General features: G+C 62.9%; 6 protein-coding genes across 11 annotated transcripts; 2 read left to right on the top strand and 4 right to left on the bottom strand.

The window, feature by feature from the left end:
* Window positions 1–6,596: 6,596 nt before the first annotated feature.
* Window positions 6,597–10,734, bottom strand: ZBTB42 (zinc finger and BTB domain containing 42). The gene is made up of 2 exons (XM_032624211.1): window positions 10,564–10,734; window positions 6,597–10,036 (listed from the first exon to the last, which is right to left on the bottom strand). The coding sequence occupies exon 2, from the start codon at window positions 10,017–10,019 to the stop codon at window positions 8,748–8,750; it is 1,272 nt and encodes a 423-aa protein (XP_032480102.1). The 5' UTR covers window positions 10,020–10,036; window positions 10,564–10,734; the 3' UTR covers window positions 6,597–8,747.
* On the top strand, window positions 10,018–10,821 carry LOC116748669 (atherin-like). The gene is made up of 2 exons (XM_032621769.1): window positions 10,018–10,057; window positions 10,100–10,821. The coding sequence occupies exons 1-2, from the start codon at window positions 10,018–10,020 to the stop codon at window positions 10,819–10,821; spliced, it is 762 nt and encodes a 253-aa protein (XP_032477660.1).
* Window positions 10,822–15,546: 4,725 nt separating this feature from the next.
* On the top strand, window positions 15,547–38,358 carry AKT1 (AKT serine/threonine kinase 1). 4 transcript variants are annotated; one of them, XM_032622677.1, is made up of 14 exons: window positions 15,553–15,788; window positions 18,468–18,606; window positions 30,053–30,181; window positions 32,739–32,850; window positions 32,956–33,103; window positions 33,408–33,539; window positions 33,615–33,680; window positions 34,799–34,867; window positions 35,009–35,134; window positions 35,224–35,352; window positions 35,549–35,664; window positions 36,191–36,278; window positions 37,028–37,130; window positions 37,368–38,358. In XM_032622677.1, the coding sequence occupies exons 2-14, from the start codon at window positions 18,561–18,563 to the stop codon at window positions 37,445–37,447; spliced, it is 1,344 nt and encodes a 447-aa protein (XP_032478568.1). In that variant the 5' UTR covers window positions 15,553–15,788; window positions 18,468–18,560; the 3' UTR covers window positions 37,448–38,358. The 4 variants fall into 4 exon arrangements, with proteins under 4 accessions (XP_032478566.1, XP_032478565.1, XP_032478568.1 ...); XM_032622676.1 differs by having other exon boundaries at window positions 15,556–15,788; window positions 35,450–35,664; XM_032622675.1 differs by having other exon boundaries at window positions 15,547–15,788; window positions 37,028–38,358.
* Window positions 38,359–42,748: 4,390 nt separating this feature from the next.
* Window positions 42,749–48,043, bottom strand: SIVA1 (SIVA1 apoptosis inducing factor). The gene is made up of 4 exons (XM_032624713.1): window positions 47,879–48,043; window positions 45,561–45,755; window positions 44,680–44,836; window positions 42,749–42,956 (listed from the first exon to the last, which is right to left on the bottom strand). The coding sequence occupies exons 1-4, from the start codon at window positions 47,994–47,996 to the stop codon at window positions 42,899–42,901; spliced, it is 528 nt and encodes a 175-aa protein (XP_032480604.1). The 5' UTR covers window positions 47,997–48,043; the 3' UTR covers window positions 42,749–42,898.
* Window positions 48,044–54,646: 6,603 nt separating this feature from the next.
* ADSS1 (adenylosuccinate synthase 1) lies at window positions 54,647–72,663 on the bottom strand. Of its 3 annotated transcripts, none has more exons than XM_032623815.1 (13): window positions 72,388–72,663; window positions 65,514–65,616; window positions 62,475–62,537; window positions 61,651–61,701; window positions 61,357–61,423; window positions 60,233–60,340; window positions 60,055–60,136; window positions 59,414–59,540; window positions 58,810–58,964; window positions 57,970–58,094; window positions 56,402–56,499; window positions 55,143–55,263; window positions 54,647–55,041 (listed from the first exon to the last, which is right to left on the bottom strand). In XM_032623815.1, the coding sequence occupies exons 1-13, from the start codon at window positions 72,577–72,579 to the stop codon at window positions 54,936–54,938; spliced, it is 1,398 nt and encodes a 465-aa protein (XP_032479706.1). In that variant the 5' UTR covers window positions 72,580–72,663; the 3' UTR covers window positions 54,647–54,935. The 3 variants fall into 3 exon arrangements, with proteins under 3 accessions (XP_032479706.1, XP_032479708.1, XP_032479707.1); XM_032623816.1 differs by having other exon boundaries at window positions 54,649–55,041; window positions 55,114–55,263; XM_032623817.1 differs by lacking the exons at window positions 61,357–61,423; window positions 72,388–72,663 and having other exon boundaries at window positions 55,114–55,263; window positions 65,514–66,321.
* Window positions 72,664–75,757: 3,094 nt separating this feature from the next.
* Window positions 75,758–103,601, bottom strand: INF2 (inverted formin 2). Its single transcript, XM_032623489.1, is given in 23 exon segments — window positions 75,758–76,770; window positions 79,960–80,589; window positions 81,209–81,349; window positions 81,579–81,681; window positions 81,764–81,928; window positions 82,242–82,362; window positions 83,266–83,336; window positions 83,649–83,756; window positions 83,846–83,916; window positions 84,471–84,571; window positions 85,108–85,193; window positions 85,328–85,430; window positions 86,105–86,166; window positions 86,241–86,386; window positions 86,936–87,237; window positions 87,239–87,575; window positions 87,785–87,926; window positions 88,710–88,851; window positions 89,794–89,827; window positions 90,313–90,472; window positions 90,539–90,654; window positions 91,931–92,330; window positions 103,477–103,601. Coding segments are annotated over 22 exon segments (3,561 nt in total). The 5' UTR covers window positions 92,322–92,330; window positions 103,477–103,601; the 3' UTR covers window positions 75,758–76,741.
* Window positions 103,602–135,559: the final 31,958 nt, after the last annotated feature.

The following is a 135,559-nucleotide window of genomic DNA, read 5'->3' as shown; positions in this document are numbered from 1 at the left end:
AGTAGCCCCCGCTCACCGCAACTAGAGAAAGCTCGCACACAGCAACGAAGACCCAAGGCAGCCAAAAATAAAATAAATTTAAAAATTTGAAAATAAACGTATTACGGAAAGTTTCAAATACACAAGTGTCTTTTAAGTACAATAAACTCCCTGTACCCGTCAACCAGTTTCAGCGACCACCCTCTTTCTGCCATTCTAGTTGTGTCTAGACCTTCACCTGCTCTTGTCCTCCTGCAACTGTTTTCGTCTTGACAGTACACGCGTTGAAATGCACAAAGCTTAATTGTAACTCTTGACAAACGCTACACCTGCACAGCACACCCCCAATAAGCTCTAGAAGTGTCCGTCACCCCAGAAGGTTGCTTACATCCTGCCCAGTCCGTCCTTCCCCTCCGCCCAGACCCCCTTGGACAGCTGTTCCTGCCCTCAAGCTTCCTGCCGTCAGTGTGCGTGGCCGGCCGCCTTCTCCCCTCCGAACGGTGACGTTCACCCACATGGCGCCTTACTCGCTGGTCCCCTTCGGGTCCGTTCTGTGCCGTGGTGTGAACGTGCTGCCATCACGTTCACAGACATTTGGGCTGTTTCTAGTTTCCAGATAATAGGGAAAATCCACTGTGAACATTGGAGTCGGGTCCCTTTGTGCTCACGGGTGTCAGTTCTCCCGGGCTGCGCCCTGGAGCAGAGCTGGCCTTGGTGAGAAACGCGATCCCTTTTGCACGCAGTGTGGGAGCGTTCCGGAGGCTCCAAGTCCCCCACCCATGCTTGGTGGTGTCGGTCGTTGAGTTTCAGGATGGGCGTGTGGTGACGGCTCGCTGTGGTTTTATTTCACACTCTTCCACGTGCCTCTCAGCCATTTATGTGTATAACTTCCCTTGGGACGTGCCTCTAGACCCTGCGGCTACAAACGCACACGTCTGGCTGGTTGCAGCTTCTGTTTTTCAAGGATGGGCTCCTGTCCAGTTTCTGCCTGCTTCACTCGCTCTCCAGTGCCTTCAAGGTGTTATTTAAAACATATATTTTTGTCCAGCATTTCTGACTGTCGTCAGTGGGGGTGGGCGGCAGTCCAGCCATGGTCCGCCAGCATCGCAGACGCTGTGAGATTCATTTGCATGTCTCTCTGTTACGATACCGTTATGAAGGAGGTCAGGCAGAGCCATCAGGCCTGCCTTTTCCCTGGACTCCACAGCGAAGGGAATGTTTACAGCCGTCCAGGTTCTGGTTTTGCCCAGGAGTCTGACAGAAAAAGAGGGCCAGTGACTCAAGGTCTGGGCAGGGGGAGTGAGTAAAGAGGGGGGCAGGGCGGGAGACGTGGTGAGAAGATGGGCAAGGTCAGTGGGTTCACAACCACGAGGCCGAAGAATTATTGCTGAGAAGCTTGATCAGGTCACCGGGGAGCAAGGGAGTCTGAAGTTCAGATCCCAGAGCAGATGCTGTTGTTGGTGGTGACGGAGCCAGGAGTGGGCCTGGGGGGCGATGGAATAGGCCTGGGAGCCCAGGGCAGGGAAGACACTGCGTTTCCTGCACAGGGTTGAATCTCAGAGGCCTTGGCAACTGGAGAGGGAGATGGCGGAGGGGAGACAGGCAGAGGTCCCAGAGGGGCAAGGATGGCACGAGCCTCCAGAGGGCTGGGGTCTTGTGAAGGGCGATGGGGACACATGTGCTTCCCTTCCTGGCCCGGCTGGTGGGGGCTGATGGGAGAAAAGGCTCATCCGTGCCCCCTGAAGGAAAGCAGAGTCTGCGCGGGATGCTCAGGTGGGACCAGGCGAGGGGCCGCCCTGGGGAGGAGGAGTCTGCCCTGCGATGGAACGAGGGCGATGGCGGCCCCTGTGGGGGGGTGTGGGCAGAATGGTGTCAGGCCTGCAGGCTCTTGAGGAGGGCGATGTCCCCAGAGCTGTGGCTCTGAGTGCCAGGCGGCCCACAGCCCATGGGTTGGAGGGCAAAAATGGAAATATCAACAAATGTCACTGACAAAAAAACTGCAGTGACTCATCTGGATCCGGGCAGAGCCAGGCTGGGACCTGGGCCTCCCGGCTCCTAGGCCAGGGTCCTCCGGCCTCCATGCCCTTCTGAAACACCAAAGGTGCGGGTTGGACTTTGTCCCCCAGCTTCACATGTAGAAGCCCTGACCCCCGGGACCTCAGAACGTAACTGCATTTGGAGATGGGGTCTTTACAAAGGTAATCAAGTTAAACTGGGGTCACTAGGGTGGGCCCTAATCCAGTCTGACTCACGACCTTATAAGAGGAAGAGATGAGGTCAGAGACACGCACAGAGGGACGACCACGTGAGGACATGGAGAAGACGGCGTCTACACGGCACGGAGACAGGCCTCGGGAGAAGCCAGCCCTGCACCTCCAGGATCTGGGATTCCAGCCTCCAGGGTATCAGACAGTGATGCCTGTTGTCTAAGCCCCTGCCTGTGGTGCCGTGTGACAGCAGCCCTAGCAAACTAGTACCACCAGTGAAGAAACCAATGACAAGCTGTGATATTATGATTTATAATAAGAAATACAGGGAATTCTCTGGCTGTCCAGTGGTTAGGACTCTGCACTTTCACTGCCGAGGGCCCGGGTTCAATCCCTGGTTGGGGAACTAAGATCCCCCAAGCCACGCAGCGAGCGCAGCCAGAAAAAAAAAAAAGAAATACATATTTGGTCTTCGTCCCTGTTTCTGGCACAGAGCCCCTAAAACCCTCGGCATTTCCTAAGTGAAGAGAGTCGTCAAGGTGTCTTCTGTTGTGTGAATGAGGTGACTTTGGAAGCACCTGAGGGTGGGGCCTGCTTGCCAGGAGAACCAGCCACGTGATGACAGGGGTGGAACTGTCAGTCCCCACCCACCCCACCCCCCATCCCTGACCTCTGGGGAGGGGAGAGGGGCTGGAGGTGGAATCAACGGTCAATGGCCAGGGACTTCCCTGGTGGCGCAGTGGGTAAGACTCTACGCTCCTAACGCAGGGGGCGGGCTCGGGTGAGATCTCTGGTCAGGGAACTAGATCCCAAACGCATGCCACAACTAAGGAGCCTGCGAGCTGCAACTAAGACCCGGTGCAACCAAATAAATAAATATAAAAAAAATCAATAGCCCATGTTTGCATCAGTCATGCCCACACATGCAGCCTCCATGATACCCCAGAAGGGTGAGGTTCGGAGGGCTTCCTGGCTGGTGAGCCCGTGGAGAATAGGGGAGAGTGGCTCATTCAGGGGGAGCCTGGAGGCTCACACCTTTCCCCACACCTCGTCCCGGCACCTCTTCCGTCTGGCTCTTCCTGAGTTATATTCTTTTATAATAAGCCGGTGATCTAGTAAGTAAACTTTTCCTAAGTCCTGGAGCCACCCTAGCAAATTAATCAAACCCAACGAGGGGTCGTGGGAACCTCTGCTCTATAGCCCAAGGGTTAGAAGCACAGGTGACGACCTGGCGTCTCAAGTGGGTGGGTGGTCTTGTAGGGCTGAACCCTTAGCTGTGGCATCCGAGCTTTACCTGGATAGATAGTGTCGGAATGGAGTTGAATTGTAGGACGCCCAGCTGGTGTTAGAGAATTGCTTGCTGGAGGAATGCGAACGCCCCCCCCCCCCAACACACACACACACACACACACACACACACACACAATGGAATTGGGTCCAGAACCTAACTTTCAAGGCCTCAGCTGTCTGCTCAAGGAGGCAAGGGAACAGGTTTCTCTTTACACAGATTTCTGTTCAAATTGGTGAAAACAAACCCATCTGGGTCCAACTCAGGGAGGCGAGGCCCTGCCCCCGGATTTCGTGAGATCCCTCAGGTCACTGACTTCTCTGCAGGGCTACCTGCTAGCCTGGCCGGAGCCGGGGTCAGGGGGCCTGGACACTGTCAGCCCAGCCAGTTTCCTCTCTGAACGGCCCCTGCCCGGCCCCCGCCCTCCTGCCAGCTGTCCTGGACTCCTCGGTCCACGTCGCCCCCCCCTCCAGAGCCCTCCAGGGGCCGAGCAGGGACAGCTGCGGGGGGTGCATGCGGGGTGGCCCAGGAGGCCTGGGGCCCAATGGCGACGCTCCTCCAACTGCCCTCCCGTCACACTACGACGACCCAGCATGGCCAGCACTCCAGGGACTGGCTTGCCTGCTCCGTGGGGCACTGTGGCCAAGCCCTCCACCCTCCGCCCTGGGTGGGCATTGTCAGCAGCAGCGCTGCCCGTGTGCCCATTGGACGGTGCCCCAGACTCCCCTCAGCAGCTGTCTGCCATGCCTCGGTGCCTGTTCTACAAGTGAGGACATGGAAGGGGGGAGAGGAAGGGACCCGGGGACGGGGACCGAGGAGGGCTTCTCTCCGTGCTGGTGCTGGGAGGCCGGGTGGCCTGCGTCGGGTGGGGAAGGCACAGACATCTTCCTTTCTGAGAGGGGGGTGGGGGGTGGGGGGGGGAGGGGGAGGGGACTGAGAAGGTCCTGGAACTTGAGGGCGCAGGAAGCGGGGCGCAGATGCTGCGGCGCCACTGGGAGGACGTCACCGTCTCCACCACTTCTCGGCTTGTAGATATCGAGCACCGGGCCCTCAGCTTGGAAACTGGCTTAGATGAAGGGTCAGTTTCCGTGGGGACCCGCCACAAAGGCAGTGGTGGAGGTGACCGTGGACGTAGGGGAGGAGGGGGAGGGGAGGTAGAGTGACCATGACAATGACAATGGCCGTGCAGGGTTGGGCGTTGAGAAAGGAGCCACGCGGCTGCCGTGGGAAGAGGAGTGCCAGGGGACCAGCCGAAGCTGGGAAGCAGGGCTGGAGCCGTGTCCGAAGCCTGTGCGTCTGTCCTCGGGTGTCTGAGGATGAACCTCCCTCAGCAGCGGGGATGAACCCAGGGAGGGGCGGGACCAGGTGCGGGGGGAGCGGGCAGCTGGCTGAGCCCCCTGCGCGGGATGGAGGAAACTGGGGAGGGAGGCCTGAGGCTGGCCAGAGCTGCCCTGGCCTCTCCCTGGCTCAAAGCCGGTGGCTTCCCCGGAGCGCCCTGGCCGTCACAGCCCTGCGCCCGCTCGCACACGACCCCTCGCTCTGACGCCCCTGCAGCGGCGGCCCTCGGCCTGGAGCACCCATCTCCGCGTCCACCTGGAGCGTCCTGAGCGCTCACCCTGCCAGGGGGCCTTGGGGAGCCCCTCTTGCCCCGGAGTCCGACCCTCTGTACTCTCCGTGGGCTCCTCCGTACCGGGGGCCGCGTCCAGCACCGCCGGTGTTCCCGAAGTCTGTGCAAAGAGGGCCTGGCTTTGGGACCGCGGGCCAGCGGGCCCCTCCACGAGCCTCCCAGGGGCCAGGCTGGATGCCCTCCCCCCACCCCAGGAGCGGGGGCGACAGCTTCGGGGGTGGGCGTGTCAGTGCGCAGAGTGCAAACGCGGCTGGGCAGAGCCGCCGGCAGGAGGGGTCCCGGAAGCCCCTCCCTAGTCAGCTCTGCGCCCAGGCACATTTTGACTGCCCTCTGCCCCTGCCCGGCTGGCACGGGGCTCTGAGAAGGCCTGGGCTGAGTCATGGGCCCAACTGGGAACATGACAAGGCCTCCCTGCAGGACAGTGGCTTAGGTCCAGAAGGGAGGCTCCTAGGAGCCAGGCTGGGCCAGGGAGGGAAGGTGCCAGGTACAGCCTCCCAGAAGCAAGGCCTTGCACTTGGGGTCAGGACTGGGGAGGCCTCGAAGCTTGGCCCAAGAACCAGCAGCCCTTCTGGCACCAGCTCAGCTCGGGGCAACTTCTGGGGACCTCTAGGAAAGCAAAGTCCCCCCCCACCCCCCGCCCTGCCCTTGGGGTCTGTCTCAGCTCTTCCTGGAGGGTGTTTGGCCAGGACTAGGCCTGGGACACACATAAGGCCATCTGCCATCTGTCCCAGGCCTGGTGAGGGAGGCACAGCTCCCAGGAGGCTCAGGGAAGCACCAACTTCACGCCCCTCCATGAAGCCGCGGGGTGGGGGGTGGGGGGCCCTGGAACACCCGTACACACCCGCCCATCAGCCCGGGCACCAGCTGGGCTGGCTCAGGGATCCTGGAACCACCAAGGGGCCAGGACCCCCCGGCCCTCTAGACATCAAGCTGGGCTCCACGGGGTGGGGATGGGGGGGCAGCAGGCGCACAGCCCCCTCCCAGGCCTGCCCACCTCTTGTGAGGACCCATCCCGCCCAGAGGGAGGTAGAGGTACAAATGAGGTGTGGAGGGAGGGGAGAGGGCACAGGGTGGGCTCGGGGAGGGGAGGGGGGTGGGAGAGGGCAGGGGAGCTGGGGCTGCCTCTGAATGCAGGGGGACAGGAAGACCCAGAACCACAGGACTGGGAGCCTCAGATCTGAGTCCCAGGGCCTGCGGGTGCTCAGAAGTCACCCCAAGCGAGAAGCCACGAGGCCTCTCACCAGGTCCCAAGCCGCACCCTGCCCCCCGGGACTCCCCTCCCCCAATTCAGGGTTAACGGGGTACAAATCTGGGGAAAGAGTGTCTGTCACCTGTCCACACCCTGCCCCAGTCCACTCCACCCATGAGACACAGCAGGTGGCATCTGGGACGGGGCGCCCCGACTGCCCACCACCCCCACCTGGGTCCCCCGCAAGACCGGCAGTGCCCCCAGTTCCCACATGCACTCCTGTCCCCAGGAATAATCACGGCCATCTCCACCTGGGGTGGGCTTTATTACCACTGTCACTGAGACGATGATGAGAACATGGGAAGACAGCACTGATTTCCAGACCTTCACAGCAGGCGGGCACGTGCACACAAAAGCTCCCGCGGAACGCTAGGCATCAACTGTCCTCTGGGCACCCAGAGCCACCCCCCAGGGGCAGGACAGCAGTGACCGAGGGGCGGGAGGCTGGGCCGCCCGGGAGGACCCCACACAGCAGGCTCCACCCGAAATGCATTTACACACGTCTGTGCTACACGATGGCACGAGATTAGCGTCTTAAATATACTTGTGTGTGTATGTATATCTATTTTATCTGAACCGCGTCACCTATTAAATGTAAAACTGACAACTTCTCTGTACATTAACTTCACAGTAACTGTTTGCAAAAGACAGTGAATCCAGTGTTGATAACTCGGGGCAGGCTTCCTGCCCCAGGAAAATCAATTTCTTCCCCCGGTGGAAACTCCTTGGGGAAAACCAGGCCCGATGCTCACCTCCCCGCTGCCTGCTGGGGTGGGCGCGCGGCTGCTGGTCCGGCTCAGGCCCCGCCTTCGCTGGACACAGGTGCCCACACAGGCAGACTCACACACACACACACACACACACACACACACACACACACACACACACGGAAATCCGGTCATGAAGCACATGATGCCAAGCGTGAGGTCCCACCAGCCCTTCCAGAGGTGGGGGGGGGGGGCGCAGGACAGGCAGAAGCGGAGGTCCCCTTCCCCCAGCTCTCTCTCTGGTCCGCAGGCCAGTTGCCCACACACCGGGAGAGCCGAGGGCTCGCAGGGAGACGGTCCCCGCCTGTCCACCTGCTGCAAAGGCCAATGGTCTTCTCACTCCAGACCAGGCAAACAAATAAATACGACATCAAGTGTTGTCAGGGGCCGAGAAGATCACTTAAACTTGAACTCTGACCTCAGCACCACTTCCAGTCACAGCAGAAAGAGCCCATGCAGCCTGGGGAAACCAGGAGCCCAGGTGGCTCTGCCACCTGCGGGACTCCCAGAAGCTGGGGCAGCCCCACCCCTGCCCACCCCTTTGGGTTCCAGCAGCGAGCCCTGCTGGGTGAGCAGGCAGGCAGGGCGGGGTGCTCCCCACCAAGCACGGATGTGGTGGCCTTTTGCGTTTTAGGAGCTTCAGCCCAGAGGCCCCCCCGCAGCCCCTCCTCGCGAGACGGCTGCTCTCACCCAGGCCCCGCCGTAGGGAAGGGAATCACTGCAAACATGGCTCCTGGTAAAGACAGCAGCCTTCGGCCCCCCTGCTCAGTGCTCTGGAAATGACCAGCAGCTCCAGGGAGACCCTGAGCAGGCGAAGTGACCTTCGAGGTCAGGCCTACCGCTGGCCTGCGGTACTCAAGGCGGGCAGCTGCGTTCCCAGCCCCCTCAGTCCCGCCCTGGGGAGACTCAGAGGCGCCCTGGTGAGCGGCATGGCCCATCACCCACGGGCAGACATCTGGCAACCTCCGGAGGCTCCTTCTGTATCTAAAGAGAATCGTTTCCAAGTCCCCACTTTCTCTGCCCTGCGATACGCTGCGGTCAGGGCCGAAAGCTCTGGAGGGCCGACCTGCCACCCCAGCGCCGGTAACTCGCAGCTTCTGCTGCCCTGGGGACCCTGCTGGGGCCTGCACCCCCGTCACACCAGCTGTGCCCTGCTGGCTCTCACTGTGCCCGGGGCCTCCCTCGCGGGGGCTTCCACTGCCACCCACCAGGAGTAGCTTGTTCCATCAGAGCTCCCTGTCGGGGTCTCCCACTGGCAGCAGCTGTGAGTGTGCACCCGTCACCGAGCGTGGTGCCAGGCTCGCAGGGTACCCCTGAGCCTGCTGGGGAGCTGGTCAGGAAAGCCCCGGGTGGAGGGTCAACGGGCCTGCTCGAGCTGGGGACACGCCTCGGGACTGGCTGGGGGGACGGAGAGGAGGACGGTGCCTGGTCAGGGCACGGCCGGGAGCAGAAGTGAGTTGGCGGAGGCACAAGGCTGGAGAAGAGCTGTCCGTGGGGCTCCCAGTCGGCCCAAGTCTGAGGCCGCGCTCCCAGGGAAGCAGGGCTCTTTACCCGCGGCGGGCCCAGCCTCAGGGGCTTCACCCGCTGAGCTCTGGCCCCTCACACTCCATCCTCACCCCTGCAGCGAAGGTCACACCAGCAGGGACTTGACCAGGCCACAGTGGAACTTGCGGACGTGGCGGTAGAGGTCCCCCGACTGCGTGAAGCGGCGCTCGCACCAGCGGCAGGCGTGGGGTTTCTCGCGCGTGTGCACCACGGCGTGGCGGCTCAGGTTATGCGAGTACTGGAAGCTCTTGCCGCACTGCACACACGTGTAGGGCTTCTCGCCCGAGTGCGTGCGCTCGTGCCTCTTCAGCGTGTAAGTGCAGGAGAAGGTCTTCCTGCAGAGCGGGCAGGTGGGCGCCGCGCCGTCGGGCGAGAGCCGGGCGCGGCCGCCGTCCCGCTCGCGGAAGTGGGCGCTGAGGTGCAGCTGCAGCACGTGGGCGCTGGGGAACAGCTTGCCACACAGCGGGCAGAGGCAGAGGCGCCCGCCCGGCCGCAGCACACCCTCGATCGCCCCCCGCTCTGCCTCCAGCTCCAGCTCCCCACTGCCCACTTCGCTGACCGCCAGCGGCTCCAAGCCTCCGGCCAGGCGCTGGGCTTCAGGAACACGGGGCGGCTGCAGGGGGCTGTGGCGGCACCGAGGGCTTCTGCTGTCCCCTTGCTCGGACGGCGAGTCTGACTCGTCCTTCATGATCGGCTGGGCCCCTGGCTGCATCCGGCTGCAAGGGGGTGTCTGGAGGACGCAGGGTGGGTGGATTGGCTCCCGCCTCGGGCCAGGCTTCAGCGACAGGTCCAGGGCCCGCTCTGACTCTCCAGGAGCCTGCCAGGGGGGAGGCCCCCGTGCCAGTGGAGGGCGCGTGGCCTTGACCCCAGCGGGAGGGAGCCTGGCCTTCTGGGCGGCTGGACAGAGTGCAGGGGACCAGGCAGACAAGGGGCCTGGGGGCTGGCCAGGCAGCTCTGCCCCAGGGGCAGGCGTCTCCAGGGGCAGTGCGCGCTCCTTCTCCCTGAGCCTGTTCTTGCAGACCTTGACGATGTCGTACATGTGCAGGTAGCTGGCCGCGGCCAGGACGTCCTCGATGGGCAGGCTGCGCAGGTCCAGGCGGCCCTCGTACATGAAGTCCAGCAGACGGCCGAAGGCGGGCGCCGTGACGATGTCGCCGTTGAGCCGCACCGTGTCGCGGCTGCCCGCGGGCCGGTCCCTGTAGAAGAGATGGAAGTAGACGCTGCACGCGGCCAGCACGGCGCGGTGGGCCGGGAAGTGCGCGTCGCCCACCAGCACGGTGCAGTCGCACAGGAAGCCCAGCTCACGCTGCTGCCTCAGGCGGCCCAGCAGCCGCCCGCCGTGCTCCGGGAACTCCATGCCGCCGCGGTCATCACCTGGGCACAAACGGGACTCCCGTGAGCGCGCCTGGTGACGCCGCGGCCGCCGCTCACCCCCAGTCGCCCGACCAGCCCCCAGCCCTTCCCGGGTGCGGGCAGCGCGGGGAGAGGGGCGCGGGGCTCCGCGCGCAACTGCCCGCCTGGAGCCGCCCTGGGCACCTGCCCGGAGCAGGAAAAACTCGATCGAAAGTAAACAGGAGCCGCTCCGCCGCGGGGGCGGGTCCCGGGACGCGGGCGGAGGGGGCCGGAGTCGCGCGAACCTGCGCGCGTCCCCGCCAGGAGTGCCCCTCCCCGCCAGGGCGCCTCTGAACTTCACTCCCGGGCGGCCGCCTGCCGCGTCCCCCGACGCCCGAGTCGCCGCGCCACCGCCACCCCCGGCCCGCGCCCCCGCGCCGCCTCCAGCTGCTGCCCGGCCCGCCAGATGCAGCCGCCGCCGCCGTGGGCCCCATTTATGGCAGCGCGGCCGCGGGGAGCGGGCCGGCGGGCGGGGCGGGCAGAGCCGGGCGCCCGCCCCCCGCGCTCACCTCCGCCGCCCCGAGCTCCTCTCCGGCCGCTGCCCGCGCCGCACGCCCTCCCCGGTGCCGCCCCGGCGCGCGCGGAGCTGCGGGCAGCGCGCCCCGGCGGGGAGGGCGCGGGGACGGGGAGGGCGCCGGGCGGGGCGCGCTCCAACTTGGCTGGCCGGGCAGCACCCGCCGCTCGCCCCGCCCCGGAGAGAGCGAAACTCTGGGCGGGGGCTGGAGGGGGCGGGCCGAGGCGACTTCCCGGAGCGGCGGAACCGCTGAGGTCACCCACGCCACCCCTTCCCTGTCCGCCCCGCCCGGCCGGGCCCCGCGCGCCGCCATCTGGGGCGCTGGGGTGGGAGGGGACGCGGGGCGCGGCGCGGGGGGGGGGGGGAGGGGGCTCTCTCGCGATACTTGCCGTCTCGTCCTCAGGGTACCCCCCCCCCCTCATGGGGTCCCAACTGCGCCCGTCTGTTAAGGGACCCCTTCCGAGGACCAGCTCCTCTCCCGGCCAGCGCTGAAGCAAGTCACCCGAAGGCACAGACGGGACACGGCCTCCTGCCACCTCGCGGGGCGCCTGCCCTGGGATGGAGCAGGGGGAGTGGGGGGTCGTAAATATGGCAAAGATGACACCCCCTTTTCGTTGAAAGCCTCGTTTTGAATTCAGGTTAATTTAGCTGGGACCCTCTTCCAAACACTCAGCCGGGTTCTCGACCTTGGAGTCTTGAACAGAGAACTCTCATCTCGTCAGCCCACCCAGCAAAGCCTCTGCTGGGAGCCAGGCGCTGAGTGGTGTATTGGGAAAGCATTGGGGGCTGGGCACGTCCCAGAAGAAGTGATGGGGGTGAGGGGACCATCGCGGTGATGGAGAGAGAGGAATGTGCACCCAGACCCCAGAGCCAGCGGGAAAGCGTTCAGGGAGAGGAGACGCCTTGGAGGGGCTGGGTTGGCGTCCCCCGGGGCTTGGTGATTCAGGTGCAAGGGCACCGTGAAGGTGTGAAGGGACACCCAGATCTGCTGTGTGAAGGAAAGAGCCCGAGAAAAATAGAAGTGGCTTTGGAGAGGTTGAGGCCCCTGGGAGGGGTGTGCTGTTGGTGGGGGTCTTTTCCCAGCCACCCCGGGCGGGCACTGTGGGCCATTGCTCAGCTCTTCACAGCAGTCCTGCTAGTCAGGTGCTCTGATTAGGACACCTGTTTAGGTGGAGGTTCGCTAAGGTGCCCAGGGCCACACAGCAGGCAGTAAGTTGTTGAACCAGGATTCAGATCTGGCAGTGTCCTCAATTCTCACCTGCATAGCCCAGCAGCCGGGGAGGAGTAGAAAGGGGGCCTTGACCAGAAGTGGGGGTGGTCTTGGGGGAGAGGCTGGATTACAAAGGCTGGGACCCCACTGGCCAGGTGTACCAGGGCAGAGGAAGCAGCAAGAGGTGTGGGGAGCCCTCCAGCATGCCCCTGCAAGGCTGGGACCCCTGGGAGGAGGGGGTTCCTGGCTGTGAGATGGGGTGGGAGCCCCCAGGGATCCTATTCAAACCCTGGTGGGGTGGGGGCCTGAGGAGTGGCCAGAGGCCCCAGGGCCCACCGCAGTTAGGACCGAAAGTCTGAGGGAAGGAAAGCCACATTCTTATACTAAAATATTCTTCCTTATCTACCTGAAATTCAAACTTGACCGGACAGCGTGCATTTTTATTTCCTAGGTTCGGCGGTCTCAGCTTGGAACCCTGGACTCACACTGCGCTCAGAGCCACAGAGGCTGCCCTGGCTCCCATGGCCCAGGCGCTCTGGGGATCCCTTCCTGAGGAGGGCCAACCTCCTCCTCCACACCCACGCCCCCCACCCCAGCGGGGGGAGCTGATTTCAAGTCAGCTCAGAGTGAACCCGGAGGGGACTGCCTCCTGCATCAGAGCCCTGCCCCTGCCCCCTCCCAGCCTTGGGCATGACCCTTAACCTCTTCAAACCTTAATATTCTCACCCGCAGAATGGGTAGATTAACTGCGGGGCCTGGCACACAGCAAGACTCCAGGCCCTTTCATGGCCAGTCCTCAGGTTCCACACTTTTCTCCCCGGAGAGCCCTTCCCGGCTCCTCCCCAGTCCTGTCTCTGTACCAGCGTTACCCCCTGGGAGTGGTCCTTCCTGATCACCCCCGCTCAGGTCCCCCCAAACCCACAATCTCCTCTGTGGCCTTAGCCTTCTCCAGAGTGCTCCCCGTGTCAGTGTGGCCTCGGCACCCCCCACTCCCCGCTGTATCCTCGCTGCTAAGAAATTGGCGTGGCACAAAGTGTGGGTGCAGTTGTGTCTCTTGAGTGAAAGCGGGGCAGAGGCATCTGTGCGGGATGTCCACGGGTGCCACCAACCTAATCCCGGCTGCTCCGTCGCGCCCACCTCCCCAGCCAGACGAGGAGTGAGGCCCTGGGGCGGGCAGAGTGTCCTGGCCTGCCCTGCTTGGCTGGTGGGACAGAGGGCTCCTTGGGGCCCTGACAGAGGTTGTGGGGCATGGACAGGGATCGCAGCAGCAGCAGGGGACGCTGCCAGCAAGAGGCTGGGGTTGTGCTGGGTAGGGATGGCTAAAGGAGGAGAAACCTCACTGGGAGGAGGGGATGGGGGAGAGAGGCCCCTGCATTTTTCTGGTCGGAAGGTCTTAAGTCTTCCTGGAGTTAAGTCTTCCTTAAGGCCCAGGAGGGGCCATCCCAGGCAGCCCCGAGATGGCACTCGGCAGCTAGCAGCCCCCCAGCTCCCAGATCCCCTCTTTGGCCTGGTACGGTCTCGGGTACAAGGATGACAGGAGGCTGTCGCAGTGGTGGGGGCACAGCTTCCCTGAACGCAGCCAGCCAGGCGGCCATCTGGCCCGGGAGCTGCCTGGAGGCCCCGCCCTGCAGCTGCTGCTGAGACTGGGCAGCCCGGGGCTCCGGCCCCTGAGTCCTGCCCGATGGCCGGCAGCTGCGGAAGGTGACAGGGCCGGAGGACCCTGTGCTTTAGGAGGGGGCAGGTGGCCTTCCTCCCCAGGGGCCGGTGCAGCAGTTTTTGTTGCAAACATCTGTTTAAGGGGCTCCCCCGCGGCCTGAGCCTCAGCCACGGTGGCCGGTGGGTCTGGGTCCTCTCCTTGACATTCTGTCTGGGGGGGGCAGGCAGGAGGTGTTCTAGAGAGGGACTCTGCTTTACCTCCGGAGGCCAGAGGAGGGCGCTGGCCCTGCCCGAAGAGATGCCTCAGCCACAGGGCAGGCTCATGTAGGCGCTGCACGGAACGGGGTGTGGGGCTCACCGCAGGTCACGGGCCCTTGGTGGGCGCACCAGGCAGGGAGGCCTCCTGGAGATGGGCCAGTGGTGAGGAAGCCTGGAGGTTTTGCACCACCGTGATGACACCTCTGTCCAAGACGCTGTCTTCAAATGGCCAGCAGGCCCGAGGACAGCCTGGGGAGTCGCCACGTTATCCACGAGAGGGCGCCCTCCCGGGGCCCCCAGTGGCCCTCGAGGCCACCGGGCCTCCTCTGCCTTCTCCTCAGCGTTGCCAGCGCAGGATGGGTGGTGGGTGCGGAAAACCCTCCTGGGAGAACGGTGGGTGGGTGGGATGGTCCCAGAAGGGGGTGAGCGACGGCCAGGTGCCCCCGCAGCACGCGCCAGTCGGGCCTCTCCCCTGGCCCCTGGAGGTGGGGCCTGGGGGTGCACATTCAGAGCTCACGCAGCTGGCTGGGGTGGGAGGGTGGGGTGCCAAGGGGAGAAGCCCAGAACGGGGTGTCCTCCCCCGGAGGAGCGAGTGTCCCCCCGAGCAGGGGAGGCAGTCCTTCCCTCAGGAGCGGCCTTCTCTCGGTCAGCCCCAAGAGGAGGGGACGGCGGAGCCCCAGTGCCGGCTGCGGACGCTGTCCTGGGTGCTCAGCTGCTTCTACCTCTGACCCAGATGAAGTGTCTATACCCCCCCAGGCTGAACTCTGACCCTGGACGAGGAACAAAAATGTCCTCCTCCCCCCAAATACATACCAACCCCAGAAAGGTAGCCCACAAGTCTTCCTTTTACAAAAGGCTTACCATCAACTTGGAGGCCTCAGGGTTGGGGGGAGGGGCAGCTGTTGGAGAAACTTGCGATCAACAGGGCCCAGGGAGGGGTCAGGGTGGGGAGTTGTCTGCCGTGTCCTGCTGGCCCCTTAGCTGTCCCCCAGTGGACCGTGAGTGCCTGGGGCCCAACCAGACATTAGGGAGGATCCTGGGCTGCCTCAGCCGTGACCGCTCTTCTCTGGAGTCTGCCCCCTCCAGCACCCCCTCTGGGTGTCTGTGCCCGACTCAGGGCGGTCACTCCAGGCCAGGTGTGCTGGATGAAGCGGTGCCAGTTGGACGCCCCTCCACTGGCCCCTGTGGCCCTCTTCTCCCTCTGTCACCACATGAAGTCCCCGTCCACTTTCGCAGCTGCCAGGTGTCAGTATTTTCCTTTTGGGGAAGGGGAGCTCCTGGCAGACCCCAACCAGGGAGCAGGCCTCGCACTGCCGGTCACTCCAGGGCGAGACCCACGGTAGGCCTTCAGCACACAGACAGATGACCGATCACCCACCTTCCAGCCAGCCTCCTGCACGACCCCCAGGGGACCTGCACTAGTTAGGGTTCTTGGATTGGGTCTTTTAGGACCATCCCGGCCCCTGCAGCCCTCAGCTCCCGAGCTTCAACTACCCACTTGGGGCACATTCTAAAACTCACACTAACCTACACCCCAACCCCACCCCCGCCCGATGGAGGCAGAGCCCAGAATTCGTCCCAGACCGGCCCTTTGAACAGAGTCGGGGCAGTCCTGGGGCGAGAAGTGCGGGCTCACCGGACAAACTGGGAAACCAAGGCCAGAGAGGACGTGGCCTGGGGACAGGCCCCGCGGAGGAGCGCAGCGGTCCCCGTCCCCGAGGGCCGCCCGCTGCGCGCTCCCGCTCCCGGCGCCGCGCCCTCGCTCGGCCCACGGTGGGGGCGCCCCGAGCGGCGGAGGCGGATGTGGGCGGGCGGCCGGGCGGGGCGGGCGCGGGGCGGGGAGAGGGCGGGCCGGCGGGACCGAGCGCGGCGGGCGGGCGGCCGGCCCAGCGCAGCAGCGCAGCCAGCGCAGCCCGGAGGAGCCAGCCGGCGGCCGCGCACGAGCTCCGGGTCCGGCGGCGCGCGAGGCCCGCCCGATCAGCGCCCGCCGCGGCCTCCAGCCCGGCCCCGGCCGGCCGGCCCGCGGGGATGCGGAGCGGCGGGCGCCGGAGGCCGCGGCCCGGCTAGGCCCGCGCTCGCGCCGGACGCGGCGCCCGGTGAGTCCCCGCCCGCCCGCCGCCCGCCGCCCGCCGCCGGGGCCCGGATTTCCTCCCTGCGGCCCGGCCGCTTTGTTCGCGGCCGCCGGGGCCGGGGCCAGGGCCGCGCGCGGGTGGAATGGAGGAGCGGGAGCAGGAAGTGGCCGAGCGCGGCCTGGGCGGGGAGGGCGCGGGCCGCGCCGGCGCTGGGGGTGCGTGCCTCCGGCCCCGGCCTCCCGCATGACCTTGGGGAAGCGGCTCCGCCGGGCGAGGCCCGGGCCGGAGCGGAGGGGTGCGGCCAAGCGCGGGGGGCCGGGGCACCGTTGCGGCCGGGGGCTGCCCAGGCGCCCGGCCAGGGGGGCCCCGGCGCACAGTAGGTGCTCAGGGGGCCGAGGAAAAGGCTCGCCCCGGCCCTTGTTGAAGTTTGTGGGTGGACCCTTGGAAGGGACCTCATTTTCCCATAGACAAAAAGTTGTCCATGGTGGCTGGGTGCCCAGGCCCTCCCACAAAGGACTGCAGCCCTCCTGGGTCCTGAGACTTGTTCCTGAGCTGGGTGGGTTCTGGAGGTGCTGCCCACCCAACCCGGAGGCCCGGGGCAGCTGATGAACTTGGTGGGTGGGATTGGTTCCCGAGTATTGTCGCGGTGGACAGAGTTGGGGCCCTGGGCCTGTGCTCTGTGGCCAGAGGGCCCCCGACATTCACTCCTGGGCCCCTCCCACCTTGCTCAGGCCACCCCTAACTGCTGTGAGCTCTGGTCCAGGTGGAGGGTGGGGTACACTTGTGGGGCTTGGTTCCCTGCCCCCCAGCTGAGCATCCAGTTCATAAACCAGTGTTTTGGACGCAGGGGGAGGGGGCCCTTCAGAGCACAAATTATTCTTATTTTTTTAAGGTTGTGACTTAAGTAATAATAGCAGTAATTCACCTTTGTGGTGAAGTCACTCACAGGACAGAAGCGGCGGGAAGCAGAGGTCCCGTCCGGGCCGCCCACCCTGTGCCCAGAGGCAGCCCGGGCCTTGGCTCGGCGCGTGTATTTCCGGGCACATGCACACCCTGTGTGTGCGTAGATACACTTTTACACACGGGGCCGTCGGCAGCTGTCTGACTCTGTCAGCACCAGGCCCTGCTCAGGCCCCAGTGGGGGTAGGGGCACATCCAGAGGTCTTTGAGTCCAGCCCTCTGCCTCCAGGCCACGCCTACTCAAGTGTCACCAGAGCCCCCTGTGCCTGCCAGGTGGGGCTCAGAGCCCTGTCCTTGGTGGTACCTCTTCCAGTCTTACTTGCCATCCCTGCCTGTGGGCTTGCTGAGTGTGTTGGGCAAGGAGCGTCTTCCCTGTCCCAGACACAAGGCAGTGAGTGGCTCTTCCTGTCCTTCCAAATTTAGCCCAAGACAGTCAGTGCAAAGCGGCCTTCTCTTGGTGCTTAGCCCATGCCTCAGGAGGCCAGTAAGGTGGGCTGCGGGAGAGTGTCTAGGTGGCTGTAGGAAGACCCATGTTGGAGGTACTCAGGGTCTCTGCCCGGCCTGGGTGTCCCCGAGAGGAGTCTTTCCCGGCCTGCCCTCATGAGTGCCCAACTGGAAGGGTAGCAGAGGACTGCTCATGGGGAGAGTGCTCTGTCCCAGGATGCTCGGAGCCGGTGATGTGAGAACGGGGTTTTGAGGGATGCCTAGGAGTTCATCCAGCAGGGGAGCATTGGGGTGGGCCACAAAGGATCAATGGCCAAAGTGTCCGCTCAAGAGAAGGCTGCTGGTGGGCCTCCAAAGGGTGGGTGCCAGTGCCTCTGAGTTTGCACAGTCCTCCCCATTTGTTGCCTCCTGGAAGCTGTAATTACGGGTCTGTAACCACCCTGGACTGGGTACTCCTTACAGACGGGACTCGTCGGAACCCCTCTTTGTCCCCAGTGCCCAGCGCTGAGCCTGGCAAAACCAGAGATGCCCAGCACATATTGGCCGAATGAATGAACCAGAATCAGACCGGCGGGGGCGCTGTGGTTTAGGAGGGGTTCGGCGTTTCTGTGGGATGGGGGTGTGTAGGGGGTTTTCATGTCACCCTGGAGGGCTCCGGGCTCTCATTTGTACCAATTACCTGCACTCCTGCCCCTGCCTTCTTGAGACATCACGTTTGAATTTCTCTCCTTTCCCAGTCTGGGGCAGGGAAGAGGAGCTCTGGACTCTGCCTGGGAACCCCAGCCTCTGGGCAGGAACACCATGGACAGGGAGAACTGGGCACCCTCACCAGGGGATTGGGGAGGCTGAGTGGTGTGCGCTGAAGCAGTCAGAGGGGTTGCCTGGAAGAGGTGGCCTCCGCTGGGCCGGCAGGTTAGGGAGGCTGGGATATACCAGGAGGGCCTTTTGGGGACAGGAGTGATTTGTACAAAGGTCAGGGGAGGTGGGAATGGGTCGGTAAGGGGGGCAGTGAGCTCTGAGGGCTTGGGGTTCCAGGAGGGGTGGTGGCAGGGGCTTGAAGCCCAGGGGGAGGGGAGGCCTGGGCCCAGGGAGCAGTGTGAGTGACTTTGTATCAGGTGCCGTGGCGGGAAGGCAGAGCGGGGGCCAGCGGGGGCTCTGGATGCTAAGAGGGCACAGGTTGTCTGGGAAGGCACACCCGGGCTGAGTCCCCAGGCGCTACGGGCCTCCTGGGCTCACCTCGAGGTCCGAGGAGTGTCCCCAAGCCCAACACAGCCTCACACTTCCCTCTGCTTCTTCCAGAGGCTGTTGACAGCCCGCTGGGCTCTGGGAGGACCCTGCTAGAGGCGTGTGAGCGAGGTCTGGGCCACGCAGGCCTGTGGGAGCCCCGGCACCATGAACGACGTGGCCATCGTGAAGGAGGGCTGGCTGCACAAACGAGGTCAGTGCCCGCGGGGCCGGCCGGGGGTGAGGGTCCCAAGTGGGCCTGTGGCTCCTCAGTGGCTGGGGGCGGCCTGGGCCGTGGCTGCCGGGCGAGCGAGGCCTCCCTGGGCTCCTGGACCCTCCTAGACCGGCCCGGGTGCGCTTTGGGGCCCAGTGTCCCCACGGCCTGGAGGGCATGGCCTCGTGGGACCTCCCGGGCGGGGACGTGTGCCCTGGGCCGGCGTGCAGCCCATGAGTGGCTGCCTGGCTGGGGCCGTGGGCAGGAAGAGCCACCCGCTTTCCTGGAAGGCAGTGAGGACGCTGGGGCCGGTCCAAGGCCTGGCGCATTAGTGGCCCGGGGCGCTGCCCGAGGGCTCCTGAGGGCAGGGCAGGGCTGCTTGGCCTGGCTGTAGGCGGGAGGGGGCTCCGTGCCACCCAGTGGCCCAGCTCGGGGCGGGTTTACACTGGAGCTGCTGAGCCAGCTGGCCTGGAGCCCCCTCAGCCTCCCCTGTGCTCACTCATATGGCCCTGTGCCCAGGGAGGGGCTCAGTGAGGAGCTGCTGGGACGGGAGCTCAGGCCTGGGCCCCTCACCTTCCGGCCCTGCCTGCCCCACGGCCCTCTGGTGCTTAGGGGCCGGTGGTTGGGGGCTGGACAGGCCTCCTGTCCAGGTGCCTGGGTAAGTCACTCCCTCCTGCTCCAGGGCGGGGATTGGCCAGTCACCACCTGCTCCCCCAACTTGCTCTTCCTCCAGACCTGTTCCCTCCTAAAGCTCTGGCGATCCCATGCTAGCTAGCCACTAGCCACGCCACTCTTCACGCACACCCTCTGGTGAGGGTGTCCCCGTCCCCACCTCGGGATCCCACGGGCTGTTGGGAGGGGGAACCTCAGACATAGGTGGAGCACACAGGGAGGCACGGCAAAAGTGGGTGTCACGAGACTGGGTTTTGTGGGATGCATAGGAGCCTCCCAGCAGAGCAGGCTGGGAAGCTGCAGGAGCTGCGTTGGGCAGCACAGGAGTGACGGAGCTGAGACCTCAAGGGGCTGCAGAGGGCACGAAGCAGGGGATCAAGGATGTGGTCTGCTATGTGTTTTTAGAGCTCACTTAGGCGGCTGCCGGGAGGACAGTGCACTGGGCCTCAAGACGGAGGTGAGGTGGCCGCAGGGGCCTGTGGTCCGTGGCGAGCTCCTCCAAGGTTTCCTGCACCCAGCGGCCTTCTGGATCCCCTCCCCCAATGTTTACCCCTTCCTGACCCCCAGGAGTACCACTTCTTGTGCCTGGAGCCTCCCACCCCCGCTCCCCATCAGGTCCTACTCTGTCTGCCTCACCTCAGCCCTCTTTGGTGGCAAGGATGCCCTCTCTGACCCTGGTCCCCGTCCTCCCCTCTGTGCCTGGTGGCAGCACAAGAGCACACGGGGACCGGTACCCCTTAATCCTTGGCAACTGTTTGTTAACTGTTCGATTAAGGACTGACCTAGGAGATGCCTAGGCCTCAGGGCTGCCAGGGCTCCTGTCCCAGTTACCGGGGCATCCACTGGCCAGCCAGGCTCGGGTGGGAGTGCCCCTCTCACGCTGGGTGAAGTTTAGAGTGCCGCCCTGGGTGTGTGCGCTGGGGGCTCGGGGTGTCGGGCCCAGTGGGGCATCCAGGGAGCTGGGCTTTGACCTGACTCGGCTGCCCCATCCCTGTGTCCTTCTCCAAGGGCAAGTCTGTTGACTCCGTGGGCCTCGGTTTCCCTATGGGTACAGTGGTGGTGGGCAAGGGCCTGGTGGGGTCAGCCCTGGGGCAGAGTGCAGCCAAACTTGGGCCGGGACAGAGGGTCCTACGCGCCCACGTGCCTCCTCTCTTCTTTCTCCAGCCCACGTGCCAGCCCAGGCGGTGTGTGGGGCGGCGATGTGGCCCTGGCCCTCTTGTAGCCCGGGAGGGGCTGTGCCGTGTCCCACCTCCACTGCCTGCCCTCCGCTCCCCCTTCCTAGTGACCCCGTGGGAAGCTCTGTGTGTTGCAGGCTCACCCCACCGCCCCCACTGCTGTCTTGTTCTCTCTGTCCTCTTGTCCGTCTCTCAGTCCATCTTTTACGAATCTGTGCTTTCCCACAAACATGGGCTCTTCCTGTGTGCTGGACTTTGGGGTGACTGGGTGAAAGGAACAGGGGTCATGTGGCCGAGGGGTGGGAAATGGGTGGGCTTGGGTTAGATGTTGGGGGATCGAGGAGGACCCCGATTTGGGGCTGGAGGTACGCAGCGGTGCCATTTCCTGAGACTGGGGTGGGGAGGCTCGCGTACCCTTCCTGGGTGTGGATAGCGTCCTGGCCTTGGTTGTGCGCGGGCGGACGTGCAGGCCGAACCCCACTTCACGGGCAGGAGGGTGGACGGTTTGAAGATACTTCTGTGTACGTGCTCCGCTCCCAGAACCCTCCCTCACCTGCAGCGTCACGCCCACCCCCTGGCCCCGGCCCCGCCTCTCAGGACTGGCTGGAAGAGGGAGCCGGGCCTCCTGTGGGGTGGCTCTGGGTAGAGCTGGGGGGTCCCTGGGCTGGGAGCGGGCGGAGGGCTCCTGCAGCAGTGGTGTCAGGTGCCACCGCCGCCCTGCCCCCTTCCCCCACCGGGGGTCTGATCCCCAGGGGGGTTTGGGGAGCTCCGGCTGTCCTCCAGCTCCTCGCAGACCCCTGAGGCCCCCCACGCTCTTGCTTCTTGTTACGTAGGTTGGGGGGCTGTTGTGGGATGAGGGCCTGCATTGCCCACCGTGCCGTGTCTGCCCTGCGTCCAGCCCAGGGCCTGCACGTGAGGGGCGAAGGAACCTTCAGGGCTGAGTGGGTGTTGAGAGTTGACCCAACAGCCCGTTGGCCAGGGTCAGGGCAGGACAGACCCCTGGCCCCCAGCTCCTTCTCCCGCCCCTCAGGGACATGGGCTCCCTCCCTCCCATCTCTGAGGAGGGCCCGGGGCTGCGGCCCTGGTGTCCTGATGCGTGTACTCTGGGCCAGAGCCGCCGAGGGGCAGAGGAGAGCCCGGGCTGGCGGCTGACGCCACAGCTCGAGTCCCAGCGTGGTGCTGCCCTGCGGCACCCAGCAGGCCCCCTGGGCCTCGGTGTCCCCGGCTGTCCCCAGGAGAGAGGGGTCCAGCTGCCCAAGGCTCAGAAGGTGGTGAGGAGGGCTGAGCCAGGTGGGGCCGCAGGGACCGTGTGCAGATGTCCTGCGAGACGGGTGGACAGCCCGAGCTATGGGTGGGTGTCCCCAGAGGTGGGCAGCCTTCCTGATAAAGCGGGACGTTCTGAGTGAGTGACGGGCAGGCATCCCGAGCGATGGGCAGCCCCCCCAAGCTGTGGGTGGACAGCCCGAGTGGTGGGCAGCTGCCGTTCAGCTCCAGCCGCGGGTGCCGGGGGCCGGTGGGCTCGGTGTGGCTCAGAAAGTCGCCTTTCCAAAGGTTTGGTCTGTTATGTGCACTCTCCTGACATCTGAAGGTTGACAGTTTAAAAACCTTGTCCTCCTTCAGGATGCGGGTCTGGCTGGACTTGGCCTGCGGCCTCCGGTTTTGTCTTTAGGCTGTGTGCGGTGCGCGAGGCCACGGGCCTGAGTCCGTGCAGCTGCTTTGGGACGTGTCCCCAGGGCCCCGTCGTCCCTGCCCACTTGCCCTGGTGCCCGCCGGGCTGTGCACCACCTCGGCTGCAGCCCAGCCCCACGGAGAGCTGCTCCAGCAGAGCCCCACCCGCGGGTCCCACCCTTGGAGCCCGTGGAGGGCGCAGGGTCTGTGGGCGTCCTAGTTGTCTCCAACCCATGGACGCGCCAGCTGGGCCACATGGGCCGGGAGAAGGGAGGACGGCAGTGAGATGCTGTCCACGGGGTGAAGGGAGGGGCTGAGGGTCTGGGTGGGGGTGGGGCACCGGCCTCGGGGACCCCTGGGCTCACGTGGGCCAGCTGCTGGCCTGGCCAGGAGGGTCCGTTAGGGCAGCCAGCACGCCGCAGCCCGGCGGGGAGTGCTGAGGGCCGGGGTGCAGGAGAGCTGGGCTGTGGGCACGGGGTCCCCCGTCCAGGACCCTCCCTGGACGTGACCCCAGGTGAGGTCTGCCCGGTGCGTGCACACGTGGGAGGCTAGCGTCTGTGCGTCAGCTTAACTACCCCCACCCCAGGAGCGGCGGGCCTGGTGGCGCCACGTGTTCACGGGGCTCGGTGGGGCTGGTCCCTGGCACTCTCAGGCCTGGCTGTGCCCCCACCCACCCACCCACACGCAGCCCATTTCTGGCCCAGACCCTCCCCCCGTTCCAGGCCCTTGCCATCCCGCTGTGCTGGTCCCAGGCGTCCTGGTGGGGGGCGGGCTTCTGGGCTGTGGTGGCTCCTCCCCCCTACCCTCCCTCGGTCCTGGCCAGGTCCTGCTTCTGGCTGCGGCCCTGGGCTTTACCTGCCCCCCCGGTGGCTCTAAGCTGGGGAGCTGGTGGTCCCACCTGCTGACACAGACTCCCACCCATCCCCAGTCCTGGGCTTCCCATGGGGCGGGGCCGTGGGGGTGCAGCCCGGCTCCCCTCCAGAGGGGGCAACGGCTCTGCTGAGCGGACAGCAGGGGCCTGTTGAACCCACTTCTGAGCACAGCTGCCTGGGGGCCTGTCGTTGTGAAGCATCTGTGTGCACGGCCCCGGGCCACTCTGCCTGGGCAAGGGGTCACAGGGGTCACGGGACCGGCCGTCAGGGGAGGCAGGCTGCTTCCTTGGCCCCGTGCCCCAGGCTGGAGGTTGGGGCTGTCCTGGGCCCTCCGCCCCCGGCACCGCAGCGTCCCTGGCGCAGGCGAGGGGTGCCCAGGTCCCCTCCGTGTCTCGCTGCAGCGGAGGTCCACTGAGGCAGGTGCGTGCAGGCGGCCAGCCCAGGGGTGGGAGCAGGTGCGGGGGCCTCTGCTCCGTAGGACGCTGCCTGGGAGGGGGGCCCGTTCCTGGAGGGGGGCCCCTGAGCCCACGGGCGGTGGCACGAGGCTGAGGCCGAGGCCTGCCGGCCTGTGTGGGACTAAGTTTCCTGTTTTGTGAGCCGGTTGAGTTTTCCCTTCAAAACAAACAACGAAAGAGGAAGCTCGGGCGTCCTTGCGCTGGGGGATGAGGGGTCACCGCTGCCCCGGGCCTGAGGGGCCCTGAGCGGGCCGTGCTCCTGTCCGCTTCCTGGCCCTGTGGTGGCGAGGAGGGGGCCGCTACCGGCCGCCCAGCCACCCCAGGGAGCTGAGTGTGCGCCCTGTACGTGGAGGGGAGGGGGGCCTGGGCCGGGTCGTGTCAGGCCAGTTCCTAGAAGTGCCATGGGAGGGTGGGGGCGGGGGCGCTGGCGCGGCTGGCATCCCCTCTGCCTGGGCGCACCCGGCCAGGCTCGCTGCCAGCGCCCTCCCTGCGGGCCCTCCCCGCGGGCCCTCCTGTAACTGGAGCCGGCGGCCGCCTGCCGCCTCTGCACCCGTAGCGGTGGGTGCCCCGGGCCCCCGTCCACTCACCCCCACGGGTAGGCCCCCAGCCCGGCCCGGACAGAGGGCCGCGTGCGCTCACCCGGCCACGCCCCTGCTGCCTTTCTTCCTGTGTCACGCGGGGCTCCTTAACCGTCCGAAATAACGCTCGTGTTTCAGGAATGTTGGCACTGATGGGGGGTTGTCTGGTGCCTCTTCTGCCGCCCCTGGGGGCCTTGGGGTGCGGTCCCCTGGGCACTTGGTTTGGGCGCCCGGATCCCAGAGCAGGCCCAGGACCACAGACCCCCGGCCCCCAGCCTCCTCCCGGCTGGTTCCGCCGGCCCAGAGGCCTCAGCCAGCCGGTTGTTCCTGGCAGGGGTGGGGGCCCCATGCTGGCGCTCCACCCCGGGCTGGGGGGGCGGGGTACGCTGTGAGCTGGAGTTTGGGGGCTGTGATGAGCTCGATCGGGGCTGGGGCCAGGGTGGGTGTGGCCGGGAGCATGAGGTGACAGGGCTGGCAGCTGGGAGGATGCAGCCTGCCACCGTGTCACTGTGTCCCCACCACGTCCCTAGCCAGGTCTTGCTGTCCTCACGGCTGTCGCACCACGACGTGGCTCCCAGTTAGGGAATAAGTAAATAAGAGCTGGGCGGCTGGGAGGTGGAAGGCCCTCTCTCTGGAGGGTCCCCCGGATCTGTCCCTCATTCCCTTGCCCCCTCCCCTGTGTAGGTGGTGCTTTTTCCTGGGGGAGGTGGGGTTGGTGCTTGGAGCCCCTCGTCCCCCGGGGAGGGCCCTGGCTCACGGAGGCTGGGGGTCACTTAGACGCCAGGGTCTTGCTCTGCCTCTTCTGAGGGTCTGCAGGGAGGGGGTCTGGACAGGGCCGGTGCCCGCAGGGCTCTCCTTTCCTGTAGCTATGTCTGCAGGGAGGGGTCTGCTGCCACCCCACCTGCTCTCCCGGGAGCCCGTGCTGCCCGTCTGTTCACTCTCGCCCCCCCCCCACCCTCCTCCTTGCCTCTGCCTTGCCCAGGGAGCCCCGACACCTCCCTTGGTTTCATTGGGTTTATCCTGGGCTCTCAGCACAGGAGTGAGAGGCGTGTCCCTAGGGAAACATTCTGGAAACCTAAAACTTAAGTGCCGTGTGGCTTTGGGCAGACGCTGCCTGAGGGCCTGGGCCAGGACCGGTGGTGGCCAGAGTCCCCTCTGCCAGGGCCTGTGACCCAAGGGGCCAGCAGATGGGGGGAAGCTGGTAGACTGACAGGCCTGGGGGCTGCCTGCCCTGCCTTCCAGGCCCACCTGGCCTGGAAAGTGTAGGCCCCAGATGCCCCTGCAGGCAGAGGTATGGCTGTGGCTGCCCTGAACCCTGGACCCAGCCCAGCTCTTTCCAAGCAGCACCCCTGAACCCTGCAGTGGTGAGGCCAGGTGCACATCAGGGGGAGAGCGCGGGGGAGGTGGGTGGCGGGGCGGGCTGGGGTCAGGGGTGGCCCCTTTTTCTGGCCTGTGCAGCAGGTGATGTGTGGTGCCCAAGGAGGAGGGTTTCCGAAGATGGCCAGGACGGGGGGGGACGTCCAGGCCCAGGTGATGTGCGGGCAGCTGCAGCGAGAGGGGCTGTCTGTCGGTCGTAGCTGGTGAGAGGCCTGAAAGCTGGCACCGTCCTGGGGCAGCAGGAAGGGGCAGGGAGACCCCAGGGCCGTCTGCTGCACCTTGACGGTGGGGGCGGGGGCACAGCGCTGCTCCCTGACTGCATCCCTCCCTCTCACCCCGCCTCCCCACGTTCCTCTTGAGTCTGTGTGCATTGGGCTGAGGCCTTGGGCCCCTGCCTGCTTGATGGCAGAACCAACGACCTGCGAAGAGTTCTCGGTTTGTGTCGAGGAGTGAGCCCCGCCTGGGCAGCCGGACCTGGGACTCTGGCCACCATCTGCCTCTCTGTGACCTTGAGAGCCCTCTCCCTTGGGCCTCGTTTTCCCCCAGGAGTGACTGGTCGTAATGATCCCACCTTCTCGGCTTGCCAGGCAGCTTGGGGGCGGCCCAGCTGGGCTCGGGGGGCTGTGTTAGGGGAACCCTCGTCCTCCACCTGTCCCCCCGCTGCCGGGCCGGGAGTGGCCACCTCTCCTCTCCTTTTGTCCACACTGGCCGTTCGTGCCCCCGTGAGGACCCCGAGAGAGCTGCCCTAGGAAAGCGTCCCCAGGAGCAAGAAGCAGGCGGCGTGGCTCGCCCGCCAGACCTGGGCTCCGCCTGAGTGGGCGTGCCCCCTCCCGGCACCGGTTCTCGGGCTTTTGCTGACTGTCTGTAGTCTGGTGTCCTGCCGGTGGGACAGGGACACAGGGACGTGGGGACACGAGACGAGCCAGGCCCGCGCCCACCCCACGTCGCTCGCAGCGCCGGAGGGGGTGATGGCGTGAGGCAGCTGTCCATGAGCGATGGATGTGGCAGTGGCGGGGGACCAAGTGGTGGCCGCCGTCAGCTGGCACCCGCTCCCCCAGCCTGCTGGGGCTCGCTTCGCTGTGGAGAAACAGCTCAGCGCCGCCTGGCTCCCTGCCAGCCGCCACCTGCCACCGCTGCGGCAAAGCGTTTATCCAGCAGTTTCCCCAGGAGCTGGGGACTCTGACCGTCCATGGAGCTCAGGGTGTGGCAGCCAGCGGCCTGCGCTTGGGGGCTTGGAGGGGCTGAGGTGCCAGGCAGGGGAGGACTCGCGGGTGGCAGGCCTGGGATGCGGGGAGCCTGCTCGCTGCGCCCCTGGGGCCCCCAGCGGCTCGGCCTGGCCTCCGCGTCTCCTGCCGGGGGTGCCCTGACCCACAGCGCGGCCTGGGACCCGGGCTGGGAGGTGTAGAGGCACAGGCTGTCAGCCGGCACCCTTCCTGTCCCTGATCCTGGCTGTGTGGCCCCGTCAGGGTGATTTGGGCTGTGGGAGACAAGTGATGCTGGCGAGGAATCCCCCTTCCTTGAGGGTCCTGCAGCCCCTTCCTGGGGATGAGCTGGGATGGTGGAAGGGCCCTCCCGATGGACGACACACGGGGACACTGAGGGGGCCGGGGCTGGGGGCTGGGAGTCCCGGGGGGCAGGAGGAGGAGGGAAGCCCTGCCCTGGGCATCCCCCAGCACCCACCCCACCCAGGGCAGTTGCCTCCTCATCTGGAGCCTGGGAGGCAGGTGGGCAGGCCTGGGCATTCGGGGTTCAGGGGGCGTGGTCCCCTTTCTGGTGGCCGGGTGGGGCGCCAGTGTCTGGGAGGGGTGGGTGTGGTGCCGTAGGGCCCCTCCCCTGCCCCGGCCCAGGACTGGGCTTCTGAAAGAGCCCCCCACCTCGGGGGGCACTGAGGATGGACCCTCCAGGTGGGGGTGGGCACCAGACCACGCGTGCCTCCAAGTGCCCACCCCCAGCTCCGGTCTCCCGACCGGGGTGCTGCCCTGCCCTGCGCGGAGGGGAGCTGGGCCAGCTGTGACGTGGGGCTCCAGGGCCCCGGTCTGAAGCGTTCGCTCAGGTGGGATGGGGTGGGTGGGAGTCCTGGGCTGGGCTTGGGCGGGAGTGGCAGGGACGAGGGGACCCGACCTGGGCCCAGGTCCAGGCCAGTCCCTGCTGACCCCTGGTGTGGCCACTGCTGGGAGGCCACCCGGTGGTGGGCGGTCATCTGGCCCCAGAGACCAGGGGACACCCCTCCCCCCCCACCCCCCCAGTTTACGGCGTGGCATCTGAAGAGCAGACTTGGGCCTTCTCGCCTGTTCCCAGCATGGGCTGTTTGTGTCTGTGCTGCCTCATTCCCCTCGCTGGCCCACAGGTGTTGCAGCCGAGAGGACAGAGCACAGCCGTAGCCAGGCATAGGGCGGCCACCTCCTCCCCTCGCCCCTCCTGTGTACCCCCCGTCCCTGGGCCGGCCGCCCACCGGCGTCCTGTCCGCACTGAACTCGTTCAGATGGAGGCCACGGCCCAGGTTGCGGCTGGCGGTCACTTGTGGGCCTGGCTGGATGTCTGCAGGCGGGAGTGCCCCAGAGGCTGAAGAAAGGGGTCTGTGGGTCTCAGCGCCGTGGCCCTGGCCGCCCCGGCCTCCCCTGCCCGTTCCCACCCCCCGCCCGCCCCCGCAGCGGTCCTGGCTTCTCCTCCGGGGGTCTGGATGCCGGCTGCTGAGGGCCAGGGCCCGAGTGAGGCTGCCTCCCCGCCTGTCGCTTCCACCTGTGTTGCCCGGCTCCCGTCGCCTGGCCCCCCTTCAGTGCCCTGGGTGGGCTTGTGGGGTGAAAGCTGGAGGGTGGGTGCAGGGTCACGTGGCTGGGGGCGGGTCCCCCTCCCAGGGCCTCAGCCACAGCGGGGTCCGAGGCCCAGGCTGGGGCGTGCGGGTCCTGCCGAGCGCGGACGCCTCTGTGGGCACACACGTGCCGACTGCCCGCATGGGGTGCGGCGCTGGGGGGCCGCCGTGCTGGGCACGGTGGGGGCCGCCAGCAGTTGGTGATCAAGATGGATTCTCGGGGCTGCACGGATGAGGCGCTCATCACTCTCCCCGCGCACTTAGCGTCCCGGGGAGCGGCAGCTGGCGGGATGGGAGGCACTCCATCAGGGGCCGACAGCTCCAGACTGGAGCGCAGGCGGGTGGGAGCGAGCAGCGGGCGCCCGGGATGGAGCGGGGTGGGCCGCCTTCAGCCCCCGGAACCAGCTCTGCTCCACCCTGCACCGGGCGGGGGAGGCTGGCTGGGACCAGTGGCCAGGGGGCGGTCCCCGGGCCCGGGACGGGAGGCAGCGTTCAAAGGTGGCCTCACCACCTTCCCAGCCCACGTCCCCAGGAGTCTGGGGGGCTCAGACCTGGGTGGAGACCCCGCTAAATGCTGTCGGGGTGAGGGCAGGTTACCGGCTGACGCCCGGGTCCTCCCTGGCCCAGTGGTGTCTGGCCCGGTGGGGACCCCTGCCTGGGCTCCCTGGGGAAGGAAGGGAGTGGCTGGAGGCCCCGACTGCCCAGCATCCCCCAGAGGCCCTGGGTCGTGCAGGGTGGGAGCTGGGTGGTGAGGCGGGGGGAGAGGCAGAGCGGACCGAGGCGCGGGGCGCTGGGCCTTTGCTCGCCTTCCAGGTGGCTGCGTGCGGGGCCCAGCTCGTGGGGAAAGTCCGGCCCCCTCCCCTCCTGCTGCCCGGTGGCCCTCTGCTGAAGCGGGCGCCTAATTAGTAAGCTCTTTGGTGGTGTTCAAACTCCTGGCTCGGCAAAATGTAAATGAAGCGTTTTTTTTTGGGTGTCAGTATGAAAAATGGCACCGCTGGCACGTCGCAGAGGACATCTGCTCTGATTCCTGAGTGCGAGCGCCTGTTCGTGGCTGATGCTAGAGCTTCAGGGAGAACTTTCCTGGGCACCTGGGTGACCCGTGGGTGGGATGCGGGGGCCCAGGACGGCAGGTCCCAGCCCGAGGACCACACAGCCGCCTTCTGGGTCTGGCTTCACAACAGCGCTCAGGGCCCCTGGACAGCAAGTGTTGTCACACGGGCAGAGGGGGCTCTGTCCCGAGTGCCCATCCTGGGGACGTGCTGCAGGTGGGCTCGTGTCTGCCAGGCAAGCCCCCGTGAGTCGCACTCTGAGTGTGAGGCTGGCCCCCTCACTGCTGGATGCTAGCTAGGCTCCATCCTCTTGGCAGGGGCCAGCTGCGCTGGGCAGCCCAGTCGCCACGGTCATCACAGTAGCTGCCGCGTCCACCACCTGGCGGCACCCAGGGTGGGTGGGGAGGCCTCTTGGCCCTGAAGCCCCTGGCGGGTGGCTGTAGCTGGTCCCCACGCTCTGGTTGGAGACCCGCTGGTTTGGCACCACCTCCTCCAGGAAGGCCCTCTGGATCGGGCCGGCCTCCTCTCAGTTGTACCGCTTCCCCCAGGTCCAGGTTCAGGGCTGGCACTTCATCAGAGGTGGTGCTTTCATACAGTGAAACCTGTCTGCCCACCCACCCTCTGCCTGCCCCAGGGGAATCGGGGTCAGTGCCCGGAGTTGGGGCATCCTGGGCGCATCTGTCCCGGCACAACCAGCTGTGACTTACCCCGGGGAGCGGGCTGTGTAGGGGGACAGGAGCGTGGTCCGGCGGCTGCAGCCCCTCAGTGCCTGCCCGCCCGCCTGTCCTCAGGTGAGTACATCAAAACCTGGCGGCCCCGGTACTTCCTCTTGAAGAACGACGGCACCTTCATCGGCTATAAGGAGCGGCCGCAGGACGTGGAGCAGCGCGAGTCACCCCTGAACAACTTCTCCGTGGCGCGTAAGTGTGCCGGCGGCCGCCCTGGGTTGGGGTGAGGGAGCCGGGCTGGTGGGCGGGGCGGAGAGAGCCCTCTGGGCCCAGCGGCCCCACGTGGGGTCCCCCCGGCCGCGGTGTCTGGGGCCAGCAGCCCTCCGGGGACCAGGCTGGGCCTGCGGCCCTGTGTCACCTCAGGGACCGCTTAGTGGTCGGCTCCGGCTGCCAGGGATCTCCGAGCCGAGCCCGACGTTGTTCCGGGTGGGCTTCTGGAGGCCGGAGGGCCTGGCCTGGGGCAGCCGGCCGACCTGGGCCCCTCCTCCAGTGGGGGCCAGACAAGCCCACCAGGGCCCTTTTTCCCCAAAGCCCCCGGCAGAGGCAGGAAGAGAGTGTGGGGGTGGGGGGCAGCCCGCTTCCCGGGGCCTCCGTCGCCCCAGCACGAGTGCCCACCACAGGTTTTCAGAGACCCCAGTCCACCGTGGCAGTGCGTTTGTTCCCACCCTCAGCTGGGGTGCCAGGTGGGTGGGTGCAGCACTGCTGGCCTGGGGCGTCTCAGGACGCTGAACAAACTTGCACGTTTTCTAAACCAAGTGCTACTGTGGCCTCGTTACGTACCTGCAGGGGGACGGCAGGTGTGACCCTACCCATGGTGGGGGGCACCCAGGCATGGGGACGGGTGGGTGGGTGGGATGCTGGGCCGGGCGGGCCTTCCGGCCTGGTCCCTGTTCCCGGTGCTCTGCCCGGGCTGGCCTGGGACACGGGCCTGATGGGTGAGTTAGTGATGGGCTTGTCGACCAGCACACCCCGGGGTCCACCTGGGCTGCTGTCTGGGGTGCAGAGCACAGTCCTGGCTCCACCCCAGGCTCCTTCATTCAACCCCCACCCTCCGGCTGGCTCTGCCCTCCCTGCCACGTGCCTGGGAGCTCGGGGTCCTCTGGCTGCACACACACCCCCTGCCGCCAGACCGCAGGTTCTGGTCCAGGGTCTCAGGAGGGGGCGTAGCACAGGTGGCCCGTCCTCGGCTGACGGGGAAGGATTCCCAGCCTCCACGCCTGCAGATATTCTGAGGTGGGGGCCGTCCTGCCCACCCCCCAGTGTGCCTGGCCCCGTGCTGCAGGGCTTCTAGTGGGAGGAGCAGAGGCCCTGCGCCACAAGGGAGGCTCCCTTGGGGGTGCTTTAGCAGGGCCTGGTTCCTGTGAGCCCTGAACCCCCTCCCAGGCTCCTCAAGTCTCAGCAAAGCAGCAGGTAGAACGGGGGCCTGGGGGTGAGGGGAGGCCAAGGAGGCAGACCCCCGTCCCCGCAGCCTTGTGGCCGCGTGGGAGCCTCACTGCAGTGTGTCTGGCTCCCCGCAGGGCCTCCTGGGTCAGCCTGGGGGCTTCCGGGCTTGGGAAGGATCCTCGGCCAGGGGGATGCTGCCTTGCTGGGGGGCTGAGGCCCCTCGGGAGTGTTCCCCAGGCTGAATGCAGGGGAGCACGGTGGGGGGGGGCTCTCGGGAGGCGCATGGGAGGTGGGCACCGCCCAGAGGGGCTTCCTGAGCAGTGGGTGGGACTGGGGCCCTGACCCGGGCATTAGGCCAGCAGGGGCTTCAGACGCAGGAGCAGAGGCGTGCGGGAGGGGGGAGCGGCTGTGCGGGGGCCTCTGTAGCAGGGGCTCTTCCTTGGGGCTGGGTTCCAGGGTGGAGAGATGAGAAGTCAGGCCCTGGGTGGGTGTCAGGCGCCCGAGCCCTGGGGGCTCCCGGTGGTCTCCGATGGGCTGAGCGAGTGGGAGGGGGCGTGTGGGGACCCGGAAGGCTGGCCGCACAGGTTTTCCTCTCTCCCCTGCCCCGTGTAGACACAGGCCGCCCTCCGCATAAGGCTGGGCCCCCAGCCCCCTCCTGGCCCCGCGGCCTGGCAGACCATTCCTCGCTCCCTTGCACTCGGCTGAGGCCGGCCGGGGCCCCTCGCGGTTGCCAGGGCCTAGACGCTGGAATGTCGGAGACCCCTGCGCTGGCCCCGCGGCCCCCTCCCGCCTCATACAGGCTGGGCTGGAATCCAGCCCCTCTCCGGGCCTGGGGCACCTCCACGGTTCCTCGGCTGCAGGTGTGCGTGTCCCGGGTGTGCATGTGCCTGTTTCCACTCCCGTGTGCACCTGGGGGCATGGGCAGCAGTGTGGGGAGGGTGCAGCCCCAGTGGCCTCGGGGGTGGACAGGCAGCTTCTCCGGAGGGTGAGTCACTATCTCTCTCCGTCCCGGGACTGGCCCTGCGCCGCGAGGGGGCCGGCAGAGCTGGTCATCGTGACGCTGGGAAAGCGGTGGGATGGTTCTGCTCGGGGAGGGCGAGTTGCCCTCCCAAACCCCTCACCCTCCGGCTGGTTGAAGGCCGTGTCCTGGCTGGCAGGGGGGCTTGGAGACCTAAGGAAGGACCACGGAGGGTTGACCGGCCCCCAGACACCCCCTGAGGGGCGCCGCTGAGCTCTCTGAGCAGGGTCCCAGCTGGAGTGGGGGTCCCGGCCCCCTTTTACAGGGCGGGAGACCGAGGCTTGGGGAGGGCTGGGCTGTGGCGGGTGGGCCGGGGCTCAGTGCAGACAGATGCTCGCCTGCCCCCAGAATGCCAGCTGATGAAGACGGAGCGGCCGCGGCCCAACACCTTCATCATCCGCTGCCTGCAGTGGACCACGGTCATCGAGCGCACGTTCCATGTAGAGACCCCCGAGGAGCGGTACGCGCTGGAGACGAGTCCCGGTGCCCCAAGCCCAGGGACCTCGGAGGGGGCGGCCCCAGACCTGGGCGGGGCTGGGGCCTCAGCCGACTGACTGCCCTGCAGGGAGGAGTGGACAACCGCCATCCAGACGGTGGCCGACGGGCTCAAGAGGCAGGAGGAGGAGATGATGGACTTCCGGTCGGGCTCGCCTGGCGAGAACTCAGGGGCGGAGGAGATGGAGGTGGCGCTGGCCAAGCCCAAGCACCGCGTGGTGAGGCCCGGCCCTGCCCTTGGGGCCCTGCCCCGCCCAGCTCCTCGCACAGGAGTGAGGGAGGGACGCCGGGTTCGGGAAGGCCCGGGTGCCGTTGCTCCCACCGTCCCCCCGAACCCCAGGGCTCCAAGTCGGGGCGCACAGCCCCGTGGTCTCCCACGAGCCCTGGACCCCTCGGGCCCCACCTGTGCTCGGCCCCGAGGCTGGCCGCGGGGGCCCCGGCCTCTGGCACCCCTCACCACTGTTGGGCCTCCAGCAGTCACCATGCTGCCCCCTGACCCTGGTGCCTGCCCGCTACCCGCAGACCATGAATGAGTTTGAGTACCTGAAGCTGCTGGGCAAAGGCACCTTCGGGAAGGTGATCCTGGTGAAGGAGAAGGCCACGGGCCGCTACTATGCCATGAAGATCCTGAAGAAGGAGGTCATTGTGGCCAAGGTAGGGGCCGGGGCCGGGGCCAGGGCCGGGGCCGGGCCAGGCGGGGTGGGCGGCTCAGTGGGCCCTGTTTTCCAGGACGAGGTGGCCCACACGCTCACGGAGAACCGCGTCCTCCAGAACTCCCGGCACCCCTTCCTGACGGTGAGTCCCCTCTGGACCCCGGGGGACGGCTCGGGCACCAGGTGCTGGGGTCGCGCGGTCACTCGCACCAACCCCTCCTCCCCTGTGAATCTGGTGGGCTCAGGGCCCCGTGGACGGCGGGCGGGCCTCCAGGAGGGGCGGGTGGAGGTGCATGGTGTGGGGTCACTGGTGCACAGAGAGGGCAGGAGGCCTGGCCTGCCCTCTGGCCCGCTGAGACCCTGGGGGGCCACGCTCCCCATGCCCACCCTTCTGCACGGTCTTGCACTGCTTCCCCTTTGAGGCTCACTCCGGGAGGTCCCTGTCCTGGGGGAACCCGGGCCAGGAGGGGTGTATGGAAAACCCCTGGCCTTCTGGAGCAACAGGGAAGTGCCCGGAATTAGGCTGCCAGGCCCAGCCAGCTCCGCCCCCAGAAGGTCAGCAGTCAGGCGGACGGGGCTCAGGACTCAGGCCTTGGGCGACCTGGCGCCGGCCTCTGAGGTCTTGTGCCCGGGACCACCGTGGGCCCGTCCCCTCCGCTCAGCACAGCTGTCCTCGCTCCAGGGGACGGTCTGATCCGAAGCAGGGGCAGAGCAGTGGTCAGACTTGCAGCGATGTTTTTCCTGACACGTTTTCTTATGAGAAACATGACTTCAAGAGCAGACATCGTGTTTGTTCGTCCAGACGTTACTCGTTACCGTGGCTTTGCCTCGTCTGCTTCATTTTGCTCTTTTTCCCTCTGTCTGGCTGGAGGATTGTGAGGAGAAGGCCAGGCAGGCTCTGTCGTGCCCTCCACCCTCCAGTGGGTCCCTGTACGGGACGCTAACGTCGCGTTCCGCACATTCCCTGATCAGTGCGGCCGGCCTGGCCGTGCGGGAGCCCAGAGCCGGGGAGGATCTCCCGTCCGTGTTTCTGTGAGCAAGCAGTCATCAGCGGGCCTTTCTTTTAAAGCGAGGCCGCCTGTGGTTTCAGGTGTGAGGGCAGCAGGGCCGGCCCTAAAGGGGCGCCGCCTCTCGGTCCCTGGACCTGCAGCCACTCGTCCTCGGGCGCGGCCGGTGGGGCAGCAGGGTATCTCCCGCCCTGAACAGGGCGAAGCTCCCGCCCAGCTTGAGGGCCGGGTTCCAGCTCTGCTTCCCTCACAGGCCCTGAAGTACTCCTTCCAGACCCACGACCGCCTGTGCTTCGTCATGGAGTACGCCAACGGAGGCGAGGTAGGGCCCGGGTCCCGGGGCGGCCCTTTCTGAGCCTCGGGTGTCTGGGTGGCTGCCCTCCCCGCTCCCCGCCTGGTTAGGGCCTCCGCCCCGTGACCCTGGCCCAGGTCACCGGCCCCGCTCAGGCTCCCCGTCCCGCAGCTCTTCTTCCACCTGTCCCGGGAGCGGGTGTTCCCCGAGGACCGGGCCCGGTTCTACGGCGCCGAGATCGTGTCTGCCCTGGACTACCTGCACTCGGAGAAGAACGTGGTGTACCGGGACCTCAAGGTGGGCGGGGCCGGGGATCTGGGGCGGGAATGGGGGCGGGGCGTGGAGGCGGCGTGGAGGCGGGCTGACCCGGAGGCCGCCTCCTGCAGCTGGAGAACCTCATGCTGGACAAGGACGGGCACATCAAGATCACGGACTTCGGGCTGTGCAAGGAGGGCATCAAGGATGGCGCCACCATGAAGACCTTCTGCGGGACGCCTGAGTACCTGGCCCCCGAGGTGCGCGTCTGCCGCGCCCCGAGTCCCCCCTCCCCCCTCCCGACCCCCGAGTCCCCGTGTCTCAGGTGCCCTCTGAGCCCGTGCCCTGCAACCCCAGGTGCTGGAGGACAACGACTACGGCCGGGCGGTGGACTGGTGGGGGCTGGGCGTGGTCATGTACGAGATGATGTGCGGCCGCCTGCCCTTCTACAACCAGGACCACGAGAAGCTTTTCGAGCTCATCCTCATGGAGGAGATCCGCTTCCCACGCACGCTCAGCCCTGAGGCCAAGTCCCTGCTCTCAGGGCTGCTCAAGAAGGACCCCAAGCAGCGGTGAGCCCTGCCCTGGGCTGCCCCCCGGCCACCTGTGCCCCGAACCCCCCAGGGAACGACCGTGCTGGTGGCCGTGTGTGATGTCCCGGGCGGAGGGCCTGCTCACACCTGCTCGGGAAGAGCCGGCCCTGCCGGCACCTGCCGCAGCTGCCCGGGCCGCTGCCTGTGGGGGAGGGGCTGAACCTTGGGCCCGGCGGGTGGCGACCCCGTCACCGCGGCCTCCGTCTCCCACAGGCTCGGCGGGCAGCTCCTGCCCACCCAGCACCCGGCACCTGCCGCCGCTGCCCGGGCCGCTGCCCGTGGGGGAGGGGCTGAACCTTGGGCCCGGCGGGTGACCGCGGCCTCCGTCTCCCACAGGCTCGGCGGGCAGCTCCTGCCCACCCAGCACCCGGCACCTGCCGCCGCTGCCCGGGCCGCTGCCCGTGGGGGAGGGGCTGAACCTTGGGCCCGGCGGGTGACCGCGGCCTGTGGGGGAGGGGCTGAACCTTGGGCCCCGGCGGGTGACCGCGGCCTCCGTCTCCCACAGGCTCGGCGGGGGCTCCGAGGACGCCAAGGAGATCATGCAGCACCGCTTCTTCGCCAGCATCGCGTGGCAGGACGTGTATGAGAAGAAGGTGCGAGGGGCCCGTGTACGCCCCTCCCCCCACGCCCGCTCACACCCACCTGCTCACACCCCGCAAGCACACGTGAGGGGCCTCGGCAGCTGCTTCCTGCACGTGTGCCTCTGCACTTTGCCCTCGGAGGGACCTGGGAGCCCCAGGCCCTGGCCCGTGCTGGTGGGGTGGCCAGCAGGCTTAGGACGGTTGCCCCTAGGCGTGCTGGGTGCCTGTCTCCAAGCGTGCTTCCACCCCGTTTCCAGCCCGCCCCTCCCCTGCAGGCCACACATGGCCGGCTGGGCCTTTGTCCCTGTGAGACAGGGCTCTCCACCCTGCTCTGCTCCAGCCAGGGTCCTGCCGCCTCCTGGGCCTCCCTCCAAGGGCTCTAGTCCCAGCCCCGACCCGAGAGACCCCCTGCTAGTTCCCAGGCAGCCCTGCACCCGGGCCCGGGGTCGGGGGAGTGGGGGTCCTTCCTCCCGCCAGCCTGTCCCTCTGCAGTTGCCCTTGCATCCTGCGTTGTGGTGAGTCCTCTCTGTGGCCTGACGCTGCCGGGCCACTCTGCCGTCCGGGGGCCGCGAGTGAGGCCGGTGGCCCCGCAGGTGGATGGATCCCTGAAGGGCGAGGCCCCAGAGGGCACGTGGGCAGAGGAAGGCCTGGCCCCAGCCTTGGCTCCTGGGTGGGTCCTGAGTTGGGTCCAGGTCCAGGTCCAGGTCCAGGTGTGCCGGGCAGTACAGGGCGAGACCTGTAACGCAGCCCCCTTCCTGCAGCTCAGCCCACCCTTCAAGCCTCAGGTCACGTCCGAGACGGACACCAGGTATTTTGACGAAGAGTTCACAGCCCAGATTATCACCATCACGCCGCCCGACCGAGGTGAGGGGGCCTCCCTGCAGACGCCTTCCTCCTCTCCAGGCAACAGAACTCCGTGCTCAGCATTTTACTGGGAAGGCTCCCTCACGGGTGGCCGTCAGGGCGGGAGGGCCGCGGCCCCCGGCCCCGGGATCGTGGGGTGGGGGCTCGCTGAGGCTGGACGCGGAGTCTGGGAGGCGAGCCCTGGGGCCGGCCTCACTTGCCCGGTGCCCGGAGCTGAACCGCCCCTCCCGCCCGCAGACGACAGCATGGAGGGCGTGGACAGCGAGCGGAGGCCTCACTTCCCCCAGTTCTCCTACTCGGCCAGCGGCACGGCCTGAGGGGCCAGCCGGCGCGCTTGGGACGCCGCCGTGGGCAGCCAGGTGCTCCGGACGAGGGCTTGCAAGACTCGGGAGGAAGCCTCGCACGGATGATCTGTACTTAATGTTTCTTATTTCCGGATGCGTTTGGGCGGAACCATTGCCGTCCTCCAACACGGATGGGAAGACGCCCCGTGCTGTGGGCAGGGCTGCCCGCCTTGGGGGCGGTGTCCTTTCGGCCAGCCAGGTCGGGAGGAAGACATCCTGCGGTTTTTCTTAATTTATTCATCCAGTTCTCCAGACGTGGCCGCGGCCTTCGGAACAATTAGATTCGCGTAGGAAAACGTTGAGGACTTCTGCAGCCAAGTGCAATCGGGCCTGGGTGGGCCCTGCCCGCGGCCCCTCCGTCCCTCTCGCCGGCTGTCCCTGGCTGCCCCTGCCTCGGCCCGGCCCGCGGGCCCCAGAAGCCACCTTGCCGTGGTGTGCTGGCCTGGCCCCCTCTCGCTCTGGGTGGGGCACGCAGCAGCCCCAGCACTGAGGCTGGAGGAGGGTGGCCCCTGCAGTGGGGTTGGGCCGGCGTTCGCCGGCAAGATAGAAGAGCCAGGTGACATCTGTTGCCGAGTATTACGCTGTTCGCGTGCATGCTGGGGCTTCTAATCTCAGGAGAGGGCCCTCGCTCCGCCCCCTTCCCCATTGGGACGGTCTCACCCGATGGCTTCCCCTGGTAGCACCTGTCCTCGTAGAAGCTTCACTCTCCTGCTGTTGCCCTGGCCCCACCTGACACCCTTCGGAGGGGCCGTCGCTGCACCCCCCGTGTCTCCCGGCCGGACCCTGCGCTGCACCGTGGCGTTTTTTTATACTCAACTTTAGTATTTTTACTATTATGAGACTTTCCCTCCAAATTCTTCAATAAAAATTGCTTTTCAACTCTGTGGCTTGTTTTGCTGGGTGGCATGTGAAGGAGCATGTAGCCGGTCCGCTTGAGGGGAGCGCCCTGTCCTTCCTGCCCGGAGGCCCCAGGGATGACCTTCGAGGGACGATGTCCCCCCACCCCACTCCGGCGGGACTCACCGGAGCGGGGGATGCCCTGGCCGTCCCTGTCTCCACCTGGCTTCACCCCAGCCCCATGCCCCAAGGAAGCCACCCAGACTGCACAGCCGCCTGCCTACCAGCTCTGTCCGTGCAATGCCGCAGACCCCGACCACCAGGAAGCTGGCCAAGGCCGAGACTCGGGTCACTGCCAGGCCCTAGGGCCCGAGGAGGACCGAGAGAGCGGCCTGCCGGCGGTCACACCGCAAGCCTGGGACAGCCGGGAGTGGGTCCGGGGCGCCCGAGCAGCCCAGCGGGACGTGCCGTGGGCGCCACCTGGTGGGTGCGGGGAGGAGCCGGCTGCCGGCGCTGGCCCGCGCGTCGGCCTCCAGGCGCCTGCCCAGAGAGGGGTGGGCGGAGCCTCAGCTCCTCCTCTCTCACGGGGACTCAACCCCGCAGGCGTGGCCGGGACGGACCTCTCACTGGGCCTGGCGCCTGGGCCCGGGGGAGGGGGCAGAGCAGCCTGCTTCTCTGGGCTCCGGGGCCCGTGACCCCGACGAGACATTCCTTGGGGCGGGGTGGCTGCCCCTTCTGCTGGAAGGGGCGCCTGCGCGGAGCATGAGGTGGGTGGGGTCAGTCAGGCCTGCGGGTGCCTCTCTGGGCGGTGCCTGATGGCTCAGTTTTGACAGGCTCCCACAGCTTTTTTGGAAACCACAAACACACCAAATGTTACCTGCTAGATGATGCTTTGGATCCAGATTTCAGATACGTAAAAACGTCCTTCAAATTGGAAGCCTGTGCGCTGTGGGTAGGAATGTAAAATGGCTCAGCCTCTGGAAAACAGTATGGAAGTTCCTCAAAAAAATAAAAACAGAACTACCACGTGACCCAGCAATTCCACTCCTGGGTACACATATACCCCAAAGAGCTGAAGGCAGGGTCTTGAAGAGGTGTGTATTTTAACACATAAAAAAAGGAAAAAAAATGTATATTGTAGACACCAGAACCTACAGCAGTACCTTTCCATTATCCTCGAACTTCGAGCAAACGGTACCCCAAAGCGCCAGATGTGGTGTGGAAAACCGGGAGGTGCCTCTGAAGCTGGAGCTGGGGCATGTGGGGGGGTGGCGGCCAGCTGGCCGGGCGGAGGGGCACGAGCTGCGCTTTCTCGTGGGGCCTCCCTGGCTGATGATGGGGGGATGGTTGGGGGATAACTGGGGGATGCGGGTGATGGCCTTAGGGACGTTCCTTGGCCTGGGACAGGCTTCAAGGTCATGGGCATGGACATGAGCACAAACTTACCCTGATGGTGTGTCCCATCCGGGTGGGTGGGGCCGAGAAGGAATGAGCCGAGGCCGGAGACCCCAGAGCCTCCCGGCCTCCGCGGAGGTGGGGCTGCGCAGGCGCCTCGGGGCGGAGTGGTAGGGGTGCAGGGAGACCGGCACTTCGGGGAGGAAACTCCTGGGCGCTATCCGGTCCCGGCCGCAGGGCCAGAGCAGAGCCGGAGGGGCCTGGTGAACAGCGGCCTGGGGCAGCGAGGACCAGCAGGGTGGAGGTCCCACGGCCTGGCCTGCACGGGGGCCGAACGCCCTGCCATGTCGCACCCGGCCCTTCCAAGCAGCAGGCCGGGCCTCCGGAGGGACAGCAAGACAGGAACAGAAGTGCCTTTAGCACCTGTAGTGCCCACGTTTCAGCAGGCATGGCTGGGTGCTGGAGGCCCTGGGGGCTGCGGGTAGGTCGGCAGCTCCCAGCAAGGGGCCAGCCAGGCTGGGGTGTCGGGACGGCATAGGGGCGGGGTCTGCCTCCCAGTAAATGCCACTCCGGGGATGTCTGCTCAAAGACGGGTCATCATTCAACAGATAGTCTACCCTGTCCCTTTGAATTTGCTTGTGTCTTCATACTCAAGGTGAATTTGTTGCAGACAACAGAGTTGGCTGGGTCTCAACTGTTGTTTTGACGATCTGTGGGTCTCCACCCCTCGGGGGTGCTTAGGTCACGTACAGGAGTGGGATCTAGACGTGGCTGAGCTTAAACGTCGCCTTGCTGTTCCCCTGTGCGTCCCTTTAGTTCTTTGTGCCTTCCTTCCTCTTTTTCACCCTCATTTTGGATTAAATAACTACTTTTTATCAACCCATTTTATCTTTTTAAAAACATTTTTCTTCATGTTTTTGGCCACGTCAGGTCTTAGTTGCGGCACGTGGGCTTCTCTCCGGTTGTGGCGTGTGGGTTTTCTCTCTCCGGTTGTGGCACTCGGGCTCCAGGGCGCGTGGGCCCCGTAGGTTGCAGCACGTGGGCTCTCTTGTTGAGACGCGAGCGCCAGAGTTGTGGCGCGCAGGCTTAGTTCCTCCTCAGCATGTGGGATCTTAGTTCCCTGACCAGGGATCGAACCCACGTCCCCTGTATTGGAAGGCGGATTCTTCACCCCTGGACGACCAGGGAAGTCCCCCATTTTCTCTCTTTTATTGGCTTATTTCGATTTTACCAACTCTCTCACTGATGTTCCTTTTCTGTTCCAGGATCCTATGTGGAACTTAGAACAAACCTCTCCCGAAGGAACGACTGTAGCCACGGCCTGTCGGATGTCAGTCCATAACTCACTCAGCAGCCTGCCTTGGAGTGAAATTCAGCCCTTCACACGCACGGTCCTCAGAACACACACCTCCACTTGCCGTCTCCGTGCTGTGGTCACTTTTGTTTCCACATGTTCAAAATCCCCAACACACATTATTAGTTTTGCTTTCAACAACTGTCTTTTTAACATTTTAAATATTCTTACTTGGTAGAATATATGTAAAACTTACCGCTTTAACCATTTTCAAGTGGCCAGTTCAGTGGCATTAAATGCATTTACGTGGCTGTGGCACCAGCACCACCATCGTCTCCAGAACTTTTCATCTTCACAAACTAACTCTGCTCCCGTTCAACACTCACTGCCCCTCCCCCGGCCCCACCCTTCCCCTGTCTGTCTCCGTGAACCCCACGGCTCTAAGGACCTCACAGGAGTGGAATCACACAGGACCTGTCCTTTGTGACTGGCTACTTCACCCGGCCTGACGTCCTCAAGGTCCATCCGTGCTGCAGTCTGCGTCAGGATCTCCTTCCTTTTTAAGGCCAAATCATATTCCATCGTATGGATGGACCACGATTTGCTTATCCATTCATCCCTTCGTGGACAGGTGGTTTGTTTCCACATTTTTACTCTTGTAGACGCTATTGCGATGAACACAGGCGTACAGACATCTGCTCGAATCCCTGCTGGGTATTTGCCAGGAGTGGGGTCGCCAGGCCACGTGAGCTCTACTTTTCAGTCTCTGAGGAACAGCCATTCTGCTCCAGAGGCCGCGTCACCCTGCATCCCCACAGCAGCGCACAGGGCTCCCGGGTCCGCACGGCCCCGCCGGCACTTGTTCTCTGTTGGACAGCAGCCCCCTGCCGGGTGTGAGGCAGCATCTCCTGTGTAACTGAGCTGTGTTTCCCTGAGCATCTCTTCACGTGCTCACTGGGGTCGTGGTCTGCAGGTGGACACTGGGACGGAGGCCCAGGGCCTCTACAGGAAGCCAGGAGAGAGGAGGTGACCCCACGATGAGGGCTCGTGCTGCTCTCACACGGCCGAGCCGGAGAGGCCTCTGAATGTTCTCAGCTCAGGAAGACCCATGGGGTCACTTGCAGCCGCCCCCAAGACCTCATGCCTCCCTGTGGCCCACCCCCGCTCCTGCTTCAGGGGTCCTAGGCTCTGCACTTGGGGGCAAACCCCAGCCTGGCCCAGCCCCCTCCAAGAGTCAGTCACTTGACCCGCCAACAGTGGGTGCCCCCGCTGCCCACCCCAAAGAACCTCTCTTCTCCTCCAGGGTTTCTTGGAGGGGCTGGGACTGACTACCCACGGATTCACCCTGAGGGCCTGGGCCCACGGCGCTGCAAGGACCCCGCGCGTGGGAACCGGGCCCGAGACCCAGGTGAGGAGGCCCCGCGCAGGGCTGCGCCCCTCCCTTCCCCCTCTCGTCCACTCCCCTCCCTCGGGCCACACGGGCTGCACCACCCAGACGGAACTGACAGGCAGGTCACCCGGGGCCCGGCCACCCAGACAGCGGCGCATGACAGTGGCATTTCAGGGACAGCCTGGGACGCGGCCCCACCCCCGAGGGGCACTGGAGCCCCACCTGGGCTCACACGCTCTGGACTTCAGTGTCCCCACCTGTCAACGGGGCGATTGGCAGCACCTGGCATGGAGCTCAGGGCGCTGCCAGGTGGGAGCCGGGCAGACCACGGGCCCCAGGGGTGCTGACGAGTGAGTCCTCTTGTCCAAATATAAAGGGTTTATTCTCTTCTGTGGTCAGGAGAACAAAATACAAAATAGAAAGGCTGTCCCTTCCCGCCCCTCCCCCCAGTCCCTCAGCGTGGACGGCGGCGAGGTCGTCCAGGCAGGGCTGCCGTCCTCTCCTGGCCTCAGGCCTCGAACATGGCGCAGCTGGCGCACAGCACTTTCTCGTGGAGGTCACTGCAGCTGCGACACCGCGAGGTTGGGGGAGAGGAGCTGGCATTAGGGCTGAGTTCCACGGGAGCTGCCGACCCCACCTGGTCCCTTGACTTTTTCTGGAGGCGGGGCCGTTGGCCCAGACAGAACCAGTTAAGGAGAGGCCCCACTGCCGCAGGGGGCCGGGCCCACAGGGCCGGGTCCTTGGAGAAGGACACCCGCAGAGGGGGGCGGTTCGAGGGCCCGGGGAGAGGCTGGAGCACGGAACCCGCAGAGTGCGGGACTCCAGGAGCAGACCCCCGCGGCCTCCCTAGAACCAGCCCCCCCGACAGGTATCTGCCTCGAGCACGAGGGTAAACGTCTGGGGTGCTTGCTGGAGCTGCCCTCACGGACTGACAGCTAAGGAGCCCCCGGGGCTCAGCCCAGGTCTCACGGCGGCCAGGTGTGCAGTAGGGTTGACTGGCCCCGGATGGCTCACAGGGGCAGCAGCTCAGGTAGGGTAGGGACATGGCAACTCAGCGAATGGCAGGGGACACGCGTCGGGAGACATGCTGAAAGGAGACGGCAGCACGCCTGAGGTGCAGCGGCAAAGGGTCCACGTCCAGGGCTAGGAGCTTGGCTCCAGCTCCTGGTGGCGATGCCCCACCCGCGGCCGTGCCTGACCCTGGGGACGAGGCAGCCACCAGGTGCAGGCAGGATGCCCGCTTCCAGGGTGGCGCTGAAGCTCGGAGGCCTGAGGCGTGGCCTCCAGAGGGGACCCCGAACGTGTCGTCTGTTTCTCACCCGGGTCAGAGAGCCCCACCCGCCGGGGCCCGAGAAACAGGCAGGTGCGCGGCGGGCTCTGCGGGCGCTTGGGGGCCAGGCAGCAGACAGCAGGGGCGGGGGAGGCTGCCACGGAGTCCCTGAGGATGCGGACGGCCCCGGGGAGGGAAGCAGCTGCCAGTAGGTGGGGCGCCCACCCGGCCCCTCAGCTGGCCCTTGTGCTGTGCTCAGCTCCCCCTCCAGGGAAAAGCCACTGGCAAGGCCCTGCCCGTCTCAGCTTACATATAAATAGGAAGAAAAGAAAAACTGAGTTGGCAAAGTCAACAGAAAGAGTCTTCCACACTCATGACTCGCCCAGTACCTGACCCCTGAACTGGCCAGCACGGGAGGCCCACGCCTGGCCTCCGTCCTTCTGTCCAGCGCGTCCCAACCGTGGAGCAACCCACCTCTCGGGAGGCGTGTTTTTAACTTTCCACGGTTGGGGTTGGTTTTTTTTTTTGGCGGTGGCAGGGTGAGTTGGTTTTAAAGGCCATTGGGACTAAACTGGTTTGAGATCTGCAGAACTTTTCTTACGGGGCACTGCCCATCCCCACCCATCAGCCGGGAGTGGCCGCTGGGACGAGGATAACGCCCGAAACTTCCCGGGCAGGGATGGGGCCCACCGGCTGTGGCGGACACGCTCACCCAAGCCACAGACAAACGCTTGTTTTCTGCCCTCACCTGTCAGGTGTCCTCTGCTAATGAGCGCGCTACACAGGAAGGCCACGTGAGGCTTCCTGATGGCAGGGCTCAAAGGACTAGAGCACAAATGGTCTGGGACAGACCACAGACAGCGCAGAGCTGACCTACAAGGTCTGGACTTCCTCCAGAAAGGATCTCAAGGTCTTGGAAAAACTCAAGCTGAGCAAAGCATTTACTGGCATCACATCGTCCCACCGGGCAATGTGGGATGGGCCTGCCGCCCCCACTCCCCGACAGGGCCCGCACTCACTCCACGAGGGCACACAGGGCGCAGGCCACTGCCCCACAGCCGCAGCAGGTGCGCACGCAGCGCCCGCACAGGGCCCGCTCGCACTGGCCGCACGCCGCCTTCCCGTCCACAGCCCGCACGCACGACGAGCAGGCTCCCGACGCCGCCATGGCTGGGTCTGTGGGGAAGAGACACCCATCAGCCCGAAGGGGACCTGGAGCGCCGGGGCTGGGGGCCACCCTCCCTCCTGCGCCTGACTGATCACTAGGTCCTAAGACGATAACCTGTGCATAAGCACGGCACCCAGCCCCGTTCACCAGGGAGAGATCCCAGCGGGCTTCCGTGACTCCCACCTACAATTCCCACCACCCAAATGTCGGTACCTAAGGGTCAGCCCTTCTCCTGACAGCCTGCATCAGGAGTCGCTAGGCCTTCGTCCCTTGTGTGTCTCACAGCTGCGTCTCAAAGCGTGGTCCCTGCATCACGGGTTAACACAGGGGTCCCTTTGCCCCACCCAGACCCGGGGGCGGGAGAGTTTTTAACCAGCGACACAGGTGACAGTCTGAGACGCACACCACGCTGCACAGGGACCCGAACGGGCTTTTCCCACCCAGCCAGGTGGGACTCTGTGGGAGAGCTTCAGGTGGAAAGCAGGCAGGACACCCAGAAGGGTCACCCAGAGGGGTCTCTGTTCCTTTCTGATCCAACAGCTAGAAGCTGTCTGCAGCTACCAGACGTGGATGGTGGTGACAGCAGAGCCTAATGTCAGGAGCCTGCAGGCCCTCGCCCCGTTCATATTGTCAGACTCGGGCCCGGCCCCCTCCAGCCCAGGTAGGAAAAGCCCCTGCCACATCCCGTCCTTAGCACACAGCTGGGAAGCGCCTGCCGTGGGCCTCACTCACCAGCTTCGGAGGCCTGGGCTCGACTCCTGGTCAGTCGGCCGTCGGGCCCGATCAGCATCTGCCCGTGCGCGGCCCGAGGGGCTTCTGTGGGGCCAGGCTTCGGGGACTCCGGGGTGTCGACGATGGCGCAGCCTTCCTCCCACGCGGGGTCCATGCAGGCCTGGGCCCCGCGGAAGAGGAGCTGCGTGGTCTTTTCTGCGGAGGCAACCATTTCCCCGCTTATACCGCTGCAGCACGGAAGCACCTGCATGGCCACCTCGTCCCTCGAGCTGCGCGTGGCCGGGCCTCTGGTTACCCAGCCACCCCAGAGCACGCTGCTCCCTGGTGAGCTGGGTCCCACCCTGACCTCCTGCCTGGGCTCAGCGGCCACCTCCACCAGGGAGGTTCTGGACCCTGCAGCCCCACCTGGGCTCCCTGTGCTATCACTCTGCTCATTTTCCACGCGTGTGGCCTCACCTCCTTGCCGTTCATCTCCTCCCCAGCACCCACAAGCCGGCTTTGTCCAGCAGACGAAGCTCTGCGCTGTGGAGTGCTAACTAATGCACAGCCAGAGACTCAGAGCTGAGCCCACACCCCAGGCCAGCACGCACCCCTTCACTTACCACGGAGCTGCTAGCAGAAGGCGTGGCAGCAACCAGCTCCGAACAAGGTACCCCAGGACTTTCCAGACCTCTGTGGGCCCTGGATAACCCCCCCACCCCCTGACCCCAGAGCTGAGGTGGTTTCTCAGCAACCAGAGCAGTGGCTTTCCATCAGGGCACTGGGGGCTTTCACAAGGTCAAATGCCAGGCGCCAGCCCCAGAAATGCTTTGTTTGTGGTGTTCTGCCCTGTCCCAACAGAGCCGGGGTGGAGACCTTAGAAGCTGTTGGTGCCAAGTGAAACCGACAGAAACACACAGCTGGGTAACTCAAATGGAGTGGCTGATGACAGCCCCGTCACACCCAGTTCCTCCTCCTCCAACCCCCCCCCCACCCCCACTTATAATAGGGTGGGACTCGGGGGAGGTCATGTGGTGAGGCTAAGACTTGTCTTCAAGGGCCTGTGGTCCATTCAAGATAAAGAGACCAGGGTTCAGGCTTGGAATTCATTACACACGAGCTCATGCTGGTCTATGTCCTGCCCTTCTTAGATGCCCAGGGAGCCTCGCACTCCCTCTGTGACGGGGCCCTGCGAAGGACAAGCCCCTGCAAATGCTCCAGAACATCGTGGTCAAGAGCTAGACTGACTTAGCCCCCATTTATTTTTAATTCTTCTGTCTGCAGTGTTTACATTTTTTGAAGGTCCTGAGAGGATAACGCTTGCAGTCTGGCCATAGTACTCACAGCTTCACTCATTTTTATCACCTGCACGGCCTCGAAAGGCATTTGCATTTGCAACCCCGCATGTGCAAGAAAAGAAAGGGCACAGCAGCTGCTGATGGGGGCAGCGGGGTGGGGAGCAGCAGGACAAAGAGAAGCAGGGTCTCCCCAGGCTAGGCGCTTCCCCACATCCCTAGTGCACGGCAGCACCACTCAGTCACAGACACCCAGGTAACCATCTGACTCTTCCACACGCACAAACCTCGTGCCTCCAGCCACTAGTTAAGGTAAATTCCACTCTGTAGTTACCCCAGGGTATTAACCCCACCAAAGCGATGATCAATAATATCAATGCGCCCAAAAACCTGCATGAAGAAGCCAGTGTCCTTACATCTCTGGAACTGGACACTCCAGCCACAATGAACCGGACAGCACTCTCCGGCTTCCCGGCTTTTGCATAGGTTGTTCCCTCTGCCTGGAATTCCCTTCCTCTCCCTCTCTGCCTGCCTAACCCTGAAGGATTCGCCTTCGACCCTGTTCCTCCACGAGACCTCTGACAGCCTGCAGGTGGTCCTGCAGCGACCCGTGCCTGCCCTGATGACTTCTGGAGAGTCCTTCTCTGGCTGGCCCCCCAAGTAGACAGCAAGGCAGGGTCTCCCGCAGCCGCAGCGCCTGGCAAGGAAGGCGCGCTCCACAAACGCCTCTGGGGTCAGAACGGGTGCTTCTACCGGCTTATTCCACAGGGACATCCCACTCCTCTGCCTCTCGCTGGGCTGGTCAGACCAGGGCTGGCTCCTGCGCGAGTCCAGCATTCCCAAAGGACAGAGCCACGCCTCGGCCCCAGGCGGAGGCCGCCTGTTTCGGGAAGGTGGAGGGCGCGGACAGCTCGTGGACGCGGGCGCATTCACAGCGCCCAAACTGCTGCTCCCAAACCCGGCCGGGCGGCTGGCCCCGGCCCCCGGCTCCAGAGCGCGCGGCCTGCGGAAACCGCCTGCCCGACCCCGCTACCCCTCACTCACCGAAGATTTCCCGCGTGAGGCGCTCGGCGCACACGCCGCGACTCAGCTCCCTCCGGCCCACACGCACCTTGAGCTGCAGCGGGGCCGCGTCCGCGAAGGGGCAGCCCCGCTTGGGCATGGCCGCGGCCCGCAGCGGCGCAGCTCCGCGGCCGCGCCTCGCCTGCCCGTGACGTCACAGCCGTGCGCCAACCCCTGCGCGGGGCGGGGGCGGGGCTGGTGCGCAGCGCGACGCGGGATAGGCCCGGGAAGAGGGCGGGGAGGGGCGGGGCTGCAGCACGGCGCGACGCGGGATAGGCCCGGGGAGGGGGCGGGGCTCGTGTGCCGGGAGGCGGGACTCGGAGACGCGGGAAAGTCCGGGAGAGGTCAAGGGTCGGAGTGGGCGCCCCGGGGGCGGGGAAGCGGGAAGGCGGTGTGGTGCGCACGCGCCGCAGCATGGGCTGGGGGCGACATCGGGGGCGGGACTCGTGTGAGGGGTGGCTCGTGATAGGTCAGAGGCGACATGAGGGCGGGACTCGTACGAGGAGGTGCGGAAGGGAAGGGCGTCTCGGTTGTTTTATTTTTTTTTGCGGTACGCGGGCCTCTCACTGCTGTGGCCTCTCCCGTTGCGGAGCACAGGCTCCGGACGCGCAGGCTCAGCGGCCATGGCCCACGGGCCCAGCCGCTCCGCGGCATGTGGGATCTTCCCGGACCGGGGCACGAACCCGTGTTCCCTGCATCGGCAGGCGGATTCTCAACCACTGCGCCAGCAGGGAAGCCCTCGGCTGTTTTAAATTTTGCTCCCCCAAACAACTCTCGAAACTGGTTATACTTCTCCGTTTAAATCACCAGAAGTTCGCGGATCATTCACTGTTCTGTAATTCTTAATTTGGAGGACTGCCCCGCCCTCACAAGTGGAGAGTACCGCATGAACGCACTGGATACACGTCACGGGCCGGGTTTCGGGCCCTGCTGCGTCATGCGGGGCAGGCCTGACGTAATGTCGGGCTCTGACAGAGCCGTGCGGCTCCGGCCCCACCTCGGCCTCTGCCGGCCGCCTACCCGCCCGACCCTCGTCCTGTCCGCTGCCCCCGGGGTCGTCCAGCCCGTTCCTCTGTCGCCTGAATTTCCGCAGACAAGCCGAGGGCCTCCGTCTTACAGGCCACGCCCCACGCGACACACCCCTCACGTGACACCACCCCACGTGATGCACATCACAGCCCAGGACACCCGCAGGGATGGGGCACAGGGCCAGCCTCCTGTCCACCTGCATGGCGGGTCTAGGGAGACCAGGCCGAAAGTGGGGCTTCGGCCAGCGTTTCTCCTGTTGCGTGACCGCATGATCGGGTACCATACCCGTTAGCGGTCTGCAGTCACTGTGACAAAAAGACGCTTGACTGGTTTTATCCCAGAAATAGATGAAATTCCCAGGAGTATTGTTTTTAATCTTACAGGTCTTGGGAATTTTAAAAGACTTCTTTGCGTTCGGATTTAAAACCGCCTTAGGATCTTTTAAGACACAGTAGATAGATGCAAAACATTGTGATTAAAAGAGAATCTTGTTAGCTCTTCTTTTTCAACCTAATTTTAATTTAAGAAATATTTGTTGAAGGCCCAGTCAGTGCTGGATTAGTTTTCTAGAGGTGCCGTAACAAAGCACTCAGACTGAGGGCTTAAACAATAGACATTTATTCTCTTACAGTTCTGGAAGTTGGAAGTCCAAGATCAAGGTGTGTGCAGAGCTGGTCTCTCCTTGGCCTGCAGACAGCCGTCTTTTCCCTGTGCTCACGTGGTGGTCCCTCTGTGTCCTCATCTCCTCTTCTGATAAGGACGCCAGTCAGACTGGATTAAGGCCAACCCATATGACCTCTTTAAAACTTAATTACCTCCTGGTTCCTCAAAAAGTTGAAAATAGAACTGCAATGTGATCCAGCAATGCCGCTTCTGTGTATACAAAGGAATTGAAATCATTATCTTGAAGCGCTATCTGCACCATGTTCCCTGCAGCATTTTTACAATAGCCAAGACATGGAAACAACCTAAGTGTTCATCAGTGGATGAGTGGATAAAGAAAATGTGATATTTGCAATATACATATAATGAAATATTATTCAGCCATAGAAAAGAAGGCCATTCTGCCAGTTGCAATAACGTGAATGAATCTGGAGGACATTTTGCTAACTGAAATAAGTCAGAGAAAGAGAAATACAGTACTGTATGATATCACTTATATGTGGAATCCAAAATCATCAAACTTGGGACTTCCCTGGTGGTCCAGTGCATAAGACTCTGTGCTCCCAATGCAGCGGGCCTGGGTTTAATCCCTCGTCGGGGAACTAGATCCCGCGTGCACGCCGCAACTAAGAAGTCCGCATGTGGCAACAAAGATCTCGCATGCCGCAACTAAGACCCAGCGCAGCCTAAGTAAGTAAGTAAATAAATAAATATTAACCAAAAAAAAATCATCAAACTCATAGAAACAGAGTAGAATGGTGGTTGCCAGAGGCTGGGCTTGGGGGAAATGGGGAGCTGTTGGTTAAAGGGTACAAACTTCCAGTTATATGGTAGATAAGTCCCAGGGATCTAATGTACAGCTCAGTGACTATAGTTAGCAAGTATTGTGTACGTGCAGGTTGCTAAGAATAGATCTTAACTGTTTTCACCATAACAACAAAATGGTGATTATATGAGGTGAAGGATGTATTATCTAACCTTATTATGGCTTGCAATATGTATGTGTGTGAAATCATCACACTGTACACCTTAATGTTGTAAAAATTAAGAAAGAGAAACCCCCTTTAAAATGGAGTCAGAGGGAATTCCCTGGCGGTCCAGTAGTTAGGGCTTCGCACTTTCACTGCAGAGGGCTTGGGTTCAATCCCTGGTCGGGGAACTAAGATCCTACAAGCCGCACGGTGTGGCCAAAAAAAAAAGAGTCAGGAGGCCAGAAGAGGGAGCAAGCATGCCCTAGTGAACTACGTTAATTGCGGACCCAATGGAAAGAGTACCTTGCATCTACAAAGAAGAAGGTTACTACTTCACTACCCAGCAGGAGGAAGAATTTCTCCTCGCCCGACAACAGCCCAGCCAATAAGTGTCTGTCACAACTCAGCCAATGAAAGACCACTTACATGTCAAACTCCCAGTTTCCACCAATGGGTTCTTTGCTCAGACTAGCCCCTTCCATCTCCTCCTTCTCAAGAGTTCTCCCTCCTTTGTTCTCCAGACTTGCCTATGGTTAGCCATAGATTACACGTCCCGAATTGCAATTTTTTGCCGTTCCCAAATAAACCCATTTTGATGGTCTCTCTTATTGTTTTAGTCAACAGTGTACAATTAAGGTGTACATTATATGTCAATTATATGTTCTATATCAATTATATCTAAATATATGTCAGTTATACCTCAATAAAGCTTCGGAAAAAATGACCTCTTCAAAGTCCCTACCTCCAAATACAGTCCCATTCGGAGGTACTGGGAGTTGAGGCGCCAACATGTGAAGTTTAGGGGAACACAATTCAGTCCTTAATAGATACCGCGCTCTGTGCTAGGCCCTTAGGGGTGGTGTGGAGCAGAGCCAGCGGGGTCGCTGCCCTCTGGTGGGACAAATGTCACAAAAGGGGAAGGACGGGAGCTGTGGAAGCAGAGTAAGGAGAACTGCCTTGCCCGGGGCGGGGCGATATCCCAGGAAAACCGAACTCATGCAAAGCATTTGTGGAATGGCATAATTTGACCTTAGAAAGTTGGACATTCTGGAAGTGAATATGTGTCAGACGAGGAAGGAACACGCTTTCTGTTTTCCCACGAGAAGTGCAGCAAACTTCCCCTCCAACAAATGCACAGTGGGTAAGGCCGGCAGGAAACGTACTCATTAATGTGTTTCATCAAAGTTGCCTCAGGGTCCTAAAATTGTGAGTAATTGTCATCTCAGTTATGTAAGATGGTTGTATGGTTACTTTGAGTAACTTTTAGACTGGGGTCTAATTTACTTACAGCGCGGTCGTGTGCCTTTCTACCATTGGACTGCCCAGATGGTAAATGTATACAATTCTGCCAGTTACGATGACCCCGTCGCCCCTCCCCTGCCCCGGGCAGAAGTGACCGTTGCTCTGTTTTCATCCCTACAGGGACGCTGCCGTCCTAGAACCTCACAGCCTCGGTCTTATTCTGCACGTGCACCTTTGTGTCTGGCTTTTTCCCTCAGTTCGCTCCGAGACCGGCCACCGTCCTGCACTCCTCAGTGGTCCATTCCTTTTGTTGCTGAGTGTATTCCGTGTGTGGGTGGACCACAGTTTGTTCACCTGTCAACTGACACCTGGGCTGTGCCAGGTTTTGGCTCTGATGAGGGCAGCTGCTCTGAACGTTCTCGTCTAAGGCTTTTTCTGTACATTCGTGGTCATTTGTTGTGGGTCAGTGCCTAGGAGTGGCACTGATGGTAGGGTAGATGAATGTTAAACTTCTGAGCAAACCAGCAGCTTTCCAAAGTGTTTGGGAAAACACTTTTTTGTTGTTTTAGTTTTTTTTACATTTTGGCCGCGCCCCGCGGCATATGGGATCTTAGTTCCCTGACCAGGGGTCGAACCCTTGCCGCCTGCAGTGGAAGCACAGAGTCTTAACCACTGGACCGCCAGGGAAGTCCCTGGAAAAAACACGTTTTATCAAACAACGTTATCAAATCACTTACTTGTCTTTTATCCATGCATTGACCTGAGACCACTGTGAGCTCGTGTACAATGGGGCTGTGTTATTGGTGCAAAGAAGAGAGGGCACCTTATAATTACTCAGACCCTCACAACATCTGATACTGAGAAAAAGGGGGCTGTGTGTTCTAACCCAACCCAGAGGACAGAGCCTCCCATCCCTGGGCCACACGGGAGTGAGGAAGCTGGGGCCGGGGAAGAATGATTTCCCCTCCAAACTGGTGTCTTTTCACCTTGTGTAACACCTGCAGATACTCAAATACCTCGCCTGGGGCTGCCTCCCCAAGATTTTGTCCAGAGATCAAAGGAAAGGACAACTCGTATTCGGGTGGAGAATTTAGCAGCTACTACGTAATATAGTGGCTTTGTGCAGCTTTGTCATTTATGCAGGTTGAGCTTGCCAAGCCAGGGGTGCAGCTTTTCATGCAGAATGAAATGATTTCTTTGGAAAATGCCTACTCTGGTTGATGGCCCAAAGCGTGCATCCCTCTGCTGTAGCAGGATGGCCATCTGGTCAGGAGAAGCATAGTATCCCCGGGGGCAGGGAGAAGAGCTGGGGCCCACCTCCTCTTTCCTTAAGAACTCACCCTGCCTTCGGCCTCTCCCTTCGCCCCTCTTGCTCTGTCGAGGAAGGAAATAATTCTTGGGAAACGCCAAGATGAGCTTCTGCTGGCGCTTCTCACCTGTAGCCCTGCTGCCCGAGGAAGCTGGTCCGCACGCATGCCCCTGACATCTTTCAAACCACTGAAGGCTGTTCTCGGCACTGTTTGGAAAAGTTCGCTGGCAGGTGTGGAGCCACACACCCGATCTGTGGCCCTTTCACCCAACATGCTGTCACATGAGTTTGGGACTCCGTGGTGCAAGCCGGTGACACCGGACCCTGCGGAACTGCCCGGGGCCGGCAGGGCCCATGGGAAGCAAGCTGAGTTGGCAGCGGCCCAATGTCAGTGAACTCAGCTGGCATCCTCAGCTCTAAAAAGCTAGGATTTAGGGCTTCCCTGGTGGCGCAGTGGTTAAGAATCCACCTGCCGACCCAGGAGACACAAGTTCGAGCCCTGGTCTGGGAAGATCCCACATGCCGCGGAGCAACTAAGCCCGTGAGCCACAACTACTGAGCCCGTGTGCCTGTGCTCCGCAACAAGAGAAGCCACCGCGATGACGGGCCCGCGCACCGCAACGAAGAGTAACCCCCCCGATCGCCGCAACTAGAGAAAGCCTGCGCGCAGCAATGAAGACCCAATGCAGCCAAAAATAAATAAATTAAAAAAAAAACAAAACACCTAGGATTTAAGCCCGGCAGACTCTAGGTCTCTCCATATGTATAATCCCTTCCCTCTCTGAAATGATACCAAAAGACCTGCTATTTTTCTAAACTTACCCCAAACTGTGAAGGGTTAAGGAAGCTACCACTCGGCTTCCGGTAGAGCAGAGACTACAGCAGGCTCTTTGCAGCTTCAGCCAGTTGAGAAGTGGCTTCCTAGCCCAGGGGACTCAAGAGGGATGGGGCCGGCGGCTGTTCCACCGAAATGGAGGGCACTGATGGTTGCGGGGAAGGGCTCGGGGCGCTAGGGTGAATCTGTTGAAGTGTTTAGTTCTGGAAAACCTGTTTAATGCCCGTGGTCTCTCTTCCCTGGGCTGGTTGCATTTTGTGGTCTGAGCAAACTCACAGCTTGGCTTCATGACACGAAAATGTGTGTCAGGGCTTCCCTGGTGGCGCAGTGGTTAAGAATCCGCCTGCCAATGCAGGGGACACGGGTTCGAGCCCTGGTCTGGGAAGATCCCACATGCCGCGGAGCAACTAAGCCCGTGCGCCACAACTACTGAGCCCGTGTGCCTGTGTTCCGCAACAAGAGAAGCCACCGCGATGACGGGCCCGCGCTCCGCAACGAAGAGTAGCCCCCATTCGCCACAACTAGAGGAAGGCCGCGCACAGCAACGAAGACCCAACGCAGCCAAAAATAATAAATAAATAAATAAATAAATCTATTAAAAAACAAAAGAAAATGTGTGTCACCCAGACTGCTGATGTGGCGAAGTGGCGCCTTCCAGCGTTCAAAAGTCAAAATGACGACGACAGAGTCAGAACAAAACATGCACTGCTCACTACCGTTCAGCGGCAGTCGGATTTGTTTATTACTAAATGGCTCCAACCGGGCATACAACCATGTGACAATTCACGTGCCATAAAAGGTCTCTGTTTTGAGCGCTTCGGCTCACTGGAAATAGCAGATTTTTAAATGTACCCAACACTGGTTTTCAGATGTTTCAAGCTGTAGAAATCAGTGGGTGGAGCTGAAGGCTTAAAGAGAAATACAAAAGTACAGAAAATGGTTTTCAAATCTCTGTCTGCGGCGTTGGTTCTGCTGGCTGGGGAAAGGACGCTACTGTGGCCACTGGCGTGGGCGTGGCCTGCCGGGATCGGCTCTGTCTTGGTCTAAAACAGCTGGATCATCGAATCTCTGGATTTGCCAACGCCAACCCATTTCACTGAAAGGGAAAGGGGAGGTTCAGCCCAGGGCACGGCGGGGAGAGGGGGCAGCCAGGGCTCAGGGCACCCACCTGCCACTCCAACGTGGTTCTCCACAAACCGGATATAGCTCTGGGCCTGCGGGGGCAGGTCCTCCCACTTCCTGGCGCCCGTAGTGTCCGCCTTCCACCCAGGCAGCGTCTCATACTCCACCTCCACCTTCTGCAGAATCTCCTGGTTGGCTGGGGACACACAGGGCCGGGGTGAACCACGTGCTGTGGACAGTTGCTCGGCCACGGGGCCGGGACCCCCCAGCCTGGGGTCCGCTTGCCCCGGGGCTCAGAGGCGGGAAAGGCAAGCCGCCCTGCTTGGTTTACTCAGGGGGTGGGGGTGGTTCTCGGACACTGGCTGTACCCCTTCCAGCCCAGGGGACATGCCACCCTGGACACGGACTCACTACGCGCTCTGCTGCAACGTCCACAGCGATCATCAGGGGAACTCTGAGGCCCCCGCTCGGAAATTCTAAGGGGGTCTAGGGTCCTGAAGGATCTATATCCCCCTCCTCACGGCAGGGACCCCACTTGGCGGGGCCTCCAGGGCTACAGCAGACACCAGCCACCCCTTATCGTCAGAAGATGCTGCAAGGGGCCGTCCACTGCAAGGGCCCTGGATGCACTCCAAGTTCGAATGCTCCCCTGAGCCCTCTCGAAGCTCAGGGTCAGTAGGGCCGGGGCACACTGGCCGAGAGGACGCACGGGGCTCCCACAGCCGCCGGTGCTGGCGGGTGTACACACGTGCTGGGGGTGGGGCAGAGGGGGTCAGCTCGCCCATGGCCACTGGTGAGGGTGGGGTCACGTGTCCCCGGTGCAGATGCACAAGTAACTGTGACCCCAGGAAAACAGCACTGCCTTTATGCTTTTTAAAAGAAAGGATGCTTCCTTGGTCACAGAAACTCCAGTTAGAACCTTAAGGAGTCTAACCAAAAATGTATGTTTTCTTAGGTCAAAGTCGTCTTCCTATTATTTGCCCAGAGCTTTGAGCGTCCAGACCTGACGTCGGGTATTTCAGGTGAGTCCCCAGCTACCGGGAGGTGGGCCTTGACCCCAGGCTCCTGGGGGTCCCCCAGGGTCCCGGGGTCAGGCCGGTCCCTCTGAGCCCTCCCCAGACCATGGATGCCTGGCAACTGCCCCAAGGCCCGGCCAGGCCTCCCATCGGGGTGAGAACCTGCCACAGACAGAATCGGGATGAGTCTCCCAGACACGCACTGACCCCGCGTGTTCAACGCGTACACCCTGTCCCCTCGCCCCAGAAACCACGGGTCACGTCTGTTCCCAGGTCCCGTGAGACAGGCCAAGGACAGGAAAGCCGCCATGCTCGCACCTGGGAAGTAGGGGATCCGCTTCCCGCTGAGCTTGTACGCGATGCCGACTTTAATCTCGTCCAGGACGTCCAGGATGTCCAGCTTCGTTAAGGCCAGCCTGTCCAAAACCACAGCGAGAAGCCGAGCGGCGCTCAGCTACGCCGTCATTTCTCCTGTCGGGCTCCACCCCTCGCTTCTCCTCTACTTGCCAGGAATCGAGAGGAGGATGGAAAAGGCCGCCTATGGCCAGGCTGGAACCCAGCTCCAGCCACCTGGCCCACCTGGCCCTGAGCACCCCACGGGGACCCCTTCTTGTCCTTTCTGCCCTTCTCATGGCCGCGTTGAGGGTCTGGGCATGTGAGCCTTGTGCCCGTCCATGCCCCTCTGACCCGGGAGACCCTGAGCCCGGGCCGAGACCACTGGTGCCCATGACGTCGTCCACCCCTGAGGGTCTCCCGCACCGTCCGCCCAGGGCCAGGGAGCCCGGGCTTCATGCAAGTTTCTCCCTTTCCTTTCCTCATCTCTACACGGCCAGGCCTCAAGGGCCTCTGGGTGGGTGTCCCTGGGCTTCCCGAGCCCACGTGGGTCACCGTGCGCAGCGCCACTGCCCTGACCCGGGCTGGGCTGTTACCCTCGGGGCCCCGGGAGGCTGCATCTCCCCGTTTTGCACACAAGGACTGCGGGCCGGGGGCCTCGGACCCCGTGTCCTCGGCCACTTCGTCCCTGTGCCTCCCGCGGACGGACGGCCCACACACACCGAGCGCGGCTGTGGTTAACTCGTGGGCCGTGCGCTGTGACAAGCATGCACCTCGCACCCTGGCCCGTCTTTCTGGGAAGGAAGCAGGAAGTCCTCCGTTCGCATGAAGCCCCTCATTTCCCAGGGCAAGGTCTGAGCCGCCGGAACCACAACCATCACCAAGAGCAGCCCGGCTGCCTGGCGGGTCTCGGGGGCACTGTGGGGGGCCCGCCCTGCCTCCTGGGGGTACTGCTTCAGAGGAGGGGGGCTCCTGCTTCCGGCCCCCTTGGGGTCGTCTTCCTGTCCACAGCCTCACAGACCGGGGCCCCAGAGCCGGGGGGACCTGCGGAGGCCCCCGAGGGGCTGTAAACCCAGCTGGCCACTCTCCAGGACCAGTGCAGGCTGCGTCCCCACAGCCGCCTCTCTGCGGGGTCTCGCAAGCTTCAAGCGTCGCCTCTCCTGCCGGGGGTTTGTTCTGCCCCCTCCTGAGGAGCCCAGTGTCACCCTGGGGGTTTGGGGGAAGTGAAGCGATGGCGTTTGCCGCTGGCACAGCTCGTGCGGGAGCCCCAGCCCTGTCTGTGCTCAGGAGAACATGCACGGCTGGCCGCAGGGCCAGCTCCAAGGTGCCCCGCGTGGGCCTCCACGTCACCCCACTGTGGCCACGCCGTGGAGAAGGGTCTCCCTCGGGTGACATCACCCTGCGTGGGGAGGTGGTGGCCCTGAGCCCCGAGGCCCAGCTCCCCTGCTCCCATCGTGTCTGGGGACTCAGGGTCGGACCCCGGGGTGGGCGGACCCCGGGGTGGGCGGGCACCCGGTGGGCTCAGTAGCAGATGTGCCGGAAGTGCCACTTACGCGGTGAATCCGTTGACCATGTGGGCGTATCTGAGGGTCATCAGGTCCAGCCAGCCACAGCGCCTCTTCCTGCCCGTGGTCACGCCCCACTCGTGGCCGCGGCTCTGCAGCAGGTCACCGATCTCCTGCGTGGGGACAGAGAGGGCCCCGGTGCCACGGGAAAGGGAGCATGCACCCGGCTGCCTGGCGCTCACAGCGCCTCCCCTGCCCTCCCCTCCGACCCCCCTGCAGCCCCTGACGATAACCCCCCACGCCTGCTTCCCTGGTCCCCGGCACACCTGCCCCAGCTGAGGCCCCCACGGGTAGGGCCGCGCCGACCAGCGCCTACTTCTTGGGCCTCGTGGGCAGGTGAGGGTGGATGGGCCTGGCCCTGCAGCTGAGCATCGGGCAGGTGCGTGTTTATTTCTCAGGGGTCCTATCCCTGTCCCTGCACCTCATTCAAGCCCCTTCCCACTCTGGCTCTCAGACATCTGCCCAGGACAAGAGTCTCGGGTGCTCGCCGGCCATGAGGGCACAAGGCCAGGTGAGAGGAAGGCCGGCGGTGTCCTGAGCTTCCAGAAACACCCACGAGGCTGGAGAGCAGCTTGCTGGGCGGGGTGGGGGCGGTGCTTCTGGCCCTGCTCTAGCTTGGCTGAGACCAAACCCAGGCGGGCTCAGGCCCCCAAGGACGAAGGTGGCCTGTGTCGCTGAGAATGGAGCAGAGACACAGCTCTCGGTGCCCTTCCCGAGCCAAGGGGCTCCACTGTGTACGGCCACGGCGCGGCAGCATCCTGCACCTCATTAGCCTCCCCAGGCCCCTCCACCAGGCGCCCACGCGGTCCCGCGGGGCTGGGGACTCACGTTGATCTGCTCGGTGGGGAAGGCGCCGATGCCCACGCGTGTGGTGTAGGCCTTCACCACGCCGTAGACCTCGCCTATGTTCTGGGGGGGGATGCCCAGGCCGGTGCATACGCCGCCCACCGTGCAGTTGGATGACGTCACAAAGGGGTAGGTCCCTGTGAGACAGCCGGTCAGGCCCCCACCCCGCAGATCACCTGCGCCCAGGGGTCCCCCTTGGCAGGGTCTCTGGGGGGACCATCCCGGGGGAGTGGCCGGCACAGGGTGCGGTGGGTATGAGCTGGGGGGGGAGGGGAGGGAGAGGGTCGCTCGGGTTTGGACGGTGCGTGCCTCCCCTGCCTGCGCCTTGCGGCCTCGGTGCTGGTGTGTCCCTGGGTCAGGGACAGGGTGGACAGAAGCCCACGTGGGGCAGTTGGGGCCCCGCCAGTCTCTCTCGCCCTCCCTCCCTCCCCTCCAGCCCAGCTTCTCCCTTCTCCTCTCTCGGCTGAAGTTAGGGAAACGAGGGCAGTACGTTTCCGGGGCACGGCCGGCAGCGCGGCCATGGAGGGAGGCCGCACCACGCCTGTCTCTGAAAGGCGGGGTTTGTGGGGAAGTGGCCGGGACGTACCAAAGTCAATGTCGAGGAGGGCTGCGTTGGCGCCTTCCACGAGGATTTTCTTGGGGGCGCCGTGGAGCGCCTCGTACATGAAGTAAACGCCGTCTCGGACCATGGGTCGGATCCGCTCAGCGAAGCCCTGGGGGAAGGGGGAAGATGCAGGAACTAGGGTGTCCACCCAGCTCTGGCCTCCTCCCCACAGCCTCTCTTTTCCAGCAAATTCCCGCCCAGCGAGGGGCTCGGTCTGCAGGTGTCCCCGCTCGTCCCGCCCTGTCACATTTACAGCCCCAGACGAGGGTGGAGGAGCTGGGGTCCCAGCCCTGGAAACTTCCAGAAGGGCTCTGCGCTGACATCCTCCTGTCTCCCGCCTGCCCCTGCCCCAGACAGACAGGGTCGGCCTCTGTCCCCCAGCACATCTGGGGCAGTTTCCTCAGAGAGGAGGCGAGGGCCCAGGCCAGCAGGTGAGCCCCCGGTCTGCTGAGAAGACCACCATGAGCACGGCTGGCCAGGAGGCGCCCACGGGAGGCCCGCAGCCCCCAAGCCCAGGCGACCTGTGATAACGCGACAGGTGCACTGCACGAATGTGCACGGACGGCCGGTGGGACGCGGACCCTCGGAGGGGTCGGCCCTGACGCCGAGGTGCCCGGCTGTACCTTGAGCCTTTTGAGTTGACCTTCAACGTCTATTTCCAAAGTGGGGAACATGGACTGGTGCTGATGGGCTAGATTCTTGAACCTGCAGAAGCGACAATGACTGAGACCCCCGGCCCCCTGGAGCCCTGCGCCCACCTCCCTGGCCAGGCTCCCCTGGGGTCACGGACAGGTCAGGTACCGGGTGGAGAATTCGTCAAAGTCTGACAGGAGGTCACAGATACGGAGGCCCGTGCGGGCCGCTTTGGATGAGTAGGCCGGTCCAATCCCCTTCCTGGTGGTGCCGATGCTAAAAGACAGGCCACAGGCTGTGAACTCGGGTCGCCCAGGCCAGCCTGCCCGGGGCCTGGGGGAGGAGCCTGGGAATGCGGGTTCCCCGGCCAGCCCCTCAGGCCTCAGTTTCCAGCCCCAGAAATCAAGGTCGAGCTGGGTGGCATCTGAGGGTCTCTCCCGGCAGCAGCACCCGGGGGTCTGGGACGGCCATGAGAACCACGGGACATCTCACGGGGCCAGCTTCCAGGGACCCGGGGCTGTGGTGGTGGCACCGGGTCTGAGTCCCAGCCCTGACCCTCCCCTACCCCCCTCTGAGGCCCAGTGCCCAGTGGTGCCCTCCCCGGCCTGTCTGCCTTCTGCCCTGGCTTCCCTCTCGCCTGGCACGGAGGCTGCTGCTCCGGGACTGGAACCCAGCTGTGCCCATCCTCTACCCTCTGGCCGCCACAGCCCAGCCAGGCTCAGCATTGCCACCTGCATGTGGCCAAGCCCTGTGTGTGTGCGTGCATGTTTGTGGGTGCATATGCTCCTACGGGAGCGTGTGTGCCTGTGTGTGAGCGTGTGCCGTGTGTGGTGCATGCATGTGTATGTACGTGTGCGCTTGTGGACGCGTGTGTGCACGTGTGTGTGAGAGGCAGTACTCTGGCCTGCTGCATCCCGGTCCCGGCTTTGAGGACCGTCCCCGGCCCCTCTAACAAATATCTCTGGAGAACCAGTGAACGGCCACCGAGAGCTGGTGGGCAGGACGGGGTGCCGTGACGGAGCTATGGTCAAGGCTGGCTTGCGATCCCAGCAGGGGTGGGGGGCGCAGCAGGCGACAGACAGCACGGGCACTCCGCGGGGTGGAGGCCGGGGAGGACGGCGCGGCCCCGGGGAGAGGCGGCTCACTTGGGCTTCAGGGCCAGCGAGGCCTGGGGTGAACCGACGGGCACCGTCCTCGGGGGCTTCGGGTGGACGCACGCTCCCCACCCCACACGCCCCCAGCTCTCCATCCATGGACTCGAGGGCCATGAGCTGAGCACACGCGCTACTCACTTCTTGCCCTCCTGGGCCTGCCTCTGCACCTCCTGGAGCCCATCCACCGCCTGGTGAAAATCGAACACTGCCGGCCGGGCCGGCGGGGGCGCCACGAGCGGGAGAGACAGACGGTTACAGGGCCTCCGGGGATGCACTGGGGTCCCCCGGGCCTCAATCTCCCCATCTGCCAGTGGGGGCAGTGATCCCGACCTGGCACCCCCGGAAGCCCTTGGAGAAGGCCTGGGGAAGCCCCAGGCCATGGTGGGGATGGGGGTGTCATTCACAGGCGGGCAGGGAGGGCCTGAGACTCACCGAGGTGGGCCCGGTCAGAGAGGATGAGCCTCTTCTCCCAGTCCTTCAGGCCTGCGGACACGGCACGTGGTTGGCCACGGGCCACAGAGTCACCTCCAGTCAGCGGCGGGCCCTCCCCATGGTGGCCTCTCCGGGGGGGAGTCCTGGGCCCTCCCCCCAGGGACGTCCACCCACGTGCCCACGGGCGAGCCTGTCTCCCTGTGGGGTCTCCGTCCCGGCACCTCCTGGTGCCCGCGTCCCAGGGCCAGGGTCCCACTCGCTCTTTTCATGCCTGCGCTGAGCCCTGAGGCCGAGGCTATGCTTCCTCCACGGCATCTCAGGGCTGCTGTGTCATCATCTTGCCTCTAAACAGCCACTGGGGTCCCACTTGCCCAGATGCCTGGCTGGTGGCCTCGGTCACTGCCTGCCAGCCTCCTGCCCCTGAACAGCCCCCAGAGACCACATTCTTCCCTGCTTGCATGGTCGGTCCAATGGTCCCCAGTCTCAGCCGGACATCAGGGACATATTCCAGGTTCCAGGGCTCCTTCCTGGACAGCCTGGTCTTTATCTCCCAGTGCCACCTGTCCCCAGTGTCACGAAAGCTCCCCTGCGACACTGAGGCTGTGGCCTGGAGCCAGAGTTTGGGGCCGCTGGACTGCCCGCTCCCGGCTTCCTGCACAGGCAGAGCCAGCAGGCCCAGGCAGGGGGCCAGCCGTGGAAGCCGCCCCACCTGCCCACCTGCCGCCGCCCTCAGGAGAAACCACATGGCGAGCCACCCGGCAACTTGGCCGCTGGGAACATGCACGTGTCCTGGGCGGGGCGGGTCTGCGGGGACACGGGCCTACCTTTCTTCTCATTCTTTTCTGCTTCTTCGAACAAGCCTGGTAAGTGGACAACCACTCCGTTGCCTGCAACACAGACACAAGACTGAATCGCATCACGGACGCGGGGGCCTTACGTTTAAAACAGCACAGGGACTTCCCTGGAGGTCCAGTGGTTAAGACTTCACCTTCCAATGCAGGGGGTGCGGGTTCAATCCCTGGTCGGGGAGCTAAGATCCCACATGCTTCATAACCAAAAAACCAAAACATAAAACAGAAGCAATACTATTAACAAGTTCAATAAAGACTTTAAAAGTGGTCCACGTAAAAAAAAAAAATCTAAAAACAAAAACAGGGACTTCCCTGGTGGCCTAGTGGTGAAGAATCCACCTGCCAACACAGGGGACACGGGTTCAATCCCTGGTCCGGGAAGATCCCACATGCCGTGGAGCAACTAAGCCCGTGCGCCACAACTACTGAGCCTGCACTCTAGAGACCGCAAGTCACAACTACTGAGCCCACGCACCACAACTACTGAAGCCTGCGCGCCTAGAGCCCTCGCTCCGCAACAAGAGAAGCCACCGCAATGAGAAGCCCACGCACCGCAACGAAGAGCAGCCCCCGCTCGCTGCAACTAGAGGAGGCCTGCGCACAGCAGTGAAGACCCAACACAGCCAAAAATAAATTAATTTTAAAAATAAAATAGCCTATTTTTAAAATAAATAAATAAAAACAAAAACAGCATGAAATTCGCGCTCCCACGTTCATTGCAGCATCGTTCAAAACAGCTAAGATGGGGAAGCAACCCAGGCGTCCATCAACAGACGGATGTGGTTCATCCACATGACAGGATATTATCCAGCCTTAAAAAGGAAGGTAATTCTGACACAGGTGGTAACATGGATGAGCTTCGAGGACAGTATATAAAGTGAAATAAGCCAGACGCTGAAGGACACGTTCTGTGTGATCCACGTGTATGAGGTCCATAGAGAAGTCAGACTCATGGAGACGGGGCAGGGGCTGGAGAGGGAAAGGGGGCGTGACTATGCGACAGGGACAGAGTCTCTGTTCAGGGAGATGACACGGCGCTGCAGACAGATGCTGGTGAAGCCTGCACACCGTGAATGCGCTGAACGCTGCCGAACCGCACAATCAGAAATGGCGAAGAGGGTCAGTTTATGTCACGTACATTTTATCACAATAAAGAAAACGGCCAAAACAAAACAAAAGCCGTCGTGAAGCATTTACGGAGGCGGCAGATCAGTGGTGGGAGGGGGTGGGGGGGGGAGGAGAAACTCCTCAGGGGAGGAAAATGTTCTAGAACTGGATCGTGATGGATGTAGTCGTACCCTCACAGGGGTGAACTTCATGGTACGTAAATTATACCTCAATAAAGCTGTTATGTTTTATTTAAGTGGCATAGAAATGGGAAAGCAGGAGGTGCGGAGAAATGCAGCCTCCAGCCGTTCCTGGGACCCAAGCAGGGCCTCGGGGGAGCCACGTTTCCCCATCCACGTAAAACTAAAGTAGGGTCTACAGAGGGCGGAGGTTGAGGCCAGGGAAGGAAGGCGCTCACCAAGGTCATGAGGTCACCGTGGGCCCAGGCTAAAGCCAACGCTGGCCCCTTCCTCTAAGACCAAAACCAGCTGGGCAGGGCCCCCGCTGCCTTCCTGGGAGGAGCCCGTCCCCTGAGCACCAAGATTGGCCGAGGGAGATGGGTCATGGGTCCAGACGGGGGTGACTCAGAGACGAGACGATGCAAGCCACGCGGAGCACAAAAGGTCACCTAAATGCCACGAGTCCTGAAATGACCACGAGGCTGGGCCTGGGGCAGTGACCCGGGCTGGGGGGCAGCTGTGTGAGCGCCAGCCCGTTCTTCCCTCGCTAAGGGGCTTCCCTTGCCGTCGCCGTCTGGCCGTGCTGACCGCCAAGCTGAGCCCTCGCCCGTGCTCCCCGGTTGACTGCTGGCCCCCACCCAGCCCCAGCTCCTCGGAAACCGGGCAGAGCACCCCCTGGTCGAGCGGTGCCTCCTTGGCCTCGTTTCCCTCCCAGAGGTGCCTGGGGCCCAGCAACCGAGGCTGGCGCTGAGCAGCTTCCTGCAGCAAAGCCCCAGCCCCTGGGCGTGGGGTCCCGGGTGAGTGGCGTCCTCGCTGCCCTGTCCTCACACGGCGGAGGCTCCGGGAGACCCTTTCCTCCTGCTCAGCCTGACTGCCCACCGCCCTGCGGCCCCTCTGCCGCCGTGTCCCTGGGCCCACGCGCAGGGCCAGACCCCCTACCACCGCCGGGCACACACCTGCCGCGCCACCCCGGCTTCCCAGCCTCCCAGCCAGCGAGCGGGCGGGGCAGATAAGTCACGAGTGTGGGCCTGCCCAGGCGTGGAAAGAGCCAGAAGGAAAAGTACCAGAAGCTGCCAGAGCGTGTCCCATGGGGGGTGGGCAGCAGAAGGCAATGGGAAGGGGCCGAGGGGAGGTGCCCGCAGAGGGGCCCGAGCAGGCCAGGAACAGCTTCCCTGCACAGACCCATCTCCAGCGACGCGGCAGGGGGCCAGGCCCGACCCCGCGCGCACGCTCACTTAAGGACACGTACGCACACGCTCACACTCACGCACCGTCGCACGCAGACTCCTACACGTGCACACTCGCACGTGCGCTCACTCACGGACAGGCACACAGGCCTGTACACACACACTGCGGGAGTCTGAGCGCTCAGAGGGGCCTCCTGCACTCTCCCTCCCTCTGGACCAGGCTGGGTGGGGTCCTGGGCTCTGGGAGGGGCTCTGAGGACAGGTCCCGGGTCAGAGGCCTCTGCGAGGGCTCCCGCTTGAGGCGGGGACCTCGGACCTTGAACCTCCCGGCCCAGGGCTGAGGCCCGGCTGAGGTTATTCCCTCCTGGCCAGGAGCACCTGGTCCTCACGCTGGGCAGGGCCGGGGGGACGGGGGTCCAGCCCAGCTCTCCGGCTGCGTCCAGGCCTCACACCGGGCCCTTGGGCTGGATGACGTCCCGGGTCTCTCCTGCTCACACACTCAGGATCCCAGGCTGGGGCGGGGCGGGGCGGGCACTTACCAATGAAGGACATGGCCTTGGTGTTGATGATGCCGCTGGGTAGCAGATGGAAGTCATACTCCTTGCCGTCCACCACCACGGTGTGGCCAGCATTGTTGCCCCCCTGGGAACAGAAAACAAACTGGCTCAGCATCCAGGAGCCCAGGGGCCTGGACCCACCCTGGGAAGGCCTGCCCGGCAACCGGCTTCACTCCAGGCAGCTCTGAACGCAGGCGCTCAGGAGTGCCCTCTGGGCTGCCCGGGGTGGTGGTCCTGTCCCCCAAGGAGTGTGAGGTGCCGTCCATGCTTGGACTTGGGGAGTTTGGTCCAGTGGTCGGCTCTGATGCACATCTGGGGTGCTGGCTTAGGGCCCTGCTCCTGGGATGGGGAGAAGGGGCCTGGCCAGGGGACCGGGTCCAAGAGAAGGGCTGGCCCACACCCAGGACCGTCACGTGCCATTGCTCCAGGGAGGCTGGCTAGTGCAGCCCCGAAGCTGCGGACACACTCAGAGCCCTGCCTGCCCTGCCCATGAGTCCCTCTGGGGGTTCGTCCTCTGATGCAGGAATAAGGGGGCCCAACCATCCCGGGAAGCAAACCCAGGCCCCCATGGCCCTTGCTGCCACACAGCCCGAGCTCCGGGGAAGCAGAGGGCAGGCCAGGTAGCACAGCCCTTCTGGGGCCGGGTGAGGGGACTGGGTGCTGGCATGGGCCAGCAGGGACCCTCCCTGGGGCCTGTGTCTCCCATCTAAGAATAAAGAGGGAAAAACCACTCTGCGGCTGTCGGGGCTGAGTCGGGGGAGCCAGGGGAAGGCCCTGCCCTTGAGGGGCACCGGTCTCCAGTTCCAGTTCCGGCCACTAGCGGACAGCGTGGGCCCCAGCACGTGGGTCCCCAGAGCCAGTGAGCAGGGCCCAGGGAGGGGCACGTTCCGGCTGGTGCCAGAGGCTGTGGGCCTGCTCTGTGGGGCCCTCTCTGTCCCCAGAGCCTCGGAGCCCAGCCCAGCTCCACCTTCCCGGCTGAATCTCTTGCAGAAGCACACGCCTGTCTGCGGAGGCTCTCCACGGCTGGGCCTCCATCCTCCACGCCCCGCTGTCCTCCAGCCTTGTGGAGGCGGCCTGGCTGCTGGCTGTGAGGGCTTCAGCCCCGCCTCCGCAGGGCCCGGCAGGGTGGGGCTCCCCGATACGAGGCCTCTCCTCCCCCCGTGCAGGCAGGGCTGAATGAGGGCGGCCCCCTCCCGCCGGGAGCACCTACTCCTCAGCCTGGGGATGGATGAAACTTACACGTCTCCCGGGCCCCCCCACCGAGATGGCCCAGGCTGGGGGCGCAGGCGCCAGGAGACCCGGCCAGGGCCTCTTCCCCCTGGACCTCACCGCACCCCCGGGTAATTTAAGAAGCGGGGCCAGAGCCCAACGTCACCCACGATACCCCCTTCGCCCTGGGGCTCGGCCGCGATCTGTGCCAGACGGCCCCACCACGGCCCGGCTAGCAGCCCCTTCCACGGGGGTCCCTACACACCCTAGCGTTCCACTTGTCAAACGCACGCGGGGAGGCCTGTCTGGCCTGACACGGGGGTTGGGGGACTGGGGTGGGTTTGCCTCTAATTGACTCCTGGGGTCGCTGGGATGCTGCTGCACCTCCCTGAGGCCCTGCTGCGCGATGGCGCTGGCTCTCCCGGCTCAGCCGCCCCCCGAAGGCCCACAACGGCTGGAGGCCAGACTGCCGCCTCCCCAGGTGCCCCGAGCCAGGTGGTTGGCTGCGGGAACTGAGCGCAGGCTCTGAACAAATGACGCGGAAAGCAGAAGGACAAAGGGCACGACAGGGGGGGCTGGGGGCCAAGGAGGGGGTGCCCTGTGAGCAAGGGCGGGCAGGCGGTGTCAGGCCATGGGGGGCTCGGATGCAGACTGTGCTGGGGGCTGAACTGGGGGGGGCCGCCACGGAGGGAGACAGGGAAGGGAGCTGATGCTGACGAGGTGTGGGGGGCGGGGGAGTAGGGCGGTGGGCTCGGCCCTGACCATCTGAGTCACCGTGACTGATGGGCCCCGGGTTTGGGGGTCAACTGTGCCCCCCCCGAGACTTCTGTCCTTGCTCTGCCCTTGCCTCAGTACACGTGCAGCGAGCCCCCTCACGTGAGGTTCTCCGCGGAGTTCACACCCAGGGTCAGGTTTCCCACTGTAGGTGAGTCAGCCCACGGTGCGTGGCCTCCTTTGACAGATGGGTAAACTGAGGTCCCAAGAAAGGAGTTTGCAGCAGAGCCCAAGCTAGACCAGATGGCAGCTTGCAGACGCTCTCCCCGTATGCCAGACATCCCCCCTCAGCCGCATCCTGCCTGCCTTGGTGGGGGTCCAGACGGCCCGCCTCCCTCCCCTGCTCTCGAGTGCCCAGTGCCAACGCCAGCTGGCCTGAGCACACACCACATTTGTTTGGGGTAAACACCAGCGCCTAGGAACAGGCGCAGGCCACTATGGGCCTGTGGGAGGCAGGTGGCCCTGCCGGCTGCGAGGCCCAGGCGTCAGGTCACAGTCCGCTTGCAGGGCCGTGAGCCAGCCCTGGACGCTGAGCCCGGGGTCTGCTGCCCCGCAGGGCGTGCCTCCCAGCAGCTCTGCAGAGGTCCAGGTGACCGCTGCCAGGTGACCAGAGAGACCCCCGTCTGCCCTCTCCTGGCCGCACAGTCAGGGGTGAGGTCGGGGCAGGGACACCCCACCTGCCCTCCTAAGGCTCCAGCCCCGCAGGCCCAGCCCAGCGGCCTCTGCAGGGCCTTCGTTCCTGGGTGGGCAGGTTCTGGAAGCTCCATGCCCGGGGCCCCGCAAGCGTGACTGGAGCTGGCCTCACCCCTCTTCCGTGTCCCAGGGGGACCCTCAGGGCTCTGCCAGCCTCCAGGTTCTCCACTCCGTGATGCAGCTTTGGGTCAGGCACAGCTCTGAGTGCCCAGGGATGCTGAAGCCACCCCTGTGGCCTGGCCGGTTACTCAAACTCCCTGGTGGGCGCTCCTGCCTGTTGCTTCCCTGGCCGCAGGGATCTAAGAAAGGGGGGCTCTCTCGCTCAGGGACACAGGAACGGGGCCAAGGCCAACCCACTGGGGTACCTGACCAGCCCCGACCCCCCTGCCTCTGCAGATGTCCTTCCAGCCCACCCTCCCCCCACCCCCTCTGGGGAAGAGACAAAGGCGGCAGAGGTTGAGCGCGGGGGACAGTGTCTCAGAGGCCATGAAGCTGCTCCCATGCAGCAGGGTGTGGCCACGGGCGGGGGAGGAGGCCTCTGGGCAGCGGCAGGAGCTGCGGGTGTTAGGTGTTATCAGGGGCGGGTGCAGCGCGCAGCAAGGGGCCGGCTCTCCGCTGGAGACCCTCGTGAACCGGCCCCACCCCCAGCAGGGTCGGTGAAACCATGGAGTGCACGCACCCAGGCCGCCCTCAGCTCCCTGTCTGCTCTGCTGGCGGGCTCCTGCCGTTCATTTGTTCACCCACTCATTCACTCATCCCAAACTGAGCTACTCTGTCCCATGAGGCACTGGGGTGAGGCCTGGAGAGAGGAGGCCGCGGGCTCCACGTGGATGTTCCCACAGCCACGAGGGACTGGGCGACCCTGTGGAGGCCCTCCTCCTGGAGCACTGCTGGGGGGCCGGTGTCATTGGAGGGTGTACATGTGGAAGGGGGGCTGCTTCTGGAACAACACCAGGTATCTTCCCCACTCTCCCTCCCCCTCGGAGGCTCCTGGACTAGCCTGGGGCTCCAGGTGAGGCATTTCCCAGTTGCCCTCGCAGGGAGAGGGGACCCAGAGCACCAACAAGCCGCAGGATGCGGCCCCCAACGAGTGAGACCACCGTGCCCATCGCCACAGCTCCCTGGGGACTGACGGTGGCGCTCCCCCAGGGAAACCCGCCCGCGCCCTTGTGCCAAGCCGAGCTGTCTTACTGCCCTTGGAAGGAGGGGAATCTGAAACCCTGCCCAGTGCCTGCGAAGGCCTTGGGGTCCTGGGCGGGGGCCCAAAGCCTGATGAAGGCAACTCTGGGAATGGAAGGAGGGCTGGCACCGAGGCCTGACGGCCAGGCCAGGTGTATGAGCTCTTAGGCTCCTATCTGGACCACAGAGGCGGGGGGGGGGGGGGGGGGGGGGGGGGGGGGGGGGGGCGGAGGGGGATGGCAAACAGCAGGAAGGACGCTCAGCAGACCAAAGCTGGAGCCCAGAGGAGGGGCGGGGACTCCCAGGGAGCGAGCGGAGCCCTCGGCCGCTGTTTGTGCAAAGAGCAGAGGGGGTATGAGGCGCCAGCGCGGGGAGGCCGCTGATGGATGGGCTCTGGGGTCTCTGCCGCGGCGGTACGGCAGGAGCTGAACCAGAGAGAGGAAAGGGGGAGGCTGCGCGGCCATCCCTGAGCCCAGGGGGCTGGGCTGCGAATGAGGAGAGAAGGGAGCCAGCCCTGGGGCAGACCGGGGACCCAGGCTGCAGAAGGGCTGCTGCTGGTGAAGGGCAGGGCTGCGCACCCTCCATTCGGGGAGAGGGGAGGCTGCCAGGAAAGGGGGCCTAGAGTCAAAGAAAACAGCAGGAGGGGCCTAAGGCCTGAGCCTCTGGACCGTAAGGAAGGTCTTGGGGGTCTTGGGGTGCTTGCTGACCACACGCCCCAAACCACTGAGATGGGAAGAAACGAGGATGGCCGCTGGGGGCATGGGGGGCTCTGGGCAGGAGGAAAGTGAGTCCAGGTGAGCCAGTGGACAAAGGCCACCAAAGGGCTTCCCACTTGTACCAGAGCCAAGACGGAAGACAGGCCTGCTGCTGGCAGAGGGTGAGCAGAGGCGAGACCAGAGCCGGGGCCCAGAGCAGCCATGGGGGCAGCGGCTGCCGCTCAGGATGGCCCCAGGCCCAGGTGACAGGCCAGGGGACCCTTCCGGCCACTGGGGCCAGCTGGCTTCAGCCCTTCTAGGCGGCCACCCAGACGGGCCCCAGCCCAGCCCAGCCCAGCCCGCCAACAGCTTCCCTGGCCCCTTGCTCCCGAGCTCGGACCAGCTCCTGGGGTCAAGGTGCAGTGTGAAGGCTAAGACCCTGGGCTTCACGCATACACGCTCTAAGTAAAAGCAGCCTTCCTGGGGCATGGGCTGGACCCTCCCCGTGCCAGCCCCTGACGCCCAGCGCTGTTGCCATGCGGGTGTGGCACACGTGAGGGCCCGTAAGTGCTACTTATTCCAACTGCTCAACTCCTCTGAGGCCCCGCCTCACCAGCTTGTTTGGAGGCTGGAGAGGAGAAACCCCAGTGGGCTCCTAGGACAGCTGGGAATTATTCCCACATGTTGCAGAGCAGAGGCCTGCAGGTGGAAATGTACTGATGTCAGTTGGAGAATATGGGTGGGGGAGAGGGTGACTAGGGGGCCCCCCAGGCGGTTGGGGGGTCCAGCCTGCTCTGCCCTTGGCTGGTCCTGTCCAGCGATGGAAGAGGGCAGGGCCTGGCCTGCTGCCCCAGGTGGTAGGGCAGGGAGGGCCTCCTTCCAGAACCATCTCCACAGCCAGGACATCCCGGTGGCTTCAAGACGAGGGCTCTCACGGGTACCTGCAAAGCCCCGAGGTCACTTCGAGGAGGGGAGACGGCCACAGGCAGGTGGGCGAGGCTGACCAGAGCTGGCAGGTCACACGGAGGGCCCTGGGCAACATTGCTGGAGCAGACAGGCCCCAGGAGGGGATGCCCTGAGCTGGGGAGGGAGGAGAGGGGGCATGGACCACGCGCCCGGCTGCAGGGTCCAGGCGAGAGGCGCTGACTTGCTCGCCGTGGCTTAGGGCAGAGAGAGGGTGGGAGACTTCTCGCCACCCCAGGAAGCACCTTCCAGGAACCCACTGTCTGCGTCAGGCAGGAGTGGTCCGGATGGCAGCGTCTTCCCCAGGCCCGGCACGTTGGTCTCCCCTGGGGCACCGGAGCCCCAGGCCGCCTGGCGGGAGCTCAGGAATGAGGCCACAGAGCCAGGGAGGAGGAGCTCGGAGGGCGCCCCTTCCTTACTTTTGGCAGCGTTCCCGCCCGTGGCTGCAAACCCTGGCAGCGCCAATGCACACACCCCAAAGCTGACCCCTCTGCACCCCGAGCTGTAGGTCAGCCCATGGCAGCAAGCATGGCACGGGGCCCCAAGGGACTGCCCGGTGGCAGTCAGGACAGATGGGGTGCAGAGAGCAGCCCGCAGCCGGCAGAGGCCCCGCCCCTCAGGGGACGGAGCTTGTGTCTGGCCTCCTGGCTGGCACTGCCAGCCACGGGGTCGCCCCCGGCCGTAAGTCCGAGGCTCCCCGCTCTCTTCCTTGTTCCTGCTCTGCCTGCCTTCAGGACCTGGCCCTCTGTCCTGCCCTGGCCTCTGCCTCTGCTTGGCTGACCCTCCAGGGCCACCCCTCTTAGAGGGGCCTTGCTGGCTCCCACTCTGGGCTCTGGGCACTCTGCCTCCTCGGCGTGCATTGACCCCTTGTGGTCAGCCAGCCCTGTCCCAGACCCAGACAGAAACAGGAAGGGAGGGTGTCTCCGTGGCCCTCAAACCACTGGGAAGCTGGGGTCCCTGCCCCCACACTGCAGGGCCCAGTGTCATACCCACGGCACACCCCACCCCCTGAGGATCCGGTGTCCCCAACTCAGCGACTTGTATTTATAGCTCTGCCCCTGGCCCACTGCCCTGGGGGGTGGGGCTGGTGGGGAAGGCGGGGTCCCTGGGGGAGGCAGTGGGGGAGGGAAGCGTGTGCTCCCATGAGTGGCAGGGGCCTGTGAGTGGGTGGTGTGTGCGTGTGAGTGGGCGGGGTGTCCCGGGAGGGGAGGCGTCCAAGAGGCGTGTCCCAGGAGGGCTGGAGGGCAGGGAGGACAGGGTCCGTCTGGGTCCGAGGGGAGGGGAGGGGAGGGGAGGGGGGCTCGCTGGGCGGGTGGGGGAGGGACCCGGCGTCCGGCCCGCACCTGGAAGCGGCTGATGATGTCGGCGTCCGTGGCCAGCAGGTCCACCACCTTGCCTTTGCCCTCGTCCCCCCACTGCGCGCCCAGCACCACGGTCACCCGGGAGCCGGTGGTCGCCGCCTCGTGCTGCAGCCGCCCCCGCTTGACGCCGCCTGCGGCGGGGGGCCGGTCGTTGGAGGCTCGGGTCCCCGACATGCTGGCTCAACTCTTCCGCTGCGCTGGGCCGCCCGAGAGCCCGCCGCACCCGTCCGCCGCGCCATTAAAAGGAACCGGCCGGGGGCGGGGGGCGGGGCCGGGGGCGGGCTCTCGGGCGCCGTGACGCGCCGCCGTGACCTCCAGGCCGCCGGGTCCCGCCCCCGCAACCACCCGGAACAGGGTGGGGCCGCGGGCCGGGCCAGGGTTTGGGGGGGCGCAAGGCCCGACGGCGCGCTCCGGGGTACCTCCACGCGGCCAGGCCGGGGGAGCCCCGGGAATGCTCTTGGGGGCTATCGCGCTCGCCTTCCCCGAGGCGAGGCCTGGACGCCGCGACCAAGCCCGCCGGCCACGCTAGGTCCAGGACCTCGGCTTTCCAGAAACCGCGGGGGTCCCCTCCAGGGCGGGAGTGCGGTTTGCCAAAGGGGAGCTGCCTCTTTCCGCCCCACTCGGGGTGTACGGGGTGCGCACCTGCCCCGCGGTGAACCCGGGTTCTCCAGACTGGCGCCGGCGCCCTCTGGTGGGCGCAGAGAGAGGACAGAGTGTCTCCCCCACCAACGTCCCCCCTCCCCTCGCCCTCCCATATGGGCAGGGGCCCCGGCGTCTGGCACTGGGCACCCTGGTATCACAGGCGGGCTAAATCCAGGAGCCCGGCAGCCCTCGGGTCTCAGGGCCCCGAGTCCAGGGAGAAGGGACGGTGCCGTCAGGTCACCTGGTTGGGCACCGGAGTGGCCAGTGATGCACACCAGCCGCACTGGGCCTGGGTGTCTAAGAGGCCCCACCAGACCTCCTCGCTGCCCCAGCCTGTGCAGGGACTGGGTGCCCAGAGAGGGTGCACCATGGGCTGCTGAGCTCCTGTGTTCCCAGCGGAGTGAACGCCCGCTCTACTCTGCCACCTACACACCCTAAGTGGACTTGGGCTTGGACACGACTGGCCCTACGGATCGGAGAAGGGGCGAGGGATGGGGCCCTGGGGGTAGGAGTGTCCTATTAGGTCCCTGCTCGGGAGCCAGTGCCCCTGGTTCCTGTCCTGGGGGGACTCTCAGCGCAGAGGGGCCTGGAGCCTGTCCACTGGCCTCTGCCCAGGGCTCAGAGAGCCACTGAGCTCCCTGGACTTCCAAGCCAGAGGCAGGGGACCAGATACTCCCCAGGAGCAAGCGAGTGGACCCTGGGCTTGTCACGGACTCCTGGAGAGTCAGTGCTTCACGCCCCAGCACCGCTGCACCTGCTCCTCCGCCCCCATCCCCCCACCCCTGCACCCTCCAGCCCCCTGGGCTCCTGGCCAGAGCCCTGGCGCCGACCCTAGGCAGGGCTCTTGGCCCCTCCGTGCGCCAGTCCCTCTTCTCTCACGTGGGAACACCAGGGCTTACAAGCAGGGTGTGAGGCCTCCTTGGATGACAGTGATGGAGTGCGGGTGGGCAGCACCCCTTCCCCCCCCCCCCCGCCCTTCCGTGGGCCACCAGCCCTGGGAATCGGCTGCAGCAGGGTCAGGAGGGCCGGGTGCCAGGCTCTGAAGCCACCGAGGGCTGAGGAGGCTGAGGATGGGGCGAACCGTGGGCTGGCCAGGGGGGGCTGTGGCCGGGGGGCGGAGTGTTTCAGGGAGTGAGGGCGTGGGAGGCTGGCTGTGTCAACAAGGAGGAAGCGGGATTGTAGCAGGAGGGACCAAAAGAGTTCTGGGAGATTTCTTTGTTGTCTCCGGATGCAGGAGTTGAGCTTTAGGATGGCCACCAGGAGCCCTGGAGAGGGCTTTGCTGGAGTCACATCAAAGGGGGGCGGTGGTGATGCTTCTCTGTCCACCACTGGGTGGTGCTGAAGGCCCCAGGCGGGGACTGCTGGCTCCAAGCCCTTCCTGCGGGAGACCGGGGCTCTGGGCCAGCAGGTGTGAGATGGAGGCTCAGGGGGGCCCAGGGGGCACCATGGGGGTTCAGATGGGCTCTGCAGGGCCAGACGCTGGCCGGGGCACCAACTCCCCCAAGCCTGAGTCTATAAATAGCAGGCCTGGGGGGAGTCGGGCTTTTCTATAAACAGCCCTGTCCAGGCCCAGCAGCTGGGGCCCTGCCAATCACATGGCCCAGCCCAAATTAGAACAGCCCCCTGCAGAGGCACACAGGCTCGGCTGCCCAGGGTTCCCACTCTCTGGGGCCTCACCTCACGTCATACGTGGTGCCCCAGGACACAGGTGCCCCTGGAACTTGAAGCAGTGCACCGGCAGGAGTGGAAACGGGCGCAGCCGCTTTGGAGAACAGTTTGGCAAATTCTTAAGAAGCTGAACAGAAACTTGTCATATGACCCAGCCATTCTCGTTTCAGGAATCGAACCCTGAGAAACGAAAGCACACAGGCAGCCCACACATGCTCACGGCGGCGCTGCTCACAAAGCCTCACGTGGAGACCACCGGAGCGTCCACAGACAGGTGAACGGATGAACAAAATGTGGTCTGGCCACGAACAGAACATTCTTCAGCCACACGAAAGAATGGAGTCCTGACACACTACAGCCCGGCTAAATCTCAAAAACATGCTAAACCGGTCACAGAAGGCCAGTTATTGTCTGATCCCGCTTCCATGAAATGTCCACGGGGAGCCAATCCGTAGCGACAGATCCCGCTTCCATGAAATGTCCACGGGGAGCCAATCCGTAGCGACAGAAGGCACTTTAGTGGTTGCTGGGGTTGGGGGAGGGGGAACGGGGAGCGGCTGCCACATCGGGGATGCGGGGACTTTGGGGGCATGATGGAAATATACTAAAAGTGGATCACGGTGATGACTGCAGGATCTTGTAAATCTGCCGGAATGACATACACTTACGACAGGTGAGGTTTATGTCTGTAAATTACGGCCCCGTAGAGCTGTGCTCATCTCACCACTGTCCTGGACCTTGCCCCGATTCTAGGGGCTCTGTGGGAGCAGGCAGGGCCCCTCAGGTCCACCCCTCCCGCTGTCCCCCCCTCCCCTGATCCATCCACCTGTCCACCCATGCACACAGCCACCTATGTGCTAATGAAGCCATACCCCCCTCTACCCATTTACCCACCCTCTCACTCCCCCACCCCCGTCTGTCCTTCCCTTCCTCCATCTACCCGTCTGTCCATCATCCATCCATCCATCCACCCACCCGCATCATCACAGCCACTGTGATCAAACCACACTCACCCACGGCTTCTGAATACAACATAGTCACGTGCTGGGCAAGCTTTGCTCTTTATTGGCCAAAGTTCCTCCAGTCTCAGCAGCACACAGCGGGGGATGGGGAGGATGGGGGGGGGTGGGCGAGAGCGCAGTGCGGGCAGGGGGCCCACGGGGTCAGAGACGAGAGGTGGCAGCCCCTCTGGCTAGATCCGTCCGGTCCCCTAGGCCTGGATCCCGGCCTCCCCTCAGCCCAGCCGGGTCTGGAGGTGGGAGCAGCAGCTCGCAGGGCGGGTTGTGCTGTCGATGAGGGGACCAGGTCCTGGCTGTGGCCACAAGGGCAGACCCCTCCCTACCTCAGGGCTGGAGATGCTAGGATGCGTGTCAACTCCATGGGGTCCCCCCCTTCTGAGTAGAGGGACGCTGGCCCTCCCATGCACTGTCAGACAGCCTGCCTCCACCCAAAGGCCCTGGGGTCCTCTCACCCACCTACCTATCCCCGACTGGGCCACCACAGAACTGTAGAAACGCATAAACAATCCCATTTCAGTTAAACACGACTGCCTCAGACCAACTGAGTGGGCTGGGGGGACGAACTGTGGCGCCGGGGCTCCAGCGCCCCCACCCGCCCCGGCTAACCGCAGCTTCAGGGGGAGGGGGTCTGTGAGGGCCTGTCCCCAGAAGCAACTGGGTGCCGGGTGACAAGCTCAGTGGTGCTGGGCCCGCAGCCACCTAACCCTGCCCCCTGCAGGCTGCGGGCGGGCGCCGTGGTGCATGCGGTGTGGGGTCGGGGCTGGGCATCGGCGTTTAGAAAGCAAACCGCGAGGGGCTGGGGGCATTCAGGCAGGCCAGGAAGGCGCCAGGCGGGCCGGGCCCCAGTGCCCGTTGGGGTCCCAGCCGCAAGCCCCTGCCAGGGCTCCGGGAGACCGCGGCACTGGCTGGGTAAGGCACAGGGTTTTGGTTTCCCGGGGGCCGGTCCCAGCCTGGCCCCGGAGGAGCCCCGCTCGGCAGCACGTCCAGCGGTCCTGCTGTGGGTCCTCTCACTTGGTTCTGGGCCGGGGTCTGAGGCCTGCGGGGAGGGAGAGCAAAGAACTCGGTCAGGAGCAGCCTTGCTGTGGGCGGTGGCAGGGGGCCCGCACCGGGTCCCCAGGCTCCTGCTGCCCCGATGCCCCCTGCCCAGGGGGCTGCACCGCGTGTCCCCAGGTCCACTCGGACAGCTCACACAGGAGGCAGGTGCCTGCAAGATGGCTCGTCCACCTGTCCGGACCGGGTTTCACAAAGCACGTCTCATCACCAGGCGGGCGGGGTCTCCCCAGGTCTCACTCCGTCTATACTCACGGGTCCCCACTGTCACCAGCTCTCCCTGGAGGCCCCAGTCACTTCCCCACCGGCCCCTCATGTGGACGCCTCCTGCCGTGTCTTTCTGCAGCTCCATCCTCAGGGCACCGGGCCCTACACCTGTGGCTCCTGCCCCAGGCCGGCCCTGCGCCCACCCAGTGCCCTCCATGCTCTCTAGTCCAGGGGCCCTCGCCTGGCTGTTGCCCCCAGATGCCCTGCGCCCACGGCACCCCGGAGCCAGGCGGCGGCGTGGGGCTCGGGGACCGGAGCTCAAAAGAGATGGGCCAGGAAAACGCATGGGGCAGGAGCAGAGGATCAGAGTCACCCACACTGTGGCTGCAGGCCCAGGAGGGACGGTCAGGTGGGCCTGGGCCGGGCCGGGGCAGGCAGAGGGAGCGGGGGCGGGGCCGCACCCAGGAAAGGACCAGAGGAGCCGGCAGAGGCGCCCTGACGCCACTCCTCCCACTCTTGCCGTGGCCACGAGAGCACTGCAGCAGAGGACGGAACACACCACCCACGCTCGACACTTGCACGACTGAAAGATGGCACGACAGAACAGAAATGCTGGTGCAAACTGGGAGCCGTCACTCCGAGCATCAGCCACCTGCCGCTTACTAATCGGGGTGAAACACTACTTGTGCAGCGGGCTCTGCCACAACCACCACCGTAACACGTCTGGGTCGGCGTCGATGCCACCGACACCGGGACAGACAGGCCCCTGAGCCCCTCCCGCGATGCTCTGGGGGAGGACTCACGTCACGGGTGTAGGATTCCTGCCTTAAACGCAACCTGGACCCAGGTGGGGGACAAACAGGACACCTCCAAAGTGACTTTGTGTCTGCGGTGTTATGCAAGACGAGGGGCTGGACGTGTGGTCCTGGGCAGGACTTTGTTTCCAGAAAAGCAAAGCAACGACTGTGACAGGTAGACTGGGACCAGGGGTCACCCCGGCTGGGGCTGCGGGTAAAAACAGCTCGGTGTCCGGGTGCGCGGGAGAATGGCCCTGACCTGGGGGCCCCAGGGACAAACCCCGGCACAAAGTATCCTGATGGCTATAAGCAACCCTCACGTCGGTCCGTAAAGCTGCGGGGCGTGGGGGGAGCAATGCAGCAGATGTCAGCAATTCTCCTATGTTTTCCACATTTTTGTAATTTCAGGGTAAAGGGTAGGTGCTGTTCATTAGGACCCCCTCACAAATTTCCTGTCGAGTTGAAGTTTTTCTCCAAATAAGAAGTTGGGGAGACAAGGAGGGTAGGGGTTCTTCCTCCCGTCCTAACACTGGGATGACAGGGCCCACGAGCCTGCAGACTGGGAGCCCCAGGCCTGGCCGGGGGTGGGGGTGGGGGACTGGGGGAGCGCAGACCCTGCACCGGGCACAGCGGTCTTTCACCAGACAGTGGCCACACATGGTTGCTGTCCCCGAACGAACGGACTGCACACTCCAATGTCCCCCACACGTAGGGTCAGCAGCTGGGGCTGCAAGGACAAATCCTGGCCCCGAGAGACAGGCGGGTGCCCTCGTGAAAGCAGACAGCCCAGCTCAGAACCCCCCGGGGGGCAACACCCCACAGCGCAGGGTGAAGGCTGAGCCCCGCAGTGAGGCTGAACTAGGTCACAGCTGCACTGGACCACATCCCTGCCCTGGGCTCCGGCACCAGCCCCACCTCACCTCGATGTGCCCAAGCCCCAGGCACATCGGGCAGCAGGTGTGTGAGGAACAGAGGGCGCCCCCCCCAACAGAGCTCCCACCCAGGTGGGGCTCCGGGGCCCTGCACCAGATCACGGTCCACAGCACGGGCCGGGACGCCATGGGGACCCAGGCCCGTCACTCCGGTTGCAGCTGTGAGCCTCGGCAAAGACCCTGACTGTCCCACCCCATCGCGGGAGTCCCAGGAGGTGCCCACAGACCCACCCACTGCCTCCAGGGAGAGGACGCCTGTGCATCCCCACAGGGGCCGGTGGCCTGCCTGTCCCTGGCAGCGGCCTCCAGGGTCTTCCCTGTCCCTCAGCGGTCTCCCTGGGGACACGTGTGGCTGGAGCCAGGGCCAGAGGAGGGCCGGGTGCCCTGTGGATAGACTCGGGGGAAGCGAAGCCTGGGGGCCGGGTATTAGCACGAGGCTCCGGCAGGGCGACCTCAGCCTGGTGGCCGGGCCGAGGGCCACGCCGTGCCCACCCTCCGGGCCCTGGAGCCCTGCTCCCCGAGGGCATCCTGGCTGGCCCTGTCCACCCCGCCGGCCCGGCGGAGGCTCTGAGGCCGCACCTCCCCCAACTAGGCGAAGCACAGCTCCTGCCCTTCTCCGAGAGGGAGGGGAAGCCGGGCAGCGCGGCCCGGGGGACGCTGGCTGGAGGGCTGGGGGAGCTGGGTTAGTGTCCAGGAGGGCCGGGCGCGGGCCCTGCCTCGGCTGCCACCGTTAGTAATGAGTGCCAGGCTGGTACGTACCTTACTGGATCACACAGAGTCTTTTTGTTTTATTATCGTCAGGGTCAAGGGCAACCTCTGCTTCCAAATAAAAGAAACGTGCTCAACAGCTCGCCCCTCACGAGCGACCCTGAGCTCAGAGCGTGGACGCTGAGCCGGAACACAGTCGCACCCCAGGCCCCTCGCCGCGCCCTGCTGGAGGTGGCCCACGTAAGGCAGGCGTCAGTGGGTTAGTGTGCTGGCTGGGCGGCGCCCCCCAAGGCTGCCCCTTCCCGGAGCAGAGGCGCTGCCACCTCCTCTCTGGCAGGACACGGAGATGCCCCGGGAATCGCCCACACTCGGGGGGGGAGGGGGGGCAGCGGCCGGCCGCAAGGGGAGCTCCAGGGCCCTGGCGTGTGACGAATGAGCTCCAATCACACGCCAATGCCCGGAGCCCTGCCGACTCGCCTGCCTGGTACTCCTGCTCGGGGTACAAGGAGGGAGGGGGGAGCCCCAAGTTACCTTCCTGGCTCCTGGAGGGGCGCTTCTTCCTTCGCTTGCCTGTGCCCTTTGACGTCCGGCCCTGGGCCCTGGGGAGGGCGCCAGACCCTGATGAGTCAGTCACGGCATCCTCGGAGAAGGACCTGTCCAGGGAGGTGTCCAGAGCGGAGTCCGGGGCTGTGTGCTCATCATCTTCGTCTCCGTCCCCGCCACGGCCTGCGGCAGGGAGGCCAGCACCGCGGCTGCGGGCAGCTGCATCCCCTGTGCCCTCGCCTGTGGTGTCAGCCTCGGCCTGGCAGGCGCCCGGAGGGGCCGTGGGTTCCTCGGTGTCTTGGCTCAAACCCGTTGCTTCGGAGGGCTTGTCACTGGAGAAGTTGAGCGGCTTCAGGGCCTGAGTGCCTCCCAGCACCAATGAGGGCCGGGGGCCCAGAGGGTCGTCGGTGGCCAGGACATCACTGGCATCCATGTACCAGGAAGAACGCCTCTCCAGGGACCCAGGACCACCCTTCTCTGATGAGTCTCCAGCGGGCTGGGGGCTGCTGGGGGCGGCATCCGCGAGACCCCAGCCGCGGGGCTCCTTGGCCGCTGCAGCGTCGAGACCAGGCTCCGACGTGGGGAGGCTGGTGCCTCCCACAGGATCCCTGGTGGTCGCTGTGGATGGAGTACCCATCAGTGGAGGGCAGGGGCCCCTCAGTGATCCCAATCCCTAGAGCTTGCCCAAGTCGAATACCACCCACCCTGCAAAGCCCCCTCCCCGGGAAGCTTTTCCTGGTGGCCGAGTGTGGGTTCCCACAGGGCAGGCCCGGGCCTTGATGTCCACGGTCTGTCCACAGTGGGGGAGAGCAGGGGACGCTGGGCCCCGAGATGATGGCACATCGTCACCCCTGCCCCCAGAGTCCCCAAGGAGCCCAAGGCAGCCTTCTCAGGAGTGGAAAGTCCCACCCCAGGGCCTCATGCCTGCCTCCTCCACCACCACAGAGCCCCTCTGAGCCCCAGGGCATCTGTCAGAGGGCCCAATGGCCCGACTCCTCTGCCGGCCTGGGGGCTGGACGGGCGGCCGTCACACCAGCCGGGGAGCCCTCTTGCAGCAGAGACATGTGGAAGCATTGTGGGGGTGAGCTAGCCCTTAGAGCAGCAAGGAAGAGGAGTGGGCTCTCCTGTGAAATCAAGGAGGGCTTCTTGGAGGAAGGGAGGCGCCAGGCTGCAAGGATGGCATAGCGCGGGGGTGGCGGGAAGCAAGTGGTGACAGGGAGGCGGGGGAGGGTCTCACCAGGTGCCTTGTTCCTCGGGGGGTCTGCGGCCGTGTCTCCTCGGCCACGGGCCGTCTTGCGCAGCTGGAAGCCCTTCCTGATGTCAGCCAGCAAGGCGTCGATGACACACACCTCCTCCTGCTTCCCGCCTCCCTGCCTGACTGAGAAGCCCAGAGACGCGGCTCAGAGGGTCCCTGGAGCCCACCCGGGGAATCGCCCCAGAGGAGGGGATGTAGTGCTGACTTCCAAGGAAGGAGGAGTGGCCATGGCCCAGGCCTGCCCCACCCCCCCCCCCCCCACCCCCCCCACGCCCCCACCCCACCCCCACCCCATTCACCCCCCCCACCCCCCCCACTGTGGCCCGTCCCGCTGCCCTTCGCGCAGCCTCACCAGGCTTCCCGCCCTCGCCCCGCAGCCCGCGGGCCTCGTCTTCCTCCGCCAGCTGCTTCCTCCTCTCAGCCCTGGCCGCCCGCTCCTTCCGGTCCCTGTTCTCCTGCGGGACAGATGCGGCCCGTGAGCCCGGCCCCCCATCACCCCCATTCCGCCCGCCCTACCCGGCAACGGCGGGGGCCCACCTTCAGGGCGCGGATGAATAGGTCCCGGAAGGCCTTCATGGTGCTGAGCGTGTCCTCCAGGGACAGCTGCTGGGCATCCTCACACAGGTAGGCGGCCAGCTCCAGCTGCTTCTGCCTGATGGCCTGGAACACCTCCTCCACCTCCTGGGAGGCCGTGATGCCGGCCTGGGGGCACAGGGGCAGGGTCATGGCCCTGAGGGGGCCCACGCAGGACACCACCTGCTGTCATAGGGAGATGCCCAGGCTGGAGCCCCAGGGAGGGCGCGGTGGGGCCCATGGCCGCAGGAGGATGGCCACCGGCACAGGCCCTGCAGGCGTTGTGGTCTCTGAGCAGGACCGAGGGTCTGAGTGCTGTGGCCGCAGGATCAGGGACCAGGAACAGGGGGCCGCCCTCCCGGAGTGGGGGTCTCTCACTCTGGCTCTCTCCTCCCCACGCTCACCTGCCCCCCGCCCAGGGCCCCACCCGCCCAGCACCTGCCTGGAGACGTTGGGAGTACTGCTCCTGAACCTCCGGGATGGAAGAAGACACCTTCCGTTCCATCTCCAGAAGCTTCTTCAGGTTACTGCTGCACTCCGAGTGGATGATCTCAAGGTTTATCCTGAAGGTGCCAGAGGGCCGGTAAGGTCAGGTGACGGCTGGTGTCCAGGCTTGCTGGGACAGCGGGGGACCCCGGACTGCTCACCCTCAGGGACAGGGGGGACCCCAGACTGCACACCCTCAGGGACAGCGGGGACCCCCGGACTGCACACCCTCAGGGACAGCGGGGACCCCAGACTGCACACCCTCAGGGACAGCGGGGACCCCCGGAATGCACACCCTCAGGGACAGTGGGGACCCCCGGACTGCACAGCCTCAGGGACAGTGGGACCCCAGATTGCGCACCCACTGGCTGCCAGAAACACATCAGAGCTTTCAGACGGGCTAAGTGGCGTTGGGATGAAGTGCCCACCCTAGAAGGTGCTGCGTCTGTGGCGTTAGGACAGTAACCCCCACGGATCAGCCTGTCCTCTTCGCCTGACCCTCCACGAGGCTCAGCAGCCCCACGGCCAGAGGACCCTCCACGGTGGCGTGGTGCCGGGCAGGGCCTGTGCTGGGAGTGTGGACCCTGCAGGTGGATGGCCTGGGCTGCCCTCCCAGAGCTGCACCTGGGCTATGTGACCCCATGGACCCGGCCCTGCTTCTCCAGGCCTCAGTTTCCCTCCTTGTACAGTGGGGTGGCATGGCCTCGTCTTGAAGGTTAACCTTGTGAAGAGGGCGTGTTAGACCAGCCCCTGGCGTGACCGTAGCCAGGACGCTCCCCAACATCCTAGGCCTCGGTTTCTTCCTCTAGGTCACACGGGCACAGGCCACGGTGGACGCGAGGTCTCGCCCAGGGTGAGAGTGTCTATCAGGCAGCAGGGCCTGGGGGGCCGGGGTGGTGCCGCAGCGTGCGACCCAGCCTAGTCCAGCCGCCCCACTGGCCGGGGAGCGGGCGGTGGGGGGCAGGGCAGGAGGTACCTACCCTGCCGCTCGGGAGGGCGGCTCCAGGTCCTGGGGCAGCTGCAGGAGGTCTGGGTGGCTCTCCTCCACCTCCTGCAACACGACGTGTCCGGTGAGACCCGCTGAGGCCACCCTGCAACCCCCCACCGTCAGCAGCTGTGGTTCGCGGCCCTCGGAAGCCCTCGGCACCCTGGGCCTCCAAGGCCTTCCCTCAGGCCTGGCCGGATTCTGCCGGTTTTGCTCTCCTTGGGGTCTGGGGAGGGACGGAGGCCAGTGGAGTGGGTGAGGACTGCGGGGGGTGCAGTGGTGTGAAGGGGAGACGAGGGGCTCAGATGGGAGCCTAGAGGGGCTGCGGGCAGAGCGGGGCGCGGGCGCCACCCTGAAGGCCCCCAGGCCCGCGGGCACCTCCAGCACGTGGTGCAGCAGCGTGACGCGGCTCTGCTGGGCCTTGGTCTCCGTGAGCTTCAGCAGCGTGCTCATTTTGAAGCCGTCCGCGTCCCCGGTGTGGCTGCCCTGCGAGGGCAGGAAGTGAGCCTCTCGGCCTGGGCCCGGGGCCAGGCGGGGATCGGGGAGCGAGGGCGGGCTGCGTGCTGCCCACTCACGTAGTTGAGGAAGTTCCCGATTTTCAGGATCAGCAGGCAGAAGACGGGCAGCCGGTGGCTGGCGAGCAGGCCTGCAGGATGGCGTCCCTTCACTGCCTCCCCGCACCCCACCCCACCCCCGCCTCCCCGCCAGGCTCCAGGGCATGAGGGAGTGGGCAGGGCAGCGGAACCCTGACTGAAAGCAAGCCTGGAGGCTCCGGAAGCAGGAGCGACATGGGCGCTCACCGAGCCTCACGCCCCCGGGGGTAGGTGACCACTGCCCGTTCTGGGGCGAGGACAGAGGGGAACCTCTGCCACCTGCAGCCACCCTGGCTCTCAGTCTGTGGCCAAGACGACAGGGGACACCCCCACCCGGCGTGCGGCCCCAGCGGAACCGAGCCACGCGTCGGTGATCAGGCCCGTCCGTGTCCCTGCCCGGTGGCTGGGGACTCCTCGCTCAGGGAAAGCGGTGCGCGCGTGTGTGCGTGTACGTGTGTCGGCGTGGGCACGCATGAGTGCATGCACGGCTCAGGCTTCAAGACGGGGCGGTGGTCCACAGGGAGGGGAAGGTTGGCACCCCAGGCGCCTCCGCAGCCCGAGGGGCGCCCCCAGGACCTGCCCGCCCCCAGCCAGGTGCCCCACTCACCCTCGCAGGCGGCAAGCAGCAGCTGGGCCTTGGGCCGCACCATGTCCAGCACAGCGGCCGAACCCTCACACAGCAGCATGCAGTCGACCCGGAGCTGGTAGCTGGGGCGGCAGAGCGGGAGCTCAGGGCCTAAGGGCCTCCAGCCACCTGCCCTGGGCCCGCAGGGTCCTCTCGGCAGAGCTGGCGGGGGGTGGTCCCACGGCCTGGCCCTGTTCAGCACGCAGCTTCCCGGGCCGGGCCCCAAGTGGGATGCAGCAGGCCTGGCGTGGGCCCGGGAAGGGTGCCCTGGACAAACCCCTGGCTACCGAAGATGAGGGCAGGCGCTCCCTCGTGGGGCACTCCTCGCTCCTAGAACAGGGGCCTTCCCGGGGGTCACACAGCGGGGCCTGGGCCTGCCTGCTGGAGGCCACACAGCCCTGCCCACTGCCCACCCCCAATGCCGTTGCCGGCCGGGAGGGAGGCCCCGGCCCACAGGGTCCCCTTGGAGGGCCCCGCGGCTGGGGGCAGCACCAGTGATATCTGGACTGCTCTTCGTGGAACCCTGGGGACGCGTCTACACAGCCCTGCTCTGTCCTCTGGGTCTGGGCCCAGCTCCCACCCACGGGCAGGCCCTCGGGTCTGGGGCTGCCGAGCTCACCAGGGGATATCCAGCAGGAGTAGGTAGAACTGGTCGGCACTGGCCAGCCTGGCCCAATCCTCTGTGAAGGAGCGCAGGTGTTCAACCTGCAACAGGAGGCCCACGCGTGCTCACCCAGACCTGCGGCGGCTCGCTGAGGTGCCCGCTCACCGGGCACAGCTCTGGGTGGCGCTGCAGGCCCCTTGGGCCCCCCCGACACACACCGCTTGGGTCCACTCACCTCGTGCTTCTCGGGAAGGAGCTTGCGGAGCTGCTTGAGAACCTCCACGTCAAACTTGGTGGTGTCCCCAGCCCGGATCATAGCGGTGACCTCCTCGTTGGAGCTGGAGGGGTGAGAGGACGGGGGTGGTCACACGAGGCACCCCACTTGGCCTCCTCGGGACCCTGCCAGCCTGGGACGGCCCTTGGCCCATGACACCTCTGCTGGTCATGCCCAGGTTGCCTCCCACACCTAGGAGGTCGCAGGGGCCAGGGCTGTGGGGCACAGAGAAGGCAAGCCACCTGCCCGGGGTCACACAGTAATGACGCTGGCAGCTGAATAGAACACTCCGCATCTGCCAGAGCACCCTCTTCCTCCTCCTTCCAGGGGGCTGCTCAGGACACAGGTGGGATGGCTCAGCGGTACCCAGTGAGCTCCCGGGCAGAACACCTGCTGCAGGGAAGGACTCAAGGGCTGGGAGGCTGGGCCACGTCCTCGGCCTGGCTTGGCCACCGCCTGTTTGTGGCTTAAAGGGTCCCCACCACTCTCTGGGTCTCATTTTCCCCAGGGAGTCTGGTCTAGTGGTCTCCAGAGCCCCCAGCTGGGGTCCTCTGTGGCTATTACCCGCGCTGTCTCTAGCCCCAGGGATGGGATGTGAACTTCCCAGGGTGGCCTGCAGAGGGCACTGCTGAGCCCAAGATGCGGGGCCGGGTCAGGCAGGGCCTGGGAGTCTGACTGGGGCTTGGAGGGAGGGGCCGGCCCTGCGACACCAGCTGCTCTCAGATCCTCGCAGCTCACCATCTAAACTGCTTCAGGAAGATGTTGAGGTTCAGGCTCTTCTTGGAGTCCAGAAAAGTGATCTGGAAAACATCGTGACCATCAGTACCTGGAGGGCAGCCACGGAGCCCTGTCTAAGCCCTGGCCCCGTCCCTACCTCCTTGGGCTCCTTCCTGGCTGGGGCCACTGCTTGTTCCTTGGGCTTGGCCACGGGGAAGGAGAAGAGCCGCTCGATGCTGGAGAAGTCAGGCTCCACCACCTCAGCGTCCGGGCTGCTCAGTGACGCCCACATAGAGCTGCGCTCTGCGGGCAAGGGGCCGCCAGTCAGGCTCACACCTACCCCGGGAGTCTGGCGTGCAGGTGGCCTGGGCCTTGGAGGGCTGGCAGGGATGCCCTGCCTGGGGCCCAGCCCAGGGCAAGCAGACAGCGGGCACTTAATAAATGCCTGGCAAAGGAAGCCCTCCAGCTGCTGCCATGCCACATATGTGGGTGTGGCTGCGCTGGCGGGGGGGGGGGGGGGCTGCGTCCAGGCTGGCAGGTGACCTGGCCTCTAGCCAGCCTCGGCCTTGACCTCCTCTGAGCCATCAGCACCCTCAGCCCCTGGGCGGCATCAGAGACACACACTGGCCTGCAGCTGTGCGAGGAGAGGGGCCTCAGAGGTGACCCCTGACTTGCCCCTGCCCCGGCTGTGCCCCATGGCGGCCGAGCCCCTGCCCTCAGAGGGGAGCCGCCTGGGGGCGTGGACTCACCTCGGGCCACGCTGGGACCCCTGACCTGTCCCTGCCCCGGCTGCGCCCCATGGCGGCCGAGCCCCTGCCCTCAGAGGGGAGCCGCCTGGGGGCATGGACTCACCTCGGGCCACGCTGGACGGCAGCTTCTGCCAATTCAGCTTCTTCATGCGCAGGGTGGGGGGCTGCACCCGCCGGTGGCTGGGGACCCAGGCGGAGCCCAGGCTGTGGGCCACGGTGATCTCCTCCATGCCGCCCGCTGCAGGGGGCCCGGAGGTGCCCGGCAGGGGCGGGGGCGGGGGCGGGCACCCCAGGCCTGGGGGTGGAGGTGGGGGGGGTATGGTCCCACTAGGGCCAGGCAGTGGGGGAGGTGGGGGTGAGGGAAACGCGGCCCCCAGGCTCGGCAGGGGCAGGGGTGGAGGAGGTGGGGGGGGGCGGGGGCGGGGGACAGGTTGCGGTGCCAGGGAGGGGGGGTGCAGCTGGGGGCGGGGTGGGCTCCAGCTGCTCCGGGGCTGTGGGCTGCGGCGCCATCCTGCCACTCTCGCCCTGGACGCTGGCAACGTGCAGGCCGGCGAGGGCTGCTGCTGGCTGCTGGCCCCCGACACCCACCGTCGGGGCACCGGTGTTTTGGGGGGAGCTGCCCCTTCGACTCTGGCCGAGGTTGACCTGGACACCCTTGTGGGCCTTGTCCAGGGAGTGAGGGCGGGGCCGCCCCTTGATGGACAGGAGCCGCTCGACCATCTCCTCCAGGGTGCACTCCTGGGCTGGGGTGGGAACATCCAGGTCAGGGTAGGGTGCATCCGGAAAGGTGCAGCCCCCTCCCTCGGGCAGGGGCGGGTCAAGGACCGAGGCTGGCCCCCTCCCCCCACAGGCTAAGAACCCAGTGTGCCCACCAGGCTGGGGTCAGGGAGGGGGATGCAGGCAGGGGCTAAGGGCACAGGGCCCCTGCCCGCACTCCATCCCACCCACTCACTGTCACTGGCCAGGAGCACGGCCCGGTTCACCAGGCTCTCCAGGGCCTCCCAGAGCAGCTGGCTGGAGCGGAGGGTGGGCTCCAGATGCAGGAGGCCCTGCAGCACAGACAACAGGTGGGCGGACACCGGGGAGCAGCTCACCTGGGCGGGGTGGGCAAGGAGTACGGGTCACAGCCATCGCCTCCCCAGGAGCGTCCACCCTGTCACCCCTCTGTGCCCCACGGGGGCCCTGGCGATGCGCCTGAGTCAGGGTTCCCTGACGGGCACGGCGGTGACACCTGGGGCCAGGTGAGCGTGCGGGGCGGTCCGGGGACACCTGGGGCCAGGTGAGCATGCGGGGCGGTCCGGGGACACCTGGGGTCAGGTGAGCGTGCGGGGCGGTCCGGGGACACCTGGGGTCAGGTGAGCGTGCGGGCGGTCCGCGCACTGTGGGACGTGTGGCAGCATCCCTGGCCTCCACCCACTCGGAGCCAGTCGCACCCGTGCTCAGTTATGGCAACCCCAGATGTCTCCAGATGTTTCTGGATGCCCCCGGGGACGCTGGGCCCTGGCTGAGAGCTGCTGGGTTCGGTGAAGGGAGCGGCTGAGCTGGACCAGAACCCAGCGCCCCGACTCGCTGGTCCCGAAGTCCCCTCGGTACCCCTCACGGTGGCCGGTGGGCTGGGCCCAGGACAGCGCAGCCAGCCTGTCCTCCTGGGTCCTGTGGCCCTGGCTCTGGCCAGAGACAGCCCAGACCCGGCCCCGCGCAGCGGGCTCCAGCCTCTGCCTCTCTCCAGCCCCCCAGGCCTCTCAGCTCTGGATGTGGCTCCCGCCGGCCCCAGCAGGGCAGGGTATGACCAGGGCAGGACAGGAGGCCCCTTCCAGCCCTGGGCCCACCGGCCCCTCCCCCAGACAGTCCCGGGAGGGGCTGTCTGCCCGGCCCACCTTGTGGAAGAGGGAGGAGAAGACCTCCTGGTGGCTGCTGACGTCGACGCCCCCGAAGACCCGCAGCAGCTCCTCTTCATCCTCAGCCTTGGCCTCCCTGAAGGCCTCCAGCTGGATGAGCAGGTCCTCGTCCTCCAGGTCTCTGCGGCGGGAGGGTGGGAGGGGGGCGGGCGGGCTCAGCGGGCTGCTCCCCCAGCCTCCCTGCCCCCGACAGGTGCGCACACACCCCTGAGCAGGGCCCGTGGCCTGCAGGTGGCCGCCGTAGCCAGGGGCAGCCGGCCTCTCCGGTCAGCTCCGCGCCCCTCGGGACAGGAAGCGCGAGTTCTCACACTCGCAGGGACGGACGGAGGGGCCGTGCCGCGCGGCACGGAAGGGGGGGCAGGCCCTCCTCTGGGTGCTGGAGGGCGGCACCAAGGCTGCCCCCGAAGGGTCCCCCCGGCCTCTGCGAGCAGGCGTGGGGCTCTGGCCTGAGCGGGGTGCTGTGTGTTCACCGAGCCCAGCACAGGCCCGTCCTCAGCCTGGGCAACGAACCGCCCCCTCAGCGCCCAGCAGACTTCTGGTGGAGGCCGGCGTAGCACCAGTCGCACCAGCTGGGGCTCCTACTGCTGGGGTCGCGTCCTGCCCACTTCCCTGGCGGTGGAGGACCCACCCTGGACAGTGGTTCTGATAAGGCCTGGGATGGGGTTCTCAGCTACACGGGTTTCTAGATGTCCATTTAAATTTGAATTTTAGGTAAACACTGAACGATATTTAGCACAAGTATATCGTGCGACACGTGGGACGTACTTATACTAACAGAGCGATCTGCTGTCTACGTACGATCCAGTTTAACTGGGCGTCCTGTGCCGTACCTGGTAACTTAGTTTCTCGGGGCAGCTCCCAAGCCCTTGGGTGGGAAATTCTGCTCAGTGGCCTGTCCAGCAGCGCTAGGAATGGCTAGCTGGGTTCTCCCTGGGACCTGGCCCCAGGAACGGTGGGCCTGCTGGGGCCGCTCCAGGAAGCCCCCTCCCTGCCCATCTGGAGGCGCTGCTTGGGACCCAGGGGGAAGGGGGGCCTGGCTCTGGGGAGCGGAGTGGGGACTCACCGCAGCCGCGTCAGAACGTCCAGTAGCTGCAGGCCTGGGAACGGACGGGTGCGGTGAGTCCCAGAGGCTGCGGCTCGGGCAGCCCACCCCTGGGCCACCCGCACCTTTGACACCTGCATCTCCACCCCTTTCCCTGGGCTCACTCCTACCACCCAAAGCACCCCGCCCATTCCCTCGGGACACTGGGGATATGGGGCTCTCGGGGGAGACCACACTGGACGCACAGTGGTCCCAGTAAACGGTCCCTGGCACAGCCAGCAGGGCTGGAACTGAACGCCAGAGGACCCGCCTCCCTCCACTGCCCGGCAGCCTTGCACAGAGAGCCTTCCAGGGCTAATGTCCAGGGGTCCTGAGGCCCTCGGTCCACCGAAGGGAGCAGGTGGGGGCAGGAGGACTCCTGGGCCCACAGAGAGCCTGCCTCTGGGGCCCTGGAGTGGAGGGCACGGGGTGTCTCCCCAGAAGGGGGCAGCGCGGGCTGGGCGGCCAGGGCCCCAGTGGCGGAGGTCCGGGCAGGGTTACCGATGAACTCGCTGCGCAGCTGGGCGCGGGCGCGGACGTCCTCGGGGCCCAGGATGATGGCGTTGACCACGCTAAGCAGGGTGGCCACATAGGGCACGTTGTCACTGTCCGAGAGCTCGTTCATGATGACGCTGAAGCGGTACTGCTGGCTGCACACCGTCTGCAGGGTGGACAGGGGTCAGTGTGCCCCCAAGCCCCACCCAGGCGCCAGCCACCCACCGCTCACCTTGTAATGGTCCAGGGCGTCCAAGGTCAGGGCGTGGCCCTCGGGCGAGTAGACGCACAGGGCCGCTAGCAGCTCCAGCACCTGCTTCTTGACCATCACGTTGGATGTGTCCAGAGCTGCCAAGGGCAGGGGGCCTCTCAGAGGGGCCCACCGACCCCCAGCCCGGGCTTCTCCTCCTCCCGCCCTTCCCCCACCTGTGCCCACCGCCCATCCTGGGCTCCCACACTTTAGCTGCCAAGTGCCCGGCTGGCAGAGGCCAGGGGTGCTCTGTATCAGCCCACCGCCCACATCAGGCGCTGGCCTCTCCAGACGCGCTGACCGTCCCCGGGACCACGGGGAGGGGTGTGGAGGCAGGCACGGCCCCAGTCACCCGGGGTCGACTCCCGCTGGCCCTCAGGTCTAAGGGGGCCCCTGTGGGCTCCGGGCCCAAGGCCAACATTGGCAGCCCTCCCAGGGCTGAGCCCGTGTTTTCTCCAAACTTAGACCAACTGTGTTTACAGCAGACACAGCCTGCGATGCCTGCTTGTCCCCATGTACCCCTGCCTCCCACTGCATTCCCGGAGCTGGGAGAGTTTTGGGGGTGTCTCTCGGCCGGCCCTGCTGAGACTAAGGCACAAAGGACTCTATAGATAGCAACAGCCGGGCCTGGGCCGGGTGGTCTCTGGTTCGCTCGCCCACACAGGCCCTGCAGCCCCGGAGCCCCGAGCATCGTGGGAGCAGCACAGCCTGGTAGGCAAAGAGCACGCAGTGACCACTGTCCACCAAGGGCCGCTCGCGGTCTCTCCCAAGGGCTGAGGACTAAGTTGGCTGCAGTCCGGGGAGACTTCCTAAAAGAGGTGACAGTGAGCCAGAACTTGAAGGGCAGGTAGGACTTGGCAGGCACACGAGGGCACAGCAGACTGAGCGGGGGGTGGAGACGGGGGGCACCGGCAGCTGGGGAAGGAGAAGCCCCAGGTGGCCAGAGCAGGGATGGGGGCGGGGAGGGGGGTGGCGGACGATGCCATTGGCAGGGGCCGCAGACCTGAAGGGCTGAGGCCGAGGAGCTCGGAGCCCGGCAGAGTGGAAGCGGGCCCCTCAGGTGGACGTGTGTTTCTGACCCAGGTGACTCCAGCTGCCACGGTGTGGACAGGGGCCCGGAGGCCAGAGACCGGGGAGGGGGCAGGGCCCAAACTAGCACAGGGCTAGGTGGAAAAGCAGGGCAAAGGCACAGAACAGAGGGGGCAACTAGGCGCAGCTGGTAGAGGATCACGGCTCCAAGGTGACCTGGAGGCTTCAGACTTGGGACGATGGGAAACTGGTTCCTCCTCCAGGAAGTCCTCCCTGGCTGCCGGGCCGAGCTCCTTCTTCCTGGGCCCCGGCTCTCCCACCGCCTTTCCCAGCCCGGAGCCTCACCCTGGGAGAGCTGGCGCACGTAGGCCTGGTTGCTGAGGATGTACTGGATGCCCTCCTGGGAGTTCATGACGGCACGCACGCAGCTGATGCAGGTGAGCTGCAGCAGGGCGTCGGCGATGCGGGCCACGCCGCGGCCCGACAGGCGCGCCAGGGCCTCGAGCAGGAGGTCCAGGCCGCTCTGCTCCAGGAACTGCACCATCCAGCCCCCGTCGCTGCTCTCCAGCCGCTTGCGCAGCCCCGAGTAGTTGACCACGGAGGGCACCTGCAGCAGCCGGATGCACAGCTCGGGCTCAGCGCTCTCCAGGTTGGCCTCCGTGGGGTCCGCGTCCTGAGGCCCCAGCTTCTCCTTCAGCGCTGCCCACTTGCGCTGCGCGCCCTCCTTCACCGACATCTTGCTGAACTGCGGGGCCAGAGGAGAGGGGTGTCAGCCCGGAGCCCGGCCCCGGGCCCGGAGGAGAGCCACAGCCCAGCTCGGCCCCTGGCTGGTCAGTGGAGGCAACGTCCCCTGCTCCAGGCCTCCACCTGCCAACTGGGGACCCGCTGCGTTCCTTGCTGATGCCCAGGCCCGCCCGGGGGACACACTACTGGCAAACCCTCATCCCACCAGGGCTGCCACTGCCCACGGGCTTCCCCTGTGCCAGGCTCTGCTTATACCCATCCCGGTCTCCATCATCACGGCAACCAAGGAGGCAGCACCGCTGTCCTCACTGAAGGCACCAGGACCCCAGAAGGCTACACTGGCAGGAATACCACTGACCCAGCGGTGATCAGGCAGCAAAAATGGGGTCTCCGGGGCTCCCTTATCTGGCCCCCAGGGTGCTTCCCCTGCCCAGTGGGCAGAATCAGATGGGGACAATAGGGTGGGCGGGGACAGTTCCAGACCCTGGTCATTTCTAGCCCGCCCACAGCATCGGGAATGTGCCTGGGGAGGGGGGCTGACTCGAGGGTCATGTCCACCGCCCACCCACTTCGGGGCAAGGCCAGGGCCCTGTGGGGAGCAGCCCTGCCAGGCCCCAGTTTCTGTGGGCCTCGCTCTGTCCGTCTGCGTGCAGTGGAAGACCGGCGTCCCCCAGGCCTGTGGCTCTCGGAGACTGACCCGGACGCAGCTGCAGGAGGTAAGATCGCAGCCCAGAGAACATCCCCCGGAGGCCGAGGGGTGGCCCAGCCCAGAATGACCCCCAGACGTGCCCTTCCGAAAACGGAACAGCGGGGCAGGTGGGCTGTGCTTCTGTGTCATCACCACACCCACTGAGGCCCCTCCCTGGGGCCCTGGGCTGTGATGCTGTCCCCGACCACAGACCCTGGGACCGGCCCCCAGAGATCAGGGGCAGTCCAGGCTCTTCTGCGACCATGTATGGCTTGGGTCTTATATTTAGCGTGTGAGAAGGGCAGCGTGGAGGGAGGCCTCGGGGCAGGGCACGGAAACACCACCGTGCCTCATGCCCAGGGCCTGGTGCCAGCACTGCCCACCCCGACCCCTGGCCTCCCACCACCCGGCAGCGGGCACAGTACGCCCCCACTTCACAGGAGGGGACACGGAGGCAGCACCCAGGGAAGCCAGATCACGTGCCCATGGCCCCAGAGATGGAGGTGGCGGAGCTGAGGTCGGAGCCCGGAGGGCGGCCTGAGGCCTTGAGATGCTGGATGTCCAGTGCAGTGCCACCCTAAGGGCTGCTGGCCCTGGTAACTTAGAAGGGAGACCCGCGGGGCCACCTGAGGTCACAGGAGACAGGCTGAACGGGGCCAGGAGCCCAGGGGCCTGTCCCCGGCGGGGCTCGCGGCCCCAGTGCTCGCTGCTGTCTCTCTCGGAGGTCCTGCTCCCCCTCCGCCTGGGTGAGGGTCTTGGGCATCCTCGCCCCTCCTCTGTCTGCAGGGGGTCCGCAACAGGAGTCCAGCACCCTCCCCCCACCCTTCATCCTCCCCCTGCCCACCTGCCCTGCGGGACTCATGGGGTCCTTCCAGGAAGCAGCCTGGCCGGGGGGAGAGGGGGCTGACCCCCAAGTGCCCCCAGCTCTGCCGCTCCCAGCAGCCCCTGGCCGAGCCTGTTCCCTCATCTGCACCAGCGTCGGGCTGCTGGCAGCATCCTGAGGGGTGGGAGGCGAGGGGCCTGTGGGGTGCCCCTCAGCCCTCCCCCAGGGGCCCCCACGGCCTGGGTCCTGTGCTGGGCCAGGCCGGCTGGAGAAGCCGGGGCCTGCCCCGTGACTGCACCCTCCCAGGCCCGGCCGCCTCAGACCCCCAGGCGCTCACCCAGATTCTCAGGACCTTCCGGCTGCCTCGGCCCATCGATTCTGGGCCTTGCCACTGGCTGCCCTTCACACTCTCCTGGCTTCTCATCACTGCTGACCACTGAACTGCCCGGCACCAGCCGTGGCCCTGATCCCTCCCAGGCAGCCTCTCAGTGGAGGGGAGGGGGCCGCTCCCACCAGCACCACGGAGAGCACGGCAGACGGACCTCCGCACACACTGCCACCCGCCGCGGGTGCTGCCGCTTAAGGAGGACCCAGAACCGACCCTCCCTTCCCGCCCCGCCTCCACTGGCCCGAGTCCCTGGCTGCTTGGCACAGGCTGAGTGGACAGAGCGCGAACTCTCCCAGGCCAGCACTCTGGGCTCCAAGTGTCCTCGCCAGCCAAGAGTCCCAGGGGTCCCTGGATGCAGAGGCAGCCCATGTCACCAGAACCACCCTTCCCGGTGCTGCCCCATCCTCCCAGTACACACCCAATTCCCGGGCCCACAGGCTTGCTGTCCTGAAAGACCCCCCACACGGGAGCCCTGGGTCTGCGGGAGCCGAAGCAAGGCAGGGGACCAGCCCTGCCCGCCACCCATCCACAAAGGGTCCTATGCCACGTGCCCTGGCACCGAGCTCTGCCCCAGGTGCCGCGTGGGGCAGCGAAGGTGCGCAGGGCTCGGCTGGCCGCGGCCCAGTGAGCACAGGGCATCCAGCTGGGAGAGCAAGCTCAGCTAGTGACCCAGAGGCTTAGGTGGGGCGGCTTCTCTCCCTCCGTGATGCCCATCAGGGTGCCCAACATCATCCAGGGCCATCAGGCCCTGGGCCAAGGACATCCTCCTAGAAACGTTCCAACTGCTTCTCAGGATAAAGACTGAATACATAAATGGACCACGACCAGACCATATATAAACACGGAACTCTGAGCCACGGCTGCAGCCACCATCCCAGGAACCAGCGCAGGAAGCAGCCTGCTCCCTCCGCGCCAGACCTGCAGGAAGTCAGACCTCCATCTCTAGCGACAGCCCAGGAAGCCCTACAACCGCCCTGTGACATCCCCCCACGGCCGGGACTTGATCAGTAACCCATGGCTTCCACTATTTTTGTCCTCGCTTCCAACTGAGGACCAACTGGGTAAAACCGGATGTGCCCCCGGCCATGTGGACGCCCTGCGTCTTATGGGCCGTCCAGCTTCCCAGTCCCGCAGCCCCCATCATGACCGAGGCCCCCTTTTTCCTGTAAAGAAGCTTTCTGTACACAGAAAATATTTCAGTGTATTAACATATATTATATAACACGCGTGTAGATGGGTATGTGTGTATCTAACATTCTATGTCTGTAGTAACCAGCCAGCAGACAACTCCCTGGCTGCAGCAGCTTGGAATAAACAGCCTTTGCCTGTTCCCGTCCGCGCGGTGGCTGAGCACTTCCAAAGCGAGCACCGGAGGAAGTCAACCTTTACTGCTCTCAGGGGCACAGGCTGTGGGGACGGCCCTTCCTGACAACACCCGGGACGCTGCGTGGGAGGGAGCGTGGTGGAAGGCTGCTGCCTCCTTCCTGGGCTCACCGGCTGTGCGCCCAGGGAAGTTACTCTGCCCCTCTGTTCTCCATCTGTGAAGTGTCTCAGAGGGCTGCAGCGGGTTTCCGTGTAGAAGCTGCATCCGGTGGGCAGAGCGAGCGCGCAGGGCTCTCCCGGCTCTTGTCATCCTGTCCGTGGATGCCTGCCTCTCTGCCCTCGGGCCCCGCTCAGCCCTGGCCCACCGCGCAGCCAGTCCAGGCGCCGAGACCTGGCGGGGCCAAGGGGACCAACCCAGTGTAGTCTAGTCAGGGCGGGGCCCCAAGCTCAGGAATGTGTTCCCAGTTCTGCGGGGGGTGCCCCCCACCCCAGATGAGGGGTGTGGCCAGCCTGCCCAGAGGAGGGCCAGCACAGGAATTTGGAATGGCAGACCGATTTATGCAGCCAGCACAGCAGGCTTAAGAAGAGCACGACCACGTGGGGCTCCCAGGGGTTCAAGTTCAAGTGGCTCAGGCCAGCCCCCGTCCCTTGGCAACTGAAGCACCCCCATCTGTCCTCCAAGCAGTCCGCCCCACCCCTGCACCAAAACTACAGGGGCAGTGACCCTTTGCAGAGAGAGACCCTGAGGCTCTGCCATTAGTGGGATGTTGCCCGTGGATCCTTAACGTTCACCCTTTTCCTTCCATTAACGTGGAGTTTCCACTTGGACTGGGTCATGCCTTCCCCTTCGGACGGGGACTCCAGAAGGTAGGGTCTCCCTCTGAGCTTTCCCAGGGTCAGCCCAACGATCCGGGTGTCCCGCTCATGGGCACTCGCCCAGCCCACACAGATGCCACTTCGTCAGACACCCATCTGGCTCTCCTCCTGCACCTGGCCAGCCTGACACAGTGATGCTGGCACCTCCACCTGGGCACCCTCATGCCTGGGCAGCTGTGCACTCTCGGGAAGCCACCGCCCCTGCTTGGCAGTCATCAAACTGAGTGCGTGTGTATGGCGGGGGCAGGGTCAAAGCTGGCCTCCCAGACCTCCCAGACCAGCCCCTGCAGATGGAGAAACTGAGCCAGAGAGGGCGAGCTGGTCCAGGCAGGCACTGGGCACTGAGCTGTGTCCTGGGCACGGCCGCTGGGAGGCCCTGCATGGATCCATCGGACTTTGAGCAGCGTGGTAGGGTGGGGAAGCCCAGACTCGGGGTAAGCACTTGGCACCTTGTGGAGGTGGGTGAGGCCTTCTGTTCCTCAGTCCCTGCAAGGGCTGGCGGAGGAGGGGCTCTGGGGCCGGAGCGGGGGCCAGGGCTAAGGAAGGTGCCGGTGAGGGGGACTGGCTGCCTGAGGCTGGGGAGACAGCTTTGGGGTAGCCCTGCCAGCATCAGCAAACGGGCTGGGGTGCTTCTGGGCCCACAGCCAGCGAGGGCGGGGGCGGGTGCAAAGAGTTAGCTCGTCTTCCCCCGGGGTGGGCGTAAAACGGCAGGAGGGGGGTTCCGGAACTGGAAGGCAGGGGCTGCCACACTATTTTTAGCTCCTACAAGAACCCAGATTTTTCCACTGCCTGGCAGCTCCTGGAGCTCAGGGGCAGCCCGGGCCCTGCCGGGTAGGAGGGGGAGCTCAGGCTGCCCTGCTGTGACCCCGTTACCCCTCCTTTCCAGAATCTCGGCTCCTGTGTCACTTTCACCAGGCCCCGAGCCCTCAGGGTGCCTCAACTCAACTGTGTGGGTCACCTCCCATGGGCTCATCCCAGGCAGGGGGTCCGGTGCACAGTGGGCCCCCGGGAAGGAACTGCGCATCCGCCCATCGCCTGCCCGTACCCGGGCGTGGAGTGCGCAGGGTCCTCACGGGTCCCTGGCCCGTCTCCCGTCCAAGGAGCCCTCCTGCCTGCCCCACCTGCCATCTCCAGGATGGGGTGTGAGGCCCCTGCCTCTGGAGCCCTCACTGCATCCAGCAGCGGGACAGAGCGGCCCGCTGGGAGGTGGGTGGGCGCCAAGACATTCGCGGCAGCACCAAATTAAAACCCAGAGGTGACAACCGGGGTGCCAGGCGCACCGTGTGGGATTCCAGCCACGTGAAACGTGACGTGTCGCACGAGACACGTGCCGAACGCTAAGAGATGATGCATCCACGGTGAATACGGTCGTTTTCATAATTATAAAGGGACAGAGCAAGCAAAATGACAGAAGGAGACCAGCAGCATCTCACAGAGGGAGCTGGGCTTCGAGCAGGTCCACCCCCAGCTCGGGTCACCAGGGGTGAAGGGACGGACCTGGGAGCTGGGTCTTCTGTACGGTTAGTTAGTGGAGAAGGGCCGGGGGCCCGGGTGGCCCACCGTGCCCAAGGATCTGGACCAGGTTGGGGTCACGACCGACGTGGCCTGCTCACACCCTCCTTGTTAGGAGCGGAAGCTGGTGGGAGCCGCACAGGGAGGGTCCTGGTGCAGGGAACTGACTCGGGTGAACAGGAAAAGCCAGCCGGAGCTAGGGCAGGTGGTGCCGCCCTACCCTGGGCTCATGGGGAGGAGGGTCCCTGCAATGCAGCCCTGAGCTGGGCATTGTGGGTGTCTGGGCTTCTGGTAAGGGGCTGGGGGTGATCTGGGAGCCCTATTCCCTGGGGATGAGCCAGCTCAGATGCAGGGAGAGGACAGGAAGGGTGGAGGTACCCACACCGGGAAGCCAAGCTTTTGCTTCCAACTGCCCTGAAGGCTCACAGGAACCGGGTCTGTCCTCGCCTCCTGCTGTCACCTGGTCTCTGGGCCTCGGCCTCCCCAGCTGCACACAAGCAAAGCCAATGGGGAGCGCCCAGAGGGCCTGGCCACCTCTGCCAGTCTCAGGACTCTGGTCCAGGTTCTGGGGGATCCCAGGCCGGGAGGGAGGGGACCGGCTCAGGGGCCAACGGTGACAGAGGCCACTGCCGCCTTCTGGCGGTGAGTCAGCTCTGACAACGAACACTTGAGGAAAGTGATGGGTGCAGACCTGCGGTCAGGGAGTGAGAGAGGGCGAGGAACTTGGTGGCCCCGTGGGTGGCAAGGCGGCGTCTGGCCACAGCTTCCACCTGCAGGGCTCCGCTGGGCCGCACGCAGACCTCAGTCTCGCCACCAGCGTCCCCTCTGCATGGGTTCTCTCCCCCAAGACCAGACAGAGCTCAGAGCAGCCTCCTCCAGGAAGCCCCGTGTCCCTCCCTTCGGCCCCCTGCTGCCCTCAGGAAAGGCCTCTCCCAGCAGGGAGGAGGACCCTTGGTGTCCAGGGAAGGAAAGGGGTAGGCCAGCTTCAGGCCCTGATCGCCCTGTGCTTGTCTAGGCCTCAGGGTCTTGGGGTAGGACATGAAGGCCACCCACTGCCTGCCCCAGGGGGCCCCCCGGGGCCCCACCCACCCACCCCCGCCTGTCCTACGTCCCCATTCCAGGCTGCCTGCCCAGAGTAGGGAGAACAAAGCAGCAGACTGGCAGGGAGGGGCCCAGCCTGCACAGCCTGGCACTGCCAAGGGCTGCAGCCAGGGCCTGGGGGCAGGGGACAGCTCAAGTTCTAGCTGAGGCCAGGCTCTGCCGCTGACTGGCCGTGTCCCTTGGGCAACACACAGGACCTGCTGGGCCCTGGATTCTGTCCTCACACAGGGATGAGCATGTTGGTGCCACCTCCCCACCCCAGTCTGCCAACAGATCCACGGATGCCACCTGCAAAGTGGGCCCGTAGCTGCCAGGAAGTGCTGCGCCCCGCTGCCTACCAGTCCACCGTGCGTGACGTCGCCTCGGCCAGGCTGCCGTGGCCGACACTGAGCTGGAATGGAGCATGCCTCTTCTCCAGTCCCGCTCAGCGCCCCTGGGCCACCCACCCCAGAGCCAGTGCCAGGAGCCCGGCCCTACCGGGTAAGTGGGATCCTGAGCATCGGGCACAAGACGCTGTGTGCTGTTCCTTGCTGGGCACCGAGGGGCCAGGCCCATCCTGGACTTGGTTTTCTCATCTACAGAATGGCCAGAATGTTGTCCAGGGACCGTGGGTCGGCTGGGCCAGTACCGTTTGCACAGGCGCCGGGCCTGGCCAGTAAGGCCCCTCCCAGGCGGCTCCCCTACTCCTCTCGGAGGCGCCCTCCTAGGTCCTACCCCTGGGCCTTCGTCCCGGCCGTCCCTCCCATCGCTCTGCCACCTGCCACAGGCGGCCCCGACTGCTCTGCCTCCAGCTGCACGGCCCGGCCCGGCCCCTGCGTCGATAGCCTGGAAACACCAGGCAGGGGCCATGGATGTCCCCAAAGCGGGCAGCATCCGATCTGGGCACACGGGGCTGGCGTTCTCAGGCCACTCACGCCTGTGCACGTGGGGCGGCGGAGCCAGGCGGGAAGGGGGGCGGGCAGCACCCCCGCCCCACCCTGGGGCTGGGTGAAGAGCAGATGTCTGTTTCCCGGCGGCAGTGCGCAGGAGGCAGTGCCGAGCTGTACATACTTGGAGCAAAAATGGGGACGCGGGCTCGGGGACATGGATGGTGGGAGAGGCAGGCTGCACACCGAGGCCACATCCCAGGGCCCCAGAGGACCGGGACCAGGCCGGACGGGGAGACCGAGGCCCTCTCACCCAGCTGGGCAGGGCCCATGCTGGCCCCCACGCCCACATCCACCAGCACTTGGCGAGGACCACGGTCAAGCTCAGGGATGGAGAAGCCCCTGCCCCGCCAGCTGGGTCTGCGGGGACTGTGACGCGTGTGGAGTGGGGGAACCAGCGCCGTGTGGCGCAGCGGGGGCTGGGGCCGGCCTCTGCTCACACAGCCCAGCGGGGTCTCAGAGGACACGCAGGGAAACCACGGCCCAGGGCTGTGATGCGGCCAGCGTGGGCCGCGCGGCCCCGCCCCTCGCCCCTGACCCACTGCACCCTCTAGCCGCAGAGCTCCCCTTCGATGCTAGGCCTCGGTGGCACCACCTGCAAAACAGGAAGCAGAAACAGCCTCCACCTCCCCAGGCGTGCGCCTCCCACCCATGCAGGGCTTCGCTCAGTGGCCCAGGCCAGCCGGGCCTCCAGCAGCGCTGGCCTTGCACCCCTTCCCAGGGAGGCCTCCACCTTCCCGAGCGGGTGGGCCCAGGCACAACCTCCTGGGAGCCGGTGGTCCTCCAGTCTGCCCTCCCCCTCCCTTCCCCCTGGGCCCAGCTCACGGGATGGCGGGGCGCTGAGGATGCTCTGGCAGCCTGTGAGCAGGGGCCGCTGCCCAGGGCACCCGGGAGGTGCAGCTGGGAAAGCTGCAGCGGGGCAGAGGGCTGTGATGGGGCCGGCCGGGCAGGCGGAAGAAGAAAGCGGCCTTGGCCCTTGCCCTTCTGCTTCAGACAGCTCAGGGAGAGGGGCCTTTTCGTCAGTCACCCACCTGCGACTGCTTCCGCCCCTCCCGCCCCCGGCCACTGCCAGGAGGGTCCACCGCCCTGATGGGCCGGCGGCTCCCAGGCTCCAGGGCAGCTGTCCGTCCGCGTTGGCTGCTCTGCTCTGCACTCACACGGGTGGGTGCCCTGAGGGTGGGCCGGCACCCCCTCCCCGCATTGGGGGCCAGGGGCAGGGGGCGCTGCTTGGCCAGGACAAAGCTCTCCTAACTCCTAGGGCATCAGGCCTGGAACCCAGAGGCTGCTGCACCCACGTGCTTGCTCTTCCCGTGGGAACTGCGGTGGTGATAAGGGGCGGGGGGACAGCCCTGGCCTCCAAGTGCTCCCCAGGGGCCGGCCAGTTCTCCCCTGGCCCCCGGGGCAGCACGTCCCGCACGCCCAGCGTGGTGGATGCCACGCTCCGGCTACCACAGCGGCGAGGGGAGCCATGAGCCTGACGCACACAGCAGGGACTTCACAGACATCTCTTGCCAGGAGCACAGCACCGGTTCTGTCCCCGAGCCACCCCGTGTCTCAGTCTCCTCCTCCCCGTGAAACAGACAAGAATCCCGAGACCCACCCTCACCCAGGCCGGCGTGAGGGTCAGCGATCACAGTGGGAGCGCAGCAGGCTGGTCCACTTGGCCCTCCTCCCCTTCGTTCATTCAGCCCACGGACCCTCAGACCGTGGGGGGACCTCGCCTCTGGGTTCCTCCTCTGGGTGCCCTCACAAGCCAGGGGCTCGAGCTCACGTCAGGGAAAGCCCCCCGCCAGGGTCCAGGCCAGGCCAGCTGGTCACACCTGCACCCAGGGCGGCGGCCTATCATCAACCAGTTACCATCCATCCCTCCTGCAGTTCCACAAACCACTGACTTTTCCAACCTGGAAAACAACTGCACTTTGACGAAAGGCAACTGGCATCTATTCAGGGTACAGCTTCCAGGTCCCAAATGTGAGGTATGTGCAATTAGCTCCGACAGCCTGTCAGCACCTCCACAAAGCGGGGGCCCCCACCCGACGGTTAACTCTTTGCCGCCAAGGAGCGGAGCCTCAAAGGACTTGAGGCCTGGATGGGTCACGGGAGGGGCGGCCCCACCTGGTCACCTGGGTTCACGCCCCCCGGCAGTGCCCCCTCCGCCTGCCCACCCGCCCCGATGACCTGTCAGCCCCGAGCTGGGGGCCGGGAACTCTTGTGGAAGAGACGGGAGGGTGGGCCTGGGCAGTGGTCGGGACGGGCCTACCGCACCAACCTGGCCCTTTGAGCAGAAAGTTGATGCCGGCCTGGAGAGGAGTGGGGACAGTGTGAAGTCTCAGACTCCAGACCTGGAGCCAGACGCCCACCCACAGCTGCCACAAGAGGGCTGCAGCGAGCACTACCCAAAGCCCCCCACCCTGGGAAGCACCATGACGGGGTCTGGGGCTTTGTTCCGGGTCCCCAACTCCCTCACCGCTGGGCGACAGAGGAGGTTCACGCCTGAGCAACTGTCCCCACCCTTCAGGGTGCAGGTGGGGAGACTGAGGCCCAGAGAAGGCCGGAGTCCTGGTCGGTTCTCACGGCCAGAAGGAGAAGGGGGCGGGGCTGGTGGGGAGGGGACTTCCCAACTCCAGCTCCTTCGTGGCTGTGCCTGACCTCTGGCCTTGTTCCTGATTCCCAGCTGGGGCAGGGTCATGGCCACCTTAGGTGCTCTGACTCCTGGTGTGTGTGTCCAGCTGGGGTGGGGCACTAAAGCTGCGGTCACAACTGAGGCTGGCCACCATGCAGCCTGGGGCCCTGGGTCACAGAGGCTCAGGAGGCCAGACAGACAAGTCTCCCTACGTGTCTCCCCAGGAGCAGCCAGTGTTGGTGGAAGCACGGATTCCCTCCTGAGGCTACGGTCACTCCCGGGTTCCTCCCCAGGAAAGGGGCCCAGGAGTGGGACCGGAGCAGCACAGGGCCAGACTACCAGCCCCATTCTGGAGGAACCCGGAGTAGTGACGGGGGCTCGCTCCCCCAAGGCCTGCCTATGGGGGTGCCAGGGCCCCGTGTGCGCCCACCTGCATCCAGGCGGCTGCGGCTACAGACCCAGCAGCCCAGGCGGGGCCGCAGGCCGCCGCATGCCTGTGGTGCCACTTGAAGTTGAAGTTTATTTCCCCAACTGTGGCTGATTCATAGTCAGGATGTAGCAGCCGCGAGGCGGGTAAATTCTGCCGGCACCGGACAGGGCAGAGGCCCGGCCGACCCTCGGCCCCACCACTCGAGGGCAGCGCGCGCTCGGGCGGCGTCTCCGCACCGGGGCCGGCAGTCCGGGGTGGGGCGCGAACCGTCGGGGCCGGGGCGCCTCAGGGTCCCCGCCTGGGAGCCGGGATCCCGCCGCCCTGGGCGCGGGGCTGCTGGGCACCACCCCGGGCGCACACGCCGCTCCCCCAACCCCACTCCCCGACCCCAAGCGCCCCCATGGCTCGGACTCAGTTTCCCCGCAGCTCCTGGCCGGCCCAGAGGTAGCCGACTTACCGGGAGGGGACGGCGGCGGAGGGCGGGTATATCAGGCCAGCGCTCGGTCCGCGTCGGGTCAGGAGCCGCGGACTGCCGGCCCACTGCTGGGCTCCGCACCGCTAGGGCTCCGGCTCCGCTGGGCGCGCGGGAGGAAGAAGAGGCACCGCCCAGCCCCGCCCGCCGGCGGCCACGTGGGGAGCGGGCGTCGGCCGGGGCGGAGTCTGCGCGGGGGGGGGGGGCGCCGGGAGAGGCCCCGCCCGCTCTTGCCAGTTGGGCTGGGGCGCAGAGGGAATCTCCTCGCGTCTATAAATACCCGGGCCGCCTCCGCCGCGGCTCGACAGGTTCCCGGCCCTGCCAGTTTCGCTGTTCGTGGGCCGGGGTGGCGCTGGGGAGTGAGACACACAGAGCGGGGAAGGGGTGGGGGCGTCCTGGGAAACATCTGGAAGTGGTCTCCCCACCTCAGCCCTCACTGTCCGCCCCCCTCCCTGGGCTCCACTGCTCCCCCATTTGTAAAACAGACTGACAATTACGCCTAAAGGTTACCAGGTGAGATGAGCACACGTGGTGAAGTGTCTCCACTGTGGTTTTGTCCTGCCAAATCTCTCCCGAGACCTGCAGTGTTTGCACCATGGTGGGGGTAGTGTGGGTGGAGAGGGCTCATGATGGGCCGTTCAGGGCAGAGGGAGCAGCGCCAGGTCCAGGCGGCTCCACAACCTTGCCCCCGCTTCTCCCTGGGGCCAACCATACCCCTCGGCCCCCAGCCTGCCCCTGTCGGGTGGGGATAAGAGCAGCGTGTACAGCGCCTGGAAGTCTCCTTGGCTCGGCCCCAGTGAGGGAGCACCTTCCGGCAACAGGCCGGTGTGGAACGAGGGCCTCTGAGGGCTGGGCATGCCCAGGTGAGCCGCCAAGGAGGGTGCACTGGCTCCTGGACACCCTCCAGCCAGGGGACGTGTGAATGTGGAGGCCGCTCCCTGCTGGGACGCTGCCGGGACTCTGCCGTTCTTGGAATGCGCCAGTCGTTTCTCTGAGGGCCGGGCCTGCCTCTGCCTGGAGGGCTGGCCAGCGCCCCTACTGGCTCCCGACCCCTCTCCTCGACCCTCCCGTGGAGCAGGTGTGGCTTCCTCCTGGAAGCCTTCCTATCCTCCTCGAGCTGGATTTCAGGCCCCTCCATGCCCTCCTGGATCCCAGCAGTTGGCACCTCTGGGGGTGACACCAGTCGCTGACTCACTGCTTCCCCAACCTGGCTCCTGGCTGCAGCCGGCTGTGGTCAGTGGGTGTGTCTGTGGATCCAGTGGATGGAGAAGTGCAGGGGGGGAAGGTGGGGAGTGACTTTCCAGCCTTCAGGCCGGGCTGGGGAGGGTGACCCAGCTGGGAGAGCAGCGTCGAGGGGGGCCTCCCGTGCCCTGTGCCCCCAGCTCTTACCACCTGGGGCGGGGAGCAGGCAGAACCCTGAGTCTCCCCCAGTCGCTGAAGCAGGAGGCCTGGCTTTGGCCAGGGATCTATGGCTTGGCCACTGGGTCAGCCCTTCTGTGGCACACTCAGGCATGAGGACCCCTCCCCTGATGGAAAAGAGGGAAGCTCTCTTGCCCCCAGAGCTGGCTCCTGCCCAGGGCTTTCTCCCTTGTGCTCCAGCCTCGGGCAGGTGGGCACGGTCCCGGCTGTCCCGGTCTGGCGGGTGTCCTGCATGGCCTTACCCGAGGGTCGGGTCCGTTCACTGCACCCGGCCCCCTCCAGCATACGCCCATGGTGGCACTCGCGCAGGCCTGAGACTGACCCGCAAAGAGCACGCACCCACGGCACCGTGCTTGGGCCACAGTGAGCCTGCGGAGAGCCTGTCACTGCCTCCCGCTGGGATGCAGAAAACAGAGATCCGGAGGAGGGAGCAGAGCAGGCTTTGGGCGCTGACGCTCTGGGAGCAGCCACGCAGGCACGGCAATTTCTCAGAGAGAGAGGCCTTCCAGCCCCATGTTTGATGCCAGGGCAGACCTGAGTGTAGTGAGAGGGCACTTGTGGGCCAAGAGGGGAGCCTGGGGCCCACCCGGGCACCCCAAGCAGCCACCTGGCCTTGGGTTTCATTTCCTGTGTCAGTTCAGCACCCAGGATGCTTTTCAGTATTTGCCTTTTGAAATGTTTTTCCTTTTTTTATCCTGTTGGGGTGCCCTGATGTGACCCCTGATACTGCTACAGAATGAAGTCAGCAGAACTGTGCCCCCCATCCATTCACCCACCCACCCACCTACCTACCTACCTAACCACCCATCTACCTATTCACCCATCCACCTACCCATCCACCTACCCACCCATCCACCTACCCACCCACCCATCCACTCACCCACCATCCACCCATCCATCTTCCCATCCTTCCTTCCACCCACGCACCCACTCACTCACTCATCCATCCATCCACTCATCCACTGCAGGACTAGGTCTATCTGGTGAGTAAGACCTGGGGTACCTAGCTCTGCTACAGAGCAGCTATGGCACCTCGGGCAACCGTTCTGCTTCTGCTCTTGTTGACAGGAACCTGACCACGCTGGTCACCTCCAGAAAGGTGGGCTGTAGTACGGCCCACGCTGCAGGCTCCGGCCCTGGGCCCCGCTCCTCTCAGCATCCCTGTCCCTCCTTCAGCGCCTTTTTCCTCTGTAGCCCGGCGGCTTTGGCCACTGTAGCCTCAACACGCCCTCTGGCCAGAGGTGACGTCAGTCAGGACCCATCCCTGGTCTGGAGAGGGGAGGTGGGACCCGGGACCAGATTCTCAGAAGGGACAGTGGGTGGGCCGGTCAGTCAGAGGCTCGGGTGGGTCAGTAACCTCCAGCCTCTTCCTTTGAGTAGCGGTCACACACTCAGGAGATCTCATCATTTGCAGATCTGTATTTGCGCACTTGCCTACTTGTTAAAATCTATTTGTGACCCTAAAAATCACTACTTGTTTTGCAGTCTTTTGCTGACATGTGTAGACCGGCAAAAACTCTGTGAGTCCCCAGCTGAGGTCGGACGAGGCGATGCTCTGTGCCTTCTCGTTTAATCGCATGCTGCAAACACGGCCAGTTTAGTGTTCAGTGTTCCACATTTTTGTGCTTTTCCGGGAGGAGATTTCCCCGTTTAAAGTGGCCCCCAGCACAGCCCTGAAGTGTGTCCGGTGGCTCTTAGCACAGGGAGGTTGGAGAAAACACCTGTGCCTGAGGGGCATCCCGTCCACGTGAGCTACAGGGCAGCCGCCGCGGGTTCAACACTCACGAACAATACAGTCGTAACAAATACAGTGTCTTTAAACAAGAACACAAGAAGATGTAGAAGCAGCTTCCGTATCAACTGGCTGAAAGAATGTGGTCCGAGGCTGGTGGGACCCTGACCCTGGGCTCCCCCTTGGGCAATGGCTCAGTTCTCCAATATTCAGTGTTTGTGGCGACTCTGCAGACCAGAACCGCTGCGCCCTGGGGCTGGCCAAGATGTTGTGTGGCTCCCGCATCGGAGCAAGAGGCCCATGGGCTCCCGCGTGGACCTCCCGGCATCTGCAGGCCCGTCCAGCCAAGGAAGTCTCGATGCAGAGGGGCGGGGGTGTCGGCAGAGCTGGCCGACCTCTGGACTCCTGGTCTCTCTGTCCATGGCCACTTCCCCTCTGGTGCCTCTCTGAGCAGCTGGGCCAGTAGTCCTGCAGTCCCCTAGGGCAGTGGGTGGCCATCCCTGGGGAGTGCTGGGGCCATGCCCAGAGATGTGGCCTGCAGAGCAGAGAGGGGCTGGCCTGGGGCCTCCGCTGACCCACCAAGACTTGGACTGTCCCTCGCCTCCTGGACTCCCTTCGTTGCCTCAGTTACCCAGTGAAGGTCTAGTTGGGACTGTGGTTTTCTCCTTGGTTCTGCAGAGATAACCCAGTGTGACGGGGGCACACAGCAGCTCAGTGTTGACTTCTTTATATGGGGTGTGGGGAAGCATCTTTAACTCAAGATAAAGGTTCTGCAGGAAAAGAGGCAAGAAACCACTGGGCCGTGCAGCCCTGGCTCTGGGAGTGCTGCAGGGGGCAGGGGAGGCTGCCGGCAGGCACACCCGCTGGAATCCCAGGGGCCTCCTTAGGGCTTCGACGGTGGGGAGGTGCCTGAGACCCACCCTGCCCCAAACCCAGTGTCTCCGTCCACGTAGCAGTTTTCGACTCACCTTGCCCTTGGCCTTGAAGCTGCAGACTCAGAAGGTGGGTCTCCCCTCTCCCCTCTAGAGAGGCAGGGCTCTGGGCAGAGGACTGAGGGCAGAGGTGACTTGGGGGGAAGGGAGGGGACAGGGCATTTAGGCTGAAGAACCGGGTCCCCCCCTGGTGTTTGCTGAGAGGTGGAAATCAAGGCCGGAATCCTTGATGCTGGTTTTGGCCACTGGGCTGTGTCTCTCAGAGGCGCAGCGCCAAGCCTGGGCCTCCCAGGTCTTGGAGGTTTTGTCCTGGTGCACCTGCCTCGCTGCGTCCCCCCCCCCCCCACCCCCGCGGCAGTCCCCTGCTCCTCCCAGGATAACCGGTTCCATTCGGCTCCCAGCCATCCTTGAATTAGGCTCCCAGCCTCTTCTCCTGTGTGGAAAAGAACCCGCTGGCATCTGAGCTTTCCCGGGGAGGAAGAGTTCACAGATTTCAGGCGGGGATGGAGGAGGGGGCTCCACTCCCTCAGCGCCCAGGACAGGGCTCTACTCCACCCCCTCCCGCCCCCAGCCCCTCGCTGTCTCCTCCTCAGCATCTTCCTGACCCCGTCACAACTCTCCTTTTCTCCTCCAGCCCAGTGGGGAGGTTTAAGGGTTAAAAATAACCCCCAAACCAAAACCCGAATATGGTTCCTCCGCATACACCGGCCTGGCTTGACGATTCCTAGCCCAAGACCTCGCGATCTTTCCAGTCCCTCTGCACAGGCCGTGGGCTCTGCACAGGCCGTGGGCTCTGCACGGGCTGCCGCCCACTGCCCTCGTCCCCCACCCCCACTCCCCGGGAACTTCCGCTGGCCCTGCGCAAGGACCCCCTCCACGGGGACGCTCCACCTCTCCACGCCCTTCCAGCCCCAGGAGGAATCACTGTGTTCCCCTCTCTCCCAGGAAACTTTGACCTCTGCTCTCCTTGCACAGGCCCGTGTGGGCGTCCGTCATCAGTGTCCCTGATCGGACTGTGAGTTCCAGGCGGGGTGTGGCTGAGAGTCAGGGTGCAGGCGGCCCTGGAGTGTCCGGTGTGTGGGGGTGTGGGAGGTACGAGTGAGCTCCAGCCCCTACCTCACCCCCAGCTCCCCCCACTCTGTCTCTGCGGGGTGCCTCAGAATGGGCCCTGGACTGGCCGCACTCCGCGGTGCAGCTCAGGCCCCCGCCAGGCTCTCCGTGCCCTGCGCGTCCTCCAGCCTCCCGCGGCTCGGCACCCCGCCCCTCCCCTCCCCAGGGAGGCCCTCTGTGGCCGTCCCGGGCGGCGTCACCGTTTCCTTTCATCCATCAGTTCCTTAATTACCTTGGCCATATTTTTTTCTCTTGAAATTAACTAGAAATCAAGTTCCAATTTGAGGAGCGGCGCGGGGACTGAGCACTACCTCGAGCAGGCGGTAACTCCAAGGGGTTAGGGACGCGGTGGGAGGCTCCGCGGGCGCGCACGTCGGGGCGCGCGGGGTGCCGGGTGCTAAGCCGGGGCCCCTCTACAATGAGTCCTACCCGACCCTCCCCAGGCCACGCGAGCCCAGCTGGGGCGCAACTAGCACCGCATCTGGTGCCACGAAGGCGAGGGACAAGCTTTCTCTTGATGGCTCTCAAGGGATTTTCTTTTTCGCATTTTAAATTGGATCAGTTTCCTAACTGAACACTGAATACGTTCTCAAGAGCCAGAGTCACCAGCCGGTAAGGGGCGGAGGAGAGGCAGCAAGGTGCCCCCTGCCCGCTGCAGCTTCTGGGAGGCCCTAACCCCAGCGCTATTTCTTCCCGCGATGCGTCTGTGGATCCCCCCACCCCCACCCGCTGCCCTCCCACCTCGCACCTCCCAAGGCACAGCTCCGTTTCCTCATTTGCTCCTGTGCCCAGCACGGGGCCTGGCTCGGAGGGCGCTGGGTGATGGGCAGGTAGCGGGGTATGGGTTGGGGTCATGTGGCTGATGAGCCCAGAGAGCTCCTCCCCGGGAGACCCCACCTCACTGTCCCTGGTTCCTCTTCCACGGGCTGGGCTGTCGCTGGGCCGGCCCCACCTCCCGCCCAGGGTGGGCCTTGTGTGTGTGTACGTTTTCCCCGGGAGAGGCCTCCAGGGCTCTGAGAAGGGGCAACGGTGTGGTTGGTTCAGTCGTGGCCAGGGGTCCCTGCTGATCCCAGCTAACAGAGCCTGGGCGCTTCAGCCCCCGCCCGCCCGCCCACCCACCCTGCCACCTCGTGTTGGCAAAGAAGTGGCCACGCCCTTCTCCTGAAGCCGCTGCCTCAGGCCTGCATCCCCTGGAACAGCAGCTGAGGGGGTAGGGGCGAGTTGGGGGAGGGGCAGGCTCCTCCTAGGTTGGGGGCGTGCAGAGGCCCTAGGGGATGGGTGCAGCCTCGCCACTGCCCAGCAGGGCCCTGTGCGCCGCCCACAGGCCAAATTCCAGAGCTCTGAGCCTGTCGTGGCCTGTGTAGGGAGGACCCTGCTGGAGGCCAGGTACACCCCTGTGGGCAGTGGGCAGTGTGGCTCAATGGTCCAGCCCAGGAACCCTGTAGCCAGACAGCCTGGGCCCAGATCCTGTCTCTGCTGCTTGGAGCTGGGGGTCCCCCGCCTGGGGCTACGGAGGCTTGAATGGGGTCCTCTGAGCCGTCCCCTTACCGTCTGCACATGGAGCTGAGTGTCATGAGGTGTGGGTGGGAGATGCGGCTGAGCTGCCAGCAGCCCTTTGGTGACCTGGCCGAAGTCCAGGGGTGGTGGTGCTGGGCCACTTTGTTGGGGGCAGGGAAAGTTCCTTTGGACACACCAGGGGGAGGGAGAGGCAAGAATCAGTGCGGATATCAGGCAGGCGCAGGGCCAGGAGAGTAGGTTTTACTCTGAGATCGGGGAAGGAGTCAAAGGGGTTTAAGCAGGGGTGGGCGTGGGGCACCCTGACTTATGGTGTGAAAGATCTCCCTGGCGTAGGGACAGACGGTGGGGGGCAGGGCCAGGCGAGGCTGTGACTCAGGGGCCTCGCTGGCAGGCCTGGTGGGGGTTAGACATGAGTGCACGTGTGGGAGCCTGTTGAGAGGTCAGTTTTCCGGGGGCGGGGGGCGAGGAATGGACGCAGGTGCCCAGCGGTGGAGGCTGCCAGGCCCTTGGTATTCACTGAGGCTGAAGTAAGCTGAGGACTCTGGGGACAGTGGGCAGTTTACAAAGGTTGGGGATACTTGGGAGCCTGTCTCGACTACGATGCCGCCTTCCCCTGGGGCCTCAGTCCCCGCTCACCCCGTGACCGCCTAGAGAAAGGCCAGAAGCCCCGGCAGGGGTGGCCGGCTCTCCCACAGCCCTCGGCAGGTCCTGGACTTAAAGCCATCAGAGCGACAGAAACATACCAGGCCCGGGACCCTGGGAGCTGGGTTTTTCTCTGGCTTTCTCTGGGTGGCTCAGTGTGGCCTGGCTTCGTGGTTCAGCTCATTGATGGATGTGGGCCAGTACCCAGGGCCCCAGAGCGTGCAGGGGGCAGCCAGGTGGGCAAATGAGACGAGGCCCAGCCCCGCCCTGGAAGGGCCCTGAGCTGCCGGAGGTCTCAGTGGTGGCCCAGAGGTTTCCGGGTTCCCACCCAAGAGTGTCTTTGGGGGCTTCCAGGGAGAGGACTTGGTGGGGGGAGGGGACACTGTCCTGCGCTCAGAGCAGTTAATGACCCAAGGGGATTCCTGGGTGACGTCTGCTCCCCTCTGACCCACATTCTCCCCGGAGGAGGCCAGCCTGCCTGCTTCCGCGTGGACCCCTGCAGGTCAGACTTCTTGCATCTGGAGGCTTCTCTGGTCCTGGCTTGGGACTCCCCGCGGCCCTCCCCTCAGCCCTCCGCCGGGCCAGGGCAGTGTCCCTGAGTACCGGAGCTCAGCCCAGGCACCTGGTCCAGTCCAGGCCCCTCCACTGCCCCGCTCCCCAAGCCTCCCCACCTGCCTCAGACGCCTCGGGGGGCCCAGAACATGCCGGTCTCCCTACTGCCTGGGCGTAGGGTGCTGGTGCCAGGGGGTGAAGGGGGCGGGAGAGGCCTCCGCAGGGTCAGCCCAGGTTGGGGGGGACACGCAGCCCTTCCCCGCCCCCGGGCCTGGGGTGGGGGTCCTGGCGGAGATTTTCCAGCTCCTCCGCCCTGCGGCCCCCAGGTGGAGTCTGGGGGTGCCTGGGAGCCCCTGGGCCCCTGCTGGGGGGGGGAGGGCAGGCTGCAGGCTGTTGTGTGGGGCTGAGTCATGCTCCGGGAAACGAGAGGCCGCTTCCACCACCATCTGGCTCCTCGGGTAGAGGAGGAGGAGGAGGAGATGGGGGGCGCGGAGAGGAGAGGGCAGAGGGCAGGGGGAGGGGGAGGGGGAGGGGCCGCGCCTCGGACCCTTCTTCCCTGTCTGTCCCTGGAGGCTCTTTCCCAAAGCGGCTCTGCCTACGCCCCCAGAGGGACCCCGCAAGTCAACAGGGGCGGATGTCTGATGCCCAGCATAGCAAACCCAGGCCACACCAGGTGCTCCCGTGAAGGGTCTTTTTGGGGACTACCTCACCAGGGACCCCAGAGCCTGCAGGGCTCTCCTGAGCCCAGCCCGGTGCAGGGTGCCAACTGCCCCGCCCCCACCCCGACCCGATGTCCCCCCTCCCCCGGGCTGGGAAGCCTTGACTCAGAGCCTTTGAGCAGCCCCAAGCCTCCCATTCAACACGTCCCTGAGACCGCCGCCCTGGCAGCTCTGCAGGTGGGGGCTGGGTATGAGTGGGGTGACTGTGGCAGCCCCTCCCCGTGGGGCTGGGTGGGTGGAAGGGATGCCCTTTCTGACTGGGGCACCCCCTTAGGCTGCACTGCCTTCCCACCCTCCTGAAATTATGACAGATTCCCCTTGCCATGGTATGTGCAGACGGGGCAGCTGAGGCCTGAGAGGGGAAGGGGCTCCTGGACCCCTGGTCTCACTGCAGGTCTCTCCGCGGCTGCAAAAACAGGAGCTGGGCTGGATCGGGGGGTTCTAAGGTGTGGAGCATTAGGTGTACTTCAGCAGTGAGACCTCTGTCCAGTGAGAGCATCTATAGATGCTAACGCCTGAGAGCTGAGCTTCAGCCTGCCCTGCACTGTGCGCCCCCTCGAGCAGACATGGGTGGGGCACCCCTTCCTAGATGTATTCACCTTTCTGAGCTTCGGGTTTCCTGTCTGAAACGGGACTGGCAGGGCAGAGGATGTCCATTATGGTCCTTGCTGCACCTGACGTGGGTCAGAGTCAGCAGGAAGCCACCAGATGGGAATGGTGTCCGCGACCCCAGAGGCCGGGAGAGGCGCTGCTGGGCTGGGCCCAGTCCTGGGGAGGGGCAGCGCCGGGGACCGTTTGTGGTCCCTGTCCAGGGATGCGGAAGTAGTCAAGAGCCTTTTGGTTGCCAGGGTCAGAACCCCAACCTGGTGGAGGAGAGAAAGAGGAGTTGACGGACGGGAGTCACAAGGGCAGGGGTGCGTGGGTCAGGAGGACCTCTCCATCCCCTGGCTCAGCTTTGCCCCGTCAGCGTCGTCCTCCCCCACCTGACTGGTGCCCCAGTCAGGCTGGTGCCACGTCCTCCTGTAGCTGCCGCCCACTATTCCTTGCCTGGGGCCCTTGGAGGAAGAATCCTGGGGATGGACTCTCAGGACAGTCTGGGTCCCACCCCACCCTTGGGTAGTCTGGGGTGGCCTGGGGGGAGGGGAGACAAGGTGCTGTGAATGGGGGACCTTTTCTTCAATGCCTGGGTTTATGGGGGGCAGCTCTCCAAAAGAGGGAGGCGTAGCTGGTTAGCAAGATGCACCTGGCACGGGTCCTTTCCGACAGGTGGAGGTGGGTCTCTCTGGAAAGACCCGGTTCCCGTGGCTCCCGACCCCGAGGCGGGAGAGGTGTATCCTCCCGGACACCAGGACTGACGAGGCCTCTGAAGGGCTGCAGGGTGACATCGGCGGGCTTGGCCATGGCCACGGGCGTGGTCGGCTGTCTGGGAGCAGCTCCTTGGTCCTGGTCACCTTTGTGTGAAGGTCGAGGCTGGGAAGTCAGGGATCTCAGCGGGGCTTTGAAGGCTGCCGGCAAGTCATGTTACCCCCCTCCCCGTGTCAGGAACACGCAGCCTATGCCCCGGCACACTGGCTTCCTCTTGTCTGGGGCATGACAGAGCCTTCCCATTTACACATACAGAAGCTGAAAAGGACGGTGTCAGAGAGAGTGAGGTGTGTGAGAGCTAGGGGTCTTCCCACCAGCAGGCGCTTCCTTTGCTCCTGTCCTCGCTCTGTCACGAGATACCTACAGCTGGTTAGTGTTAAAACCTGTACAGAACCCAACACCCATCCATCCATCTATTCTTCTATCTATTCATCCATCCATCCACCCACCATCCATCCATCTACCGAACATTTTTTCTATTTATTTTTTTATTTTATTTATTTTTTTTGCGGTACACGGGCCTCTCACTGTCGTGGCCTCTCCCGTTGTGGAGCACAGGCTCCGGACGCGCAGGCTCAGCGGCCATGGCTCACGGGCCCAGCCGCTCCGCGGCATGTGGGATCTTCCGTGCCGGGGCACAAACCCGTGTCCCCCGCATCGGCAGGCGGACTCTCAACCACTGCGCCACCAGGGAAGCCCCCGAACATTTATTGAAAGGCTGCCATGTGCTGGGCATAGGGTTAGTACTGGTTACACCAGGTGAGCAGAAGCATAGCGTCACCCGTGAGTAGAGTTGCAGCTATAGTAAAGAGAAATACAGGACCCCCACCTCACTCTCAGGCTGGGAGAACCCGGGTGCAGGTATTCCTGACTTTCTGGTCTTGGGGCCCTGCCCAGCACTGAGTGCACCGTGCCCCTGGGGTGGGATGCTGTCTCTGTGTGGTCACGGGCCCCTCAGGAGGCCTGCCGCCCCTCACATCCCCGGCCCTGGCCCACCTCTCCATTCCCTCCTGGCCCCGTTTCTCTGCCCCTCACAGCTGCTCGCTGGCCACCCCCAGGGCAGCAGGGGCTTGACTGGGCTGGGCTTGGGTGTTTGCCCCCATCTCGTGCTGCTGGTCTATAATCTCCTTGCGGCAAAGGCTGAGTCTGTTTGTTGTTTTATCCCCTGTTCGCGCCTGGCAACAACAACACCTGCTGCTGCGCCGTACGAGGCCTCTCCTACTCTAGGGGTGCTTTGGAAAATGATCTAATATAATTCTTACAAAAATCTGTGAACTCGGTAATATTATTATCTACATTTTAAAGTTGTAAACAGAGAGGCTCAGAGAGGTTAAGGAACCTCCTCAAGGTTGCCCAGCTAGGAGTGGCTAAACCAGGGGCACAAAAGAGCAGTTTCATCATCTTGAAAAATGCTGATTATTAAAATATCTATTAATGCAAAAAATGACGGAAAAGGAAGTCTGAAAAAGTCAGTTGAAATCCCAGCACTAAGAGGTAACCATCGTTCAGTTGCCCCACCCTAACCCAGACATCTTGCTTCACAATTACATAGAGGGAAGAGGGTTGGAAATAGCTGCAGAACAGCTTGGGCTAATACTATAGCGCTTTACTCTAAAATAAAATGTCAGACTTTATTTGGATTTAAATAGAAGGGGTTGCTGAATTTCAAATATATTTTATGACAACAAGAGAGACAGGTTCCTGAAAGATCTGCATGCTTTCCATAGTCATGCTTTGAAATCTGGGCCTCCTTATGTTTATGTAACCAGGGAGTTGACAGCGATCCAGAGGTACTGAGCCCCTAGGAGCAGGAGGGGAGGCACCTCCGGGCTTCTGGCCACACACACGCCTCCCTCTGCTTCCGCGTGTAATAACGTAAGCAGGGCCCCATGCATTTTCACACACGCTGAACTCACCCATAACCACATGCAGATCAAGGGGACCATCCCAGCACCCCTCAAAGCGCCCCTCACCCCTCCTCCCATCAGCACCCCACCCAGGGAGGGCCATGAGTTTCAGGTTTGGTTGCTTTCCCTTTACTGGACGCAGAACCAGGTGTGGGGGTGTCGCTCTTGGCCTCCTTGCCGAATGCCGTTTCCCCGGTGCATGGCCCCGGATTTGTCACCCCCCCGCATCCCGTTTTAAGGCTGATGGACACTGCAGGGCTTCCAGCTTTGGCCTCTTTTGTTGCTCTGAACACTCAAGCACCTGTCTTTGGTCTGGACCCTTCTGTTGGGTAAATCTTAGGTGTGTGTCTGTGTAGGTGCAGTTTTCCTAAGTGGTCACACCGGCTTTTTCTGTCACCAGTGATCATGAGTTCTACTTACTCCACATCCTCGCCCATACAGTAAGTCCCCTACATACGAGCCTTCAAGTTGAGAACTTTCAAAGATGCGAACGTGCCCCAGTATGCCCGCTGTTGTGCTGTACCGCTGTGCTTTTCAAGGTACTCTACTGTAAGATTAAAAATGTTTTCGTTATTTTGTGTTTGTTTTTTAGGTATTATTTGTGTGAAAAGTATTATAAACCTATTGTGGTACAGTACTATATAGCCGATTGTGTTAGTTGCATACCCAGGCTAACTTTGTTGGACTTACGAACGAATTGGACTTACGAATGTGCTCTCGGAAAGGAACTTGTTTGTATGTAGGGGACTTCCTGTAATTGGAAGTTTTCATCTATATCACGTTGACCACTCTGTGGGTTTGGGATATTCCATTGTGATTTTAATTTGCATTTCCATGACAATTAATGAAATTGGGTTACTTTTTATATGTTTACAGATCTCTTGACTCTCCTCTTCCGTGAAGTGTCCGTTCAGGTCTTTTCGCCCATTTTTCTATGGAGTTGTCTGTCCTTTACTTGTTGCTTTGTAGATGTTCTTTATATATGTATATGTTCTGGACATTAGGTCTTTGGTGGTTTGCTGCACGTGTATTGCAGATATCCCCCACCTTTATTGTTATGCATGTAGCTTTACTTATATTTTTAAATTCTATAAGATATTATGAGGGACTTCCCTGGTGGCCCAGTGGTTAAGAATCTGCCTGACAATGCAGGGGGCACAGGTTTGAGCCTGGTCCGGGAAGATCCCACATGCTGCAGAGCAACTAAGCCCATGCGCCACAACTACTGAGCCTGCATTCTAGAGCCCATGGGCCACAACTACTGAGACCGCATGTCACAACTACTGAAGCCCACGTGCCTACAGCCCATGCTCCACAACAAGAGAAGCCACCACAATGAGAAGCCCGCACACCACAACGGCACTTGCTGCAACTGGAGAAAAGCCCGCACGCAGCAATGAAAACCCAACACAGCCAAATAAATAAATAAACAAATTTATTAAAAAAAAAGAAAACGATATTATGAGTATTGTTTTGCAGTCTATATTCATTTCAATTTACCCACAAATTTTATCCTTTTTGGTATTGTTTATTTTTTCCTACATTTTCCTGTTTACCTCTGGGATCCTTTTCCTTTTGCCTAAGTAAATTTCCTTTAATATTCCTTTTAATGCAGATCTGGCAAAGATGAAGAGTTTTAGTTTTTGTTTCTCTGAAGTTTTTTTTTTTCTTTTGCGGTACACGGGCCTCTCACTGTTGTGGCCTCTCCCATTGCGGAGCACAGGCTCCGGACGCGCAGGCTCAGCGGCCATGGCTCACGGGCCCAGCCGCTCCGCGGCATGTGGGATCTTCCCGGACCGGGGCACGAACCCGTGTCCCCTGCATCGGCAGGCGGACTCTCAACCACTGCGCCACCAGGGAAGCCCTGAGTTCTTTTTATTTTTTTAAATTTTCTCAGGTTTGTTTTTTAAAAAATATTTATTTATTTTTATTTGGCTGCGCCAGGTCTTAGTTGCGGCACGTGGGCTCCTTAGTTGTGGCAGGCGAACTCTTAGTTGCAGCATGTGGAATCTAGTTCCCTGACCAGGGATTGAACCCGGAAGCCCTGCACTGGGAGCGTGGAGTCTTAGCCACTGTGCCACCAGGGAGCTCTCTTTCTCTGAAGTCTTGATTTCATTTTCATCTTGGAAGGATATTTTTGAAGGGTGCAGAATTTTAGGTTGGCTGTTTTCTTTCCTTTCAGCACCTTTTAGTGATATACTCCTTTGTCTCGTGACTTCCATCAGTTCTTTTCCTTGAGTCTCAGTCACACTGTCCTGCTTCTTTGCATGTGTATTGGTTTTATGGTTTTCTCCCCTGCACATCGTTGTAGGGACTCTGGATTCTGCTGTGTTCTCTTTAAGATTACTAATTTCTTTGTTTTATTCCGTGGTTAACTCGACTGAACTCAAACCGTACACACCGTCTCCCCCGTGGTGGTTGGTGGGTAAAATCTCTGTTCTGTTTGCAGAGCTGTTGGAATCCGTCCTGTGCAAGCACAGCTCACAGACCAGCCAGAGGTTTGAGACGAGTTTATTATTGAGTATTTGGGGCTTCCTGTCTGTGGCTCTCTCTCTCTTTTTTTTAAAATTAATTAATTAATTTATTTTTGCCTGTGTTGGGTCTTCGTTGCTGCACGCGGGAGAGTGGGGGCTACTCTTCGTTGCGGTGCGCGGGCTTCTCATTGCAGTGGCTTCTCTTGCTGCGGAGCACGGGCTCTAGGCATGCGGGCTTCAGTAGTTGTGGCTCGCGGGCTCTAGAGCACAGGCTCAGTAGTTGTGGCTTGCGGGCTCTAGAGCGCAGGCTCAGCAGTTGTGGTGCACGGGCTTAGTTGCTCCGCAGCATGTGGGATCTTCCTGGACCAGGCTCAAACCTGTGCCCCCTGCATTGGCAGGCAGATTCTTAACCACTGCGCCACCAGGGGAGTCCTGTGGCTCTCTCTTTTCTGGGATTTCCCCTCACTTTCTAGCTGCTCTGTTCACCCCAAACTCTGTCCTCTGGTTCTTCACGTCAGTAAGACCGCATGTTTCATCATGGTTTTAGCTACCCTGTGCGGCCCAGACGGGGCTGCCCTCGGAACACGGGGAACCCCAGCTGTTCCCTTCTCCCCTGTGTCCATCCCCTACAGCCTCTGTCTGGTCCTGGCTGCTCTCCGGTGCTGTCAGACAGTTGTCTTTGTGTCCAGCAATCGTAGTTGTTATCTGTGCAAGAGTTGGTCCAGTTGGAGCCACCTGGCCGCTACTGGGAGCAAACCCTCAGGCAATTACAGGGCTGGAGGAGGGCAGATCCCGCAGCCGGATCAGGAATGACCTGGGGCAGGAAGGGGCTTGTCTGGTTTGGGGACTGGCCTCTTCAGAGATTCACCTGACCACCTGACCAGAGATTCACCAGCACCACGACCTTACAAACATTTTGTAGTGGGGGTGGGAGGCCAGCGGTGTGTTTAAGGCCCCTGAATTCTCTACTTTGGCCACTTCTGCTCCTGGGACTGTGTAAAACTTTGCTGATTCCTCTTCTCTGCAGCTGCTGGGGCCAAGCCCAGTCCTCGGCCCGGTGCCCAGACCGATAAGTGTCCCCAGGGGACAAGACGGCTGTGAGCCATCTGCGCATCTGGACAGCTCTCCCGTCCCCAGAGTTTCGGCTCCTTAAGTCGTCAGGGCGCCACAGCTCTCTGACCCCCGCAGCAGGATTTTTGTAACGTGTCCGGCCGCTCTCGGTGGCTGTCTTCAGGACTGCCTTCCGTGTGGGATCCACCCTTTCCTCCTCAGAAGTGGATGTCCAGTCATTATTTTTACACTTGTTATCTCCGCTCCGGTCTGCTTCCTGTCTGTCATTTCGTCTCAGATCCAAAGTGGATTGTTCCCGATGCTCCCTCTAGGCTCAGCCTCCTTCGGTTTGTAAAGATCAAAGGAGAGATCAGAAACAACACCAACCACAACAAAACACAAAAACACCCTGTCCAAACCTCTGCTTTCCAGCTGATATTTAACGAAAAAGAAACCTTTAAAATGCAAGTGCCGGGGCTTCCCTGGTGGTGCAGTGGTTCTCCCAGTGCAGGGGGCCCGGGTTCAATCCCTGGTCAGGGAACTAGATCCCACATGCATGCCCCAGCTAAGGAGCTCGCCTGCCTCAACTAAGACCCAGCGCAACTAAATAAATACAAAGTTTTTAATAGATTTTATTTATTTATTTATTTTTGGCTGCATTGGGTCTTCGTTGCTGCGCACGGGCTTTCTCTAGTTGCGGCGAGCGGGGGCTACTCTTCGTTGAGGTGCACAGGCTACCTAGTGCGGTGGCTTCTCTTGTTGCGGAGCATGGGCTCTAGGTGTGCGGGCTTCAGTAGTTGTAGCACACGGGCTCAGTAGTTGTGGTTCGCAGGCTCCAGAGCTCAGGCTCAGTAGTTGTGGCGCACTGGCTTAGTTGCTCCACGACATGTGGGATCTTTCCAGACCAGGGCTTGAACCCGTGTCCCCTGCATTGGTAGACGGACTCTTAACTATTGCTTCATCAGGGAAGTCCCAATAAAATAAATATATAAAACAAATGCGAGTGTCTTTTGTCCCAGCAATACCAATCCTGGGACTTTATCTCAAGGCAAGACTTTCGAATGTGCTCAGAGATCAAGCAGCCAGGGTGTTTATGTCAGTACTACTTCGAATGTTGAAAGAAAAACTGTAGAACAATTGGTAACTTGTTTAAAAAAAATGTTGGGTTATGCAGAGTGTGAAGTCGTGTAGTCGTTAAAAATGTGGTGGCAGATGTAGTGGAAACACGCTCGGGCTTTACTATTGATAGAAGTTTGCGGGATCCAAGTCCGTGTGTGGTCTGAAGGCTTCGTGGGCACGCCGCCGCGGGGTTGGAGGAGGGGCCCGCGCACCTGCTCTCACAGCCGTGGACTCAGGGTGCAGTTATTTAGTATCTTCTGGTTGTCTGTGTTTTCTGATTTTTTAAATAATGACTATTTTTTGATTCTGTGTTTTTGAAGTGTGAGTTACATACAGTAGAATGTGTAGACCCAAAGTGTGCAGTTTGATGAGTTTTGAGAAATAAAGAGCCCGTGTAACCCTCACCCGGAACAAGGCATGTTTCCACCTCCTCTGAAACCCCGGGGCTTCTTTCTGGCCCAAGATGAACTGTGGGTAAACACGGATCAGAGAAGCTGTGTTTGCAGCCGGTCCTCAGGGAGGCGTGTCCACATCCTCCCCACCTCCGGGCGGGCGGCTGCGGGAAAGAGGCCTGGCCTGGGGAGCGGGTGGGGGGAGGGGGCGCTCTGCAGCGGGAGGGGCCCCGAGGCCACCCCCCCTCGGCTCCCGTGTCAGCTTGGGGTCACCTGGCCAGAGGGACAGAAGACCTTTGTACCAGAGGCGTCTTCTGCCCTGCAGTGGAGGCGGGAGAGGAGCAAGGCTGCATTCCTTGGGGGGGGGGGGGGGCGGGGCACTTCCTTCTGAGCTGCCGGCCAAGTGTCAGCTGCTCCCTGGACCCAGCCGGGGCTGCACGGCTTCGGGCGGGCGGCGCCTCTAACCTGCCGCACGGCCTGTGGCAGGCAGGGTGGGCCGACTCGGGGGAGAGGAGCTTAGTCTGGGGGCGGAGCGCAGTGCCGGGTTCCGGGGGCTGCTGCTGGCCTCAGGGACGTGTCTGCCAAAACCTCACAGACTGCGTGGCTTAGTCCACAGCCGTTTATTTCTCTGGGAAGACCTCCTTCCTTGGGTGGCAGGCGGCTGCCTTCTCACCGTGCACACGGGGGAGAGATTTCGAGCTTCGTGTCTGTTCCTCTTCTCATGAGGGAGGACACCAGCCCTGTGGAATCGGGACCCACCCTTCCGACCTCATAGGCCCCGTCTCCAAATACAGTCACACTGGGGGTGGAGCTTCACCAGTGAACTTGGGGGGCACACGATTCAGCGCACAACACTCGGGCACCGGGCCAGGGCCCGCGGGGCGGGTGGCCGTGCTCCGCTGCCCTGGTGGGGGTGGTTCCTGCAGGCGGAGTCCTGGGCTCCTCACCTCCCTCCCCAGGTGTCTCCAGGCGCGACCCCCGGAGTTCTGCCAGCTCAGTCCTTCCAAGCCCAGGCTGCTCTCCTGCACAGCCCCCCAGCCGTGCTGGCCTCGGAGGCGGGGCCTGATTCTGGGGGGAGCCCGGAATCGGGCCTGAGAGCGAACGCACCTGCCGGCGGCAGGATTACTGCTGTGGGCGCGCTGAGAAGTGAACACGCCCTCTGTTAAGCGCTTGGGTTCCTATTGGTTTATGGAGCCTAATGAGTACCTTGGCCCCTCCCTGCCCTGGACTCCCCCGCAGATCTCCCCACTAATCACACTGTGGAAAATGCCCCCCAGCGACGGGAGCACGAGGACGGTGTGAAGGTTGTGAGTGTGTGTGTGTGTGTGTGTGTGTGTGTCCGTGCACACGTGTGTGTTGGGACGGGGTGGTGCCAGCCCCCCTGGGCATTAGGCCCCCTCAGCGGACCCCTTTCTCTCTCCCCATGCCCTGCCCCACGGTGGGGGGGATGACCTCATCCACGCTATCCTGTCCGGGCAGGTCTCCCTTTAACCAGCCACAGGTGCCTGCTCTGCAGAGGCTAAGACATCGTTACCTGGCGAAGCTTCAGACAGCACAGGAGGGGGTTCGTGGATTTGGGGGTCCACAGTCTTCCCCATGCAGGTCCCCCCAGGGGCCTGTCTTCCCCATCCTGTCTGGATTCATGGTTAGTATGGGCTCCTCCCCCGTCCACCCCGGGAAACCACAGAGGGCAGGCAATGATGGATCTAGGGAACCGTAAAAACCCAGCAAGACCCCAGGGAAACCCCTGAGGTCGAGGTCGTCTTCAATGGGGCGGACGCGGTAGGGGGCAGCCACGGCCAGGCTGCAGGGTGCGCGTGGCAGGTGCACCTACACGTGCTGGTGGGAGGGATTGATGAGCACTTGGGTGGGGGGGGGGTAAGGCCAGGTGCTGACGGAGGGTTTCCTGGAAGAACAGGTACGGGGGGAGTATGATTCTGACATCAATTCCCATGTGAGTTTCTTCCCCACACCAAACAACTTCTCCACACCACCCAGGTGTCCTACAATTCAACTCGATTCTGACAAGACCTGGAAACAGTGTCGGATCCTACAGGTTAAAGGCTTAGCCCCACAGGACTGCTGCCTCCCCCCACTTCAGACCCCAGTCTCGAGTCCAGGTTGTGACTGAGTGGCTACACCAGAGGTTCCCACGACCCCCTCCCTGGGTTCCATTAATTTGCTAGAGCTGCTCATAGAACTCAGGGAAACAGTTTACTCACTAGATCACCAGTTTGTTATAAAAGGATATAACTCAGGAACAGTCAGGTGCCGAGACGCCTGGGGCGAGGTGGGGGAAGTACAAGGAGCTTCCAGGCTCCCTCCGAATGAGCCACTCTCCCCGATTCTCCACAGGTTCACCAGCCAGGAAGCCCTCCGAACCTCGTCCTTTTGTGGTCTCATGGAGGCTTCGGGCATGGGTGCAACTGATTAAAACATTGGCCACTGACTGTTGAGTCCACCTCCAGCCCCTCTCCCCTCCCCAGAGGTCGGGTGGGTGGGACTGACAGTTCCAGCCCTGTCATCACGTGATTGGTTCTCCTGGCAACCAGACCCCACCCTCAGGTGCTTCCAAAGCCACCTCATTCACACAACAGAAGACACCTTGACGACTCTCTTCACTTAGGAAATGCCGAGGGTTTTAGGAGCTCTAAAAATGCCAGAAACGGGGATTAAGGTTGAATATGTATATATTTCTATTGTAAATCACAACATCACAGGGAGGCACGTCACTCGTCCTCCTTGGGCTCTGGGGACTAAAGCAGCGGGTGCAGCCCTGCAGAACCAGAACCAGAATGTGAGTTCTCACCGGGAGCACGACCGCAGAAGGGACGCCAGCTACCCAGCAACACCCACAGTGTCAGGCACTGTGATTGGAACAGGTGGACCAAGAATGTGACTTAAGTATGAGATTAAAGTGGAGCAAATGGGATAGACCTACTTAAGTGATAAAGGAGGAGAGCGATGATAAGAAGCAAGCAGCACATTGAGAGAGAAAGAACCTAGCGGAAGTATTGGGTTTGACGAGCGTGATTGCCGAAATACATCACACGACGGATAAGACAAATAGCATGATGGATACAGCTGAGCCCACGAGCGGGCTGTAGGGCCAAGAAACCATCCGAGGGGCAGCAGGAAGCCATGGCGAGATGAGATCGAAAATATACAAGAAAAGCTGAGGGACACAGGGGACAAAGTGGAGATGCCAATCCTGGGACACAGGAGTTCTGGGGTGGGAGGTGGGAGGGAGCATTTGAAAACATAAGGAGGAGACCTTTTCAGAATCTGTGTTGGGAGAATTCACGGGCTCAGATGTGGACAGGAGAGGTAAGGGCATCTGGCATGTTTTTGTTTCCAAATATTGGAGACAAAAAGAAAATTCTAGATGTTTCCAAAAAAAAGAGAAGAAGATTCCCCACCAAGGAGCACAAGTCAGGCTGCTACCCAGGGTCTCAACAGCAATTCTGGGTGCGAGAAGTGGAACAGTGTTGGCGGAGTTGGACCCAGGAGCCTGTAGTCAAACCACACCCAAACTCGAGGGGGAAAGAAAATGTTCTCAGGCCACAAAGCCGCAGGAAGTTTGCTCCACAGAGGCCCGCAGGGAAAACCTCTTTGGAGGAAGTACTCAGCGGGGAGTGAAAGGAATCCGGGAGGACGTCCCTCCTCCCCCACAAGGCATGTGGGAAGGAGGGTTATCCCACGCCTTGGTTCAGATTAAGGTCCTCCGAGAACATTCAGGACTAAAGAAAAAGGAGCCCTGTATTCACAGCACTCGGGTGTAAACTACACCGAGTGCCTGAGCTGGAACGCATTGGGGACGGAATTCGGGACGTCCGTGAACTCCGACGGGAAGAATCCCACCCTTACTTTCACGGACCCCCACCTAAGCCGAGTGCCTGCCTGTGAGGACAGGAGGAAGCCCCGAATGCCCTGTCACGGTCCAGCCGCCGTAGGGGCTCAGCGGCAGCTGAGGGGCTCATGTTTCAGCGCTGATGGTCATGAGACTGGCCTCTGGGTCTCCCGTAGTACCTTAGTGGGAAGGCTCCTTTATTACCGTCTAAGAAATTACATTCTGTGTTATTTTGGTAACCGTATTTCCGTGTAAGTGATTTCCTCTGCAACTCTATGTGTTTTATTTTATGTGTTTACAAATCGAGTTCTGGGAAGGGAATCTGCAGGCTTCCCCAGAGGGGATGTGGAAAAGGCTAACACCCGCCCCCACCACCGGGGGTCGGCTAATGCACTTGCACAGCCTTGGGAAGTCACGGCACTGCTCTGTGCCTCAGTTTCCCCATCTGTAAACCAGGGGCCATAAAGGTCCAACTTTACAGAGTTGCTGGGAGGATAGGTGAGTCATGGCACATCCCATGTCTCACACGCGACCACACTTACGGCTGCTTCAGGACCGCTGGGTCCAACAGGAAATTGGACATTCTTAGGATTAAATAAAATTTGCACCACACGCCAAGATTTGCAAGGCCCAGCTGTGCAGCCCTTAGAAAGAAGCTTATAAAAAACAATAGGTTCCAAATTAGAGGAAGGCTGTGCACAGTCCTGTCGTTTCAGATGATAGATCTGAAAACCTAGACGGAAGCGGGGAAACTCCTTGAAAAACGTGAAGCGCTAAAGTTGGCACGAGAGGAAATAGAGAGCTTAAATACTAGTAAGTACTAAGGAAATGGAAACGGTAGTCAGACTCCCACCCCCTGCGCCCGCCAAAACACACACCTGGACCCAGTTGGTTTTACAGGGGATTCTACCGAACTTTAAAGGATCAGTTAATTCTTTTCCTGGACGAATTGTTTCAGAAAAGAGAAGACAAAAGAACCACAAGCAAGGTGGCCCAGCTTGTGTCATGAGGCTAGAACCAACCTTGACTCGAAAACCAGGTAAATGTATGAAAAGAGAATCTGTCCATCTCCTCTGAACTTAAGCTGAAAGTCCTGTATAACCTACTAGCTGAGTAGGGCTGGGAGGCTGGCTGCCCTTGTCCTGCCCACTCCAGCTTCTGGCCTTGGCCTTGGCCTCGGAGCCTGGCTGGAAAGCCTGTCCATGGACTGAGGACCCTCCAACTTCTCACCAGCTCAGCCAAGGGGGAGCCCTGGTTGGAGATGGGGGTTGAGGGCAGCGGGTAAGGGCCCGGCTCCCCACTTCCTTCTTCGTTTCTTGTTCTGGCTTTTGGAGGGAATGGGTCTAAAAGATTCTGTACTAAATGTACTTTAAAAATAGCCTGTTTGGGACTTCCCTGGTGGTCAGTGGTTAAGACTCTGCAGTTCCACTGATGGGGGCATGGGTTTGATCCCTGGTCGGGGAACTAAGATCCCACAAGCTGCGCTGCAAGGCCAAAAAAGAAAAAAAAAATAGCCTGTTTATTTTAGAATAGTTTTAGATTTACAGAAAACGTGCAAAAATAGTACAGGATTCCTGTCTACCCCATACGAATGCAGCTAATGTTCACACCTCACGTCAGGGAGACCTTTGTCGCGACCACTGAACCAATATCCATGCGTTACTTTTTAAAAATTAATTAATTAATTATCGTCTGCATCGATTGGGTCTTCATTGCTGCGCGTGGGCTTTCTCTAGTTGTGGCGAGCGGGGGCTACTCTTCATTGCAGTGCGTGGTCTTCTCATTGTGGTGGCTTTTCCTGTTGCAGAGCACAGGCTCTAGGCGCACGGGCTTCAGTAGTTGTGGCATGTGGGCTCAGCAGTTGTGGGTCGCGGGCTCTAGGGCGCAGGCTCAGTAGTTGTGGCGCACGGGCTTAGTTGCTCCGTGGCATGTGGGATCTTCCCAGACCAGAGATCGAACCTGTGTCCCCTGCATTGGCAGGCGGATTCTTAAGCACTGCGCCACCAGGGAAGTCCTCGATGGGTTACTGTTAACTAAAGTCTGCTTTATTCAGATTTCCTTAGTTTATACGAATGTGTTCTTCCATCCAGGACCCCGTGCAGACCCCACATTCCACCGGTCATCGTGTGGTCTTAGGGTTCTTTGCGTGGAGACGGTTCTTACACTTGCCCTTGCTGTGGGGTTTCGAGGAGAACTGGGCAGGTATCTGTAGAACGTCCCTCGACTGGGGTTTGTCTGATGTTCTCCTCGTGGTTACACTGGCGTCACAGGTTGGGGGAAGAAGAGCACAGAGGGGACGTGCTGTTTCCATCACTTCTTTCCAAGAGGCCTCAGTGTTACCGTGACGTGTCACGCTGGACATTGATCCTGACCACCTGGCTGAGGTGTGCTTGCCAGGTGTCTCCTCTGCTGAGTGACTCTTTCCCCACTTGGCACACTGTCCTCTGGAAGGAGGTCACCCTGCAGCCCACACCTGAGGGCTGGGGAGTCACCCTCCACCTCCCTGAGCATCTGCATGAACTATTTGGAATTCTTCTGCAGGTGCTAGCCAACTCAGGGTCAGCGGCTCGTCGCTCAGGAGTCCAAAACTGAGAGACAAGTGTCGGGTAAAAGGAAAGACAGATTTACTGAGGAAGCTGGCAATCCTGGGGAGAAGGTCGACTCACGTCCCAAAGAACCAAGTCCCCCCGTCCCCGGGTTTTGCTTGGAGATTATACAGGGAAAAGAGGAAGGGGCTACATGCTGGGGAGGGGTAATCTTCTATTTTTAGAGATGATTGTCTCCATTATGTGGCTTTAAGTAGCCGTCACGTCTCAGTTGTGATTGGAACGTTATCCGAGCCTTACATCTCTGGTCCCCTGGTCCTTCTGGTTCCAGGGGTCCACGTGCTTATGGGCAGCATGCAGTTAACTTCTTCCACCTGGTGGGGGTTTCAGTATCTGCAAAACAGCTCACAGGACGTGGCTCAGAATAGTACCTATTGCCCTTGAGGAGGAGCTAAAGGTCCTTGACTTTGTTTAATGGCTAAACTATTATTATTATTTTTTCTTGTTTGCTTTCCTTTTATTCTGTATTTTCTCATTTCTTTGATTAAATTTGTTCTTTGGAACTTGGGGAAGGCTTAGGAGGCTAAAGTTTTTCTACAAACAAGAAGCATGCAGAGGGGCTTCGTTGGTGGCGCAGTGGTTAAGAGTCCGCCTGCCAGTGCAGGGGACACGGGTTCAATCCCTGGTCCGGGAAGATCCCACATGCCGCAGAGCGACTAAGCCCGTGCGCCACAACTACTGAGCCTGCGCTCTAGAGCCCATGAGCCACAACTACTGAGCCCCCGTGTGCACCTAGAGCCCGTGCTCCACAACAAGAGAAACCACCACAATGAGAAGGAGCCCGCGCACCACAACGAAGAGTAGCCCCCGCTCGCCTCAACTAGAGAAAGCCCACGCGCAGCAACGAAGACCCAATGCAGCCAAAAAAATGAAAATTAAAAAAGATTAAATTTATTAAAAAAAAAAGGAAGCAGGCAGAGGGCGTTGCGGGGGTGGGTGGGCCTGTCCTGGGGAGGCCCCATAAGGTACTGCTTGGTTACGCAGGGAGGTTTCTCTCTTTCCTTCAATCATCTATTTAGTCACGTGTCTATGTGGCTATGTCCTTTGAATACTTATTTTATACTTTGGATTAGAATCCAGTGCTATTTATTTTATTGCTCAGATTGTTCCGGCCTTGGCCGCTGAGCCCTTTGGGTGGCTCCTGTTTCTTTGACATGCTTGTTTGTTGACACTCTCTCACTTTCTGGCACGACAAGAAGCTGCGGGTTCTCTGGAATTTTCTCTGGCCCAGCCCTAGGATCAGCCATTGCTCCAGGGAGCCCCGCTTCCTCTTACTGGAGAATCCTGTTGGAAAGCAAGGTCTGGGCCCTGGGCGTGCTGGTTACTCCTGGGGTGTCGCTGCTTCTTGGCCCTCTCGGCTGACAGAGCCAGGGAATACGTGTGTGTACTAACCCGTGTACATATACGCATGTCTGCACGTGTGTCCACGTGCGCCCACCTGCATCCCTATTGAGCTACACGTGAGTTCCTACAGGCGTCTCCACCTCAAATCCACCACCGTGTGGGTCGCTCTGAACTCCTCCCCTTGCTCTCCTGAAAGTTCCCACCCACCAGTGAGACACTGGCCCCACCCACCTCCCACTTACTTCAGCGTTACACTCCAGCGTCCGTGGTGAGTGGTTTCAGAGTTGTACCCCCGTGGGAAACAACCGTGCTCATGTATTTCTTTAAGTTTTACAGGCTTTAGTTTTCCGGTTTCCACTCATTCCCCAGGTTACTTAGGTTAGCATCTTTCTCTTCCAAGAGGTTGTTTCATACATTTGTAATAATGGTTAGATTCTCTCGTCACTGTCTGCGTCCCATCCCAGGGCACCAGACCTCTTAGATGACTTTAACTTTGCATACATTAAGGTTTGCTCTCCTGCTGTAAAGTTCTATGGATGGTGCAAATCATAGTGCCCTGTATCCACCGTTCAGTGCTGCACAGAATAGGCCCTAAGACACGGCCTGTGCTTCTGCTGGTCAACCTCCCCTCGCCCCAAGCCTCAGCGACCACGGCTCTGTTGAGAATGTTTCCTTTCCTTCTATTCCTAATTTGCTGAGAGACTTTTTTTTTTTTTTTTTTTTTTGCGGTACGCGGGCCTCTCACTGTTGTGGCCTCTCCCGTTGCGGAGCACAGGCTCCGGACGCGCAGGTTCAGCGGCCATGGCCCACGGGCCCAGCCGCTCCGCGGCATGTGGGATCTTCCCGGACCGGGGCACGAACCAGTGTCCCCTGCATCGGCAGGCGGATTCTCAACCACTGCGCCACCAGGGAAGCCCCAAATCAGGATACTTTTGACAGAGAAACGGGGCATCCCAATGCTGGCACCAGGACCCAGGGATGCCCGGGTCTCTGCAGAGTAACCAGTCCTGCCGCGGGCTGCCCGGCCACAGGCAAAGTGCATCTGTTGCTGCGGAAAAAACTGTCCTCAAACTCAAACAACGGTGACCGCTTCTCTGATTCACAGATCTGCAGTGAGCAGGGTCGCCTCCTCTCTGTCCACATGGCAACGGCCAGGGTGGCTCTGCTGGCAGCTAGAGGATCCACTTCTGGTCCACTCACACGTGAGCAAGGGTCTGCTGGTCCAAGAGCGGCCCTCCCTGCGGAGCATGGGGAGGGGCTTCCACGTCACGCGGCATCACTTCTGCTGTCACCAAGGCCTGCCCAGATTCAAGGGGAGGGAACTCTCCTTCCGGACAAGGTGCTAGGAGACACTGTGCGGCCACTTGTGGGAAACGCAGCCTGCCCCGTGGGGATGGAGGCTGTCCCGGCACCTCCGCCTCTCAGAGCACCTGAGTGAGCCAGGAAGATGCTTCTTTCCTAAATATGGATTTGAGGCTGCACCTCCCTGCCCCGGCCGTTCCTTGAGGAGTCGTTCGGGGGTTTTCTGCAGGCTGTAGACCGGTTCCTCTCCCGCCTTTGTGGGTGCCGGCCCACACGGTCATGGTTCCCCTCTGTCCCCTGCTCGGGCGGCCACAACAGAATACCGGAGGCTGGGGCTCACACAGCAGAAATGAACGCCTTGCAGGCCCGGAGGCTGGAAGCCTAAGGTCAAGGTGCCGGCAGGTTGGTTTCTCCCCTCTGTCTCCCTCAGTGTCCTCACAAGGTCTTACCTCTGCACCTGTGCCCCTGGTGTCTTCCCCTTCTTGTGAGGTCACTGTCCTGTTGGATTAGGGCCCAACTCCTGCGACCTCATTTAACCTTTATGACCTCCTAAAGACACTATCTCCAAATAGAGTCACACTGGGGGTTAGGGCTCCAACATGTGGATTTTGGGGGACACAGTTCCATCCAGAACGTCCTCTTATTCCCTGGCTGCAGCATCTCAGTCCCTGTCCTGCCTCTAAAGATCCGAGTGCCTGGGCCGTGGTCCTGGGCCGCTTCTCTTTTCTCTGTCCCTTTACACATGGGTGGCTGCATCCTGCCCGTCTGCGAAGACTGCCTGCCTGCTGCCGACCCCAGGGGTCCCTCCACCCTGGGTCTCTCTCCTGAGCTCTGCCAGGCCTCCACCCTCCCTCCGCTCTCCCCGTATAAGTCCGAGGGGAAGCACAGCTTGCCGAGGCCAGAAGAGAGCCCGTGACCCTCTCTCCACCCCGTCCCCTTCCCCCTGCAGGCTTTTCCATCCCAATAAATCACCCCAACACTTTGGGGGAGCTCCAAACCAGGCCTCGCTCCTGACCCTCACATGCGGAGGGGCTTGTCTGCTCCCTAGATCTCTGTTGCATCCACGGCTCCCGCCACCACCCTGATCCACAGCCCCTCCTTCTAATCAGGCTCCTGCAGGTTCACCATGAGGGATCTAGTTAGTGCACCTTTATCCTGCTCAGGATTATTGGGTTCCAGTAGTTTATCAGCTCTGGAAAGTCCCCAGCCACGGCCCCTTGCCGGTTGCTTCTCCCCATTATGCATATGTGTGCCTTTTGGAGAAGCAGTCAGAAGTGCCGCGCCTTCGCGTTGTCCCTTCTGTGACCCCTCCTCTCTCTGCTGGATCCTGGGGGGGCCTTCTTGGACTGTCCACCGGTTCACCATTCCTTCTGCATCTACATCAGATCTGCTGTTAAACCGATCAATCAAGTTTCAGATTTCAATGACGATGCATAAGTTGAGAGTCTATAACAGTCTTTTAAAAAATCTGTCTAGGGGCTTCCCTGCTGGCGCAGTGGTTGAGAGCCCGCCTGCCGATGCGGGGGACGCGGGTTCGTGCCCCGGTCCTGGAAGATCCCACATGCCGTGGAGCGGCTAGGCCCGTGAGCCGTGGCCGCTGAGCCTGCGCGTCCGGAGCCTGTGCTCCGCAACGGGAGAGGCCACAACAGTGAGAGGCCCGCGTACCGCCAAAAAAAAAAAAAAAAAAAAAAGTCTGTCTGATAATTTTTGGTAGTCTCGTGTACTTTGCTTATGTTTGCAATTCTCTTTAATTTTTTTAAAGTTTTCATTTTTATCAAACTTACACACCTACATAGATCCAAGAGTCAGTGGGGTTCTACACAGCTGTTTTTTTAAAGTTCTAACTTCTACCAACTTTATACATACACATAGTATAAGAAGTCAAGGACTTCTCTGGTGGTGCAGTGGTTAAGAATCCGCCTGCCAATGCAGGGGACGCGGGTTTGAGCCCCGTTCTGGGAGGATCCCATGTGCCGCAGAGCAACTAAGACCATGCGCCACAACTACTGAGCCTACCGCGAGCCACAACTGAGCCTGTGTGCTACAACTACTGAAGCCCGCGTGCCTAGAGCCCATGCTTCACAGCAAGAGAAGCCACCGCAATGGGAATCCCGTGCACTGCAACGAAGAGTAGCCCCCGCTCGCCGCAACTAGGGAACGCCCATGCGCAGCAACGGACCCAATGCAGACAAAAAAAGAAGACGTCAATGTGGTTTACAAGCATTTTATTTCCTCAATTTTTTGTTTTTCCAAGACAACAGTCCATTACCACTATAGCCTGGATTCCTGGCTCATAGGTGATGCTTGTTGCTCTAAGGCATTGAAACATTCTAACGTCCTGGACTTGGGGAAGGATGTGTTAGAAGTGGCATAGGATTTAGCTCTCCCCAAACCCCGCAAACCCACAAATCCACCAGGACAGCGAAACCAAAGTGCTCGGACACCATCTGCAAGAAGCCAGGTGTCAGGGCATCCCTCTGTTGGTGGCAGGAAAACCCGCCAGCAGAGTGGAGACCTGTGGCCTTGGAGCAGGAGGAAGCCGGGGGAAGCAGCTGGGCATGCGGCGGGCCTGAGAAACCAAAGTCCCAGCGAGAACTTCCTCAATGCTCAGGAGCTACCGTGGAAGCAGCAGCGAATGCCGGGAGGGGTTGACACAGCAGTGGGGTGCGTTCGTTAGGGGACCAGCAGAGTCGGGCCGGCCCATGAGCTCTCAGAGGAGAGAGTGCTGGGAATAGACCCAAACTGGGAAGCACAGGGAAGTAGGAAGAAGTCCAGGCCGAGGAAGGGCAGGAACATCGGAGCTGCCGCCGCGGGTGGAGCACTTCCCAACATCAGCACCAGGGGGAGCTCGAGGGTCGTGAGCTGGAAATACGTCTGAACCACATCCGGCTCCAAAGCACAGGGAACCCGGTTAATATAAAAGTGAGCAACAGAAATGGCTTGTCGTCAGATCCCGACCCTGCACAGAGACACTCCAGGAACAGAGAGGGCCAGGCGTAGCACAGCAGCCCCGCAGACAAGGACAGACACGAGAAGAGACGCCCGCGCAGCCGACTGCATGGGTTTCCTTTGCTGCATGAGGAACCACCCACCACACGGTGGTCATGACAACACACCCAGCCACCGTCTGTCATGCTTGCTGTGGGCTGGCCCTTAGGGGCTCATTTGGGAAGCTCAGGCTTGGGGTCCCCCGTGTGGTCAATGTTTGCCTGGGTCGCCATCATCTGAAGGCTGGACTGGGGCTCAAGACCTCCCTCCAAGGCACCTGGCTCACTGGGGGCAAGTCAGGTTCACCGTGCGGACCCCTCCACATCATGGTCGAGTGTCCTCACAGCAAGGCGGCTGGCCTCCCCCAGGACGAGCGCACCAAGAAACCACACGGGGCGGGGCTGCAGTCCGTTTGTGACCTGTGGCCAGGAGTCAACACTGTAACGTCCCCCGGTGTTACTGATCACACGAGTCCACCTCATTTTAACGTGGGCGGGGACTACACTGAGCAAGGATGCTGGGATCCGAGGATTAATGAGCCATCTTGGACGAAGAAACCTAACACTTCAAAACAAACTTAAAGATGGTAAGAAAATGATACAATATATGAAAAAAGTAGAAAACGGTATTAGAAAAACGTAGAAAAGAATAAACAATAAAGAGAAAACTATTCTGGGAAACTAAGATTACACCAGAGGGGACAAAAGAGTGGATAAACATAAAAGAAAACACTTTGAGAAAGATAAAAGGAAATGAAGAAAGACATGAAAAGCATTCATGAGAAAATGGAAAATACAGAAAACAGACAAAGAAGGTCCAATAGAAACTTCTCCAACAAAGACTGTATGAATTTCTCCATCCAGCACATGAAAACATGCTCAACAATAGCGAAATGCAAGTCAAAACTGCAGTGAGATACTGCGTCATACCCAATAGGATGGTTAAGATAAAAAGAAAGGCAACAGCAAGTGTCGGCGAGGATGTGGGGAAGGTGGAGCCCTCGTGCACCGTCGGTGGTGGGGATGTGAAAGGGGGCAGCCCCCGGGGAAAACAGCTCAGCGGGTCCTTGGAATGTTAGCGTTTCCCTATGATCGGCGTTTCTACTCTTCGATATCCACCAAAGAGGACTGGAATCTATGTCCACACAAAAACTGGTACGTGAATGTTCATAGTAGCCCCAAAGTGGAAACAGCCCAAATACTCATCAATTGATAAACAAAATATGGTATATTTAGATAAAGGAATATTATCATGCTGTAAAAAGGAATGAAGTACTGACACGTGCTACAACACGATGAACCATAAAAGCCATTCTGCATGAAAGAGGCCAGTCACGGAAGGCCACAGCTTGTATAATTCCGTTTATACAAAATGTCAGCATAGGGAGATCTATAGAGACAGAAAGTATCCAGAGGCTGGGACGGCTGCTAGGTATGTGGTCTCTTTTTTGGGTGATAAAAATGTCCTAAGATTAGATTATGGTGATGGTTTCGTTGCACAACTTTGCAAATGGACTAAAAACCACTGAACTGTACATTTTAAATGGGTGAATTTCATGATGTAAATTATATCTCATTCAAGGTGTTTAGAAAAGAAAGAACAGGAGCCAGCGTACATATACAAGGAATTCCTGGAAAAACAAAAACAAAAATTAAAAGCATTGGAAGAGAGCAGATACTAAAAATTAAAATCAAACATGATTCATCTAGCATAAAAAGATCTGAAACTGGGCTTCCCCAGTGGTGCAGTGGTTGGGAGTCCGCCTGCCGATGCAGGGGACGCGGGTTCGTGCCCCGGTCCGGGAAGATCCCACATGCCGCGGAGCGGCTGGGCCCGTGAGCCATGGCCGCTGAACCTGCGCATCTGGAGCCTGTGCTCCGCAACGGGAGAGGCCGCAACAGTGAGAGGCCCGCGTACCACAAAAAAAAAAAAAAAAAAGATCTGAAACTTATATATTGAAAGGACACATTCCATACTGAGGGAGATTGACCCAGAATGACCAACCCTGAGACATATTTTTGTAAAATTATTGGATATTAAAGAAAAAAATCCTGTGGACAGCCAGGCAAAATGCCTGTCGTCTATCAGGGGAAGAAAATCAGATTGTCTGCGACTTTTCAAAAGCAATGGTATATGTAGGAAGAAAATGCAGCGATATATTTAGGACACTAAAGGGGGCACAAGGGAGCTGGGGTTTTCGTGTCTGGCCGAATAACTTGCACATACAGTGGCTGTTGAGAGACTGCCGTCAACACACTAGAGTTTAGGGATATTGTCCCCACCGTCTCTTTGTTAGAATCCACTGAGAGACATGTCAGACAACTGAACGGCCGGGAGACACGGACACAGATAGATGTTTACCGGTGGGACTGAGCCTGGAGTAGTGACGAGAAATACGTTACAGTGTTCAATGATAATTTCCAAAGACGAGGAAAGTTACAAGCCTCACGCAGATGTAAAGATGAGCACTTGTTCCAAACTCCTCGAATTGTTTAGGTCACGAACGCGCAGGAGTTTTGCATAGGTATCAGGGGCGTCTCAATAGGCTTTAGCAGCAAACAACCCGGCACCTGGTGAAGCGCTTCCTTACTCCTAATGAAGTTGCAGGCAGATGCCAGGTGGAAGGACAGACAGAACAGACATGTTTATAAGAGGATCAGGAATATCAAGGCGGCTGGGCGGCCCTCCAGGGACGGAAATCTTCTGCGCGTGTGGGGAAGAGTTACTTCTCTTGCTGTCAGATGTCCACAGGCCGAGAAGTGCTGACCTGAGGCTGCGAGCAGCCCTGTGCCCAGACTGTGGTCCTAAAATACCCTTTCCCACTGGAGCAGCCAGGGCCTCTTGGAGGAAGGAAGGGCCCACTCCAGACCCGAAAATACGAGAAACAGATGCTTGCAAGGTGCAGCCCCACCGCAGAGAGGCGGTCACGCAGCTGCCGCTCTGGCCCTGCCCAGCGTGAGGGACGGGGCCCCTGTGCCCTGTCCACCTCCTTCCCGCACGTCAGCCACACGTTTGGGGCCTGTGACCTTTATATATTTCCAGGATAA

This window comes from Phocoena sinus, chromosome 2 (assembly GCF_008692025.1).
Source record: "Phocoena sinus isolate mPhoSin1 chromosome 2, mPhoSin1.pri, whole genome shotgun sequence".
In the NCBI taxonomy this organism is placed as follows: domain Eukaryota; kingdom Metazoa; phylum Chordata; class Mammalia; order Artiodactyla; family Phocoenidae; genus Phocoena; species Phocoena sinus.
This window is presented reverse-complemented; position numbering and strand designations above follow the sequence as displayed.

What these genes read in the sequence shown, in the direction of transcription:
- LOC116748669 (XM_032621769.1), top strand. Translation starts at nt 10,018, where the DNA reads ATGCCGCCGCGGTCATCACCTGGGCACAAACGGGACTCCC. An exon ending in TGGGCACAAACGGGACTCCC is followed by an intron (nt 10,058 to 10,099) that starts GTGAGCGCGCCT and finishes GCTCACCCCCAG; the next exon opens with TCGCCCGACCAGCCCCCAGC.
- ZBTB42 (XM_032624211.1), bottom strand. Translation starts at nt 10,019, where the DNA reads ATGGAGTTCCCGGAGCACGGCGGGCGGCTGCTGGGCCGCCTGAGGCAG.
- AKT1 (XM_032622674.1), top strand. Translation starts at nt 18,561, where the DNA reads ATGAACGACGTGGCCATCGTGAAGGAGGGCTGGCTGCACAAACGAG. An exon ending in GAACAACTTCTCCGTGGCGC is followed by an intron (nt 30,182 to 32,738) that starts GTAAGTGTGCCG and finishes GCCTGCCCCCAG; the next exon opens with AATGCCAGCTGATGAAGACG. An exon ending in AGGAGGTCATTGTGGCCAAG is followed by an intron (nt 33,540 to 33,614) that starts GTAGGGGCCGGG and finishes CCTGTTTTCCAG; the next exon opens with GACGAGGTGGCCCACACGCT.
- SIVA1 (XM_032624713.1), bottom strand. Translation starts at nt 47,996, where the DNA reads ATGCCCAAGCGGGGCTGCCCCTTCGCGGACGCGGCCCCGCTGCAGCTC. An exon ending in CCTCACGCGGGAAATCTTCG is followed by an intron (nt 45,756 to 47,878) that starts GTGAGTGAGGGG and finishes TTGCCTCCGCAG; the next exon opens with AAAAGACCACGCAGCTCCTC. An exon ending in GCCCTGTGTGCCCTCGTGGA is followed by an intron (nt 42,957 to 44,679) that starts GTGAGTGCGGGC and finishes GCGGTGTCGCAG; the next exon opens with CTGCAGTGACCTCCACGAGA.
- ADSS1 (XM_032623815.1), bottom strand. Translation starts at nt 72,579, where the DNA reads ATGTCGGGGACCCGAGCCTCCAACGACCGGCCCCCCGCCGCAGGCGGC. An exon ending in TTTGACGAATTCTCCACCCG is followed by an intron (nt 60,137 to 60,232) that starts GTACCTGACCTG and finishes TCGCTTCTGCAG; the next exon opens with GTTCAAGAATCTAGCCCATC. An exon ending in CAGGCCCAGAGCTATATCCG is followed by an intron (nt 55,042 to 55,142) that starts GTTTGTGGAGAA and finishes TTTCCCTTTCAG; the next exon opens with TGAAATGGGTTGGCGTTGGC.